At 39.8% G+C, this 128,907-nt stretch overlaps 13 protein-coding genes and 2 pseudogenes across 22 annotated transcripts; 9 read left to right on the top strand and 6 right to left on the bottom strand.

The window, feature by feature from the left end:
• The first annotated feature begins 2,542 nt into the window (after positions 1 to 2,542).
• LOC116251285 (tetraspanin-8-like) lies at positions 2,543 to 4,691 on the top strand. The gene is made up of 2 exons (XM_031625452.2): positions 2,543 to 3,228; positions 4,173 to 4,691. Exons 1-2 carry the CDS (start codon positions 2,722 to 2,724, stop codon positions 4,485 to 4,487), a joined length of 822 nt encoding a protein of 273 aa, XP_031481312.1. The 5' UTR covers positions 2,543 to 2,721; the 3' UTR covers positions 4,488 to 4,691.
• Positions 4,692 to 12,544: 7,853 nt separating this feature from the next.
• Positions 12,545 to 13,338, top strand: LOC116250395 (cysteine proteinase COT44-like; annotated as a pseudogene).
• An 8,378-nt stretch (positions 13,339 to 21,716) lies between these two features.
• Positions 21,717 to 26,758, top strand: LOC116249841 (very-long-chain aldehyde decarbonylase CER3-like). 2 transcript variants are annotated; one of them, XM_031623137.2, is made up of 11 exons: positions 21,717 to 21,870; positions 21,998 to 22,212; positions 22,311 to 22,543; positions 22,626 to 22,845; positions 23,200 to 23,321; positions 23,528 to 23,784; positions 23,862 to 23,969; positions 24,403 to 24,609; positions 24,695 to 24,805; positions 26,067 to 26,240; positions 26,368 to 26,758. In XM_031623137.2, the coding sequence occupies exons 1-11, from the start codon at positions 21,820 to 21,822 to the stop codon at positions 26,524 to 26,526; spliced, it is 1,857 nt and encodes a 618-aa protein (XP_031478997.1). In that variant the 5' UTR covers positions 21,717 to 21,819; the 3' UTR covers positions 26,527 to 26,758. The 2 variants fall into 2 exon arrangements, with proteins under 2 accessions (XP_031478997.1, XP_031478996.1); XM_031623136.2 differs by having other exon boundaries at positions 21,995 to 22,212.
• A 2,248-nt stretch (positions 26,759 to 29,006) lies between these two features.
• On the top strand, positions 29,007 to 32,755 carry LOC116251218 (uncharacterized). Its single transcript, XM_031625349.2, has 2 exons — positions 29,007 to 29,372; positions 32,427 to 32,755. The coding sequence occupies exons 1-2, from the start codon at positions 29,159 to 29,161 to the stop codon at positions 32,519 to 32,521; spliced, it is 309 nt and encodes a 102-aa protein (XP_031481209.1). The 5' UTR covers positions 29,007 to 29,158; the 3' UTR covers positions 32,522 to 32,755.
• Positions 32,756 to 32,926: 171 nt separating this feature from the next.
• LOC126409955 (uncharacterized) lies at positions 32,927 to 34,632 on the bottom strand. The gene has a single exon (XM_050077082.1). The coding sequence runs from the start codon at positions 34,330 to 34,332 to the stop codon at positions 33,817 to 33,819; it is 516 nt and encodes a 171-aa protein (XP_049933039.1). The 5' UTR covers positions 34,333 to 34,632; the 3' UTR covers positions 32,927 to 33,816.
• A 14,963-nt stretch (positions 34,633 to 49,595) lies between these two features.
• Positions 49,596 to 53,649, top strand: LOC116250394 (uncharacterized). 2 transcript variants are annotated; one of them, XM_050077032.1, is made up of 7 exons: positions 49,596 to 50,121; positions 50,203 to 50,271; positions 50,362 to 50,430; positions 50,799 to 51,201; positions 51,450 to 51,659; positions 52,717 to 52,774; positions 53,401 to 53,649. In XM_050077032.1, the coding sequence occupies exons 1-7, from the start codon at positions 49,927 to 49,929 to the stop codon at positions 53,411 to 53,413; spliced, it is 1,017 nt and encodes a 338-aa protein (XP_049932989.1). In that variant the 5' UTR covers positions 49,596 to 49,926; the 3' UTR covers positions 53,414 to 53,649. The 2 variants fall into 2 exon arrangements, with proteins under 2 accessions (XP_049932989.1, XP_049932988.1); XM_050077031.1 differs by having other exon boundaries at positions 50,200 to 50,271.
• A 9,999-nt stretch (positions 53,650 to 63,648) lies between these two features.
• LOC116250100 (RING-H2 finger protein ATL13-like) lies at positions 63,649 to 66,043 on the top strand. Its single transcript, XM_031623490.2, has 2 exons — positions 63,649 to 63,842; positions 64,044 to 66,043. The coding sequence occupies exon 2, from the start codon at positions 64,337 to 64,339 to the stop codon at positions 65,813 to 65,815; it is 1,479 nt and encodes a 492-aa protein (XP_031479350.1). The 5' UTR covers positions 63,649 to 63,842; positions 64,044 to 64,336; the 3' UTR covers positions 65,816 to 66,043.
• A 6,892-nt stretch (positions 66,044 to 72,935) lies between these two features.
• On the bottom strand, positions 72,936 to 75,762 carry LOC116250099 (beta-fructofuranosidase, insoluble isoenzyme CWINV1-like). The gene is made up of 5 exons (XM_031623489.2): positions 74,878 to 75,762; positions 74,455 to 74,613; positions 74,055 to 74,296; positions 73,883 to 73,973; positions 72,936 to 73,369 (listed from the first exon to the last, which is right to left on the bottom strand). The coding sequence occupies exons 1-5, from the start codon at positions 75,733 to 75,735 to the stop codon at positions 73,190 to 73,192; spliced, it is 1,530 nt and encodes a 509-aa protein (XP_031479349.2). The 5' UTR covers positions 75,736 to 75,762; the 3' UTR covers positions 72,936 to 73,189.
• A 5,479-nt stretch (positions 75,763 to 81,241) lies between these two features.
• LOC116250098 (cyclic nucleotide-gated ion channel 17-like) lies at positions 81,242 to 91,516 on the bottom strand. Its single transcript, XM_031623488.2, has 7 exons — positions 90,908 to 91,516; positions 90,158 to 90,707; positions 89,202 to 89,414; positions 88,720 to 89,018; positions 86,668 to 86,779; positions 82,738 to 82,974; positions 81,242 to 82,254 (listed from the first exon to the last, which is right to left on the bottom strand). The coding sequence occupies exons 1-7, from the start codon at positions 90,934 to 90,936 to the stop codon at positions 81,511 to 81,513; spliced, it is 2,184 nt and encodes a 727-aa protein (XP_031479348.1). The 5' UTR covers positions 90,937 to 91,516; the 3' UTR covers positions 81,242 to 81,510.
• Positions 91,517 to 94,400: 2,884 nt separating this feature from the next.
• LOC116251603 (light-harvesting complex-like protein OHP2, chloroplastic) lies at positions 94,401 to 96,479 on the top strand (annotated as a pseudogene).
• A 1,568-nt stretch (positions 96,480 to 98,047) lies between these two features.
• On the bottom strand, positions 98,048 to 102,266 carry LOC116251602 (uncharacterized). 2 transcript variants are annotated; one of them, XM_031625964.2, is made up of 6 exons: positions 102,061 to 102,266; positions 101,568 to 101,652; positions 100,402 to 100,515; positions 98,519 to 98,620; positions 98,326 to 98,425; positions 98,048 to 98,207 (listed from the first exon to the last, which is right to left on the bottom strand). In XM_031625964.2, the coding sequence occupies exons 1-5, from the start codon at positions 102,165 to 102,167 to the stop codon at positions 98,369 to 98,371; spliced, it is 465 nt and encodes a 154-aa protein (XP_031481824.1). In that variant the 5' UTR covers positions 102,168 to 102,266; the 3' UTR covers positions 98,048 to 98,207; positions 98,326 to 98,368. The 2 variants fall into 2 exon arrangements, with proteins under 2 accessions (XP_031481824.1, XP_031481822.1); XM_031625962.2 differs by having other exon boundaries at positions 98,048 to 98,425; positions 102,061 to 102,265.
• Positions 102,267 to 104,328: 2,062 nt separating this feature from the next.
• LOC116251171 (uncharacterized) lies at positions 104,329 to 109,147 on the top strand. Of its 7 annotated transcripts, none has more exons than XM_050077087.1 (7): positions 104,329 to 104,671; positions 105,333 to 105,483; positions 105,904 to 107,040; positions 107,162 to 107,232; positions 107,318 to 107,405; positions 107,508 to 107,632; positions 108,746 to 109,147. In XM_050077087.1, exons 3-7 carry the CDS (start codon positions 105,907 to 105,909, stop codon positions 108,795 to 108,797), a joined length of 1,470 nt encoding a protein of 489 aa, XP_049933044.1. In that variant the 5' UTR covers positions 104,329 to 104,671; positions 105,333 to 105,483; positions 105,904 to 105,906; the 3' UTR covers positions 108,798 to 109,147. The 7 variants fall into 7 exon arrangements, with proteins under 7 accessions (XP_049933044.1, XP_031481139.1, XP_049933043.1 ...); XM_050077086.1 differs by having other exon boundaries at positions 104,333 to 104,671; positions 105,333 to 105,401; XM_050077091.1 differs by having other exon boundaries at positions 104,340 to 104,671; positions 105,333 to 105,401; positions 107,561 to 107,632.
• Positions 109,148 to 110,205: 1,058 nt separating this feature from the next.
• Positions 110,206 to 111,380, bottom strand: LOC116250824 (uncharacterized). Its single transcript, XM_031624772.2, has one exon. The coding sequence runs from the start codon at positions 111,334 to 111,336 to the stop codon at positions 110,389 to 110,391; it is 948 nt and encodes a 315-aa protein (XP_031480632.1). The 5' UTR covers positions 111,337 to 111,380; the 3' UTR covers positions 110,206 to 110,388.
• A 6,817-nt stretch (positions 111,381 to 118,197) lies between these two features.
• LOC116249976 (uncharacterized) lies at positions 118,198 to 123,096 on the bottom strand. The gene is made up of 9 exons (XM_031623289.2): positions 122,947 to 123,096; positions 121,361 to 121,482; positions 121,143 to 121,263; positions 120,991 to 121,046; positions 119,635 to 119,682; positions 119,465 to 119,562; positions 119,132 to 119,201; positions 118,864 to 118,974; positions 118,198 to 118,789 (listed from the first exon to the last, which is right to left on the bottom strand). Exons 2-9 carry the CDS (start codon positions 121,466 to 121,468, stop codon positions 118,736 to 118,738), a joined length of 666 nt encoding a protein of 221 aa, XP_031479149.1. The 5' UTR covers positions 121,469 to 121,482; positions 122,947 to 123,096; the 3' UTR covers positions 118,198 to 118,735.
• Positions 123,097 to 125,750: 2,654 nt separating this feature from the next.
• LOC116249975 (1-aminocyclopropane-1-carboxylate oxidase 5-like) lies at positions 125,751 to 127,665 on the top strand. Its single transcript, XM_031623288.2, has 4 exons — positions 125,751 to 125,869; positions 126,010 to 126,117; positions 126,406 to 126,644; positions 126,757 to 127,665. Exons 2-4 carry the CDS (start codon positions 126,016 to 126,018, stop codon positions 127,337 to 127,339), a joined length of 924 nt encoding a protein of 307 aa, XP_031479148.1. The 5' UTR covers positions 125,751 to 125,869; positions 126,010 to 126,015; the 3' UTR covers positions 127,340 to 127,665.
• Positions 127,666 to 128,907: the final 1,242 nt, after the last annotated feature.

The following is a 128,907-nucleotide window of genomic DNA, read 5'->3' as shown; positions in this document are numbered from 1 at the left end:
ATTCTTTTTAATAAATAAAGGAGCATCAAAATATTTAAGTGTATCTAGAGCATCGAGAGTACCCTGGATTTGTTTTTTAAAAAATATGACGTACTCACTTTAAGATAAATAAGATATATATATATATATGTCGTTTTCATATTTATATTATAAAAATCTATATTAGGTTTTGATAACAACTTTAACTTAACAATTATTTAGTAAATCAATAAATTTCCAAAACTCCATTATTATTATTGTGATAACTGTTGACAGAGCTATCGTTATGTCACATCTCTCTGCTTGTTGAACGTAAATCTATTCAGTGAGATCGTCGTTTTCCGCCGATTCATCGGTAATCGACCGTTGAGCAATTTGAGTTAAAATCTGGATCACCGATCGGCGATTTTTTGCCAAATCGCCGGTATGGGCTACGTGGAACCGGAGGCCCCAGCCGAACCTCCACGCAAACCTGACGCGTGCCTCACATAAAAGGACACTTTTGCCCCTACAACGAACCTAACCAAAGTTGACCGTTTCCCTGATGCAGCACACACATGACAAACACGCAACCGCGTCCCTACCGACTCAGACGCTATCGCAACTCTCAATTATTAAGAATTGTATCGGGAACAAGTGAAGAACCCTCACTCCTCCTTTTCTAATAGAGATGGGAGGTTGATTGACCGTGACTCATGAAGAACAAAGGAATTTTCTGATTAAATAAATTTTGTTTCTTTTTTAAATTTAAAGTAAGCTTTGTTTTTCTAGGAAGCATTCGACTGCTTTTAATTCAATAATTATGGCCCAAGGTTTTTAGGGTTTAAGACTAGATCTTCTTCCTTTGATTTTATAAAACTAAGGTTTCAAGTTAAGACCATAGGCAGTGTGAATTAAGACCCTTAATCCTCAAGGAAATAAGTGGCAATGTCAAGTGTTTGGGATTCAATTCTCGTGGCCGTTGTTATGCTCCTATATATTACTTTTTTGAATTGAATCGGTCAACTTAAATTGAACTTGTATAAAATTGATGTGACATACATTTTAAGGTCTTAAATTTGTATTTTACATTGCCAAAAAGTCAAATATATAATGCCCACTCCAGTGAATGATTCAATGGAGTTCACAAGCAAATAAAAGGAAAGTAGTATTTTTTTTTTTTTTGAGCTTAGAACGTATACCCAAAGATCGGCTACATGATTCTTTTTAAAAATTTATTTATTTTCTAAAAATAAATAATGTATAAAAATAATTTTAAAAACTTAAAATGTTTTTTTTAAATAATATAAAATTGACACTAAAAATATTGGTTTGCCACCGATTCCATTTGAATAAGCCAATTTTAGTGACATTCGGTTGAACAGGTTGCTCCCAATTTTGGATCCATCAACATGATTTGGGTAATCAAGAAAGCGTAACAGCAAAATAAACTGGAAATCATGTCAACATCAGATTTGTTGGGCAACAAAAGAAAGAGTTACTAGGATCAATTCATTTCCCCGCATATTCATGTTCTTGTTCTTGGAGGAAGTTAACAACTCACTGCCAGCCAAGAAACGAAGCTTTGGTGGACAGTGTTTTGGAGGAACAGAATTCAACGTCAAAAACATAAAAAAATGTGTTCTAAATTTTGGCAATTAAGAAAAGTCATCAGTTATTGAACAACCATCTTCCCCATTCCAAACCACAAATATCGCATCCAGATGACCACAATTTTCCCAAGAGCTCTTTAATTTTCAGACCATAACTGCATAAAATTTTCTTTTACCGTTTTATCTTTGCGTTTACTTTTTGCAATTACAAATTCACACTCCAACCAATCTATGTCCATTAAATTCCAGTGTTCCCTACTTTGAGTTATGAGGGGCGTGCCCAATAACATTATAACCAAATGGAGACTAATGACTCTCTAATAAGAAAAAGATAATTAACACAAACTTAATTAGCAGTAACTATAAGAACTTGGACGCAAATATAATAGAAACCGATACCTGCTTCAAAAATGTCATTAACAGAAAATTAGTCTTATATTAAAGGAAACTCCTTGGTTTTTATTCGAGACCATAATGTTAGAACAATAAAATATCATCACCATCTGATCATCATCGTTATCACTAATCGATCGTATATTCCAATAACATCGGCTCGTCTTTGAGAGTCCTACTTCCGCCTTTTATTTTCCAAGGATAACTTATCTTGGAACTTGATTGAAAACCAGAAAATTGTACGTGCATTTACAACAATTAATTCTAATAGATTGAGTGAACACTCGGCGCAGCCATTCGATCGGGCCATTAAGCTTGCTGTTTGAAAACAAAATCTTGATCTTCTTCGTTTTGTTGAAGAAAACGAGTGCGACACCTATAGACGTATTGCAGTACCTTTCTGGTTCACCTAAAGTCGAGGAAGGAGAGAGAGAGAGAGGGAGTCAAGGGGCAAGAGAAGAAAATCATAAAATTTCCAACAAACGCGTCACGGTGAAGCCTAAAAGAAGTTTCTAAAAATAACACTCGTTCGCTTCCTGGTTATTTCGTGCCAAGATCTATATAAATGCGAATGCAACACCAGCAAAATATCCCAGCCATAGAAGAACATCCAGTCATATCCCTATCTCCGAAAAGAAGAGAAAACAGGGTATCTGTCCATCTGGGTATCTGCCCCTCTTCTTCCTCGTTGATCTATTCTCCAATCTTTGCCTCTTTCCTGAATCGGCAGTAGCAGGAGAAGAAGAGGACGACCACCATGGTTCGCGTCAGCAACGGCCTCGTCGGCCTCCTCAACTTGGTGACTTTCCTCCTTTCCGTCCCCATCCTAGGCGCCGGCATATGGCTCAGCCACAGGGCCAGCACCGACTGCGAGAAGTTCCTCGAGAAGCCAGTGATCGCCCTCGGCGTCTTCCTGCTGGTGGTGTCGCTGGCGGGGCTCATTGGGGCGTGGTGCAGGGTGTCGTGGCTGCTGTGGATCTACCTTCTTGTCATGTTCGTCCTCATCGTGGTCCTCTTCTGCTTCACCATCTTCGCCTTCGTGGTGACCAATAAAGGGGCGGGACAGGTGGTGTCGAATAGGGGCTACAAAGAGTACAGGCTTGGGGACTACTCCAACTGGCTGCAGAAGAGGGTGACCAACGAGAAGAACTGGCGAAAGATCATGAGCTGCCTGCAGGATAGCAAGGTCTGTACGAGCCTCGCCGGCGATTATGTCAACAAGCAGGCCTCACTGTTCTACAAGGATAACCTCTCTCCCATCCAGGTACTTTGATTGCTAGCCGTGCCCCTCTTTCTTTTTTGCTTTGTTTCTTTGTTGGGGAGTCCTAAATCCTTACTTTCGTTTCTTTAATTTTGTCTTGGTTTTCTGGACTTAGTCTTTCTATCCTTTTATTCTCCTTTCCATATTTTCTTTTTGTTCATTTCCTTCTTCCTTTATGCTTCTTTGATGTTTAAGGGGAAATATGGGGAAAATATTTTTGTTTGATTTTTACTTGTGTCTTTGGAAAGGCGTCTATATTTTGGGGGTTTTTTTTTTTCCTTTTTCCCTTTTGCTGGTTTTGCTTCAAGCATGTGAACTCATCGAGAGTTTATTCAAATGGGGCTTGTGTGTGATTTTCAGAGTCTTCCATCAGATTTTGTTGCTTGCTATATAAGGTGCAAAAGGTCGCGAAGGTTTCTAGTTTCCCTTTTCCCTATTCTTTTGTCTGATCTAGTCTTTCTGCTAGGGGATTTTCACCTCCAGTATGATGTTCGGTAGAACTCTTTTTGCGAATGCTTTGCTCGACGCCGTCTAATCTTTTCAAGTCTTTGTTTCTTTTCCTTACACGGCAGAATGGTAAAATATTTGGAAAAGTTTTAGGAAAATCAGACTGTAATTGTCGCTCTTGCTTGTTCCCTCTTATTTTTCATCTTCCTTCTTTGAATACTTCTGACTCAAATCAAGATCCTCTTTTTTTGCTCTCTATCATGTCTAAATTGCTAAATACTCGACAAGTGAGTGCCGCTTTATTTCCCAGGGAGCAGTTCTCTGCGCATGACACTTTCGTTCTTTTTACCCATCATGTTCCTTCAAAGTTCAGTCTGTAAAAGCAGATGAGGAAAGAGTGATTCTTCTTTCCTTGGGGATGAGTTGCCCTCTTCTTGATGGGTTTCGTTTTGTGTGATGGACTTTATTTGTGACCAGTTTTTTCCTCTCTGTTATTACAGTCGGGATGCTGCAAGCCACCAACCAGCTGCAACTTCGACTACGTTACTCCCATCAACTGGACTGCGACGGCCAATTCGACTGTCTCAGTCGACGCCGATTGCACCACTTGGAATAACAACGTGAATACTCTGTGCTACAGCTGCAACTCTTGCAAGGCAGGCGTGCTGGCCAACCTGAAGAACGATTGGAAGAAGGTGGCGATTGTGAACATCATCTTCCTCATCTTCCTCATCATCGTCTACTCAGTTGGATGCTGCGCTTTCCGCAACAACAGAGAAGACAACTCCTACCCTCGTTACAAGGGCTATCCTTGAGCATATATCGTCCCTCAATCCCCCTTTCTGTTCTTGATTGCGGGTGCCTTTTTTCTTCCGTTTTTGATTTTGTTCTTTCACCGTCTCTCCTGAGATGATTCTTTGTTTGTGTACATGTATACATTCTATTCTATAGCAGACTTATAGCCCTCGTTTGCTTTCTTAGTAGATTTGGACTAATATATATACGATATTTTGCTAAAATGAATCTCTATTTCTCGTTTTTTTTCTTCTCTTTTCCTGGGCTGCTCAATTGTTATGGAACTAGTCTTCTTCTTATTCTTGCTCTCAATTATTGCTGGTGGAATTGGACTTTTGTCTCTCTGGTGCCGTTTCGTTTCTGCTAATGTTCCCATTCGACGACTCTTCATTTTTCCCCAAGGAGGGGAAGGAGTAAGGAAATTGGCGTCCCATTGGAAAATGGAAAGGTTGAAAACGTAACGCCGAAAAAACGAAAGAGTGGGGAAGAAGACTACGCGTGGTTCGCGTTTGCTGGCGTTGGGAATTTGGATTGTCAATGTCAATCCCCAACGCATGTTACTGTGTCGCATCATCCCTCTCGCAAGCAACGCATACGTTTCAACAATTTAACAGTAACGTCTCAATTATATGCATTTATGTCATATAAGGTAGAATGTTATATCGAAATGAAGTATTTTGACACCTAACGATGCACCAATGCAGTCCTAGACTTTGCGCGCAAGGGAAGAAACGGAAGGAAGATTCTGTCTCACAGTGGGATTTTTCCTGAAGAGGATGCGATTGGAAACACAACCTTAGACGACCGAAGAAATGACAAAAACTCTTTATAAAATGAAATGTTAAAAAGTTTCATCTGTTACATAGTTACATAAAAATAAAATCAAAACAGAGTTTGCCGTTTAAAATATGGAAGTAGGAATTCCATTTCCAATTATCTACTACTAGATTATTATATTAGTCAAACTCCATATAGCTAAGAGGAGTCTCAGATTCGACCATTTACATTGTTTCTATCCAGATGGAACAATCAAAGGCTTGTGGGAAAAAACATTTAACCGAAGAAAGGCGTAATTTGAGATTAGGAGCATAATAATTGGTAAAAAGTTTCATGAAAATGTCCGTGGAGTTGTTGACATTTCCATAGAAACAGACTTAAGTCAGAAGATCAACAAATTTCAGGCTTGTTTTAGATATTATCAATGAAAATTTGGATTGTAAATGACATTTTCTGAAAGGAAAAGGAATGGAATGGTCGATTGAGCATGAGCGGATATGCCTCCTGGTCCGTATAGATTCTTATTAGAACCAGGCAATTCAGTGAGTTCTTGGGGTTCCCTTATTTCGTGTGAAGATGTCGTTTTGAACTGCCTCAACTGTTTGATCAATTGCAAGTGTTCGATTGTTCAGGATTTCAGGCCAAATTTGTGACCCCTGAGCAATATGTAACAACTGACTCAGGGTTGATTTACTTTGACATTGTGGTTGGAAAAGGTGATTGCCCAAAACTCGGCCAGCAGGTCTATGTTTTGCATATTCTTCTCTTATTTACTGCGTCTCTTGTTAGATAAGACATGGCAGCAAAATAAGCCTGAGCATTGATAGAAATGGAAGTGGATTATTGGAATTTTCCAGACTTTATTAGCATGTCGGTAATCATTGCCAATTGATCGCCCTAGTTTTGGGAACTGGTGCATGATGAATAAAATGGAAAAACATGTTAATGGCAACTAGAAATAGCAGATTTTCCAAATTAGCTGAAATTTAAGTCATAAGATGGATCATGGATGAAGTGCCCTTGACAACATATTCAGAGGAAGGCAATCGGACACTTAAAATGATTCATGTATGGAGTCAATGAGCGTACAATCAGAAGAATATGCTCACAGAAGCAAGCAAGCTAGATTTCCTACTCCTAAAATAGAGTTGAAAATTGCCTTTGATCAGATGTGCATTTTCCTGCTGAGGAATTCATTTCAAGATTTACATTACATCCCTTGTGGAAAAAAACATAGCCGCACATTTTAAATGCATGTCATTTTTCACATAAAAGAAATTAAAAGGAGATGAAGCTCCCTTTTTTTCATAGTTTCATGAATCTCATATCTGTATTTTCATCTTCTAGGGTGTTCATGTCCAAATATGCATGTAGATGCCACTAAAGTGCTTTTCTCCATCCTGTCTATCATTGGAGAGCCTGTGATGCCTGATGTCAGTGGTTGATTTGTGATGTGCTTGATTGATGCCAAGTTTTGTGGAAACGGTGTCCATTTCTATGTTTCCAATTTATTCTGTACTTGACTCAGAAATATTGTTCAAAGAGGACGAGTTATTACTCAAGTGCAGAAATAATGTCCTACCATGGCTAGGACATGGAAAACAGTAATAATTGTAAATTGTCCCTGTTTGGTTTGGTTTCTGTAAATTTGAGTTGCTGTGGTGTAGAGGGTAAATGCATTCTCATCTTTGCAGTTTGTAACATCTGCGACACAAATCAAGTGATCAATGGCTGAGACAATTGTATCCTAACATTATCTCCATTGCAGGTGATATTTCATTACACTGGCTATAATGAATCAGGTCGACGGATTGATAGCACTTATGCCCAGGGGTCTCCTGCCAGGATCCGGTTAGGCACTAATGCCTTGTTCCACGTTAGATGAAACCAGAGTCTTAAGTTGGTGACTGCGTCATGCTTGTATTAGTAACTTATGACTTTGATTTGGTCTGTTTTTGGATAAAAATATGAATTTCAGAGTTTGAGGAAGGTCTGAAAGAAATGAGGCCTCATAATCCACTAGCCGAATTGTTTCTAATTTTGTCTCGATCAAGCTCACACATAAGAATTTTCTGCTCTAGTAAACTCAGATCCTTGGCCTCATAAAAAGCCAGGATGTTCTTGGGTTTATTGATGGCACTGTTCCTATGCCAAGTTCTACCATTAAAACTACTAAAATTGGTGAACCTGTCAACAGTCTTAATCCTTATGCCTGGAAGAAATCAGATCAATTGCTTAGAGGCTAGCTTACAAGATCTCTGTCTGAAGAGGTGTTGGGTCTAGTCATTGCATACACGACTTCAGCAGAAGTATGGAAGACCTTAACAACAACATTTGCACGTGAGTCAAAAGAGAGACATTTTCTATTGAACAGGAAGTTACAGACTTATCAAAAACAAGATAAGTCCATTACTGAGTTCATAACTGGATTCAAGTTTATTTGTGGTGAACTTGCTGCTATAAGCAAGCTCGTCAATGAAGAAGATATAGTTTCTTGGTTGATGAGTGGTTTATGAGTAGGTTATGAAGCCTTCTCCACCTCTGTTTTTATGCCACCAATTCCACCGATGTTGTCTCATTACTTCAAAACCATTAAACCATGAAGGACCTTAGTGCAAGTGAAAGCAAGTTGGATGCTAATGTTGCATTTCTCACCAAGCAGACCGGAAATCAAAGTAACAAGGGTCGCAACAACAACAATCGCTTTAACTCAAGAGGCCGTGGATTGGTTCCAGCTTCTCAATCTGTAATGACAAATTGGTGAAAAATGCCGTGACAAATTGGTGGAAAAGAGGCTAATAATTTTCTTCATCTAGAGAGTCTGTGAAGCATTAATGTCAACAATGACAGTGTACACTCTTCAATTTAGGTACCATACCCATTGCTTAACATGTATCGACATAGCTTTCAAGATAGTTAAACTAGAGACTTACTTTTTTACACAACTCTAATTCGACCAACTACACTATGCCTCTTTTAGGCTACTTTTCATTAATGAGGCACAGCCTCGTAATCCACTAGCCGAATTTTTTTTATCTTTTTGATGAATTGTATAACCTTGCTTCGTTGCATTGTCATCTCACATCAAATTCAGCATCATGGTAACTACCATAACAAACAAAATTTCGTTTCAGAATTAGGAGGACAGCACGGTCATTTTTTGAACTAAGCAAACCAACTTGCCCTCACGTTTTCTTGTGGCGGTTGTGGAGAAAAGCCAAAAGGTCTTCCAAGTTTTTTCAGTAAAAGAGCAACCTCCACAAGGCCTTACCTGGTCTTTCTTGAACTTGAAGTTCTACAACCTAAGCCATGCACTCAGACTATATAGCTTTCAATGGGCAAGGTGTGAATTACCTTGATACCCATTGCCAATGACAGGATTTTATGTGTAACTACATACAACTTTTTCTTACAACGAGGACAAATTGGGGATATATTTCACAAAGACTGTGCCGTGCATCTTTGGAAATTTGCAGCTCCACTAATCCAACGGTCCAAAATGTAAAATGGATTGAGTCACGTCGTCTTCCTAACATGACCATAAAATGAATTGACGCATTGACATGTCCATAAAAGTGGAAAGGGACTAAATGTCCATTGTGAAGGGAGTCGGAGGATTCAAATCCAAAATTCAATTATTAATCCTAATTAGATTTAAAATCCAAGTTTAGATCCAAATAGAGAAGCGCCACTGTTCTCCTTCCCCCATTGTGGAGCGCCACTGTTCACCTGGTGGGACCATGACTCTTCCTTCCCCATCTATTAATAGAGAACCCGGGGTGCGTCCAGGGAGTACCAAACTCTCTCTGAGATCCAAGGATTACCAGTGAAACGAAGGAGAAGAGCTCTCTCTCTCTCCTTTTCTCTTTCTTCCCCCACCCCACCCCAACAAAGAAATGGTGACTCCACCATCTGCGTTGCCTTGGGACGATCTTTGCAAATTGAAGGCATGTGAAGAATGAAAACGAAGAAACTTTTTCTCCATGTGCTTTCCTTCATATGCTCTTTCAAACATTGCAGTTGCCTCCATTGCTAAACCTATTGCCTTTTTTTCTTCTTTCTTTTTCTTCGCCTTTTAGCAGTACCTTTTATATTTACCGCTTGTAGCAAACTGCATTGCCTCTTGGGGAAACGACGAAGCAGGGAGCTAGTTCTTTCATATCCTAGTGCTATGTGCATTGGGAGGCCTCGTCCATCAATTATGGTACTCATACAGCAGCATGTTATTTCTTACAAGCAAATACAGAGTTCTTCAACAAGGCATGGACTACAAACAGAGACAGAGAACAGAACTGGTATTTCTGTTTCTTTGATTTAGTTTCCCACTAGTTGATCAGCAAAAATTTGGTGATAGCACTAACGTCATTCTCTTTCTTTTCTTACGGGGATGACTTTATCATCCTCCACGCTTTCATGGCAGCCATTGCGTGTTACTCTTCCACTCTCATGGATAGCTTGCCCCTGTTCAATTTCAGAGGATATATTTATGCACTGATACTTCACATGGGCCTCACAGAGTCTTTGTACTATTTCATACACAGGACATTTCACTCAGATTACTTGTTCCAAAATTATGATTCGCTGCACCATTTGCCTGTAGTTACCCTGTCTTACACAGGTATATTGGAGCAGAGTCTTAGTAAATGACTTGTTTCTGTGTATATATCTTGAGCAGTGCCTTAAGTTGATCACCTCTGCAGCTGGAACAGATAGCTTCTTGGAGAATTTGGTGATGGGCTTCCTCATGGGGATCCCTATGCTGGGTGCAGCATGGATGGGTGGCGGATCGGTCACCATGTTTTATGGATATGTGCTGGTCTTTGACTTCCTCAGATGCATGGGCCACTGCAATGTGGAGGTGGTGCCAGTCTCTCTGTTTGATCACATGCCAGTCCTCAGATGCCTCATCTACATTTCAAGTTGGGTCCTCTTTTAGTAACAGATAACATTTATGGATTGCTGTTTTTTTTTTTCCATCTTTCGGAGATGACACTCTAGTTAAAATCTAGTTTTTCGAATCACATGGTTTTTGGAGGGTCTCATCCAAATACAACTAAAAAGTTAGTAATTAGAAGTCTACCAGTAGTCTTCTCTACTCTATTCTTTCAAGGGGGAAAGGACGACGTCGTCCGTGTCTGTTGCCCATGGTTTGTGAATTAGGACAAAAGGTTGCCTTGCCCATTCATACAAGCAGATTATTCACATAATTAATCATCATTAACAAATGGAAAATAAATCTGGGTTCTGTTATTCAACATATAATAATGTCCAGATTGGCAATGCATATAATTTTCCTTCATGAACGTACGAGAAAAACAGTCCTCATCTTTTCAGTTTGAATATTTTGTTCAAAATATTTCCATTATTTTGAAAACCAACCCTAATAATCAAAGTACACATATCGAGTACTTTCTCATCATTTTGTGTAGATGCGCTCTGCGGTCACTAAGCCCCTACGAGATGAGACTCACCTATACATATTACTGTTGCTATTACTGGAGAAGAAGCTAAATGTAATGGGCCCAATAAATATAAATTTCCATTCTCTCTCCCCATAATTCATGCATTGGGTGATGCAGTGAGGGCTATGTCACATGAACACGTATACTTGAACCGAACATTGATTGGATATCCATAACTAATAAAGTGTGGAGTTTGCGATATTTGATATTTTTTATTTGATTGCCAATATATTTAGTTAGATCTGATAAACAAACTCAGATCCAAAATCTAATCGAGTCTGAAAATAGTATGCAATTTCATAACTAAATTCCTTGAAGCATGTGTTCGAGGTTTGAGTGAAATCCAATGAAAATTGCACCTGATTATTAATGTTTATCCCATGGGGTTGGGGTTGGAGTTGATGCAATAGGTAGAGTAAAGGTTGGTAGACGGCTAATGTCTATTTCGAATTCATGAGGTGTCAATTTTATTGTAAAAGAGAGAACATTAATATACAAGTCAAAGTATAATGAGATGTCACCACCCCAAGGGAGCGAATGCATATCGGGCACCCCAAGAGATAAAGGAAGGGTGGGATGTTAGCTTCCTTTTTGAGAAGTAAGATGAAATACTTTATTTGCTCACCCAACATTGCATGTAAGACTTTGCACTAGTCATATCAATTAAGATCCAACTTAGTTTTGAAACCAAAGTTTGAATCCAAGTTCAAATTTAGATCTAATTACAATAAGACTCGATTAATTCTAAATCCTTATCACTTGCAGCCGAAGCTTATATCATTGAATTTTGTTTTATAAGGTCTCCTCTCACCAGTTACACTCATTCCTGCACATAGGTATGCAATGACTAAAATGTCTTTATTAAAGTGAAAATGGAAGATTTTTTAAAGGATAAAATAAAAATTATCATGTAATGGAGCACCTCCTAAAAATTATCTTGCGATGTATAAAAAGAAACTTTTAAGAAGGATACAAAAGGATTGTAAAAAAGTGAAAATGTCTACTCTCTTATAAAAAAAAATTAGAAAATGCCTCCATCCAAACTATATTTGTTGCCTGCACACCTCCATGCACTCAACTCAATCTGAGCCTATAAAGGGATGAAGCCGGTAACTCCCCTTGGTAAGCCTATTGACATTGGCAACGTATTTAGTTCTCCATCTCTCTTTAGCTCTCAAACAACTCTTGGTCAAACAAGCAGAGGGAGTTTTAGGCAGGTCTTCTTTTTATTCTTTCATTGGGCTATATTTTATTCTTATGTGTTCCCGGATATTTTTCTAGATTTTCCTTGTAGGGTGTTGAGATCATTTCAGCCATGGCGTCCAATGCAATGGCTTTGCCGTTGATATGTCTGCTTTCTGCTGCGGTAGGCATTGCTGCTCTCCACGTGCCAACAAATAGTCACAACGGGTAGAACTTCGGTGGTCAGAGTGATCAAGAGGTGAAAAAACTATTCTAGAAGTGGATAGCACAATGGTTTGACGGAGAGAGAAAAAAGATTCAGGATATTCAAAGACAACCTGCTCTACATCGACCAGCATAATGCTGGAAGCCACTCCTATAAGTTGAGGCTCAATCGGTTCTCTGATCTCACTAACGAAGAGTATCGCACGACTTACTTACGCACCATAATGGACGAGAACAGAGAGCCGGCGCCTCCACCAAGCCGAAGCTACGAAATCCAAGAAGGAGAACAACATCCTAACTGGATAGACTGGAGGGTCCTCGGTGCAGTTGTGCCAGTTAAGGACCAAAGGCAATGTATTAAATCTCTACTTTTTCCTTCATTTCTTTTTTCAATATTTTTTGATGATCGAACTACAGTAATGCATGGTACAATGGTTGAAATAAAATTTGATCTTCATTGCTCCTGGTGTTTGGCACTTTTAAGAAGTTGTTGGGCATTCTCAGCAATTGCAGTAGTCGAAAGCATAAACACGATCGTGATTGGTGAACTTATCTTATTGTCAGAGCAAGAACCGCTAGATTGTGATACCACCTACAGTCAGGGCTGCAATGGTGGCTACAAGGATTGTCTTCCAATTGATTATCGATAATGGAGATATAAACACTCAACAAGATTACTCTTACATGGTTGTTGATGGCGTCTGCAACATTACAAATGTAACAATTTCTGTTTGTCATACCTTCATTCTTCTTTGATGTTTGATTAAGACTTACGAGAGGACAACTTATTTTAATGTAGAAAAATACTCGGGTCGTTACAATTGACAGTATGAATATGCACCACGATATGATGAGAAAGCGATAAAGAAGTCTGTTGCCCACAAGCCTTTGAGTGTTTCGATTGAAGGATCAGGATGGGATTTCCAGCTCTATCAATCTTTGAGTTTGTTTCCATTGCTGTTCGATTTTCTAGACATTTCTTTGAAGGTCATATTGCCATTGATTTCAATAATCTTTCTTTGGTAGGGCATTTTCACTAAAAAATGTCGAACAAACTGATCTTGATCATGTAGTTGCAATTGTTGGGTATGGAATCGAGAATGATATGGATTATTGGATTGTAAAAAACTCATGGGAAGATAAATGGGGTGAGGGTGGATACATAAGAATGCAAAGGAATATCGCTAGAACTTGAATGTGTGGTATTGCCATTTGGTCTTCATAGCCCATCAAAATTGGACCCAACCCCCTGAAGCCTATGCCAACGATTTTTTGTGATGAATATAATTCATGTCCTATGAGCTCCACCTACTACTGCGTCTATGAAGAAGAAGGCAATTGCTATCAATGGGGATGCTGCCCTTACGACTATCCCATTTGCAATGTTGATGTAGGCATCTATCAAAAGGAAATAAACTGATGGTGCCATTTCTAATTCTTCTTATTCTTTATCTTACATTAATCATTTGTTGTGTTCATGATTCTAAGTTCAATCTTATCATTTTTATAATGCATTTGCCACAGAGCACGAGCACTCCATTTGGAGTAAAGACACTGAACCGGACACCAGCCAAGCAAGTAAAGGTCTTTGATGCACCTCGACACAGTAGCAGTTTCACCGATGCTTGATGATGATGTTGAAGACGTGGCACACCTGCTCGCTGGGAGGTGGATGAATCTGCAACATTTTGGGTTGAGGATTGGGGTAAAAGGATTGTAAAATTCTTGATCGATCCAAAAAGATTCACATTTAGTTAGGAGGACAATGAGGAGCATGGTGGCGCACGAGGCAATTCAGCATGGCGCACTATGTTAAGGAATCTGATGTCCTTTTGGATTATAGATCTTGTTCTTCATACTCAACTTTGAAAAGGAGAATACTTTATTCGATCGATTTGGTCTATGGAAAGAATTGCAGGATTTTCTCCTTTGTTCTGGTAAATGATAGAAAGAGCTGAAGGCATGGATGAGTTTCTCTATTAGGCCTGACCCTGGCCGTCATTTAAGCGGCATGGCTAGTGCATTGCTACAGCCTGTCTGGTGAGGAGAGGGAGACAAAATTTAGTAGCTATTGTTCGAAATAAGGCCTGGAAACTGTATATTTGTAGGAGTGTACCATTTTCACATAGTGATAATGTCATTTTGATTGAAGGATCAGGCTGGGATCTTCTACTTTTGCGGAAGATGACAATGAATTAAACAACACTCATTAAAGAATAGGGTTTAAATTGATGAACATAGAATGCCTTAAAATACCAACCAAAATCTATTCTTCTTACATTATATGGTCAATGTCATGACACAAGTCACAAGACCGCTTCTACTGTTGCTTTGAACCTGAAACTTGTCATATGTGCATTACAGGGCACTCAATACCAATACTGACAAGACTAATTAATTAGACTCAGCTTCTTTACTAAAAGTGACTTATCAAGGTCTCATTCGTGACAATATCATTAAAAACCCAACATGTACATCCCTACAACAATTGAATCCATGCAGATAAGTATGTTGTTTCGGATTAATATCAAATTAACGTCATGAAGATTGGAAGTTAAACTCAGGACTGCATACTATATTGGGTTAGGTTATAACTCCCAGTCTTTTTGGGGGTTGATAGGAACAGCTACCAACCAAGTTGAAGCGTTTTAACTTCATATTAGGTTTCATATTAGGTTTAAAATGGAAGAACATTAAAGCGTTTTATTAGGTGCCCATTTTCTTCTTGTTGCATTGGTGCCAATAGTTGCTGCCATTATGGATGTAAGACAACTCTCTGGGGAAGCTAGGGTTGGGATGGGCTACCAGCTTCTTATGGCCATTTTATAAATAATTAAAAAATGAGGCAGGCAGGCCATAGAATGCGAACAACATTCTACATTTTATTTGTTTATTTTAAAAACAATTAAATGTTTAAATATTTTTAGCTGATTCAAGAACGTTTCAACTGAATCGGTGAATCGGCCAATTCACCAAATTGACAGCTCCTCTAATTGGTTTCACGAACTGGCTTTTATACACAAGCACTTGTAAGAATAACTTTTACAAAAACTAGAAGTTATCTAACCAATAAAGCATGCCTCATAAGAAAAGGCCAGGAGTCCAATACAAGAGGTACATCACTTTAGCCACAATTCCACGTCTAAAAGTTGAGGCACATGAGACTAGAGGTACGTTTCAACATGAAATAAGGATGAGGCAACTGGTTAGGAGTCACAATCTTCATCACGCCAGCTGGGAAAAGTTAATCTCGCCTTTGGTTAACTCATTCATGAGGGCCGTTTGATCTATCATGATAGGCCGTCGACAGAAAAACTAGGAGATAAAGGTGTGAACTTATACATAAATGTTTGTCGCTTTTTTCTCTTTGATTTTCTTTCAACCATCGTCACGATGGATCAAACGACCCTGATGAGTGAACTGTATGAACTCTGTATAGTCAAATTTATGATTCAATTTTTACACACACACAAACACACACGGAGTGGTAAGTAGATGCATATTTGGCTCTGTCGGTTCAAACATTGCGGACGATGCACCGCGTCATCTTAGAGACACATCTTTTACTTCTTTCATCTGTTTTGTTTGTGGGGAACCACCTAATGTTGCTTCCCCTCCTTCACCAAAGCGACATCTTGGCCTTCCAAAGTCCACCTTTTTGATACAACACCAACCAGGCCATAAAAAGAGAAACCAAAATTCAAGTAGTACAAACCCCTTCTTTCTGCTCTTGTTCAGGTTCATGGCTGCATAAACCACTTTTGCGCTTGCAAGGGTACCACAATAAGTTCACCGAAGCCGATCGATGGCAGAAGCAGACGATGGAACCAACCGGTTTGAAAGTAATTAAATGAACTCCAAAGGTTAGATTCCTCAGTTTTTATACCAGGCGGTTATAGGAAAACAAGAATTTTAAAAAGCTAGAGGCTGCAGGATAGATGTTTGTGTTATTAAAGCAAATAAAAAGAAGGCAAAAACCAAAATTAAAGCAAAAATTAAGTTTGTAAAAAACAAAATTTTAAAATACAACCATACCCCTGATGCTTAGAGTATTGATGGCTGTTACTTTTGATTTTGATCTACTATGACCTGATATTCTAAAAGTAAAAGATTCGTATTTAAGATCGGAACTGTAAAAGAATGAAATGAAGATATCCAAGTATGAACCTCAGTCTGACTCTGATCATACATATCTTTCACTAACTTCAGATTATGATAATCTTTCTGTGTGCGTTAGATCAGCGAACAATGAAATCTACCAAATTCATTTTTGAAAACGAAAATCACACCGTTGTTGAGCCAGTATATATCTGAAGCTAATTTTAGCTCGTTTCTTAAAAACTGAAAAGTAGTTGAAAAAACTTTAGAATTGACCTGCTTGCAAAATCACATCTGAGTAGTTAATCTTCATTATTTATAGAATATAGAAAGAGAAAACCAGCGTCCCCGGATCTAAGGTTGGGATTATGTCGGTGTTTAACGAGGAGACAATTTATCTCTATCTTGGTACGACGCTCCATCCAAGACAATTTATCTTTACCTTGATTCGACGCCATCCTGTAATTGAAACTAAATTCCTCTGGTGGTTTCTAATAAAAGAGAAAAAAACGAGAATTCAACGCTGCAACAGTCACCACACATCTTGATATGACCAGTCTTTCGTGTCATATTGCCATGGTAGGCCACCATATGGTGGCGGACTAAACGAGGGCGCGGACGCACGTCTCGATGACCTCGACCGGCCATCCCTCTGCATGTACGACTTCCGTCGTCCTGTCCTTTTCACGATTCCGTCCCCTGCGGACGTGATTTCCTGTCAAGGAAGAGGCTGATCACTGGAGCCGCCGGGAAAGCGATCGGCGGCAGGCCGCTTTGCGATTGCCTTTCCCTTTCGTTTTGGCTCCCGGTTACGTCGTCATGAAAGAAGGAACCGAGTGATCTAAGATCGACTGCCAAAACACAAGCCGCTGGCGTTTGCAGAAGGAAGGAACACCTCACATGGGGTTCCATCTCAATGCCCATGCATCTTCCACACTTGGCTCTTCTCCTCTCAATGGAAATCCCTCCGTCCTACTCACGCCAATGACCAGAGCGGAGATTACTGTACATGCATGCACCTCCCCCAAGTGGTCCTGATACGGCCTCCATTGAACGTGAAGTAGGATCCTTTCAACTGTTTGCACGCGCAGTTGGGAGGAGCTTTCAGGCTCATGATCTGGTCAGTTGGGAAGAGGTCATTGATTGGAGCGGCAGAGGGCGAACCAGAAAATTTACGTACGTAGGGGAGCCATCTCTGGCGTGCTACCATTAAGATGTGACGATCAGATGGCACAGCCGTTGGGAGTTAGAAGGTGGGGAGTCTCCTTAACTGGGGTGCTGATGCCTGCCCGATCCGTCTCGAGCCTCACAAGGCCATGCTCAAGATATAAATCCTTTTACTATCTATAGCTGCACCCAATTACACCCGCCGGATACACATGATTAAACACATGTTGTCAAAGGCTGGAACAAATCTTTATATATATATAAGTAAACTCGACAACTTCACATTTAAATGGGTAATGGGTAGTAGGGGACATCAAATCTGAGGACATTCTGAACTGCTAGATTTCCTCCTTCCTTTCCATTATCTCTCTTCCCCTCTTCCTTGTTCTCACCGCCTGTGACGCCTCCTGCCGTCCGTGGGTCCGTCAACAACGGCAGGGGAGCCACCAGTGCTCACCTCTCCTTGACCTTGGATATGCCGCCCATGGAGGTGGGAGAGAGAAGCAACATATAAAAAATTTAAAAAATCAATCAAATCGACAGTACTGGTTTGATGTATTATTTTGACAGTAGAGTTTTTATTGAAAGGCTTATATATATATAGATTAGTAAGTGAAATAGTTTGAAGTTTAAAGTGTTTCCCAAGTCATAAAAGAATAATGGCTTTTGTATCACTAAAAAAAAGAAATCATCATTTTTCGCAAAATTTACTTGAAAGTAGTGATAAAGGTAATATTAGTATATCCAAATTAAGTTATGCACATTATTTAGTGTTTAATTCGTGGTATCTGGCGAACCCGTTGTCCATGCACTAAAATACATCTCTTTTCTTTCTAATGTTTATTTAATGGAAACTGCATTTAGTTTCAAATCTAGAAAGTCATATCCTTATATGCCTTTAAGATTTTAAATTGCTTTTAAGTCTTGTGGACTTACAATATATCCTTCAACTCAATTATCAAGCTTGCGAAACATGTCAAGAACTACGAAAATTGAACCTCGGACCCCTTGGGAGAACTTATTGTATATCATTCAATTTGAAATTGAATTATTGAGTTTGCCACTGCTCATAACCTAGAAAAGTAACAACCCACTTGGATCCTTTGATGTGAATTTTTTGCCACATAGCTGTACTATGCCCCTTGAAGCATGTCAGATTCATGTCCTTGCTAAAGTTTATGAACAAAGAATATGTACCGTTGACATGTGAAAGAAAAAAAATTATTAAAATTCTTTTGGAAAATTTTAGGCCCTTAATTCTTGAAATTTTATGAGCATTTCTATACTAATTTTAGTGAATCAATCTTCTTATCAAACTAAAAATATGAATCACCGTTCGTATGCTTAATTAGTACATACTGATCAAGAGGCATCCGTATAAACGAGTTTCATTTAATTAACAAGTTTCTCGTTATTAGTTTAATTTCACGACAATATATGATTGGAAGACTAGTCAGAGCCCCATAAACCAAATTGCGACCCTCGGTACAGTAAATGGTACATTTTGTTAGCTAGATTCATTAAGTTTCTTTGGATCTAAATTATCGTAGGAGCCTTGTCTTCAAAACTTACACCGTTGTGAATAAGATCATAAATTCAGCAAGTTGAACGGCCGTCTGAGTTAAATACATGCATCTGGTTTGATACATTATGCATCAAACTTACACCGTTGGTATATAGAGAGAGTTGATACCTGACTTATCTAAATGGTATATATTAAGTTTCCCTCTCATAAACATGTTCTTAGTTGCAGACAATAATTAATTGGCCAGCTTCAGGTTTGATACATGCATCTCCTCTCTCTCTCTCTCTCATATAAGTTAGGTAGGCATCCAGCAAAATAAATACATAAAATCACAACTCTTGTGCGGAAGTAATTCAATCTGTTCGCATGTTTAATTGGTAAATTAATAATTGTACCATTTCGAAACAGATGAAACTCCGATCACTCTTTCAAGCTCCAGTAATGGTTGACATGCTGCTTGACTATGCTCTCCACTATTTAATTTGCCGTCCAGCATCTGATTTACCACCCGCAATCCATGTCGTCCCCGAAGATCCTCAACCAAGGTGTTCATTAATCTCGCAGGGTATTCTTTCTAACACTTGCGGCAATCCAGAAATCAATATAATGATCTGGTTGTTTGTAAATCTACTGCATTCTCTCTCTCCCCCCACCCTCTTTTATTTCTGTCCCTCCATGGCTGACTCTTTTAAATAGTTGTGTTGAATAACGATCTGAACCCATTCATTAATAATTGACATCAATACTGGCACATGCACTCTAGCGACTAATATTCATTGTTCCGAGCCTCTTTTGTATTGTCCTGCTCTGCTAACTATTCAATCTGGCTCGATACCCGTCGACGTAAGCACGTTGAACCATACGCACAGTTGTCGACAACGTTAGTCTCAAATCTTTGAGTACTACATGTAGTTTAACATAAATTTGCCAAAAGATTGGGGCCGCTTCATAAAACAATGCTGTTATTTAGTAGACAACTTCTTAATGAATGTTTGGACATGAAACAGTTTGTTAGTATCCAATGCATCAGGTCCAGTGAGGCAAATTCATGAAACACTGTACCCATAAATACAATACTTAATATTTTGTGAATCTGCTCTGAAACATATTTATTAGAATTTAGTAAAACCGTTGTATAAGTTGTCCCAACATTCAGATTTAGACAACTTTGGTTCGGTTCATGTAACCTACCGTTGACATCGGTATTGAGGCCTACCATGGTTAAGGAGTTGCATGGATTCTATTTTCCAAGCTCGGGTTCATGCGGGGTCAACCTACTTTATGACCCGGCCAATCTATCAAAGCTGCTCGGGGGCCCTACATGCCCAACCTAGCCCACGTGCAGCTCTGCTGTTATGTTATGAGGGTGTCGACTTTTATCTGAAGGATGGTGCGTTTGAATTGTGGAGAAGAACGAATGCGGACATTCCACTTTGACCATAGGCACTTCATTCAAACATGGTAGAGTGTGCCCACATTATGCTTAAAATGCTCTTTTTTTTTTTCCTTGCCGATATTTTTTCTACTGCAGGCTCCAGGACCAGGAGGAGAGTCATGTCAGGGACTTTCTCCTCCCTGTCACCAGTGGCGCCCTTCGGTGTTAAAATCTAACCACTGCCCATCTGAGGAAAAGGGTCGTGACTGCTTTCTTCGTTGTAGAACAATCCTTTTCTGATTTCGATTTGGTGGCAGTCTTGCCTGCAAATGCTTTGGTCACATAACCTTGACAAAACATACCAAGTGTTTTATCTTTTCCGGCAAAATCGATAGCTAAATGCAGATGCACTGGGTGGTGGAAGAGTTTTTTGTGAGAAACCGTCGTATCATAATGTATACTCTTTAGGTTCAAGAGCAGGGCGGGGGAGTTCAGTATTCTTATGATACTGATCACATAGATCACATATTTGATGTCTGATTAAATCAGAAGATATTGAAAATTGGGAGTTTAGGACATGAGCTTGAGGCCAGGCTTGTACCTCCTCTGTACCTTGCGGACAAGCAGCTCTTTAAGTGAGAGACCTAACCATGCCCTCATGTAACTTATCGTACTTACAGTCCACCGCAGCAGCAATGAAGTGTTACCTCTCTCCCCTTCATGACATTTTAGTGGGGAGGAGGCTGTCAGGTCTGTATCACTTGTTGATCGGTTTATATGTATGTGGAGATGATTTTGATGGCAATGGGTTGATGGCCGATGCATTCATCCTGTAGGACAAAAAATTAGGTTGTCGGCAGAGCCGGAGCCGTAAGCGAAGGTCACGAGGCTGTTACTGGTTGCTTTCGTTGGTGCTTTACCAAGGTGGGAGGAGCTAGCTAGCTTTGCCGTTGATTGGAGTCTGCGTCTTGTCCTTCTCGCATTGATGGACCTCCTCATCTCCCCAACTGTTACCTGAACTCGTTCGATCTTGTGGGAGTCCGAAATTCCGGTGATTAATGCCGTTCATCTTCCCCAAATTTTTCTTTTCCATTTTCACCTGAAGAGAAATAATTGCTCTTGGGGAACAAGAGAGTTTGCCAGGAATGACTTCTTTGGGACACTGATCTTTCTCTGCCGCCTCTCCTAATATTTCTTTTTTCTTTTTCCTGGGGATTTGTGGATGAAGAAACGAGTCACGTGTGGACTCTATGTCTTTTTCTCGTTCATATTTTGCTCATTCTTCTTAATTTTCCCTACACTTTTCCTCCCTCCTTCCCCAATTGTGGCCCCGCCTTTTTTTCAACGAGGAGCGCCACTGTTCACCTTGTGGGACCATGACTCTTCCTTCCCCAACTATTAATAGAGAGCCCCGGGTGCGTCCAGGGAGTACCAATCTCTCTCTGAGATCCAAGGATTACCAGTGAAACGAAGGAGAAGAGCTCTCTCTCTCTCTCTCTCTTCTTTTCTCTCTCTCCCCCCACCCCCACCCCAACAAAGAAATGGTGGCTCCACCATCTGCGTTGCCTTGGGACGATCTTTGCAAATTGAAGGCATGTGAAGAAAGAAAACGAAGAAACTTTTTCTCTATGTGCTTTCCTTCATATGCTCTTTCAAACATTGCAGTTGCCTCCATTGCTGAACCTATTGCTTTTTTTTTTTTTCTTCGCCTTTTAGCAGTACTTTTTATATGTACCACTTGTAGCAAACTGCATTGCCTCTTGGGGAAACAACGAAGCAGGGAGCTGGTGCTTTCATATCCTAGTAATATGTGCATTGAGAGGCCTCGTCCATCAATTATGGTACTCATACAGCAGCATGTTATTTCTTACCAACAAATACAGGGTTCTTCAACAAGGCGTGGACTACAAACAGATAGACAGAGAACAGAACTGGTATTTCTGTTTCTTTGATTTAGTTTCCCACTAGTTGATCAGCAAAAATTTGGTGGTAGCACTAACGTAATTTGTTTTTTCTTTTTCTTTTCTTACAGGGATGACTTTATCATCCTCCACGCTTTCATGGCAGCCATTGCATGTTACTCTTCCACTCTCATGGACAGCTTGCCCCTGTTCAATTTCAGAGGATATATTTATGCACTGATACTTCACATGGGCCTCACAGAGTCTTTGTACTATTTCATACACAGGACATTTCACTCAGATTACTTGTTCCAAAAGTACCATTCGCTGCACCATTTGTCGGTAGTTACCCAGTCTTACACAGGTATAGTAGAGCAGAGCCTTAGTAAATGACTTGTTTCTGTGTATATATCTTGAGCAGTACCTTAAGTGGATCACCTCTGCAGCTGGAACAGCTAGCTTCTTGGAGCATTTGGTGATGGGCTTCCTCATGGGGATCCCTATGCTGGGTGCAGCATGGATGGGTGGCGGATCGGTCACCATGTTTTATGGATATGTGCTGGTCTTTGACTTCCTCAGATGCATGGGGCACTGCAATGTGGAAGTGATGCCAGTCTCTCTGTTTGATCACATGCCAGTCCTCAGATACCTCATCTACAGTCCAAGGTGGGTTCTCTTTTAGTAACAGAAGCCATTTATGGATTGCTGTTTTTTTTTTTCATCTTTCGGAGATGACACTCTCCACACTCGAGGTTTTAGTTGGCCTTTCTGCTTTATTTAGTTATGATGTTGAAATTACATTTCAGCAATAAATTTTGACCTTCCCAACAGTGTTGAATGAGGTCATCAGCTGTTCGCAATAAATGAGAGGTTGTACACCTTTCCATCTCAAGACTAACCATCTGACCTGTGTCCACCAACTTGACCCTTATGAGGAACAAGTCCATTTATGCTGTCTATGCTGCTTTTAGTTTTTAACTTGAAGAAAGCGAATGAATCACCTATTTGTATTTCTTGCAGTTATCATAATCTTCACCACACAGATATGAGCTCAAACTTCTGTCTTTTTATGCCGTTATATGATGCCCTGGGCAATAGCCTGAACAAAAATTCCTGGGAGTTTCGCAGGAGGATCAGAGCTGGTGAGTCTTCTACTTTTGCGGAAGATCACAATAAATTAAACAACACTCACTTAAAGAAAAGGGTCTAAATTGATGAACATAGAATGCCTTAAAATACCAACCAAAATTTTTCCTTCTTACATTATTCGGTCAATGTCATGACACAAGTCACAAGACCGCTTCAACTGTTGCTTTGAACCTGGAACTTGTCATTATGTGCATTACAGGAGAAGAAGTGAGGGTTCCAGACTTCGTCTTCCTCGTACACATAATTGACGTGCACTCCTCTATCCATGTGCCGTTTCTATTCAGATCTTTTAGCTCGAAGGCATTCCAAACCAATCTCCTAGTGCTTCCCTTTTGGCCTATTGCGTTGGTAGTGCTGCAGCTGATGTGGGCTTGGGCAAAGCCTTTCATGGTTACATTTTACTGCTTAAGGAACCGATTGATTCATACTTGGACTGTTCCTCGATATGGATTTCAGGTGAACCTCTCAGAATCTCTGTTCAATCTTTCTCTTTGTCTCACTTCTCCTGACATATATTTTATTGAATTATGCAGTACTTCTTGCCATTTGCCAAGGATGGAATCAATAGGAACATTGAAGAAGCAATTTTGCGTGCAGACAAGATTGGTGTAAAAGTCATCAGCCTGGCAGCTTTAAACAAGGTGAAGTGGGCTACCGACATTTCATACCTATTCAAGTTGGTTAGACGCCACTACCGGGCAACATAGTATCTTAGTAGTTTCTGGAAACACCTCATGGCTTCTATACGTAGAGACTAGACAGTTCTAAGAAATTGCGAGCCCGTGACCAGTGACCTGAACCATATTTGTATAAAGAATTCTGAGTTGAATTTTGACGCTTGTGCTCCTGCAAATTGCATACTCTATGAACAAAAGTACGCAGCCGATTCTTTTGTGCTATGCATCTTGGACAACCGTTCACGACTCTCTCTCTTCTCGTTACAACCTTTTCATATTGCTTACGCTTGCATCAGTGTCTCACGTCATGATGCGTCACAAATGGCGCCATGTGAACTATTTTCTTGGTAATCTTAATTTCTAATTATTTTCTTGTTGATTGTTTCCCCAATTACAGAATGAAGCTCTAAACGGAGGAGGGACACTATTTGTCAAAAGGCTCCCACATTTGAGAGTAAGAGTTGTTCATGGGAACACATTAACAGCTGCAGTTATCCTTCATGAGATCCCAAAGGATGTCAAGGAGGTGTTCCTGACGGGGGCCACCTCTAAGTTAGGAAGGGCCATTGCTCTCTACCTCTGCAGAAAAGGCGTTCGGGTCATGGTATGTATCTCCAGCTGCAGATGTATAGTTAACCTGTTGGCCAGCCAATTAACAGGATAATGGAAGTATATATCATCGATTGCAGATGCTTACCCACTCTACGGAGAGGTTCCAAGCCATACAAAAGGAAGCGCCTACCGAGTGCCAGAAATTTCTCGTCCAAGTAACAAAATATCAAGTTGCTCAGAACTGTAAGGTAAGGAAGTAAGGTAGACCGGGCAAGTAAAATGATAACATCTTAGCTTAAGAAGTCGAATTTGAAAGTCGAAGCCAATGGTACCGCGAGGAAAGCAAAGTAACCTTTTGCTTTGCCTGTTTCCGGTTGGGATCCTCAGTTTAATTTATTGCAAGACTGGTTAAGTCGAGTCAAATGACTCGAGGATCGGGAGTCGATGAGAAGAAGACCAAAGGCTTCACCTCACCTCTCATCCCTCCAGGTTTTTGTGCTTAGAAGTGCTGCCATTATCGCCATTATCGCCCTTTAACTTGCACGTTATAGCAACAATGAGTTGACACCTTAAAGATTCAAAATGGTGACTGGATGTCCTCCTGCTCTACCCAATCCAGTTGTACCAATCCCCTTGAAAATGGAAGACCTTCATTAAAATTCATATGAAAACACAGCCATATGGGAGGTTCCACCAATACTTGATCGGAACGGTGCACATGTTCGTGCTCCCGGTAGCCTTTCAGTTAGGTGTTTGAATTATCGACTAAGTACGAGACTGCTTTGTTTCATTACTTCCACTCGACGTACATTCAAGTTTATTATTAGGTTACAAAACTCTTATGTTGTGTTTGTTTACTTCAAATTTTAGATCCAAGTACGTGAAGTTCAACCCCTCCTTTGAAATGCAGCATAGGTTTTACTACCTAACGTGGATGTGAATTGATGGTTAAGACATGTAGATTCTGGTCAGACTTAGATCTATACTGCTTAAATTTTCCCCACCTAACTGGCCCAAAGCGGCCGAAATCGACAATGTATGGACCCAGTGAATTGATAGACCCTTAACTCCCACATGGTCATCCCGATCAAATAAGGTGGCAGTAGTACTATGGAGACTGTCCCATAATGATAAGTCTAGCGTACTTTTCTCCACTTTGGCATAATCACGCTTGTGAGATATAAAAGGTACGTTGCATGTCATATTCTATACTGCCATTTTTGCTCCCAAGAGAGTAACTCTTCGCAAAATAAAGGTGTTGGTTGGAGATTTGTCTTCACCATTAAATTTCTAAGAACATGAAGCAGCCCTCTCATTGATTGCCATTGATTGTCTGCGACAGCGATAGGGGGGAAGAAATTTAGGTGCTGAACTTCTCAAAGAAATGAAACGAAAACACTCAAGAAAATTTAAACAGAAGAACGCTCAGACAAACTTCAATGTTACAATATAGACAGATGAGGTTTCTTAATTCCCTTTTGTCTTTTCGGGTTTTCTTTTTGTTTGCAGTCGTGGGTAGCTGGGAAGTGGCTTTCGCCGAAGGAGCAAGCGTGGGCCCCAAGTGGGACCCATTTCCACCAATTCGTGGTGCCTCCCATCGTTGAGCCGAGGAAAGACTGCACCTACGGCAAGCTCGCGGCCATGAGGTTGCCCGATGACGTCGAAGGAATGGGTTACTGTGAGGTAAGCCGCCATTAATGGCGGCCTCCACTTCTTCTGCGCCATGCATTAATATTGTCTATTTAATTCGTTCATTTAGTTGCTACCAACGACGATCTAAGCCATTGATATGGTTGTCTTGGACGAGCAGTACACGATGGGGCGAGGGATCGTGCATGCTTGCCATGCGGGAGGTTTGGTTCATCTTCTCGAAGGATGGGAACACCACGAGGTGGGGGCGATCGACGTGGACAAGATCGACATGGTGTGGGAATGTGCACTGAAGCATGGGCTAAGGCCGCTCTCTTAGACTCTTGGTGCGCAATGACTTCAAGAATAGGGGAAGTCAGTACTTCTGGTTTCATCTTCTCCCGTGGCTGCTCTGCTCTCATGGTGCCTCCTTTGACAGGATCCGCGACTGCCATCAACGTGAATTTTCTTTTATTTGTGTTTGTTTCAGTTATTCCCAAGAAAATTTGAAGATTTCTTCTTAATGAATGTCTTCAAGTTCACTTATATATAATGAAGGCCTTGTTCAGTGACTCTCTCTCTCTCTCTTTTTCTCACTTTATATATATATGTATACGACGTTGTTTGTTGATTGGCCCAACATTCCGAAGATCTTCACGACTCAGACATATTAGGTGGAAAGAGCGTTTTATGCTCAAACCGGATGTCCCTTTGCGAAAGCGAAAGCTTTGCAATCAGGATCCAGGGCTGGGAGTTTTTAGGCTGCTAGCTTGCTGCAATTAAGGAGTTTTTAGGCTGCTAGCTTGCTGCAATGAAGATAGTCTTTCTTACCTTACAATTAAGAAGTTTTTAGGCTGCTAGCTTGCTGCAATTAAGATAGTCTTTCTGGCTGAATGAAGGACAGAGACAAGATTTTTAATCAATGGAGCACTTGCATAGGTGACACAACTTTAAAGTAATAACAATGTGAAGTTAATACATTATAATGAAAATTATAAATTTTTGATGGGCTGGCATGGGCACTGGCCCACCCCAACCAATAATTAGCTCTGCTATTGTGTCTGGGCGTTACGTTCTTGACCTACTTTCACACCAGGCTCACGCTCCTGATCTGGATGATCTGACCATGGTTCTCGTCATAAAAAGGTTAAAAAACAGGACTTTCTATCTCTTAGTTATACCCTTATAAGTCGCTTATTATCCTCTCAATCTTACATATAAGACTAAATTTTTGAGGTATTATAACACACTCTAACTAATACATGTGTATGGCTGATCACAACCCACCACCGTAGCAATTTCGGTTTCTGCTCTAAACAAGCTAAGAACTAAGACATTTATATATATTAGCCAGCCCCCTTATAATTTCTCTAAAATTCCTCAGTTGACACATACGGATGACTTGTCACTCTTCTCAATCAAGAGTATGATGATCTCAAATGGCCAATTGCCCACTAATTCTTTAAATTATTATTTTTCCAAAGGCTTTTAGTAAAAAGAATTGCAACTGAAATATATTTTGTCAAAGGGAAACAATTACCTTGTTTCTAGTTCGACTCCTCGTGTCGGTCTTGTCTGAAAAGAACCTCACAGTATTAATGCCACCTTTTATATAGGCTTCATCTTAGTAAATAGCAACATTATTGAACTAAATTATCATGTCATTGTTACATCAGAAAATGAAAGACTGCAACATATCTGTAGCATCATTTCAACTCATTGATTACATTATGAGATTACATTCCAAAATGGAATTCTTCCCTTCCACATAGTTTTTTTTTTTGGAACTCCACGGTGTCCTCAACATTTGAAATTAGACAACTCCACGGTGTCCTCAACATTTGAAATTAGACAAGAGTGCACTGCAGCATTATTACAAAGTGGTACCTAAGACTAGTCTATGTCAATAACTTTTCTGTAGAGACCGACATTTCACTGTTCCATTGTTTTTATCGGAGGCGGAGCTAGGGACAGGCCGACAGTCCGATCTCTGGATCTGAATAGGGCCAAACTGAATTTTAATACAAAAAATACATTACGAAATTAAAAAATATTAATTTTTTCAATGTAAAAAAACAAATTTTTCATTGGCTGGGGTGGGGCCATGGCCTAGGCGCCCCCCCTTCCCTCAGCCCCTGGTTCTTATGGTCTTTCAGGTCTTTCACCATTACCTATTTCCCATAAAACAATTATTTTTCTTAACTTGATCAACTTGGAAAACTAAATATTGCACCTCACTGAAGGTTCAATTGATCCTATCATTTGCTTTTGATAGGTCTAAATTGATTATGCTTGGTTGGGGTGCATCTCTTGACATATAAAAATAAATCAAATTATAAATTTTGTGGTTCATTTTTAACATATTTTGATCGACCAGCTAAGATTAAGTTTTCTATTTTTCACACAGATAGCGTTTATGAAAGATGTGGATGAAGTAAACACGTGAGAACCATGTATCTTGATTATGAGCCTTTTAATTAGCTTAATTAATAAGGTGTCATATGTAAAGTTAATTTTTCAAAAAATAAAAAGAAAGAAAGACAGACAACTTATATTTTGACTTGGACAAAGGAACTTCTCACAGTGATTGATTATGATTTTATGTATCATAAGCTCATTTCTGAAGCTAGGTTGCCCGTAGACGAGCCCAGTTTAAACTCGGCCTCACACTCGGCTTGGTTCATCCACATTGGCTCACGAAGGGTCGGCTATCCCGATCCACCCGCGAATACAGGAAAACCCGAGTCTCCTGACGAGACGCTCAGAAAAGGGTCGGCGACGTGTCGCCTGGTTGAGGCTTTTCCCCGCCAAAATTTTTAACCGCTTTCTCTTCCGGGCGGCACGAGTCCATAGCCGTTAAGGCATCGGGGCTTCGCCTCACCGCCCATTACAGTTTCCCCTTTTTTCGGTCCTCCGCGTCTCTCCTGCCGTGTCTGCGTTGCTAGGAAGTCTGCCACTGAGAGAGAGGGGGGATGGGGAAGCGAGGTGGATTAGGTTTCCAGGAGAGGGACGCGTTCAAGACGAAGAAGCGGAAGAAGGAGGAGAAGGGCTTCTATGGGCGTCGGGCATTCTTGGAAGGGATCAGAGACTACTTGTTCTCCGACTCATACATGTACGCGCCGCTGCTGTCCCCCGTTCCCCCGCCTCATGACGTTACCGTCAAGAAGAACCCTCCTCAGGAAAAAGGTTAACTCTTCTCTCTCTCGTTCTCTCTCAGAACTTAGGTTTCCTCCATTTTTTTCCCTTTCTTCGTCTTTTGGAGTAGTTTCCGAGTTGTAATTAGTTATTTCCGTTGATTGGTGAGGGAATTCTCTATTCCAAGCTGTTTGGTGCTAATTTTCATCTCTATTGGTTTGCCGCCTGTTCCCCCATGGAGTGCTTACGGCTTGCTAAATCTGTGCTTTAGGAGTAATGTTGTGTTGAATGGAGATGACAAAATTGTTTTCCGGGTTTTATTTTGGTTTCACGTTGATTTCGTTTTTTTTTCCCCTTTGTCTTTGTCTTTGTTTTTTTCCTTCTCTCGATGGGAATCATGGGACTGTGCGATAGGTGAAGGTTGAGCAAGTCCTCGAGTTGAGATCGAGAGGCAAAGTTGTCCGCCGTTTTCAATGAGGACATGTGTTGCTTTTCTTTGCGAGCGGCATTATATGGCGGATATAGAGAAGAAGCTTGGTTTTCTTGGTTGAATAGATATACTCCCATGGATTAAAAGCTGATGCATGCATCTGCGTTACACCAGCTTTGAAAGATGGGATCTCGTTGTTACAGTGTTTTATGGAAGATGTGGTCTTCTTGTTCGAGTTTGGGAGATGGGTATGTGGCAGTGAGGTTTTCTTGTTAGGGAATTTGTCTGACTAAGTATGTGAATGAGTTGTGATGATACCCAGGGATCGTTTGACTACAAATGGCTATGATTGGAAACATTTGGGTGAATGTTAGAAGGTCTTGGATCGGGGGAATGCAGAAATTGGGGTGGGGAATGGCTTAATGTCTGCGTGATATATTTTTTGATAGGTAGGGCAGAGAAGTGAGAGGGAAGAGAAGATATTGCAGAACTCCCAATTAGAGGCGAGCGATAAAGTAATTAGGAAGAGCCGACGTTGAGGTGCGTTTTGTATTGTCAATACCGACTTTCTGTTAGGCGGTTCTCTGTTCTTGTACTATTCTTTGTATGAGTGGTCAATAGTTGACTACGTCTTCTCTTTCATCATTCTTTGTTAAACCGCCCTAATGAGTAGCAATTAATTAAATAGGTCTTGCATTTAAAGTCGTAATAGGTTAATATTGATTCTAAGCTGCTCTTCACCTTTATCACTAGGGATGGGATGTGTTGTATGTTTAAATAATTAATCAAGTAGTTTCACTGTTTTTATGTCCCCTTTCACATTGTTTTTAAACTGTCTTAGTGTTATAATGATATAACGCGTGTTCATTTGTTATTTGTAATTAGATGGAGTTTGTGTCTAAAGCTATGTACGTTAATACTCTCTATAAATAGAGATGTCCTGTATGTTTTATGTTACTCACTCAAATACTTTCATTGTTTCATTGAGTTCATGTAAGCTGTGTTTGTGCCCTTTGGATTCTTTATTAATAATGTTTTTGTAGGAGATGTGAGGACTGCTGAACTTATATCTGGATACAAAAACTGATGCAAGAAAGATGTAAAATTTTGTTGATTCAAATGTGTCACCAAATAGACATCTTGAGTAGGATTTAACTACTGCATGTTTAATTACCTGTACAACCTTTATTCAGTGTAAAAGTTATCTTCATGTTAATAAGGCAATCAAACACCTGGTGCAGAAATTGGGAGTTGCCTGCACTTTTTAACCATAGGACAGGGAATAATGTTGATGAAGGAGAGGTCTGGCTTTCTTCACCTGATTGTCATTGCAAATATACCTTGGTCATGGTACACATAGGTGGCATGGTTCCAGCATTTGACCTTGCCCTTTGGCACGTTCCAAACAAGTGGTACCAACTATCAACTGAGTCCATCATATCTATTTGTGGAGATCCTTTGATGCACATCCATCAAGGTGGACCATGTTTGTTTGTCAGTTCATTTAGTAAAGCCGATTGATTAATGACCAAAATTCTTACTATTTGATGTCAATGAGTGGCTTGAGCAATACGATGGTGGATACGGGCCGCTCAAGCACAAGTATGGAGATGCCTGATCGTCATAATTGTGATTATTAGCCTTTTTGAATCATATTTTATAAGCAAAGCCACTACTATTGCTTTGTTTTTTTTGGAAAAATTTGTGCTACTAACATTTAAAAAGAGAAAAAGGAAAAACATGTTTTTTTTAAATGTAAGAATAAATTTAATGCGTTATTAATTTATTACGACCTTTTTTTTGCATCTTTTATTCCTACCGCTGAAGCTGTTACAAACTTTTGTCAGCTGTGTGTTTGCTGGTTTCCATTTTCTAACTTTTATTTGACTTTTGTTAGTTTTCTATATCAGATATCCTTCGTTGATATTGTGATTGTTAAATGTTAGTTTTAGTTGTCATTGTTTAATTTTAAACTTAAATCAGGTTATTTTTTGTCATTGTTATCATCACTGAACCTATCATTTTATCTAGTTATATTTTATGTCTTCTTATTAGTTTCTCGTTATTTTATCCTCCCTAAGCTTTGTGATTTTTTTTCATTTTTTATAAATTTCTGAAATTATACTGAGGAAAACAACTTTGCATGGAAACACTGGAGAAAAACTCGTCGTCAAGTTTGGAGAGTGATGTTTTTTGGCCATGTTTATTAACAATGTTCTTGGAGGCCTGTTTATGGCAGCAAATGATTGCCATAAGAAGATGATTATCATACCTGGAGAATGAAGGGACGAAAGGCACTGTAAATTTAACAATGAGAAGATACTGTTGTGGTATCTCCGAGATGCTAAAATTCCTGAAGCTGCATGAGATCTTTATGGGGCTAAGTATATATTATGTGTGAAAATCTCTCATTTGGCGATGGTTCTCACCAACAATGTTTTGGCAGCACCCTTAGTGATGATTAGAACTTATAGCCTGAGCGTTCTAATTGCAAAGTGGATTCATGTGACACTAAATATCATGCAAGACGGAGAACTTTAAGAATGTTTATCTGCAAATGATGGTCTTCTGTATGAAGCGATGTTTCTATTTTGGGCCAAAGGCATACTTTTGATATCTCTCTGGATCTTGCATTCCTTTTTTTCATTTTAACTTGTTATTGTTGCAAACCGCAGGTCCATTCCAATATATTGAAAGATCTACTACATCAGTTTCTATCAGGAAACTAGCTGATGCAGGTGAAAGTCGTCATTTTGAAGATGGCATTTGAGGCCACATTAACCTGGTCTGTTGTGCATCTCATGCCCATCGTCCATTAGATTGCAGAATCTGCAAGCTGTCTGCCATACTGTGAATATTCTGTTGTCACTGTAATGTCTGTATTTCTAACCTGTTTCTCAATTTTTTTTTTCTTCTTGTTCGTTGATAGATGGCTATATGTAGTCTTCATGTGTATAATCTGATGAATTCCTTCTTACATAGGGAAAATGTTCATTATCCTTTCTGTCGACTTCTCTCTCTCTCTCTCTCACACACACACACACACGCACTCTCTAACTTGTCAGGATGTGTTCCCTTTTGCCTGCCTGAGGGAATTAAAGTTCAAGGAAAAATGATATTAGGCTTGGTTGAGATGAGGGTGAATTGCGAGCCAAGGTAGTTTAACTGCAGAACTGGTGAGGTGACTGCCGAACTGGTGAGGTGGGGTCTGGATTGTGTGGTCTTATGTTTATATTTCTCTTTGTCATCAGATTAATTTGACAGATTGCTCAACTATTTCATTAATATCTGTGCGATCGGTTGTCATTAAGTTTATTACATATATGTGCATTTAGCGGCCATTGATTGCACTTGGAAAGGCAAGGGATATTGGGTTTTGTCTACCTCATGTTTTGTTTATCCCAATTTTCTGGATAAAGCGGAGCATTGAAATTTGAAAGGCTATCTTTTGTGCAAGGGATGTTGGGTTTTGTTGTACCTGATGTCAAATTCTTGTTTATCCCAATTTTCTGGACAAAGTGGGGCATTGAAAGCCTACCTTTTGGGCTATGTTTGGCAAGTCGTTGGCTGTTCAACTAAAGTTGAAGTCACGGTTATTGAAAATGTTTCGTCAGGGTTGCAAATATTCTACTTGCAGCCTTGCAATTCAGAGGCTTCTAGGCTGAAACTCATCGTTCCATGTAGGTCAGATTGAATCTATTTTGGCGTGATTTCTCAATTTGTTCGAACATGTTTTGAGTTGGTCTTTTTCTTGCTTGCAATTCGACATTTTACCTCAGTATCTGGCAAATTTGGAAGCTGTAACAGGTGGTGCATATGTAAAAGGTTTTGGCTTTCCTTGGGCAAAATCATTCATTAACAATGCACACGATAACATTGGACATGCGGCAAAGAAGGATAAACCATCAAGATTGCAAGCTCCTGTGGCATCACAGTAATTTCCAACTGAGGATTTTTCTCGCCTCATTCAGTTCAAGTTGCCTTCTTGAGTTTCTCCCACTGGTTGGATGTAATTACTGTTCTTGCTTCTCCATCTCTTGCTTGAAGCATGCAGTAACTAGTGGACTATCCTTCGCCTATTTCGTTAAAAAGCTCGACGACATTAACAATATTGTTCGTCACATGCACCTGTGTTTTAAGAGCGACGATATAGGCTGCAGTCTCACTGAGGAGGGAAACTCTATCGATGAATTCTCCATCGGGTACAAGTTTTCCCAACTTCTGATGTTTTCTTGCTAATCTCAGCTTTGTTCGTCCTATCGTTTGATTGCCTCCTACAAATGGCATACCTGTCCAGTACCTTCCTCTTTGCCGTTTTAGCAGCCCCATGCCAGGCCTCTTTGTGCCAATGAGTTCATGTTTCTGCATAGCAGCAATGCCTGTGGCAACTGGAGGAACATTTTTTCTGATGAGGGCATGGCTCCAACGTGCACCTGGGGCGGAAGAAGCCATTGCTATATTGCCGCTTGTTTGATCACTCTCCTTCTCTACATGAAGTTCATTCCCTTGAAGCGGAGAGCACCTTGTTGAAGGCTGCAGATAAAATTTTCTTAGTAACTCATTAGTCAGTAGAACTGCCATGTTTCTAGTGATGCTAAGAATGCAAGATCGTGGCCTTCGAACAAGCTAATGTGAAGCATAGCGAGGCACCGACTACTGAGACTTAAAAAGTGTACGAGCATGGTAGGCGTTGAAGGACGTTGACGCTGGTCAAAAAGAAGGTGGCAGGCATTATATTGAAAGATTGAATAGTACTAGTTTCTGCTTTACTTGCTCATTTTCAAATGCTAGTTCAGTCCTGCTTCCCTTTTTCGAGGAACATGTTGATACTTGGACGTCAATAGTTGCGAACTTGTCTTGCTCTTATAAGCAGGTACTTCCGTGTACGCATTAACCACATTACTGTATTGTTCAAGAGTAAACTAATCGCTCAACTCTCTCTCCCTCTCTCTCTCTCTCTCTCGCTCGTCCAGCGCTACTGCCAATGTGTAAATCTCCCAACTTCTTGTTGGGAGATTTGTTAGTAATGTTGAAATGCAATGGTCTCTCTCTCTCTCTCTCTCTCTCTCTCTCTCTCTCTCTCTCTCTCTCTCTCTTCATATATGTACAGGTTCACTTGTTGGCCATAGTTCTGCATTGGCTTTGTGTTTCTAATTTTTTTTTATATGTGCCCTCTTTTCCTGCTTCTTACCGAGTAAAAAATCAGGTTAAAATTCTAATGCAATCAAATTTTATGTTAAAACATTGTCTTTTCCAATCAAATGGAAGCATGTTGTCATTTCATTCGATCTGTTTAAAATTTTATCGCCATGGCGGTCAAATTTTTGGTACTATGCTTGAATAGGAGGCTATGTTGAAAATATTTCTATACTTGATAACTTAGAAACAGAATGCCTTTTTGTTGTGATTATGGCAAAAAAGGCTTCTAACAAAAAATGTGATGTGTTGTACTTGTGCGTGTTTTTTTTGGGAGAAGAGACAGAGAGAAGGGTAGAGATGAGGATGTGGTGATGATGATGATCACAAGGTAAGAAAGGGAATTTCTTTGCCTAAAGTGGGAGAGGTGGACCCTTGAGACGTAGACAACCATCACATGCTTGCACATGCTCTGCATGACCCACCACGCCCTACAGCTAACCATATGAGGCTTATCATCTAAGTGTTTTACCATTTCCATTCCTCTAATTACTACTGCTGCTGTCTGGCGTTTCCTTGATCTTCCTTCTTCCTCGATTCTGTTGCTTTAATCTCCTCGCTTTCAGATTATCGCAGTTCCGGACGATGTTCGATCCTGTTTTAAGTTTAGGTCTTTTCTGTTGTCTGAAAAAGCAGATTGAATTGATTCTGTAGAAAAGCAGGTTAATGGAAAAGCCTGTAATAAAGGAAAAACCAAAAAGGGGAAGGAACTCGTGATCCGGAAAACACGCCGGTTCTTGTGGGGATGGGTGATGGGCAGGACGTCCTCTCTTCTATCCTCCGTTTAGCAATGCAAAGGATCACATGGAGTCCACATGGGGAATCAAAATAAATGCACACATCAGGTTACAAAGAGCCTTCGAACTTCATATTGCTCTTGGAGTGCTGCTTGTCGATCTTCAAATAGACTTAGCAAACAGAAGTAAGCTCGACAGTCCACTGCATATACAGACAGATGAGGACAAACCAGCAAAAATGCGTTGGTCTCCTGCGCATGTCGTCCATTGCATGCAAGATTTACAGTGTGATAGTTTCACACAGGTAGACCCGACGAAGAACCGGAGAGCAGTTGGATCTTTCAAGGGGTTTAACGGAATCATTTTCTGGATTATATCACTTTTCGTTTCAAAATTACCCACACACACACACATATATGTGTGTGTATACGAGTGAATGGTGAGTCTAATCATCTAGAGTCACCTAGTCATTTACTTAAGGTCATCCGTCAAGTTTACTATGCTGGACTACATGGATGTTTGAGAAAATAAAAAATAAAAAAACGGAAGAAACAAACATGTTTACTATCAACCTCTACATCTATATCTATACGTAAATGTTTTCGCACTTTATATGTTTACATTTGCATGTAACTATTTTTCTTTCTTGCATCAAATTTTGAAGCTTTCAAATGAAAAACCGAACTTCAGTAACTAAAAGGAAGTATGACAGTACAAAAATAGGCTCCTAAATGAACTTTAGACGTGAACATACTCTGTACGTTCTGTTTTGGGACAAAGACGTACTGTGTACGTTAAAAGGAAGAAGTGAAACCTTGTCGGAGGAGTAAGCTAGTAGTACCCTTATGAAAAAATAAGGTCAAAATGCCTAAACGTCCTTTTCTTGAATTATGCTTAAATTTGCTTCAAGCATTTCTTTATTTAACCTGCTTTTGAGCAGAAAATTCATGAAGTTCTGGATGTTATGCAAGCAGTGGTTCCCCTCTCTAAGGGTATTTCTGGTGGATTTTCATTTAACTACTTCTTGAAGGGGTGGTTAGAAACTCCATATTGAGGGGCTCAACGCCCTCTCTAGTGCATTATTTTACCCTTAAATACAGCCTTTTCTTGTCTAGTACTTTAAATGCACTGAGAAGAAGCATGATTCCCACTTGCTTCCACTTTCTTTCCTGTTACTTATTACCGTGTCAAATCGCTTCTAATTGGATGATCTAGAGCTGCTTAATTTCGAGTTCTCTTCAAATTTTACATCTTCTAGACAGCGTTCCGTTTACACTGGCTTAATGGACATCATTTTCTCGTTGGGTATATAATTTCTGGGTTCAATTTCCAGGCAGTCTCTGCTTTGATAGAAGATTGGTTATCCACGTCTTCTGCTTCTTGGCATTCAACCACTTCAATGTACATGGATTGGAATATTGGAAGCACTTTAGATTACTGGCATTGATGTTGGTAACCGCCCATTACAAAACTGGATGGATGTGATTGTAGGCAGATCTCTATGCAAATGTAATTCAACAGACCAAAGGGCATGCATTAGGACACTCGTATGGTTTTTGGCAATAAGGGTTCCTTTTCAACAGCTTTCCTCACTCTGTCTAGGTGGGTGGGTGTGAACCTTCTTCGTAAGTTATGGGACTAAAATTTTGTTTAGCGACTCTCTTAGTAAGTAGTTCTGACTTTATTGTAAAGAAGGCAGATTCAGATCCAGATCCAGATCCAGATCAGCCTAGCAGGATGGAAGTCAGAGATGATAGGCATGATAACAAAGATGATATACGTGACTATGTTAGTTCCTCTATCGTAGGCAATGATAATCTTCCACAGAGGTACGTACGACAACTACCTGCTCTTATATCATGGTGCTAAGGGAATCTGTTGTCTCAAATAAGTTATATAAAATTTCGGCCGCAGCATTATATTCTAGAACTATCTACCGTGTTCTTGTACTCCAACAGGTTTGTGTGACATTTAGTGGCTGTAAAAAGCTGTCTACCATTTAGGCAAGTTACTAATCACTGCTCAACTCTTAAAAATTAGTATACAATCTTTTAATTTTTGAAAAAAATTCGCAAGGAGTTTTCGTTTTTCGATACAAAGTATAGAATCCCTCTCAAAAGTTGAATGTCTATTTGTTAAGTTCTAAAAGTTGAGCGGCGATTTATTATTTGCTCAAAACATTGTACACCTTTTTGTAATATTTTCAATTAAATAAAATTTTTGAAGATTTGATATTGAAGTTTCAAGATTCGTTTGTTTCACATTCAACTTTGGCGCGACCAAACGGACCCACCAAGACCAAGCACAATCACAAATCCAGTTGAGAATCTCTTGCCCTCTAACCAAAATATAGAAAGGAACAAGTGACTTGTCATCTGTCGTCGATGAAATGTCCCGACCTGTTTGCTGGGGGCGCTTGATATTGGTCAAAAGATAAAATACCCGTCCGGATTTCGTCTTATTTCATAAGTTTGCAAACATTGTGAGGCCACATCGGGATGTGGCATAGTGGGAGGTCTCATGCATCTAGCGGGTGAACGGACCGGACTGCCCATTTACGATTTGTAGATCTTCATGTGTTAAATCCTTTTTAAACGAACTCGGGCATTTATAAATCAGAAAAATAATTTACACACACACACACACAGAGAGAGAGAGAGAGTCTGTAAAATGATATGACCTTACTTGCACGTTTATAATTTTTTTAAAAAATATGACCGTACTAGCATGTTTATATATGCTAATTCTGTGTAAAACATGCTTTACTCAAGGTCTTTTTTTTATAGTAATAAATACGGACGTTATATGAGATGTTAATTATTTTAATCAATAAAAAAGTCATGAAAGCTCGAAAATTGAATATCTTAATATATGTTTCTTGTCAAGTTATTCTAAAGATAACATTTATAAGCTTAGAGTACGTTAATTATTTATTTTAGGTAGCTTGGTTTTATGCTCGGAGTCAACGCACGTACATCTCAACATAGAGGAATGGATCTCAAACTAGTTATTCATAGGCAAAAGCTAGGCTCCTCAAAATAAATTATTAAAATAGTTTTTTGTGCGATACAATCTTATAGGATAATATTTTTTACTGAGAGCTGTAACCAGTCATGTCCTTGAAAGAAATAATATCAAAGATGGTGATGGTGTCAAACATGAGATGAAAATTTCAATAAAAGTCACGGAGATCAAGCCACATGAGGGACAGAAGTTGAACGAATGATAGTGTTAGAATTTATTAAGGATAATTGTAAACGATAAGGAACAATCTTTTATAGCAGGGGAGAAGAGTTATCATGTTGTGAGTTGTAAGAGCTCCTTCTGCTTAGGAGCATTCTTTTCAAACGATTGTAAAGTTCCCCACAAACATGAGGGACTTGAACTATGAATTTTAAAGCAGATGGCGTTCTGTGGAGAAAAAATAAAATATTGCTTTAAATTTTCTTATCACTATTTTATATTTTGATCTTTTCAACGGTGCCTTTCCACATGAATCCGTCCAGGAAATTCTGCCTCGCTTACAGCAACATCGACGACCGCGTGCATCCATTCCGGGATCCCTGCACCACCTTCAGGTCGTCATTGTCATTCCCACCTTTCACTGCCAGATAACGCTTCTTTAATACACGACGGTTCATCTCCTGAAAACAATCGGCCACCAGCGGCGTGGTAATTCTCCTTGTTTCAGAGACAGCTGTCCGCTCGCTCCACAGAACGCTGTCCTTGCCAAACAAAGAGAAACTAGCGACAGTGCAAGAGGAAGCAATTGCTACTGGAAGGAATTCCAAAAGCTCCCCAAACTATCGCGCTTGTGAACCGTTTATGGTCAGCATATTTAATTAATTTCCGTCGTGTTCACTTCTCATTATGCCCAAGTTCTTTTGCCGATTGTAGCCATCAAATTAGCTCCCTACACTACAGGCGAATTGCTCCGTGAGTCAGTCGTCCTGTGAATTGATTTGCAGGAGGTATTTAGTTTTTTCTCGTTATTAATGGCTACTGTATTTGAGGCTTTGAGCTAGTAAGAATGTGGGTCACTCTAGTACCCGAATTTTTCGGGTATGTGTGGCGGATGGAAGATAAATAGTACTTTTCTCTGTAAATTGCTTTTTTTCGTCCAGATTTGAGGGCCCAAATGGTACTCCTGAGAGGTGCTTCACCTTTATGATCTTTTCTGCGCAGAGGTAGAAGCAGGCTATCGCCGTCCTATCGTTGTTGGTGTTTTGCTTGAAGGGCGGAATACGCCATATTAAGAAGGTGGTTCTTCTCTTTTTTAGTCTTGTAATGGTTGGGATTTCACGGTTTATTATAAATTTCTTGCTTGTCAACTATTGATAAGCAGGGTGCCGATTAAACACATAAGACCTCTGCAGTTATACTTAAGGCTTCTGGTTGCATTATTCTACTGATTATCACCGTTTCCATGCATATACTTGAGACTCTTGATTCCACCCCTAAAAAAGTTTACTGCGCTTTGCCTATAGCAGCTTCAAACAGAGAGGACGAAACAGAGAGCGTCCACTTGGAGTATCAAGTATCAATGAACATATAATAACTACGCTGTCTGGGTGACTTGAGATGCTTGGGCTCCTGATTTCTCAAACGTCTCTCTCACTGGAGACGTCAGGAGCGGATTACGTGTGAGCTCCTCCAAGAAGGGAACTTGGAGCCAAGTCTATGGCAAAGTTGGCCCACACCAGCGAGGTCTGCACGTGGGCAGCATTCAATGCAAGAAAGAGATGTTCACATGCATTTCGCCATGCTACTTGAAGTTTCAAGCACATAATTCTGACTAAGACAACGCATTCACTCAGCCACACCTTCCAGATGCCTTGGCTGTATCCAGAGGAATGAGGCAGAGCCAAGATCACCTTCTAATTCCTCCTCAGTTTTACCATGTCTGCAGATGAATTTTCTGCCTCCCATGTTTTATATTCTTTCATAGAAAGGGATACTGAAAATGGCAGAATGTGGATGCGTGAGGGGCGGCGGTTGTTGGGTTTCATGGGTTCTCACGCAACAACAAAAATTTTGAGACCGACTTGAAGTGCCTTCATTTACAACTCAAGTGCAAGCATCACTCTTTTGCTCTTAGTGATGTTGGTTACACCAAAGCATTCTTGTTATAATGTGATAATCTTCTGTCAAGCACCAATCATCAGAGTTCTGAGACTACTGGGAGGACAGATGCCTAACAAGAAAGCCAAAAGTAAAAACGAAAACGATGGAACACTGTACCTTGACATTTCGCAGTTTATTCTAGACGGTTCTGTTTTCCTTGTCCCTTCCAACATTTACCACCGTCCAATTACTTCCCCATTTTCTCATTCTTTTGGGTGAATTATGTTTGAATTTATAGATCGCTTTCCTTTCTGTTTGAAATTTAAAGTGAAAGCTTTGTTACAAATGGAAAAGGTCTCTTACAGAGGTTGTTGCAGAAAATGAAAAGGATTTACTAAATGAAACTTCTCTGGATATACGCAATTTTACCAACAGGGAGAGCCCAGTTTTAGGAAAATGAAGAAGGGAGAAAAACTGTTCCAGTTAGATATAGTTCTCATTTTTTAACATCCTGTTACTTCTCTAGAATTTGACACGCACGAATGTTTTTTTCTTCCTTGACATCCAAATAACACCAAGGTGAGCTAAATAATTGCCTAAAGTAATGCAACATGAACTGCCACGTTCAAGTTTGGCTTTTGATTGGAGCCAATATAATTACAAGCAGAAAGCCACTCCAAGGGTTTCTCTGAGTCGCTATTGCCGTAGAAATGTCCCACAACAAGAAGACAATAACAGTAAAATGGGTATGTCAATATTGTCCTTTCTGTCCTGGTAAGTGGAAAATCCATACACTCCCACCCTATAGTGATAATGCATGATTGCTATCTTTCTAACTTGCTGCACTAGAACTTCTATTAGCAAACAGAACCCAAACTAGTCTTGCGTGTTTATCCTTCAGTCTTCCTTCTCCTATATATATATATATCCCATTGCTCTTTGTCCTATCCCAAGCCTGTAGCCTATTCTTTCTACGATAGCCACTCCTATTTTTCGCTTGTCATAGTTCTCTTGACATGATCATGAAAGTTATCAGGAGACCCAAGCTCATGAGCGCTTCAAGACACAAGAGGAAGGAAAGAGCAATGGCATTTAGAAGGAACAGGAGGACGTCTCAGCAGTCGATACGAGGGCGAATTCGAAAGCTTGAGCAAATAGTTCCGGGATGTCAAAAGCTGGATGCGGGTTCTATATATGGAAGGACAGCAGATTACATCATGTTTCTGCAAGTTCAAGTGACACTCATGCAACGCCTCTGCAATATGTATGGTTTGTAACTTCACATATGTGAAAACGGTCTAACAACAAATAAGAACAGCTTTCTTGTTCAGGTGTTCAATATTTCAGTTTAATCCTGTGTCAGCTTGGATCTACAAAACAGTAAATTTGGTGTCAATGTGGGCCGCTCTTCATTTCCAGAGCTTGTGAATAACGTTTTTACATGCATAAACAGAAAACAGCAGAAGACTGAAGAAGGAAACGTTAAGTTTCCATGATCTCCTTGCCAATCTTTCCAGGTTCTCTTTTCTACCTAGTAATCTTGCGGGTTCACACTGTTGATCTTGTAAGAAGTCCTATGCTGTTTACCTTCTAGTACTGCAATGTGGCAACCAGAAAGCTTTCCTTGCTATAAGGATCCTAAGTTCCACAACCGATTCAGATCTGGGCTTTTTTTCTTTTCTTTTTCCCTTTCCCCTGTTTCTATCAACAAACAAACCGCCAACTTTTCCTGAAGTGGCGAATTAGCCATCCCGTAAAATGCATGTTTTCCGACATCCTTGTTTCGCATATCTTTAGGCGTAAGTCCTTTGACATCTGTCATTTTAGAACAGAGAATGCTTTCAAGATAACCCGAAGGAGTCTGACTAGATGCTTGTAAGCAATTTGATCGTGCAATTTTCACAAACTGAATAATATACATTTGGTATTTGAGGTCCTTTCTCAAATTAGTCGTAGGCCGGAACTATCTAGTTGTTCTTTATCACTTGCGTAAAGAACATCACCGAGTTCATGCTGCAAATTCTCTGTCACGATACTTCAAACTCTTGAAGAGTAAATAGGGTTAAGTAGAGTAGACAAGCAGCTGGTACTTGTAAAATTTCTTTAAGCAAGTTGCACCAGATCAAGGTAAGAGACTGCTTGAGTCCATAAAAGATTTACTACAGTGTTCATGCTTCATTTATTATGACGCCACCGGTTAAAGTACTGTATACTTGAAGTCCCACTCTTGGCATACTCTGATAGTCCTATGCAACTCCAATTGTTTGCAAGGAAATTGTGTTGTTTATATCCCCTGGAGCGGATCCAAGTCCCCCTCCACTGAATCCTTAAAAAAAATTCCACCACTGTCTTATCTGTTCTAAAATAAAGAAAAGCAACGGCCAAAGATAGTATTCCAGGCCCTCGTAGCGTGTATTCTGATATTATTCGTCACTATACTGAAAAAAGGTCATGGACACTGCATTTTCTGTGGGAGAAAAAATTACAGCGAGAAAAGCCCTGGCCCGTTATTAGAATCCAAGGAAAGTTTTGTGCCCGAAAATGGTAAATTTAGAAATGCCAAGAATGCTTCACAGGCTTTAAATTGGACATGTCGACATGGTGTCCAAGGAAAGTAGAAACAGATGTTCATGGCTTCATGCTTAGCTAGACGATGCATTTGCAATGGTGGGTTCAAATGTGCTGTCCTCATATGCAACAAGAAGTTCTTCTTTTGGGTACAGGCAGATCATACGTACCAAAGTTTTGACCTCGTTTCTAAGCCTTGTATGCTAGAATGCTAGTCATATAGAGCTCTTGTTGGGAGGTTAGGTATAGCAATGGTGGGCAGCAAATTATTCCATCCGATGAATGAACAAAGTGAAGTTTGCAAATTGATTCGAATAACATCCCTAGAAATGAACACCTCGTGAGTAAATATGAAAACAGGAAAAACAACTATTCGTTTGGGCCTTCTACCTGTGTTTGAAAGAAAGTATTTATATCAAGAGAGAGAGAAGTCAAGATGGTTATTCCCTTCCGATTATTTGGACATGTGTATTACTTAAAATGATTTTGTCTTTTATAGGCAAGTTGGGGTTTAAGCGAACTTCTATCAGATTGTGGCAATGAAAGCATATGCAATAAATTGTCGATCCTTTTCAACATAAGTCTTGTGGTCCAATTTTTAGATAGTCACGGCTCTCGCTGGCAATTGGTTTTCAAAACTGATCAAATTGAGGATCAGAGCTCTGGCATTGGCGATGCAGATAGTTTTAGATCTACCACTCTAATGTAAGTGTGAGCGTCAAATCTCAGTTCTTGATGGATGATATTTTCCCTTTCTTTTATCTCAATTTCTTAGCGTGAGCTTCACACTGAATTGGGCACCAGAAATTCTCGTTCTCGGGTGTTTCTTAGTAAAGGAAATCTCAAGGTGAATGGAAAAAACTTTTTCTAGAAAAAATCTGGAAAGGTATTGAAAATGGTGCAGAAAAGGTATATATAGTCCCTCAATGGGGTTGTAAGGCACTTGACAGCAAGGTGGTCCACCTCATAAAGAGATTTGGGTTGAAAACTTGGGGTGGTTGCTGTCACGTTTCAGTAGACCATAATAAGCCATGACTCAAGCTCTATGAACTTTGAGAATGGAGGGCATAGTGGATCTTTTAAGGGTAGTGGAATAAATCGATCTTTTAAGGGTGGTGGAATAAATCACTCTCTTAGGGAAAAAAAAAGAGAAAGTATATGTTGTCATAATTCAAAATTGCAAAATTAAGATACCTTAATTAGACCATAAGAAAAAGGGACTTCGTGGTTTCTCCCTTGTCACAAGAAGCCAAGGAAAGACCAGAAACCATTTAGCAGTGAAGAGAATGATATGCACCTGGGCCTTTTATCATGGACTTTCTCCTTAGCCTTGGAGATGATCATGATCCAAGCAAAATTTCCAAGCAGCAAAATCCCAAGAGGTGGACTCCGATTCTGCCTTTTACCGACAATAAGCAAATGAAAGAGGCACCCAACACAGAGAGAGGGCATGGGATGAAATGGACAAGACATGGGAAGCGATGGACAGCAAGACAAGAATTAAATGGTGGTTCACGTGCAGATGCCCGTAAGCCTCGAAGAAGAGAACAAGGAGGTACGGGAAAAGGTGTTAAAATGTAGGACTTCTAAGTGCCGGTACGAAATGTATGGTCAAATACTGAACATGATTCTACGAACTCCGCTGCTGCTATTTATCTCTCTTCAGACTGATCCCATGCAGACGCCTCTTCTCTCATTTACCAACCAATCATTCTCTCTCCCCTCCACAAGAAGTACGCATGTACAATTAGCAGACTAGTTCGAGAGTAAAATCGTTTAGCCCGCTGTCGATTGCAGGTTAAATTTCTAAGTTTTACTTTGCAAAATTACTGTATCTGATTCAGATCATACCTATTTTATTGAAACCAATGGTATAGATTATGTTTGGCAATTAATTTTCATTCCCAGGGAGAAGTGGTTGTACGAAGTTAGAAATTGGCTCCAGTTTCGAAGCTACATTCGATGTTGCCGGTTTCTCCTCCTGAACCGTCAACTCTTCTCTCGTTCTTTGGGATCTTTTCCATGTAGCTTTTGAGCTCCTTGTATGTGTTTGGCGCCGGTGTGCAAGTTCATCAACATGCTATTGCTACTGATTTGATCGAACGGTGCGTGCGTTGCAAGGAGATTTTAATCAAGAAAAATAATGTTAGAAGATCATTACAAGGTGAGGTGAATATTGGACGTGTTTGAAGTGGTTCACATTTGTCCTTGCATCTTTTGTGGGCTGCATCAATGTCAGTGATAGCAACAATGCGCTTTTAAAGTTAAATATTGCATCCTACCATTTAAGATGAAGAATAGTACCAATGAAAATTGAACTAGAAATAAATATCTTCCTCAATGGCAGCTACAATATGCCTCTTGAAGCCTGCTCTTTTGTGCAGTTATAGATGATGCTGTTATGGTGGGGAAGGCTCTGTTCTTGTTTCTCGACGCCTCCTGTCAAGTTTGTTGGCTCACGTCTCAAAAACAGATGGCTAGAGGCTAGAGAACGTAAATGAACAGAAGCCTTTCAGATCTTAAACGTCAATCCCACGAGGTTGTTGCTTAAGAGGCAGAGGCCCATGAGGTTGCTACATAAGAGATAGAGAAGCGGAGGCGGGAGAGAGGGAGATATACGTTTGCATGCAAGGATCTAGCTGGCGTCGAAAGAATTTCATTTATAATATGCGGATATTAAAGGAATACCAAATCTATTTACTTAATTTTCACCATATAAATCTCATCTGCATTGTTGATTTGGTTGAGAGAAAGAGAGAATATGCTCATCAAGGATCAGAATTAATGTGCGGACTGAAACATGCCCATGCTAGAGAACTTGTGATGCTTGAGATGCCAGGCCTTTCTGTCCTGGACTAGGTTCAACCAAACCTGTGGGTCCTGGACTAGGTTCAAGCAAACCTTCTAACAAGGATCAGAATTAACCCATCCTGCTGATCGATTACTTGCAAGCCTTCTTTAGAATATGGTTGTCCATAAGTACGCCTGAGACTGCTTCAAAGTTGGCATTTCCGTTTTTATATGCTCATATTCATCATCATATAAGGGGCTGCTTAAGGCCCATGCTTGAGACGAAACATGGATTTATGGTCACCATTATGCCTTGAATTTCATAGATCTGAAGTCAGAGGGGATGGCGGTCTGACTTGAATTCCGTGGATCTTGAGATGCAAAGTTTGCAAACGGGTGGCGCAATATTTGCATCTTTCAAATGTTTTAGATCCTTGTTAGAAATCAGTTGGAGATCTAAAATCCTTCGATTTAAGATCTTAAAATCTTAGATCACTTCACAATCTAAGATCCAAACACGCCCTCTATACATATACACACATGGCACGCCGGCTTAGGTTAGCTCCATTAATTAGATTATGCCAAGATGACTTGTTGGGCAAGAGAAAATTTAGTATATAAAACTTCCTGGGAGAACAGAACTTAAACAATGCAAATTACGCACAGTATGATTTTGAATTATAAGGTTTTTAAGTATGATCCGAATTTCTAGAAAAAGAGAAGCGAGCGGGACGATATTTTTTCAGATGGCTTTCATTGAATTAATCAACGAGGGAATGCGTGCATGTCAGGCCAAAAGTTACAAAAGTTTTCTTCAAAAATTTTAAAGCCTGCAATAGGAAGCATGAATACGTCGTTCGATTATGACAGACTCTGCATATGGATCCATTCGGTCGTTGTCATGCATCAGTATTTGATCAACTGCGATGGGTTCTTATATGCGTTACCACGTGAACTGTTCAATTTTGGATTGGGACGTTTCAAAGAGCTGTCTGCTTCTTTAAATTGGATAGCTTGTAGATCAGGAGTCTATTCAACGACACGCCGTTCATCAAAGTCAGGAAGTTCCAGGAATATCCAGCATATGTTCTCACCTACCAGACTTACAAAATTTGTTAACAGAAGTTTCCTTCGTCAGCTGACAGCAATAACATGGTTGCAAAGCCGACTAAAGCCAAAATAACTTGATGTCCCCCACTTGCCTAACAATTAGGTGACAATATATATGATGCCCGCGACTAATTTAACACACACACACACACATATATATATATATATATATATATATATGCACACGTTTTCATGTCAAGGGGTCATCTGACATTCTTAATGCTATTATTTCTTTGTTTTCCAAATTGAGCTTCGGGAAGGATCTTTTTTTTTTTTTCCTTTTGATAAAAAGATTCTTTTTTATCTCTTCATGTTTAGATAAAAAGTTATTTTTTTTCCTTAATTTGTCATGTCATTTTAGCTACACTGCACCAAACACCATATAAAATTTGTGGAACTGTTATGCTCTATTGAATACTACAAGTATACAGCCATTCTAAATGGTTTTCTGACCCCGTATGTCTCAATCAAACCCGAGAAGCTTTGTCTGAAAAGACATTTTGCAGAGGATACGTATCCGTACATAGAAAAATACAAGTTGGTGTGCTACATAGGTAAGAAAATGATATTTCCTGCACTCAGCAGTTATACAAACACGTCAAGGATATATATATATATATATATATATACAGCATTTTACAAACAAATGGTCAATCAATACACAGATAGTTAAATTGCCACAAACCGATCTATTAATAAATAGCCAGCTAATGCCATCTGCCATATCTACATTTACAGGGACAACATTGTGACAAGCACCAATCGAAAAATGGTAACTTTGTACTTTTAGTCTCCAGAATCAAAAGGCTAAAATAAGCTTTTTTCCATGAAACAGTTCCTTAGAAGCGTTTCGAGTATTTGAAAAGAGCGAGAGATAGAGAGAGCAGAAAAGTTATCTCATAACACTTCATTGAAGGCTTCCTAACAAGCTGTTAGGAAGGAAAAACAAGCAAGGCATTCCAAGTAACGGCTTACAGAATAGACATTATGTACCCAACAATTATTTGGCGGCCCTTGGGTACCTTGTATTTAATAAAGTACCCAATAACTATATGCATTTTGTAATCAAATGAAGCTCCTGTATTCTGGCCTTAGGTGAGCTGGGGTTCAGGCCTTTGAATCTGGTTCAAATTTTTGGTATTTAGGGTATATCTCTTGCCATAAACTAGTCGGTCAACCTACCTTACACACAAAAACTGGCGAATTAATTCCTCACAAATTAATGAAGACTAGTGACCCTATAAGATCAATTGGCCACGTTATGGTTAGATCAGCAGTTCTAGCTATATGTGGATCGTGGATCCGAGAGATCAGTCGTGTAGTTATATCAGATCAGTTGTCTAAGAGATTAAGATATTTAAAATAAAAATGACAGAAAAAAAAACCGAGGACATTTTCCAACTGAACGAATCGAAAAGAAAATAGCAGGATGGAGTGAAACAGTGACTTGGATCCGATCGGTAGACCAGGAAGAAGTTCAATATCTCTTACGTAAAGTGGAGGAGAAAATGCCGTAAAATTTGGCCCTGGAACCACTTGTGCTAGAGACCTGGTAATTGAAACGTTTTTATGAAGAAAAGGAAAAGCTAAACAAAAACTTAGAAGAAGATGGAAGATGTGGAATTTTTTATGAAAAAAGTAAATAATAAGGATTCAAAGAAAGAAAGACTCGAAGTGGAGCGAGGCGGCAAATTTACGTGGCTCCGCTGAAAGGGCGTACATCTATGAGAAAAAAAATTGCTTAATCCCTTAATACATTTTTTAGACCTTAAGAAATTACATTTTCAATGGATTGGCGTCAAACTTAAGTAGAAAGAAGACATTATTATCTGGAGCATTTCTTATTGAGAATCTCAACTATCTTTTGCCCGACACTATAGATTTTGATAAAAAATGTAAAAGCTAGCAACAGTGTCAATAAGCAAGATTTCAAGAGTAATGAATTGAAATTTATCGGGAATTTTATTGAGCATGAAAAGCTAGAGTTTCAAAAAATATCTGTAACAGCTGGGACAAGGGCCACACGAGCTACAAAGCCGGTCACAAAAGGCAACAGGAAAAAAACAAGCGTTATTAATAGACATGATCCTCCAAAGGGAAGCTCCGTAGCAGCCATGCCCCTCCACTGTGAACAATCTCAATCATTCATGCGCGCATGTCTAGCTTTTTGGGTACTAAACAAATATCAAGGTGGAGCCAGGCTACCACTGTGCCATCATGAGCCCCAGGGATCCAACTCACAAAAATAGTTACCTTTTCTTTTTCTTCTTCTTTCCCTGTGGACTTCAACAAAGTTAAAAAATCTCAACAGACCTGAACTGAAAAAGCAAGATTATCCAATCTGAAAACAAGTAGTTCTTTAGTGATGTTTTGTATTAGTTTTGAGACTGCCACTAAAGTTAGTAACAAAAGTGGAGGCCTAGTAGCTGGCATTCACCTTTTGGGATTATTCAATTAATGGATTCCATTATCCAATCATGGTCGACATAGCTTACAATGATTCCTTCTCATCTTAATATTTCTCAAATGCTGTTGATTCTTTAAAATGAAGATATATATACCCAATCTCCAGTCACAGATCCCAAGTTAAGAGTAGTGATTTCTGTCTCAAGAGGAGAGGCTGTCAGATGTGTAAATACCCATCTTGCTTTTTCCATTAGGCAGCACCTTCCCCCTATTCCAAGGCCAAACCTTTCATTTAATTGTTCCAATGGATTCCAAGTACTCCAAAGTATGTTGTACACCAGGCGTCCCGTTCGAGTCGATGGATTTTCTCTCACGAAATTCGGTAATTCAAGTCTTCCGTTCGCTGGCAGCTGCAAATTCTCATGATCCTCGAAAACAAGTGGCCTTTGAAGAAAACATTATTAAGAAGTACGCCACTCAGTTGAGAGTTTCACAGCAAGTAAGCATGTCTATAGCAAGCGTCCAAGATTATATCTTGTATTTTTCAAGTACATTGATTTTCTAGCGCTCTGGCCAGCAGGACAAAGATAGGACGGTAATCGTAGATGACAATACTTCCGTACCTTTATGGCAAACGGACGACCTGAAGGTAGCGTTTCCCAGCCTTCCATGTTTATTTGTCGGAGTTACGTGCGCATAATTTTTCCTCACTTTCTCTTCTTTTTCTTCATATTCAAAGTCATGGATATGGCTGCAACAGACAATTCACCCAGAGTTAAACCTTGATCGATGCTTCAGGAAGAAATGGGCAAGTATCTCATTCTACCTATTTTTGTTGCTTTCACTAGTTTCAAAGAAAATCATCTTGCATCACAGATTATCTGTGGCATGCTGACTTTTTTAGATTTAAATAAACCAAATTCCCAGAACACCTCATATACCAATTCCGACAAAACTTCAGAGCACAAAGCCAACAGAACACAATTTCCTCAACTAAATGCAATTAAGACAAGCACAAACTTTTCAAATGCCTTTTTGACCACCACCACCAAGTCTACCCGACGTCACAAACTTTCAGCTAGTTTCTTCAGTGGAAGACAAGTTTTCATCAAATCCAAACTGCCAAACATCATATGCTAATTCTGGCTTTCTTTTATCATCTAATAAATGATGCAGACACTAGCAAAATTTTTTGGAGGACAGTCCATATGGCTGTGGTTGAAAGAGATAAAGAGAAAGAGGAAGGAAGAAACCAGACTCCGAAAAGCAGAGGTGCATGCAGCTATATCAGTTGCAGGTGTGGCGGCAGTACTTGCAGCAGTTGCGGCAGAAAACGTCCGAAAGAAGAGTAACCGTGGCCAGCATCAACAGAAACGGCAGGGCAAAGATGATGAGGAAGAGGCCAACAATGCCAGAGATGCAGTTCTGGCTTCTGCTGCTGCCCTTGTCGCAGCTCAGTGCGTGGAAGTGGCTCAGACCATGGGTGCCAAGAAAGACCAACTGGGATCAGCAATAGGATCTGCATTAACAGCTAAAGATGTTGGCGACGTCATTACTCTCACTGCAGCAGCTGCTACATGTAATGAAAATCAAAAGCATTTCACATTTTGCCGGACACTAACACTCAACAAGATCAGGAAAGATCAAAATCGTGACACAAGTCGTAGATTGGTTCAAGCATATCAAAATGTGCACTCAATCCATAGCAAGACCTAAAAACCATGCCTGAGAAATTTCAACGCCTGAATTGCTGAATATAAAGTAGAAAGCATGCATATGTTATTAGTTTTTTGTATTGATTTTAACATTGGTTGTTTTTATTATTAGCCTTGAGAGGAGCAGCAACACTGAGGGCAAGAACGGCGACCAGAACACGTGGCGCGAGAAGTGCAGATGAGATTGTGCAGCTTCTTCAATACAACACTCGATCAGGAATCGACAGCGAGGCAAGGCCACAAGATACCATATGTTTTGACTTCCTCAAGGGTACGAGCGTTCTTGCATGTGAGACCCAGCTCAATGTCGTGACAAGAAATGGTAACAATATTTTTCGTCTTGTCTAAGAAACTTGTAGCCTTTGGTCGAGTTGAAGTTAAATTCCATTCCCTGCTTATGACCGGGATCATCAATCAAGAGCCATACAAGTGTGTTCCGTTATTCTGGGGAGCTTGGGAAGGGAAGAGCGGGGAAGATCCCAATGTGCCGCCGGCCCTTTGGGACCTGTCATCATCGTTATCTCTCTCCCTCTCTCTCGGACAGCAGAGGCACCCTATAAGTGCAAGCAGTGGCAGACTATGGCAAAGCACCATCCTGCTCTTTTTCTTTTTCCTGTTCTGTTCAAGTTACTTTTGCACACACATCAGCCTATGAGACACTTTCTGAATTTTGTGGAATGCGATGAATGGACAGGAAAGTGCAAACTCAGCATGGAAGCCAAGGTCAGATAACTGTCTTGGACCACCTTTCCGTGTCTGCAATCAGGGCTTCGACAACAGAAAAATCCAGTCCAGTTCATCTAGTAGAAGCTATTTCTAATCGTCCAAGTCTAGAAAAAGAAATTAGAAAATGAATGTATAAACAACAGATCCCCTTGACAGCGCCGACTATAATAAGGATTCAAGTTACAATATCCAAAATGTAGTATGATACAACTAGATGTGGATTTTATATGATAATATCCAGAAAGAGCATGAACCTTAATGACTAAATTGAAAGTTGACTGTAAGACCCTCCTTCATCATGAGCCAAGACAGTAAGGATTCATTCAAAAAAGAGGCAGGCCGACACATGCTTAGCCTTTTATTTTCCAACCTGCACCACCAGAAGGGACTCTCAATCTAAAGAAGAGGTGGCCCTGCCCAAGGAGCCTTTGAAGATAGACAGACAGACAGATAGATAAGTAGATATACACACTAAATAGATGCACCAGTTTGTTCTTCATTAAAACTGCCAAACAGATTTTTTGGTGGTTCAATAATTACTGTATGAACCATTTCTGTGGCGCTCTAAAATCAGTTTCACTAACATATGGCTTAGAATATTTCACATCCATTTATTCCTTTGAGAAAATTCACGAATCTCTTTGATGGTACAGGTGATACTGAGAGTTCGGAAGACCACCAAGCTCAATCCGTTCACAGAGGCCAGAGAAAGTAAGCAAAAATAAATAAATTTGTATGCCCAAATATGGTACCTTTTTTTTGCCCCAGTTATATTATGCACTGATGCGTAGCACTAAAGATCAAATTTGCCAGATGTGAAGTAAATGAAGCTGTTGTGTTTAATAATATAGTTACAATAATAATAATAATAATAAAGGACAACCACGTTGCCGCAAGCAGTGGAGCCATGTTCATCAATATAGTTCTAAAGATAATCGCCAAATATTGAACTTCACTAGGAGCATGACAGTTTTCTTTCCAAAACACTCCCATGTCTGAGGACCACATGAACAGACTCAAATGCCTAGGAACTTGCAAACACAAAAATTAGTAACTTAACCACAAGAATCCATATCATCTCTTCAATTTCTTCTTCATCCTTTTTCATAGTGCGCCAGGCAGAAATGTAACTATATTCTGTTGCCACCTCTATGCTGAGCTACCAAAATCACTAGAAAAATCAACAGCGACAATATTAAAAATACCCGGGCATTCAGCATAAGAAGGAGATGAAATTTGCGTTGGAAAAACTCATTCTGTTCCTTTTCAGACAACTAATTGAAAATTTGTGGGACGACAGAGTGGCTCTAGTGATACAAATGCAATGCTCTTTTCAGGGATCATACTTGATCTGCATGTGGCCACCAGAGAATTGGACCAAAGAAGACTCCACCATATTTCACAGACATTGAAATAAGTCGGGAATATTCAAGCTTGAAATGAACGACAGTTCACATTACCAGTTGTGGTCAATGACGATAAATCATATGTTGATGCTTTCCACTAGCTATAGTGGATATGAAAATTTCTGAGGCCGATGTTAGGCTATCAATCACCCACATTTCAGTTAGCTCCAATATATATACTCTGTGTAATAGGTTAAGAAGCCTCCGTCGTTAATAATTTGTCAGACACGACGGGTCAGGAAGGTTTCTATAGTTAATGGTTTGGGTATTTGGAGACTAGCTCCTATCAGTTTACAGGATCTAAAGGCTTTTTGTGTCCCCTGGAGAAATATGGCTAAGTTTGAAGGGAATGTTTATGCAATAAAATGTGCATATCGATTGTTCTCAGATGGAAATGATGCTGCTCTTCGAGTATGGACATTCATACCCCAGCTGCAGAACATTCATAATACACCACCAGGAGCAAAATAATGCATAGAACTGATCAAGAACCTCGTTTTTTGTTGTTTGCAAACAACCCTTGTAAATGAGAAATCCCTGCTAATGGTGACTTTAATAAGAGCATTGGCTTGATAGTCGCAATTTCCCCCTTGCAATTCCTGTGGTCGTGTAATAAACCACCAGCCAAAGAGAGTTAGTGCATCAAATATGCAATGCTGGAAGCCAAAGGAAGCAATTTTGAATGTCATATAATTTAGATGGAAATATGGATGCAAAATGATATTGACAACAGCATGGTCTTGTGAGCTGAAATTCAGACAAGTTCAACGATTTTACAGACACAAGCAACAGCGTGAAGTTCAAACTAGGACACCACCAACAGCGAATTTCATGATAACGAACTTAGAATCAAGCAGAACAAGTGCCTTGATTTCTTTTTTTTTTTTTTTTAGTGGAGATCAACATCACAGTCTCATAATTGCTGTGAACCATTAGTTGAAGCATGGAATTGTTTGTTGAGGTCTGAATCCTAACAACAACTCGATCTTCTACACTGGTAGAGAAGTACAGAAATAAATAAGAGCAAGCTGATAATTATGTTTTCCAGTATTCCACAGGGATATGATTCCAAAAATCCAAGCCGTGATTGTGATTCTCATTCGAGAAAGCACCGCCTTCGAATCATGCGTCCTAAGGCACATTTGGTCACAGGCTCTTTTTATGAATCCTCGTTAACAAGTACAAAGATTTACAGGCTACACCAAACAAAGAAACTTCAAGCTGTGAATTAAGTACCTCGTCAAAGTTGAGGCTTTTAGAACCTGTGCTTTTTCCCACGAGGTTGAAATCACATCAGCCTGTGAATTTTCAACCTGTGATAAGAAAAATAATGTATCTGTTCACAAGATTAACCATTATGGCTAACAAACACAGCTTTTGTTTTCTCAACTGGGATTGGTTGGTTATATAATCACCTGTAACCAAAATAGATGTGTCCTCGGTCAGTCTGGAAGATCCTTTTCGATCTCAAACACTATCAGTTTTCATGCACAGGTAAACGGATCGGAACCAACAAAATCAGAGAAGATGGTTCAAATTTTGAAGTCCTTTTCATCAGATTCTACGCGCCGGGATACATTCCAGGCCGAAAGTTGCAAATTATCGGAATGGCCAGAGTACCTCACGACGGAAAAAAGACCAAATTTAGCCACGATCTAGGATTGAAACGTACCAGAACCTTAACAAAACCTTTTAGGAATTTAACATGGCATAGAATGTCCTGAAGTTCATTGTAACGTTGTAAAGTTTGCTTAACTCTTTGCGCAGTTTCGTAATGTTCTTCGGCAACAATCCAGTTGAGAGGCCTACCTCGGAAATATCACCCTATGGTATCACACTGCGTCTCTACCTCGTGATATGTCCTTGTCGCCCAAGACAGGCAGGAGTAGCCGGCATATGCAACGGCCGGTTTACCACTCAAAAATGAGGGCAGGACTTCTCTGCACTCGCCTTAAAGCGCCTAAGGGAAGTTAACCATCTCGGTTTCGTCTACAAATTCATATAGAATCTTTGAAAAGGAAGGATGGTGAGGTAGAGAGGGCGCGAAGGATTTCTCGATTTTACGGCGGGAACTTTGAGTGCGACCGTGCCGGGCCTCACCCAGACTGACCCAATCTCTTCTTAACTTGGATCCAGCCTCGTCGGCCTGAATATCGGCCGATTCAGGCTTTCTAGATGCGAGCCAATATGAATCCCGTTCAGGCCACACCAGCCCGTATCAGCTGATTCAGGCTCGTGTCGGTTGATAGTTTAACATAATAATAGCAGTAATAGTAACAAATAAATTTTTTAAAAATGACTGATATACGAGTCGATGTGAATATCAGCCGGAGTATCGTTTAGCTTACCGATACAAGTTGGAAACCGATTTTCGAGCAATTAGGAAAAACACCAACCCTGCCACCAATGGACCAATGCTAATGGAACCAAAGTTCAATGGCCCTCACAAAAACAAAAAAGTTTTTTTTTTTTTAAATTACGTGTAAATTTTATTTTTTTTATTTATTCTATACAAAAAATTTGAAAAGTAATATTAAAAATTTTAAAATTATAATTTGGACCGTTCAACTCGCACCTAAAAAAAATCCTCGCTTCACCCCCTTCCATGAACTATTCAAACCCAGACAAGACATGGGTACAGTAACAAACAAATTGTTTCTTCTCATTGAATGAATAGTTTGCTAATTGTTAAATTTTATAACTAGTTCACCACACACACACCAACCAAAATGCTTATTTTCATATTAATACTCTAAAATAATTTTTCAGTTTAATGCTCATTAAAAATTCGAAATTTTATAACTAATGGCTCTTAATCCGCCAGGGCTGATATGGCCCAACACTCATAATTGACAGACGTTGGAAATTTAGTGCATATTTGATTGCTCGAGCCAACGTTACTTCTGAATGAAAGTTATTTTCGGCCGTCATAGACATGGTAAAGAAGAAACCCAAGTTTTTCCTTCATTAACATGCAATGTTTATGCCTCAAAACTGATGAAGAAAGTTGAATTTCTTAGGTCTAAACATACCCAAGTGACGTTTTACACAGACAGAGCACAGTCCGGCCAGTCAAACATGGCCTTCTGAATCAGTATCCAATATTAACAACATTGGTTTTGTGTTGCAAGTGCAAACATAATCAGGAATTAGTTCAAAACTGGTAGCACCATCTAGATCGATGCGCTTAGTTATTCCAGAAGCACAGAAAGTTCCAGGAGAGCAGGGAACTTCAGGAAATGCAAGTGAAAGTTGTCATGATAATGGAGGAAAACACAAGTACCTTTTTTAACTACAATTAAAATGTTGGTTGTTCTTCCCCACTTATTTGAGCATGTTGTCATTGATGAGTTGCCCTTTTTCACCAAGTCTTTCATCAAATGAGCCACGAAAAGTTCAATAGTTTTGCTCAAAAAAGTACCTAAGAAAATCTAAGATTACATAATAAACGATTAAGTTTGTGATTATGGAAAAGAGAGAAGAAACAGTTCTAGGTTCAAAAAGGAAAATAAAAATGAAAAAAAAAACCCCTCACATGGGCATATCTTTGAAATCTGCTTTCTTATTTTTTACTGATTCTTCAAGGTCCGAACCATTTAATGGTGCGGCTCGTTCATACTCAAGGTGCTCTAAGCAGATCATAATGTACCTAATCTAAGTAGGGCTAGCTTTAGCTTAGCCCATGAAAGAGAAAATGCTCATTCACCTCGTTAATGGGTACAGCGCCTCATTACTATGGTTTTCCAGGAACAACTTCACCGAAACAAGTTTAAGATTTGCGTGTTTCAGTAGAACAGAATCGAAAAATTAATGTCCCCATTGGAATAGCTGGTGCAGTTTATAGGATTGGCAAAAGCCAAGAACTTGAGAACAGAACAAGAATTAGTTTCTTGAATCGAGGAGCTTTACAGTTTATAGGGGTTGGAGAAAATGGGGGGAAAAATCGCGGCAGCAGGCATGCCCGCGTGCTGCAGGAAACAGACTCTCATTAATTAACGAGCAAACGATAGTCATTCAACTGTAATGAATATTTTAGCCAGTACCTTCTATCTTACGTCGTTCCCCTGTAAGTCGGTGCAGTAAAAGAAAGCACGAAAAGGCAAAAGACTTGTCCAGTGATAGCTGCAGGCTGCAGGGTCCCCAAGCTTGGATATTCCTTCACTGTTGGTTTTCAGGATCTGAATCTTATGTACTTTAGCTCAGAGAGAGAGAAAGAGAGGGTGTATTGTCATGTCCATCGAAAAAAGAAAGATGGTAATGACGAGGGGGAAGGAGGACAGATCGAGAGCAAAGATGTAGCTCTGTCGCAGAAGATATTCTGAGGGCATAACTCTGTTAAAATTCAACAAACATAGATAATGTCCACAAAAATGAGCCTACATTTACTGACCCCTAAAAAGTAAGGAGCTGATCTCCCCACTACTCAGAGTTCTCTGCAGAGAGCAACAGAACAAGCAGCTTGGCAGAACCAGCAAACCTCTCTCAGGCAGTCAAAGAGAAGTCACCACGCTGCAGAATCCAAACTTCGACTACGTTACGTATTTCATTATCTCTGTCCTGACTCTTTTCTTGGAAAGTTGGTCCAAACCATCTGAAACCCACATGCCAAGAACAGTACAGGTCGAGCTTGATCGGTCACACTTTTGACAGCAGCTGGGGATGTGAGGCTTAACTTTTGCTGCGGGATGGGGCTAAAGCTGACATGGGGACTGCCCAAAAGCCATTTTTGTCATTTATTACAGCATGGTAATCGAAAATTGAAGTTCCAAAAGAAAATTTTTCCATTACTATTGTTTTCAGTTTCCACAGGCTACTAGAAAATGGAACATTCTCTCTAGAATAAGAAGAAACTAACTTAAGAATCTTACTTTTTGTAGAAGCTGAAAAGGGCCTGGGAGAAAGGTTCGGCATAGTCAACCAATGTGCGTATTTCGTGTCGTGGGAGATAAAAGATGTAGTTTTTGGGAACTGCAGGGTAACATGATAACACAGAGGTGTACGTTAACCCCCTCAAATCAGTCAGCAAAATTTTTGCCATTTGAGATGAGCTCCTTTTCATGGCTGTTTTCCTTTCCTCCCATTTCTTTTATGGGAGTCCCCTTGTGTATGATGCTCAAGGCTATTTATATCCACGCCCGCAGACATTGTTAAGAGTGATCTACGTAGCTCCGGTGAAATGTCTTACTCTTGTCACCGTTGGCCGGCTTGCTTTTCCATGGGGTGCTGCAATGACTCTGTAACTAATGTCTCTGTAACTCAGAGTGGAGCTTGGAGCACCTCCCTTGCTTTTCATGCTTATAAGAAGCCAAAGGAGGCGCCTTACTCACAACCATGGTATTGCTTTAATTTTCTCGACAACAAACCATGGTGCTATCCTGATTGAGCTTTTTCTCCCTCTCTTTTCTTTCTTTTTCTTGATCTTGCAAGACTTGTGCGGAGTAAAACGGTTCTGGTGGCCGCTCTCTACTCCGTTGTGATGATTGCAAGGTTACCTCCATCTTTGTCAATACATCCATCCTTTTTCTTGTTATTTATCCCTCCTGAGCTGTATCAACTTAATGTCATAAGGAAATCTTTGTCTTTGTTCCTCTTGTGTGCGCACGATTATGTTGATCAATCTTATTCTTTTCCTATGTGAAAGACCAGCGAACTCTTTGCCTGTGTATTGGTTAAATTGTAGGCAACTGTAATTTGTTGAACTTGGCGGACGACATATTCTCCTGATTAGTATAATTCTCAACGATTGTGATAACGAAAATGCACTGTTAATGGAAGTTTTCGTAGATGTATACAAACACCAATGAGTTTAACTTTATGTGAACTTGCTCAATTGCTTTGACTGCAGCCCAGGCCTAAATACAAAGTTGGGTTCTTATGTATAGGCCCATTTAATCATCTACTGTTCTTTTCTTGCAAGTGGTAGTGAAATCTGACGTTATTAATCATGAATTCATGGTTTTGCACTTTGGTTTTTTTCCCTTAATTTCCAACAAATAAAGAGGATGGTCTTACACTTGTGCATGCATCAACCCTTTAATAAGCGATGTTCACATGAGCAGGTAAAATACAACTTGCTAAAGCTTCCTCTTTACGCTTTCACTAAATGCTCATCGGCTCTGTAACTTGGTCAGTTTGGACTATACTTTGTTTGTTTGATGAACTCCCCTCCTCTATCTGGTCGAACTCATCAGCTCACTGCCCAAGATCTCAAGGGACCTTATGCTATCTGTTGAACCTGATGAAGACAGAGAAGTTCAGTATTCACTAACCCTTTTTCTTTTAATTTTCATTTGGGGGGAATATTCAGATAATTTTGTTTTTTAAAGAGTGGTTGTGAATTTAGTGATTCAAATTATTCAAGTGGCAGTGTACAGCTAGGGGAAACGTGGATTGAATCGAGTAGATCATGTTCACTTGCGTCAAAAAAAAAAAAAAAAACCGTACTCCTGTGGCAGTGAGCATGGGCTTCTAGAGCCACGTCCCAAGTCTGCTTATGGAGAGGACCTAAAAAAACCTGCTAACACAGGAATTTATTTCCCTGAACCATGGAAAAAAGACAAGGGTGCTCACAAAAGCCTGTGCTAGTATAATGAAAATGGACTCCCAGGTTGGTTTACATTTGTCATGCAGAGTCTCGAAGCACTTTTATGACAGGAGATTTCCACTGGAAACTTCTCAATATAAACTTTTTCCCCCTTTGCCTGCATTACAATGAGAAACCGAGAGAAAGCCCCCATTATTGGAATTGGTAAAAGCAATTTATTGAAGCTTCACGTTGAAAATGAATGTAGGAAACTTCTTAATATAATTTTTTCCCCCCTTTGCGTGCCTTACAATGAGAAACCGAGAGAAAGCCTCCATAAATGGAATTGGCCAAAGCAATTTATTGAAGCTTCACGTTGAAGATGAACGTAGACATCGGTTTTTCGGATAAGATCTCGCCGTGCACATTTACTTCGAGAAGCCTCTGCGTTGTGATGGAACTTACAAGTGTGTTCTTCTGTATCAAAGTCACTCCATGAAGAGTAAACACTTTTTCTTTCCAATGAAGGGAGCGATTCAACACAGGTTTTGAAAGGAGCTGGTGATTGCAGAGTGCAGCACCTCGGGTCACCGGTTCTGCACTGTCTTTTGTTTAAGTACACAACTTTTGGACTGGTGTAGAGTCATAGGTGCCAAAATTCATGGGGTTAACATGGCACGAAGAAACTAAGATCCAAGATAAGCGGGACAATTTGCTTGAAGGGGATCGAAAGCTGTGGCTTCTCCATTTCCAGTGTATTTTATATGGAAAGGAAGGAAAGCCATGAGAGTTCCTTCGACGTGTTCAACTTTCAGGAAGGGTCTAGCTTTCCAAGTGACTTCAGATGAAGGCTTAGGTGTTTTCGAGGCGCGATCTTATGGAAATCTCCACGTGAATTGTCATGAATGAGAAATGGGTTGCAATCTCTTGAATTTTATCTTTCACAGCTTTCCAGAATCGGGTTGTCTATGAAATCCCTCGAAAGCTGACAGGTGTTTTATTTGGTCTCCATATGAGTGAAAGCGTAGTGTGCTGCTTTGCTTTTCAATCCCACTTTTGGCCAACTAGTAGCAGAAAGGCAGGAAAATCCTGGAAGTGGGCATCTCCCAACATGCGCCCCAACAAAAAGATGAATCAGGAAGAGCGGAAGGCCGTGGCCTTGAACTACCTCCTCAATCATTGAAAACGAATATAAAAACTTTGGATAGTGTGGCCCAAAAGCAAAGCGGCGTAAAGGGAGAGGAGATCAGGAAGGAGAAACTTCAGAGCACTTTCACGATAAAAGGCGCAATCGGCACGGGTGAGCGATGGAAAAGCATTTCATAAGGAGGGGAAGGTGGGGCAAGGAACACTTGACGCCCACCATATGCGGCGGCCAACTTTTTCTTCGAGGTTAGTTGTTGGCGCCCTTCCTACCACCTGTTCTATGGAGATGATGTACAGTGCCGCCTAAGATGCTGAAGCCACCTTTCACTATCTCGAGCTTTCCTTTGTCCACAAAGATGGGTTGTTAAGATGGGAATCAATTATGAAAACCAGACACTTCCATGACTAGAGCAAGAAGGTGATGAACCAACAAGCACATGGGTCTGTGCATACAAGTAGCTTGACCAGATCCATCACCTTGACCGGTTTGATGTTCTTGGTTACTGGGGCCTTCGATCGAGAAAAAGAAAGTAGGATAATAAAAGAAACTTACCAAGTTCTGCGCAAATATCTTCGCATATTGGAAACGAGCATGCGGAAACGCAGAGTATCTTTGAGATGCACTAACTGAACGTAGATCATACGAATATTAAACTAAAGAGTACCAAGGCAAGCACCAAATGTTGATTTTGGATATTGCAATCCATCACCGGGTTTGTTAATCGTACACATTCATCATTTTCCACGGACACCAACTCGTTAGATTATCAGCTATTACTTGGAGGAGTCAAAAACCTCGAGAAAGTGCTCCGGTACGACGCGGGTACGTTTAGATGTTCAAACCATAGAGCTGACAAAGGCATGCACGCCAATAATATTATAAATTACTTCGCTTCTTGAAGGAGGTCTTAACTGTAACAGCAGCTTGTTAGGAGAAAGTTTAGTCTGGAATTCGTCAAAGTAATTAGCGAACTTTTTTGAGAATAAGAATCAAGACAGACTGTTAACAAGCGAAATGAAACTCATAAAAAAAAAGCATAAGCTCCGTATGGAAATGGTTAAACCTGTCGTCGTTATGAGATTCAAGTATGTTCAAGTATGGAAGCAAGATTTGAAGGCACTGACCTCACAAGATGGAATCAACATCGGGTATTTGCGCCTTCTGCATTTGAACACCTCCGAGTCATGGAACCAAGACCCACAAAATCGTGAGAAGTCAGAACCTCTGGGAGTTTGGTGACCAAAACACTGGCGGCCATGTTTTGTGGAAAATTTGACTCTCGATCCGGCAAAAAGCGCAAACACAAAGACAAATTCAGCGTTTCGAGAGAAATTTTTTACAACTTTCAGGGTGGATCTAACCACATGGCCCTTCTGGACCCCTGGTTTAAGTGGGATTAAGTTTAACCACCCCTTAGTTTATTATTATTCCTTCGTTGGCTACTTCCCTTCGACTTTCTTTCCCAACATATATATTTAAATTTGGTGAGCCTGATTTTTGAGCAGGTGTGGAAAGTTGCTCATATAGACGTATTCATTTTTCATATTTGATACTTCAAGTTTTTTTTTTTCAATTTATATATTGGTGACTCTTGAAAAATATAAAATTTTATAATTGGCGCCCCTCAGCCTGAATTTTCTGACTCGATTCCCGTTTTTGAATATTTGGCCGTTCAAATACACGGCACACTTCGGACCGAGGGGTAGTTCCGGCATTCAGAAATTTGTTTGATGAACTTTCCTGTCGCTGTTGCATGGTGCTCATTTGCGGGTTAGTAAACGTTGTTGTCAATAGCGGCCCGCTACGGAACGGGGTTATTATCTAATTTCTAAAATAAAAAAAATGGAACAAAGTTTAATTTTAATATATAATATATATATATCAAGAGAGAGAAGGATCTAACATTACGGCCTTCCAATGAGGCGTTTAAGACAGCAAAGCATACAATAAAGAAGAGTTTAGCCATCGTAATGTGGACAAAAGATCGCTAAATTACCGCCGACGGCTGGATGAAGCCACTTTACCGGCGAAATTACGTGGTAAAGAATCTTATTGCGTTGCCTTTAGATTTTAAAATATGATGTCGCATTTGAAAATTAGAGCTAACAATCTGTAGTCCATGTGGATAATGGTTCAAACACATGGGCCTAGTCAATGTAATGGCGAGTGCATTCATTTGTTTATACGGTAAACTTTTTGTAACCGTCGTTTTTAATGTCATTAAAATACTGTAAATGATTTTTACTCTTGATTTCTTAGAAGATGGAGGTAACAAAATGGGTAGATGCACACTGATTGCATGAGCATATGAACACAAAGTCGTCCTGCCTCGACCAATTGTTCCCCACTTCAAGTACAAACACACTCTCTTTTCACTTTCAAGGGAAGCGAAGAACTTTCTCCACAACTTCCATTCTCTCATTTAGGCTTCAAATCCTCTCAGGATTATTATTTTTAGACGCGCAATTTTTCCAATGGCGAAGCGAAAGGGGGAAGGATTTCAATGAAAGATTCTAGCGCATCATGCACAGGGATGAGGCCACTAATTAATAGCGACGACCATATGTTGCAGTTTTCTTGGAGCTTTGCTTGGTAGTAAAATAAGAAAGGAAAGAATCCCGCGGTGCACATCGATTTGCTGATAATTAAATGAGACCATTAAAGTTGCTGCGATCTTCGGCTTCCATTCTGTTTGAATTCGTGGTAATCTTTCATTTATTTACTCTGGTTCTTGTGATTTATTACTGTGCCCTCATCCCAACACCTTTCGACAATTAATTTTTTCCCTTTTCTTTCTTCTTCCTCTCTCTCTGTTTTTTTTTTTTGCTTTTGGCTACTTTCTTGTAGTTATACGTTGCTTGCAGCACCAACTAGCTTTCCCATTTTACCACCATTGACCTGCAGGTTTTTCCATCTGCTGTAAGGATGGCTGGAGATGAGAGAGGCATGTCTCTTTCGCAGATCTTTTAATACGCATCATCCTCATTATGTGTCAGTAGCGAAACCATCAATACTTTTTATATGGCCTGAACAAACAATTGGCGTCTCTCATCTTCCTTGAGAGAATGGCCTGTGGAGGTGGGTCTCCATAGCAGGAACTCAGAATCTTGGAGGTGAGACAGTTCTCCTTTCTTCAATATCGGATTCTTGTTTCTTCTCCCATTTTTTTTGTTGATGCTTTCTCGTAGAGGTGAAAAATGAGTTGGGTGTGGCATGAAATTCAGAGAAACGAGAGTTCTTACTCTGCCCCATCCTCACAATTCTTACCTTCCCCTCCCCCTCCTCCTCCTCCGCCTTCTTCTCATAGTTTGGATGATAGGATTAGTCCCAGCATCTTGCTGATTATAGTGATTCTGGCTGTGATATTCTTCATCTCTGGTCTTCTTCACCTTCTTGTTAGATTTCTTATCAGGCCCTCGCAGAGGGACCCTGATGATTTAGACAATGTCAGTGTCTTACAAGGGCAGCTGCAGCAGCTCTTCCACCTCCATGACTCGGGAGTGGACCAATCCTTCATCGACACTCTCCCCGTCTTCCTCTACAAAAACATCATCGGCGTCAAGAATCCGTTCGATTGCGCCGTCTGTCTCTGCGAATTCGAAGCAGACGACAAGCTCAGACTGCTGCCCAAGTGCAGCCATGCCTTCCACCTCGATTGTATCGATACGTGGTTGCTCTCGCACTCGACCTGCCCACTGTGTAGGGGGAGTCTTCTCCCAGACTTTTCGTCGAACGCTTGTTCGCCCATCGTTCTGGTTCTCGAATCCGGGAGCGAAAGCTCCCGGGAAATCGGTGACGGGGATCTCCGCAACTCTGCTTCGGCTGCCCAGATGAATTCGTCGGCAGAAGATGGGTTTGTACCGTCTTGTACGGAGAATTCGCAAAAGTCGGTCGGGAATCCGGCGAAGGAAGAGACAAAAGTCGTCGCCGTGAAGCTTGGGAAACTGCGAAACGTGGATGCGGCTGTTGGTGCTGACGGAGACGCAGCCGGCGGCGGTGGTGGTGTGGTTGGTGTTAGCGGGGAAATTAGTCTGAGAGGAGAGAGCAGCAGCAGCCTAAGAAATGTGGATTCAAGGAGGTGTTATTCAATGGGTTCCTTCGAATATGTTTTAGATGAAGCATCTCATTTACAGGTTCCCGTTGCTTCAATGAAAAGAAAAAGGCCTATGAAGAAGCCACCTTTGGCTGTAACACCAGGCCACAGGCCTACCATCTCCATGATTGACATCAAGAATTCTCAATCCAGGAGGGAAGGATTTAGGATCCCAGACAGCCATAGCGCAAGTTCGGCGGTAATTCAGGAAGGTAAACAGGAGAGCTTTTCGATTTCGAAAATCTGGCTACGAACAAGGAAGGATCGACTGTCTTCCGCAGCGGATTCATCGAGGAGAGCCTTCTCCTTTCGGCTGCCTGTGCATAGAGTAGAAGACACCAAGCTGAAACCGAGCAGCAGCCAAAGGACTGTGGCGTCTGAGATTGAAGCTGAAGGATGGTCTAATCATGGCGATTTCAGTTCAATGCCTAGGAGTGAATGTGGTGGGGACGATGGCAGCTGCAGTTTCCACAGCCTGGATTCTCAGAGCAACCCAACACCTTCATTTGCCAGAAGGACAATCAATTGGATCGTGGGGAGGCAAAAAAAGGTGATGCATTCTGCCCCACTACCTCCTGTTTGAAATCAACCATGTCTTCCATATTCAATGAGAAAAAAAATACCATGCCCATCTGATCTTTGCAGAAGAAAATTTAATCAGAAAACCCCAAACACGGATTTGTCATTTTTTGTACAATCCTTTTGTTGGTCAATAGAGATTGCTTTGTAAAAAGAGTTTCACTTTTTCTTTCTTTTTTATGACCTGCTGCTTTTTGAAATTTAAACTCTCTCTCTCTCTCTCTGGTGCTTATTTTATTGGATCATAAATGTGATGGCCAAGCCAGGCCAGGCCAGTGTGCCAATAGGCTGGTTGAGCCCTTCCTTAAAACCTCGTTTCTCCTTCTGTTCTCGCGCAACTGGGGTTTTGATCGGTAAAGAAGATAACATCTTTGTCATCCTCTGGTGTTCTAATGGCTATTGGCTTCGTTCTATGTGATTATCTGCCGCACAAAATCGGGTTGACGAGATCTCTTATCGTTGCAAATGCTGTTCTATTTATTAAGATTTGGCCATATAAATGCGATCTGTGGGGCAGATTGTTGGCTTACTTATTTGCCCTGCCTAAGTTCTTCCTCGATATCAATCTATTCCTTTCTTGAGCTCAACGAAGGTCTTCTAAGCTGCTTCATCCTTACGGCAAAGAATGCGTCCCCCATGTAGTTTTGACATGTACTCATTATTCGGTAACGTTCTGCAAATCGATGATCATGAAAAGACTGACATGCCGAAAACTCATTTAACCATGAAAATGCCGGATTTCGTTACCTTGAAAAATGCTCCTTTGCGCCTAGAAGCGAGTAACCGAAGCTTATTTTTCATCTAAATCGTGGAACTGACATCTACATTATCGAATTTGATCAAAACGGCCGCCATAAACATCGATCACACCCACACGATCACCCATTCCCATGTATATCTGAAACCCGAGGGTGGATCTCCAAATCTTTCATTAAATGAAACAAAAAAGTTATGTTGATCATCTGTACATTGACCAATCTCGAAGTATAATAAGAGAAATGGTAGGGTTTCTGCTTTCTTGTTGGGCTTGACAAAAAATTGAGGTTAGTTTTTAGCAATGCTCCCACCCCCCACCCCAAGGTATTGATGCACCCTTTCTTCTTGTAGCCATTCTACTATTCTTGATCAAATCCTTAAATTGAGGGTAGTTGCGATTGATTGACGGACATATGAAAAGCAATTTTTGGCAGCAAGCAAGGGCGTGCACGCACACACATATGAGGAACCTAGCTACTTCTTGTTCCTAGGTCATTTAAGATGGGAATCTTGTGAGAAAGGCATGGCAAATGGATTGGATCTTGTTTAAAGATCCTTTCGTTCTTTTGGTATATTGTATCTGTATCTGGATCCAAACTGTTTGTCATCCTTAGACAAGCCCACCGAAGTGGGGAAACGGCAGAAGCTCCAAAAAAGCAAATCAGCCGAGGAAGATGGGCACAGATTTTTCACTGGATAACCCCACTAAGTTGGTCATTAGTCCTTTGAGATTACTTTTTATCTTGATAGGCCATTTGATTACTTGGGGTTCGAGAACCTTGAATTTAATATGGATCTGCTATTAGAAGATTGTGAGGGATCTTCAAGGACTTATAAAGGAAGGCCATTAATGTGATGATTGTTCTGGTTTCTAGCATAGCATTTTGAGGTTGGAACCGAAACTGCTAGAGTGTAGGTTGGGATCCGTCGAACCAGAGGCCCGAACCCAAGAGTAGGTAAGATTGTTACAATGGTATCAGAGCCGGTTCAACACTCAGACTTGTGGTCCCACACGCACGGACACTTGTGTCTTAAGGGTGGTGGATTGTAACACCCCAAAAGTTTAGTCCTGTATAAAAGATTGCGAGGAATCTTCAAAGACTTATAAAGGGAGGTCATTAATGTGATGATTGTCCTAGTTCCTAACATTTTGAGGTTGGAACCGAAATTGCTAGGGTGTAGATTGAGATCCGTCGAACTAGGGGCCCAAACTCGGTCGAATTGCTACATCTACAATAGATCCATAATACTATATTCATCAAACTAAGGATATGAGATCAAAGGTAAGATCCACATATGAAATCCTTATACGTTGACAAGGTCTGATTTAACAAGGGGAGGACAACCAAATGCCCCCTAAAAGTCGCGATGGGGGACCAAGGTTTTGGGGTGTCCGTACAACCGGGTATACCTAGACAAGCTAAGTTCTCCGAGACGCTGAGTTTTCAACTTTCAGGAAGTGCAAACAGTAGCAGACATGGCGGAGTTGCACCCAATCAAGCTCCGAAGGGTCGTTGTGCTTACCATGGTGGGATGAACTGTCCACATATTTCCTTTCTGGTATTAGAAAAGACGAGTTCAAGGATCAAATCGTTTACAGTTGATTTTAAAGACCAAACGTGGAGATGAGCGTGGAGTTTTGGGTGGCGAGGATGATTTGTTTGTATGTGACATCTCAACCGCTCTGACGTGCGAACCATGCGAATAATTCCACAAATTTTCGTCATGGATCATCGCTTTGGAAATTTTAAATGCAAAGTAACGCCTGTACATGTAATAAATGAAAGTTAAAAAAAAAAAACATTTAGAAAAAGTGAAGAAATTTTATTATTTTGTTATTTGGGTTTAAAAGAGGTAAAAAAACATCATGACGATTAAAGTTAAACCTACGTCCACTCACCAATTTAGGGCGAATTAGTTGTTGTTTGCACCGGCGTGGGAGAGGATGGAGAGGTTCTTCAGTTGGCAGCATCACGTCAGCACCAGCATTCATGTATTTGCTTGGACTGTTGTTTAACGGTACATTTTCTTGGTTGCTTCTGATAAGAGAAGGATCCCCTGCTTGAGCTGTTATATATATATATATATATAGACAGATCAGAGAAAGAGAGAGTGTGTGTGTGGAGTGGTGTAGGTTGCTTGATGTTCATTAATCCATTAATATTTTTAAAATATTTGTCTGTTGTTTCCCCAGCATAATAATTCTTCTCCCACCTCACAAATCATCTAAATTAAAATGATCAGAATGGCAAAAAAAAAGGGAAGAATGGTAGGTGAGGTGATGGCATCGATATACAAGTAAAAGAATAGCGGAGGCATCACTTTGAGGCACTAAAAAACACGCTTAGTACTTTACAGGGATCGGGGAGGGGTGGAGGCTTTGACCCTCTTATTGAATGGTAAATGGTATGATGAAATATTCCTCCTCTTTACTTAACAAAAAAAAAAAAAAAGATTACAATGAAAATTTCAGTATGAAGAAAACTCTTTCAAGGTCTGGGACAGAGCAAATGCTTTGAATTCATTTCCGATATGCGGACGCTGTAACGATGGATATGGACGGTTGGCCCACATATACCTTTCTTATCGATGTCCGTCGCTGAGATTAAGGCACGGTAGGGGCCACGGCCATGTGCATGGCCGGTTCTGTGTTGCAGATAACCTAACAATTCTGCCCGGTTGTTCGGTTCATTAACTTGCAAATAATCGAGCTTCATGTCTCCTTCAACCTGCAAGGCTAGCTTTACCAAACAGTAACGCTAGCTCGGATGCAAGACATTGAAGGTTCAACAGTCGATCAAGTCACATCTGCAAGTAATAGCAAAGAGGAGATATTCTATGAATAAGTTCAATCTTTCCGCCATCCATCCGCCTTATGACATTTACTCCCCAAAAGGGTGTTTATCTACTGGGCTTGGAATCTCTTTGGTGGTTGATATATATATATATAGAGTATGACTTGTTAATTAAACATTCAAGGGTTCAGTTGTTGCTCATGAAAGGATAGCTGAACCCATTTTAATTTGCACCATAAAAGTTGATTTGTGATTTAATGTATCCAAATTATACGGTTCCCTTTTCCTTTATGATTGGTAGACAAATTCCTGGCAAGTTGTCCAAAGAAATGGGTATAGAGCTTACCTCCTTGCTGTTGAAATTTTCATGTAGAGAGTCTGATGGAGCTCTTCTTGGCAAGTACTTACCCAGTTTACTAGTAAGTCTGTGGCCCACCAATTTTTCTACTTGGAGAAAGAAAAACCACGTTGTGGTTTGGGTTACTGATAATCTCAAGTGGGTTGGCACAACAGATGAGATGTGGGTTGATCGGCAGCCAATCCTTGTTTCAAGCTCTTTGTGGTGTCAATTCCTTGGACTGGGTAGAAAAATAGAGAAGAAAATACATTGATATGATATGCAAGTTGAAACATCATAGCATAAATATTACTTAGAAACATAAAAAAATAAGCCTTGTACACCGATGGATGAGAGGAATGGTAAAAGTGTTGGCTCTCAGTGGGATGGTAGAATGAAATACTCCTCAAGCTCACCTGAATTGACAACTCTTCAAAATCTAAATTTCTGTCTTGAATTGGATTCACATGAAACCAGCGAGATGCTTGGACAAAACCAAGGAAGGAGGTTGTTGTTCAAAATTAAAGTATGTGAAATAGAAAAAGCAAGAACCTGATCACTAACTAATTCTGAAGGTCTAATGTTGCTACATGCCTAATGCCAACATAAAAGTTAGACATGAAAATACACGATTTTTGTGCAATTTTGATTGAAATTTTCCCATGTAGTTTGGCTGGTGTTTTGTTATTTAACAGCATCAAAAGCTGAGTTAATCTCTCCCCTTCTCTAAGGTACTAGTGTTATTTTAATTTATTGAAAAGCATCATTAAACAAGGCATCTGCAAGTTGCAATTTAAATTATTTTATGCAAATTCAAGAAGCAAAACACCTTTCAAGAACACAATTAGTTTGAAATATATATCATTCAACGGATTGATATGGAGAGGATCCTGAACTCTTGTTCAGCCGTAATCTCAATGAGATCTGAACCGTTTCAACATTTTCCACTCCCCAATACGAAGAACTTCCACCTCCAATCACCTCCATACATTTGGACCAAGAACACAGAGAAAAATCGAATCAGAAGGCTCCAACCTTGTTCGATCGGTCTCTTTCTGTTAATTTCACGTTTGATTAGGGAAGGAAAACAAAAGGGAAGAAAAAAAGAGATGAGAAAGTGAACGAAGCATAGAGGTGACACCATTGATTGTGGGCCAAGGAATGAGACTTTCTTTAGTTAGCAGCTCACACAAATCGATCAACTTGGTGAAACAACAAGAAGATCAAGCAAATCAATCTGTTCATTGAACGAATTCACAAGACACGAACTGCCCATGAATATTGCTCATCATGTGAAGAGATGGTGATGAGTGAATCGTACTTCCCCGGTTTCTATAGTGGTCGACCCCATATCGAACCACGTGAGCACCAAGAGGTGGTGGGTCCATGGCGCACATGGTGTTGGTCCGATCCGGATGAGATTCGTAAGTGGTTGGGGCTATGCACTAACCGCGACTCTGTGCTAGTCGATGGATTTGACAGCAGCTAGATTCGAACCTACGCAGCCCAGTATACTGCAGCTCATCAGTCTCGTAGAGTGCACAGACGCCTAATCAGGAAGGAACAAAAGAAAAATGAAGGCAGAATCGCTTGATTCATTCCGAAAATTTAGTGGCACTGGCCACATTGAAATTTTCAATATGCATGAAGATCGGGTGGGACTTTTGAAGCAAGTTTATCATATATATATTTGGCCGGCCCACCAAATGCAATCATCTTCAGAAGTCTGCTCGAATTCGGAGTCCAATTTTCCAGTCAAAGATATGGTGGGCTACATGATACATTGAGAAACGACCATGGAGTTCTTCAACAAAAACAATCCCCATCATTGACTAAATCATCCACGCAGCAAACGCAAGCTGCATGTGATCTGATCATTGCCTATTGAGGTCAATGAATGAAGGACCACCTTTTCGTAGTTAGTGTCTAAAAGTTGACTCTGGTCAACAATCGTTGTAACAACTAGGCCCTAGTCTGCACTGGGCTTGGGCTCTAGGCTCGATGGATGTCAACTGGCTTCCTACCAGCTTCACATAAAAAACTAAAAACCAAGACAATCAACAACTTAACAATCCTTTTTACAAGTTTTTAAAAATTTTCGCAATTTTGGATACAAGATTCAAGCTTTAGGGTGTTACATAAAAAACTAAAAACCAAGACAATCCTGATTATTGCTTATTATGTTCTTAGTTTCTCTGCCACTGCTGCTCACATGCTTGATTCTACACGATAAAATCCAAGTTGAGGGCAACCTCAAAAAGTCTGCCTTCCCACAAAATGCGTCGTCTACCGAGCTTTCTTGTTTTAATAGCAAATCAGTCATCTAGTGCAAAATGTTACTTGTAAATATGTTTATGTGGAAGCTTACTTGGGGGAAAGGAAAGGTTACTTGGAGAAAGGGCATGCACCGGTATGGGACTTATCACTTGGTTGCTGAATTCATATGCCTTTTTTTTTTAATTAGATCAAGAGAGAAAAGTCTTCATTATTAGCTATTACATAAGTCAGTCTTCTGTCGATGAAACCCTATAAAGTGTTTCTTGTCCATCACGGAGTATACCCGACTTTGATTTTGCTATGCTTCAATCTAAAATCTTTGACCTAAAACTTCTTTCTATAAAACTTTTGACTTTTCATTCAAAAACAAACGTATGAAGTCCCGGTATTGCTCATACCGCCAGGCGATCCAAGCAATTTGCACCCGAAAACGTTGACAGCCGATTGGCTCTGCAGTTTCTTGCGGTTCTTCGATCAAGAAATACAAGTGCATCAGATTGAAAAATAGAAATACAGCAGATTGATTCCTCTCTTTACGTTTGATTGAGTGCATTTGTCTTTGATACCAGGTTAAGGTTTCGAAAACCAATCAAACAAGGTGGACATTACCGGGGAAATGTTTACTTTGCATTCTGGGAAAGCCTGAAATTTCAACTATCTTTCTAAGTTAAAATAAATATAAATACAAATAAGGTAATTATTTTCTCTGATTACAAAAAGTTCCTCAGAAGATGAATAGATTTTACTGATTAATCTTTTTACCTTGCTTTTTTTTTTCAAAAAACTTGCATGCAAGCACCGAAATTTTTTTATAAGCTAAATCTGCTCCATCCATAGGATGGAAGCTAGTCAGAGGCCGAAAAGTTGATAACCTGGGACTTCTGTGAAGCGTCAGAAAAATCAATTCAAACCCATAAAAGAAAGAACAAGAAAACCAAGAAAACCAGAGATCTGAGAGATTTCTCTTAAATTCTCTTCCATCATATGGAATTTATTGCTACACATGTAACCACAGTCTTAGCACAAGAGAGTGAAAAGGGGAACAAAGAACAATAAGATTTGTCATCTGCATTTCCTCGTACATTTATTCTAGTCATTCTTGCCAATATAAAGTTTATATTTGCCCTACATTTATTCTACCCATTATTGGCAATATGTTTCGAGAATAATGATCTATACGAGACAAAAGAGAACAAAAAAGTCCTTTTGTCGATCAGTTGACGGAGGCATCCGACATCGTCCACGCACTCAATCTCGATATGCCGATGGTGGCGGCTCCATTGTTGAACACAAAGAGGCGGGCGTCGCGTCCCAAGGCCTTCTGAGGGTAAACCCTCGCGGTCATGCAAGTCTTTCCACCAGCACCAAAGCTCTCGACGATAGAATGATCAATCTACAAGCATTTATCAACTTCATAAGGCTTCGAAAGCAAGTAGCGATCAGATGGAAATAACAGACTGATTTCAGAAACGAGGTCCGCCAGAACAAGTACTGCTTGAGCAATTACTTGGTGGTTAATACCAAGATCAGTTTAAGAGCATTAAAAGGTGGTATATAGCCTCGAATAACATACTCATTAGCCATGTCTTTCCTGCATCTAAACAGTAATTGAATGGAATCTTTTGGACATTTGAAAACATGCAGAAGCTAATTAAATTTTCCAATAAGCAACTGGAAACATTAAATAATACTTCCTTTCTGGAATAGAAAAAGCGATCTCCAAGGTGATGAATATCTTTGGAGCTTCACGTTTTAGAATGAGTATCCGTGTATTATGCTAAACATTGTCATGAATTTAAAACCAACTACAAGTCAAAGCAGCATGCCGGCTTCAAAAATAAGTAACTAGCTTGTCCATAAGCAAAACCATGCAACGCAGTGACTGCTGCGTAAAAGTAAAACATACCAAAGAACGCAGAGATAACTTTCCATCTGCTAGATCCACATCTACAAAACCACCATAAGTAGTTTTATCGACGTCCTTTGTCAATGTCGACCTGCATTATTTAAACTTTCAGTCTAAAATCTTTGAAACTGTATTCATAAGCAAAAATTAAGAATCCAACTGGGAAATTCACCTGCTTTGGTCACTGCACATGACCACAACATATTTACTGTCATGGCCCTTGAACACCCTGAAGAAGACCGCAGTCCGCTCCTGCAAATCTTTGGAAGCCAATACCAACAGACCAAAAGGCCCAACTCCACCCTTAACAGAGGCACCCTTCTCACTGCATATCAGTTGAGGGTCCACAAGATTTGGGTCCAAGAGCTCAGCCTCCTCGAGGCTATGCAAGTCAAAAGCAACTTCTACATCCGCCTAAGGATCAAAAGCACATGAATAAAATTCATATTCTTTGGTTCAATATAATCAGTGGATCTAAATGTTTCAGGCCAAATAGAAACAGAGCATGAGATGGTATCTTTAGACGCATATAAACCGTTGCCTTCTTAGCAAACCTGCAATGACATTCTTACCTGTGATGAATCTGCTAGTGGAATCTCAACAGTAGATCCGCTGTTGATCTGCTTATTTTTTATTTCATATCTTTTTCCACGTAGAGCTTCCAGTTCTTCCACTGGCCATTGGACGAGTTGCCTTCCACTTGGGTCGAGCCAAATTTTTCTCGGAATTGACTGAATCGAATAGAAAAGAACCAACTTTATTAGTTTTAAATTTTGGTAGTGAAATAATAAATGAGCAGAGTATGTTTCTGCAGAATCTAGCACCATCAGCTGATGTTGGACACAGCACTGACCCAACTATTGTCATCTTAATTTTCACAAGGATGCAATTAACCAATCGTATCTTTGCAGATCTGGTAAATAGGTACATCGACAGAATTGATACGGTAGTATAGAGATTATCATAGCATCATCTAACTACTAGAAAATACTTACATGGATACCAGCCCAGCCTTTCTGCCAATCACTTGCTACACTGTCTGATTCGTTCATCCATCCCAAAAGGATTCTTCTGTTCTTGGCACTATCAAAGAATGTCTTCGAGGCGTAGAACTTGCCATAGTCATAGCGAAGCCCGGTGGCATTATCTGGAGATGTATTATCAGGTATGTACTTGTCTTCTTGATGCAGATATGTCCCCACAGTATAATACTCGTACTTCTTGTCGTCCAAGCTTGCCTTTAATACATGCTTCACATCTTGACCGATAACAGAGGTGTCCAAACCCTCAGTACCTTTAAGAGCAACAGGGAAAAAATCGGGGCATTCCCACATCCCAGTGCCTGCCGAGGAGTGGAGAGGGTGTTTTGCCTTAACCCAGTGTATGAAATCCCTGCTTCTGTAAAGAAGAGCCATTCCCCTATGACCTCGTTTGTTGCCCACGAGAACCCTCCAGATCCCATCCTTACCTTTCCACGCTGTAGTTGGGTCCCTAAAAGAACTTGCATTGATCTTATTTTCAGGAGTAGGAGCCATTAAAGGGTTGTAAGATGGCTTCTCCCACTCCCTGAGGAAAGGGTCAAATCGGTTCTTGGGGAACGCAATGTTCTGGACCTGTTGGTTCGCCGTGTTTATTCCTGTGTACAAGATGGCAGGATCGCCTCCTGGGAGGATGGTAGCTGAGCCAGACCAACAACCATTTATGTCAAAAGGCCCAGAGGGAAAAATTGCAGGTTCAAGAGCAACCCAATTGATCAAATCCGTTGATACAGAATGAGCCCAAATTATGTTGCCCCATACGGCACCATATGGGTTGTACTGGTAGAACAGATGATAGACTCCCTTGTAGTACATAGGGCCTGCAGTTTGAAAACGAAGAGCACAGGAATCAAAACAAATGTAAGTGATGACAGTCAGCCGATTCAACTTATCAATTTAGTTTCCATTCACAATCGTATGCCGAAATCTGGAAACATGGAAGACTCACCATTAGGATCTGGGCGCCCACAAAAGCCATTCCATGGAAAAGAGAGAGGAATGTGTTAGAACCGATTCTCAACTGTTCGAAACCAGTTAAAGTACAGCAAAGAAAAGGTCGGAGTCGGAGGCATACCGTTGATCCAATGACTCTGCGGTTGGAAGTGATAACCGGTTCTGTAAGGTTGGTTCTGAGTAGCACTAGACTGCAGAGACTGAAGCTCTTCTAAAATAAGATGGGATGCTTGAATTCCACTGAGGAAGAACAGTGAGTGTATGAGAACCAGGAGTGTCACCCTGCAAGAGCCCATTGCGTCTCAAGATGGCTCTGCATCAACAACAATTAAATGATAAGTTTATCCTGGTTGGATTGTGGCATTTAAGTGGGGCATTTCTGAGGCGATCGGAAAACCATTTCAAGTCAACAATGGCTCCTGGTTGGATAACGACAAGTCATGACGAAACATTGGCCCACACGGACAGAGAAGAAAAAGACCAAACATCCGACATAGAATAAGGGTTTGTATAAATCGTTTCCGCATATCATTCGATTACAAAAGAAGGAGAATCTCAGAAAGGTATGGTCAAGTCAGAAAGGAAATTAGACAACGGAAAAATCATTTTTGGTTAGGGCATCTGATGCAAGTGCGAGGGAAGCGTTATTGAGCTTATTGGATCATACTGATGCAAAATATTTTCCTTTTGAATCTTTTTTTAGATATCTAAAATGCATTGCGACATCTAATCAAAATATAAGATTCATATCCTTTAAAACTTAATCCCATTTAATTATTAGTTGAGTGCACAAGTCATTCAAGTAATTATCTTTCATTTTTCCCATTTTCTTTCTTATTTGAGTTAACTGAAGTTATCATTCTTTTCCCAATATTTTTTTTTTTCTCTTCCTCTTCCAACTGCAAATCATTGCTTGAAATTGGTGTCAGAACCCGTTCTTCCTTGTTCTTACATGATAACATATGAATCGATCAAACAGCCTATCAGAGAACACAAATTCAGGGGGGAAAAAATCCAAAATGAAAATATTTTGGATTCAGAAGAATCCAATAGAACCCAGTAATGTTTTAGTTGTGTGCTGCATCACGACTTGTTCATGCACTCTTGGTATTTTCAACAAGTTGACAAGTTGGTTTTCATAAAATCTATCCAAAAACTAACACCACAACGCATTTCCCAATACAAAGTCCATAAAAGAAAACCTAGATGATTTAAAAAAGACAAAGTTATATAATAGATGAAAAAGAAAAAATTACAAAAAGGTGCCTAAAATTTGCCCAAACAACAAACCACCATTCAACTTTTTTAAAGTAAAATAAAGGCTGTGGAAATTTTTCATTGGATTGGATATTAAATCTTAAGCATCACATGGAAACTATTGAACTTTAATATGTCAGTGATGGCTATGGCCAAATTTAGCCGGCAGTTTTCCTTCGTGTGGTCAGACAGGGACAAGAATATAGAAAGAGGTGATTAAACTATTCTATACGAGAGTCGAAAATCTACAGCTGGTAGTTCAGATGGGCGTGCCAAGTGAGACACGACCCACGGGGTTCACATGGATAACGTCAACCTGACTACCCAAACGTGCCCATTAATCAACTCCTTCATGGTTGGATGCCTTGGCCCCTTCTTTCCAACGGGCCAAAAAGATTAAAAAAAAAAAAATTAAAACTGCGTCCTGGTATAAAAAAAGGGCCTGCCATTTTCATTAAAAAGTCCATTTAAGAAAAAAAAATTGTAATAAACTTTTTACATTGTTCTGCCGAATATAAGCATGAAGTAAATCTGAAAAGCGGAAGATATTAGCTCAACTTGTAAGGATTTGTACCATTGAATTTCAGATTTGGGTTCGCTTTGATAACGAAATTTCAATTCAAAAGAAAACCATATCAAACGCAGTCTGAATCTAATTACTAATTAGATCCTAATTGCAGATCTAAACTGTGGTTTCTCATCATGTAAATCTGATAAGTTGACAAGATGTTCCAAGATGGAGTAGGGAAATTGTTCCCATCGTTCAACCTGGGTTGGTATTGCCTTCCGACGAAGCAAGTGCCAAAAGATCGATTCCGGCTATTGTGCATTCCGTCAGAGGACGGATTTCTGTTTCCTTTCTTGTCTAGGATCGGCGGCTCCAAAAGGAAGCTCAAGCACTTTCTATAATGGCAATAAGCATGCCGCTCGCCCACTGAGAAATTCGAAGGAAAGAAAAAAGGAATAACATCATCCAGCCCGGGAAGGATCAATACAGAGATCATCTCCGTCTGATCTCATGCAAACAACCATCAACATTGCCCCGTGTGCATGATTTTCAAAGAAAAGATCGCGACAAATGCAACGAAGCTGCATTTGAAGTGTTTTTCTTGACCACCCATCTTAGCAGCATGCCGTCAAGATAGATTATCATCCAGCAGTACTCCCATTCTAATACTATATCGAGATGAATGGCCCCATCATGATTCATCGAATAATAAATGCTTCCGGAAAAAGGAATGCCATCTTAACTTTTTCTCTAAAATGGAGCAAAAGAAGAAAAGACAATACAGTTAAAAGTGCACCTGTTACACAGACATGACCAAGGCCGATCATGAAACAGTTCTTAGATTATGAAATAGAAAAACGATCACGAGGAAAGACAAATTAACAGCAACGAGATCAAAAGGGAGAAAGCGTACAAAAATATCATGAACACCAAGTCTTATAATAAAAACAGGAAAAGTTAAAATGCTTAGACTCACCCCCAATAGAAAGAACTCTATGATCTCTGTAAGTTGCAATGGATCACGTCCAGACTGTTGGTACAGAACCAAGTCAGGCTTGAACGAACTTGAATCTGCAAACAAGCATGATGTGTATGTCTGTCTCTCTTCCTTTATGCTTAGCTTCTTGCTTGTAGATTGATAAAGGTGTGTAATGTGTATGAGTGGGACTAATGGCCTCTTATAAAGAAGAAGAGGACGGGGCAGAAGGGGGTTTCCGTCTGTTGGAACGTTTAAAGGCAGGTAGGAAGGAGTAGACCGCTGTCAACATCCTTAATATAGTCAGCTATGTGGATAGATTTTCTTTTCCCAGGATGAAGCCTTCCATAGAGGCTGTTGTGATATTCTTTGCTCCTATCTGCCAGCAAATCAGTTGTTAGGGAAGTGTCCCATTCAAGGCTTTCCTTTGAAACATTTGTCAAGATCCCAAGTCCTGATTTCATTCCTCGCCTCAAGCCGGAGTCCATGGTTTTCAGAACCTATCCAAGTTCAGACCCAATCCCAGATGGTAAACAGATAATGATTTCTCGTTCTAATCCCTAATGGTGAACGGATAATTATGTTTTACCGGGCTGTTCTTAATTGATATCGTTTGTTAGGGATAATGATGAAGTGCCTTAGGGAAACTTGTGCCATAGATATCGGTTCCCAATTAGGACAGTACTGAGGAACACTTTATTCCTTATAACAAAAAGAAAGGCCTATTTATGGAGACTCGAAACATATTTTCCATAATCCCTTGAGTTTAGTAAGGAAACGTTCTGTTCATTTTTGTTATCCTATATGCGCACATAACTAGTTGCCTTTGCAAGTCGCAAACGCGTAAAGCCGTGCCGATTTTTTCTGTGTTCTTGAAATCAACACGGAAGGACAGGACTCCCATTTAAAAAACCTTATTGATTTTGTCAGCCAACTTTGGAATCAACTTTTTAAACCAAACTGCAGCGACTTTGACTTCAAGGTGAGCGAACCAACTAGGCGAGAGCTGAAGCACTCCCTCCTCACGTTACCTAAGGGACTAGAGCTGTGTTTGTATTAGATGGTGAGATTTCATATGCTTCAACTTGCAGGTAGGACCCATCTCGCTTACGATACATGAGTATAGGCCCCCCACAGGTTTCAAACTAAAGATGTGTTGCCTGTTTGAGCTATGCTTCTCGCAGCAGCCACGAACTTGACTTCAGAAAGTTATATTATTACAAAAACCAACTCATGATAAGCAGCTGCCACGAACTTGACTTCAGAAAGTTAAATTATTACAAAAACCAACTCATGATAAGCATGACTTTTTAAAGCAAACTGCAGCTACTTTGACTTCAAGGTGAGCCAGAGATCTATCCTACCACCAGGCAACAATTGAAGCTCTCCCTTCTCCCCTTACTCGAGGTCCCCTTACTCGAGGGTTTAGGGCTGTGTTTCTACCAGGTGGTGAGATCTTCAGTGCTTCAACTTGCACGTAGGACCCATCTCGCTTATGGTACAAAAGCATAGGCCCCAACGGGTTTCAAACTAGAGATGTGTTTCCAAGAAGCCCCAAGTCCACCTGTTTGAGCTATGCACCTCACAGCAGCTACCTACTTCTACTTGACTTCAAAAAGTTATATTATTACAAAAACCAACTCATGGTAAGCAGCCTTGAACATCTGGCAAGCGTGGCGACCCGATGGGCTTAACCCCGCAAGGCCAGCCCGGGAAAGAACATGAAAGTGGAGAAAGGGCGCACTAATGTTCAGAGTATGTCATGAAAGTAGTAATAACGCCAGTACCTAGTAATTTGACGTAAGTAGAACATCCCCATCACATAGATTCTGTTCATTATGCAAAAAATGAAGAATATCTTGAGTTAATGGTTCAATCATCTGCCTCCAATGCAAGAAGCGAGTCTCTGTTGTCTGCCTTGACAATTTCCCAAAACAAATTGGAAGCCCTTGTTGCCGTTGGATCAAAGTTGCGCGTTGTTCTTGACAAGTTGGAAAAGACCTTCGTCCTAAAGAGAGGTTTGACAATGGAAGCCAGTCAGTTTGTGGTTGATGTAGGATGGCTTTCCCATTAGCGGTCTCCATAAACAAATAAAAGTGAAAATTAGCCAAAGGAGAAATAATTATTTGTATAAAAATTAGTAATTATTCGTATATAGCTCTTCATTTATCTGCAGCTGCAACCTGCATGATGCCCATCAGTCATGTCATTGTGTGTTTAGAAGCTCTTTGCCTTTCTACTGATACTTTCACATCCATTTCAAACCCAGCATCTAATCGGCCATTTTTCACAATTTTTTTCCAAATACAACCTCTGGATTGACGTTTTTGAAATCCATTTTCAAATCCAATCTTTGAGATGACATTGTGAAAAAAAAAAATCAAATCCAGCCCTCGTGTTGGAAACCTTTCAACAGAAATTTCAAACGCAACCTCATGCACGAAATTTTTCAAAAGAAAATTCAAACTCAATCTTCATGCTGAAACTCTTTCAAAAAAGATTTCAGATCTATTTCTCACATTAGAAATCTTTCAAAAACTATCCTAAATCAAGCCCTCATGCTAGTAATTTCAAAATTAGCTATAGACCTCAGCACAAATCTTCACCAGAGAGCTGGGATTACTATATAAACATAATCCAATCTACGTTAGAATAGACAAAATTAGTTAGCAAAGTACATCAACCACGTGAAGCTCTGACAATCCGATACAGAGGGCAAGATTTTGCATTGTCATCATCCTACCGAGAATACACACAAAATATTGAGAGAGAGGAAAACAATTTTAATTTGAGCCCTTTCAGGGGAGATTCGTCATATAAATGCCCTCAACTGGAAAGCACCTAATTTTCAGAGAAAAACTATCCGGTCTACGTAAGTTAGACTGGCTGAATATTTTCAATCTTCAACCTCTGTAGAAAAATCAGGTTCCTCAGGCTTCGCTAACTTTGGCAGCTCTTCCGTTAAACTTGGTGCTGTGACACCTGTCACTTTCTGAACTCCTTTCCTTGTATTTGCAGCAAATCTTGACGCAAGTATGGTGACAGAAAGATTTTGTTTTGCATTAGAAGTGACAGGGGGTTTCTCATAGCAATTTTGCATTCCCTCATCTTCCTCTAGTTGCTCCCTCGTCATGGAGAATGACTCCTGTGTCATGAGCTCCTTTGCCATCTTTCTTCTCTTGTAGCGCTGCCATGCAGCCTGTATGAAACAGGCTGCCCACGTTCTCCAATGGTGTGAGTAGTAGCGGAATGTGTGCTGTAGCTTCCTGCTATGCAACCGCCTAAACTGGTTGGCAACAAACTTCAGGTCCTCTGCGCGTAATGCAAAAGCCTCCACTTCACCAAGTGCTTTGACTGTTCTTGTTGAAGAAGGGAGACTCACAGTGGATTTAGGAAGCAAAGCCCATGCAAGCAGCTCTTCACCACAGAAGTCTCCAGGCCTTAAAGTAATACAGTTGAAGAAACCAGTTCTCCCTCCATTGGTTGTGGAACTTTCAAGCCTCCCTCGAATGACAAAGAGCATCTCAGTGACAGGGTCTCCCTCACGTACAATGAATGTGCCTTCAGTGCTCAAGGAGGAGACTAGGCGCTCACATATAGCATCCAAGAGCTGATCATCCATCTGTGAGAAGAAGGGTACCTGAAAACCCAGAAAACAGTGTGCACACTAAGCAAGCAGTGCCATGTTCTAAGAATGAACCTAGATCTCTAAAGTTGTAAACAATTTGCATGCTCTACGAAAAAAGGCAATTTGCAGTGCGTTACGAATCTATGTCGTGGACAGAATTGTCTCTACATATTCTTCTATCCAGGTTTCATAAACTTAAAATAGCCCATAATGCACTTCATAATGTTTTACACCATATCAAGCAGACACCACAAAATTAACATTTGACATTATTCTAACTTGAAACCATCAAGAATAAACAAATGTGACCTTCATTTTATGCCCAAAAGACTTTGGTCCTTGACAGTAGTGTTTGCAAAATAGGAATCAGAAGTTAAAACTTCTACAATAATCACCCAAAGCACTTCAGAAGAAAAATAAGTGCTATATTTTTCAATATAATACAACGCTATATAGAATAATACTTGGAAAAGAGATACAGAAGAAACCCCTTACACGCCGAACAAGGTCCAAGCACAAGTGCCGCTGAATGTCTCGACGAAGATCAGTAGGCAACCCACGCAGGATAGACTCTTCATCAACATCACGCGTGGCAATCCACTTATACTGGACAAACCGCCGGACACGGTCCTGAAGATCTGGAGGTAGGCGACGATGTCTCATCCATTCCTCAGTGTCCCTCCGCTTGAGCCTCCACTCTTCAAGCCTCACAGTAAGAGATTGAAGATATGTCTAAAAATATAGATGGTCATTAATAATGTATAAACAATACTGAATGAAAGCATCAACCAGAATAACAGCAAAATTCAATGAGATGTAAGCAAGAAACAGTTAAAATTCCAAAAAAAGCTCTCAATAGTCATAAGCGGATACTGCGCCCAATAACTAGTAAGGTAATAAGCAAAAGCAATTTTTTAAATGAAAATTCAGAAAAACAAAACGGACCCAATATATATATATATATATATATATATATATATATATATATATATATATATATATATATATATATAAACCTTCCTTTCAGTAACAGGGACTGGGAATCTTGGTTTTCACTTGGACCTGTCTTTGCATCCGGTCCTCTCCTCCATTTCTTCTTTTTCTGGTGTCAGGCCCAAGATTCAGATGTAGGGCAGAGCCAGTTTTGGGCGAGGGTGGGCCAGAGCCTCCCAAAATTAACTTAGAGCTGGGTCCACTACATGGATGTGGCCTTGGATCAGTCCAGTGCCCAGCCCTGAAGAAAAGCAGAAAAATTGCAAGAACTTTGCCCCTAAAACCTCTTAAACTTTCCTGCTCCTCTTTCTCAAGGGCCCAAGGCCTTCATCCATGACCTGCTTGCCATTGCGAGACTCCTACAATATGACAGGTGGACATGAACCTCAAATCCTTGATTGATCCTGTAGAAAATTAAGGCGCACATTCGCCTGCCTCTCTCTCTCTCTCTCTCTCTCTCTCTGTCTCTGCTATTATGGGTGGACATGAACCTCAAATACTTGATCGATCCTATAGAAAGAGAGCTACACCTTTGCTTGCCTCTCACTCTCTCTCTTCTTCAAGTAGCAGAAGCACCAAGCTTGGTAGGCCAGCCTCCAGCTTTAAAAGAAAAGCTCCTTGTCCCACGCCTCATCTTCTTCCTTGACCATCTACCACTGCCTCCATCATTCCCTCGTCTCTTAGTTATATACGAATCTAAATGTAGCTCTTATTCAAAACAAGATGATAATTCACATTATTGTCTATGCTTTTCTTCTGGGATTCGGAAACAGATTGCATAATAGGTAAAGAATTATGCATAAAACAAAAAGGCTTCACTGTTAAAGAAAAGAGTTGATAGTAAATATGTTTTTCTAGGAAAAATTTATGCAATTATGTAATTTGTTATCTTCATTTTCTTGTCTCTGATTAAAAAGTGGACTATTCTCAAATCAATCCCTAGCTCTTTCTAGGATTCCCAGAATGAATCCCATGATGTAGCACTATCACTGCAAGAAATATAGAGATCTTTGTGAATCGTGGGACCGGAACCATTTTTCCATGCCTTGAACTAAATGCAACTGAAATTCTCACATGAAAACCAGAATTTGAGTACTTCATAATTTTCCTCAGCCCAATATTAATTAGGCTAGTGATGCAAAGTGGATGCTGAGTAGATCCAAAACCAACGTATATTGGATCCCATGGAGACTGCTCAGTTGATTTGGAATTTACACCAAAGTTTTGAATCATCTTTTGTTTTATTGTTTTCTTTTGTTAAACCCTAGTATTATGTCCACAATGTAAAGATCCATGAACCAGTGTCCATATTCATTAACTGGATCTGGGTTGGTCCAGATCTATATTAGATCCAGATCCATTGATAAAACGAGCTGAAGTCATAAGATAAAACTTTCTCGGTTAATTTCCTCTGTTTCCACCTTTATTTCCAGTTTAGTTTTTCGTCCTTTAGTCTACCTTCAAAAATTCAACCTTCATTTTCTTCTATTCCCTTCAGTTATTTATAATTTCAGTCTATTATTTCCTTAAATTTCCTTCACATTTTTCCTTAATTTAGTATCAGTAGCTACTCCAAAGTTTTAGTGCCACATTACATGGGTATAAGACCATTTGTCACTGCAAGAATTTTTACATTTGTAACTCAAGAAGACAAATTTATACCTTGAAAATCTGCTGCTGAAAGCAGATCACATTAGCTATTTCAGGTTACAGGGTACACATTTGCATCGATGAGAGGCACCGACTCTTTTCATTTTACTATGTAATTCTGTATTCTGGAACCCCCATCAAACCCTGCCACCGGAAACACTGTATTTCAACAATCAGTGTATACCATTATCCCAAAACTTTTGTGCCATAACTTCTGTTTCATCTTGCTTATTAACTAAATCTTTCTGGTCCTTGCCATGGTCATCTAAGCAAATCCCTTTTAGTGCTAAATTAGTCCTGTTGAAAAACAGAAATAATAGTTCCCAATTGGTCTCTGGTAAGGACTGCTTATGTTAGCTATTTATAACAAACGTAGCAACTGCTAAGGGGCCTTGGATTCTAGCCACTCCGATGACTGTTGAAAGTACCAAGTGGGTGACCCCACACATGAATATGTTGATATGTCCAACATTCCTGTGCCTGAAGTGGTAAGTTTTGATATACTGGGTAGACCTACATACAGAAGTAATATATCATATAAAGGCTACTACCATGTATAGTTCCAATTTTCTGCATGTATGAGTCCATACATTCTCACGGCCCTTTCTACCTGATGAAAAATATACACTTCCAATTTGTATAAGCTTGTCACAGCCTCACATGTTTTTACTGTATAGTGCAAAGCAGTAGCTGCATCCTTTTTGTGCAGAATAAAAACTGTATCTGTCTGACATAGATGAATTGAGTATAAAAACGACCAAATCAGCCTTAGACAATCAAACTTTTTACAAAATTAATCATAACAATCTCCAACCAGACCAAGCATGTAGCTCGAATGACTAGATAATCCAACTATGTGAAGAACAAGCAATGCACAAAGTGATGACCTTGGATGGTATAACATTAGTAGAAACTAGAAACATAATATTCATTCCATATATAGAATGAAGAAACAGAACCATTAAAATGGTTAGACTACAGATTTGCAACAGCTCAATACAGACTCAAGTTTATGCCCCATCATGAATGGAAACACCAAAACATGGAAGTATAATGCATAATTATGTGGTCAGTTAAACATATCAAAAGAAAAAGTGAAACAAGACTATATGGGCAGAGGAAAGAGCCACACATCCTACTCAAGAGCATAAGGAAAAGAATTTGTATAACTTAAATAGCATAGAGCACAGATATTAGTTCTCTGCAAACACAAGCTGCATCAGAAAGTAACATAGACATAAAGTATGCCCATTATAATATGGGGGAAAAAGGCAAGAGAGAAAAATGGGAAAAACCCATGAAATGCGATAAATAACTATTTACGGAACTTAAAACATTGAAGTCCACATGTTGCATCCATCAAAAAGACAATCCAAAATTCGCACCCAAGCAAATCCACAGTTCATGTGCATGCTAGTCAAGATTAACAATCTCCATAATCAATAATTGTAAGGACTATTTAAGGCAGATCACTCTCAGGGCCTCAAATCAACAGCATCAGTTAATTTTATTTCTATATAAAGAAAATCAGGCTGCAGTTTTGAGTTTTGAGACAAGGAAAGACTGCCAGCGGATCGATTAGAGCTATAGATAACATGATAAGTAAGACACAGAGCCAGTGAAGAAGTTTTCAGACTTCAGAGCCAGAAAAATTGTTCATCTTCTTATCCATGAAATAAGCTGGAAAGTAGAAATATGGTTCATGGTGTAGAAACAGATGAGCATTTAACAAATCATGCAGGCATGGAGTTTCTCGGTGGCAATATAAACAAGCAGATTTACCTGCATATTTCCAATCAAATGTGCAAAAAGCACTAAACCCAAAATGGCAATGAGTATAGCAAATGCAGTCTCCCCGATGAAGGTGCTTGTCTGCAAATTCTGCCCATAAGAACTGAAAAAATTCACAAAATTATAAATCTATGTTTCCCTATTTTTAGTTCAAAAAATCAAGCTGACAGAATATGAGAACTAACTACAATTTGCAAAGATTCTACAAGAATGCTAACATAATTTTATTAGTATGAGCACTTTATAGCAAGAAAAATTGAAACAACAAAATGATGGGAAACTAAATCATAAACTTTCTTTTCCCTTATGGCCCTCCAATATTAACCTTCAGATCCACAGAGTAGAAGGAGATCATAAAATTTTGCATGCAAGACAGAGTTATCAATATCAGCGTGTATCAGCCTGATATCAAATAAGATACGACTGGGAACGAATAGATAAGATTTGTCTAAATAGGGAAAACACATTTGTTCCTTTTTGGACTAACAAAAACATACATGTTTATGTCATTGATATATTAAAGAAGGAAGAGTTAATAATGTTATAATCCTCAAGAAGCTACCTACAACCACTATGATGTTTTTCTGATAAGAGTTTGTCATGTTCTCCTTTAGTGAGTGGGAAAGGTAGCTTAATTAGCATGGGGATGCAAAAAAGGACAGTAGGATGGGGTTTCTCTTGCTTTTGGTGTGGCAACTGGAAAGCCTGCCAATGGGGAGAGCACCTTGAAACTGAACTGTTTGAGAACACTATAGAGGTACCAGCACCTCAAGAAAGTCAAATAAAGGCAAAGAGATGCCCTAGAATTCAAGAGAAATAGAATCTTGCCATTTTGACTGTCACATCAATGGGAAATGGGCAGAAGCCCAACCAAAAAACAACAAGTGGGTGACAAAGGGCAATATTGCTTGTAAAACTCTTTTGCAAGTTTCGCTGTCTCGAGGAAGAAGCGATGGCTAACTCCCACAAGCTCAGTTGAAACTATTTGACTGGGGACCCCTCACTTTTCTGAAAAAAGCTGGAACTTTCACTTTCATAATTTCAAAATTTACCTTGGTTCTACTTATCCACAAAAGAGAAAAAGATCAAGAAAGCTATTTTACATTCTCAAAAACAAACCTGAATTTCCCATACCAGAAGAAGCAGATTGCCAACTTTACATATGAATATTTCTAAAGATGTGTTCATCAGATTAACGAACCTTCTGCAAGTATGAGGCACATATTTCTCTCATTGTGGATGGCCACTCAAATGGATGTGTTTCACATGAACGTTGGCCATTCTCAATAATCATGCAACCCTCATTTTTCTCATCATGCATGATAGCAACTGTAAATTACTATTCGCCAACTTATTGGCTTTACCAAACCTTTAAAACTTTTTCTACACGTGATTCATCCCCAAATTTGGTACCCAAATCATGCCAGACAATTTTTCTTTTGAAAAAAAAATGGCATTGTTTTTAGTTGTATGATTACATTATAGAACATGGAGATGAACAAAAATGTTTTCCGTGAATACATTTAGAAACTAGAGAAGCTTCATCGGATTGGTGTAAATTTTTTCAGTCAGAAGGCTTGTTTCAATAGGATATGTCCTTTTCGAGAAATAACTTTTATACATTCTGGGTTTGAAATGAACTCTGATAATGCACAAAAGTGAACCATTTCCATTAAATCGGGCAGCATGAATGTAATGAACTCAGAAAAAACAACATCAAAAGGGTAGACAATGTTGAGAAGATTGCTCTGCACAGAACATGTGGGTGCTGCTTGTTATTTGAGATATTTGGATGGACAGTTGAAATGCATTTCAGTTCCACTTAAAGTTTCAGTAGCACATATATATCAGACCCCAGTTCGTCAATGAAATCTTCAAATTATTATCAAATTCTATTGAAAATTATTTCCCTCCAATATGCCTTTTTTTCCTGACATGTGACCCAAACACTCCTTAATTGGTGTCCCTCCAAATGTTACATGCTCTTGTGTAATAAATTGGGCTCATTATTCTCATTAATGAAATGCTAGAATTGAACTTTACCTTAGTTGCTGCAAACCCCACCACAGGCAGTAAAAGTATTTCTCAAGGAAATTTGTGGAGACGACCTGATTACTCAAGGCATCCGCAAAAATACCATAACTAAATATCTTGCTGGTCTGAGGATCACACCTATCAAAAACTTGTGTAACATTTGCCCAGGCCTTACGATCACTATCATTTAATGTGTTGCAGTATAAAAAACTAGAATAGCAGACAGCAGTGACCTCTCTTCTGCACTCTCTCTTCCAACATGTGGTCTGTCTCTCAATAGAAATCAGATACCATGATGCACCAAGTACCTGGATGGCAGAAAAAAATCGTTTCAAGATGTTGACCAGATAATATTAACACAAAAAAGCAGCAAAAGAAGGAAGGGAAGAGGCAGGGAGGCAGGGAAGTGGGGAGGTTGAACTCTCAGACCTTGTTCCAGATATTCTAAGATAAAAAGATACAACTAAAAAGAAAAATTTTGATACACTTACATGACTTGCAATCATATAAAGAAGCAGATTATAAGCAGCCCCAGCCCAAGCAGTCTTTGTAACAACACCAGTTGCCTTCACAATTTGATCACTCAAGGGGAAAATTAAATACAATCTCGGAACGTACTGGAACAGAACAATCAAAGCTAATGCGTTATTGGTATGATCAGCATTGGAGTTCCTAACCGCAGGTATGATAAACCAGATGACCATCTGCACATACATGCCATTAACTGTTAGATGCTAAGATAGGATAGAAGTGCAGCTTCCTCAAAATGCATTCTAAGACTGGTCGTGTGTTTATCTGCTAACTTTTTTGACATGCCTCAGAAATCAAATGAAGAAACAAAAGGCATGAAAGCACAGAAGTACACGTAACTTCAAGAGGCATATTCGTTGAACTGTATATAATTGAAAATGCACCTAGATATGCATGATGATTTTTGTCTTCAAATATCAACGAGAGAACTTGTTCCTCCGATGGTGCGAAAAACAACATAATGACATTTTGCAAGCCTTGAAATCATTTATTAAACTGGCATGACCGTAGAGAACAATTTGATAAGCTCCCAACCATGAGATAAAAGTTATGCAGTAAGGCCAATAGTTTGAACTTTGAAGAAATATGCCTAAACGCCTAGTATGATGACATGGAGATGCCAATCCCAAGAAGCAACACGGCAAAAATCATTTCCAGATGTGAATAACTTGACCGGGATGGTGAGCCACCACATACCGGGAGTAAAAAAAACATCAAAAGCATGGTGACTTTTGTACTCTTTTTGCATATCATATACTAAAGAAGAAGTCACGCCAAGATTTATGCATATCAGTGGATTACATGACACCATTAACTATACGACTGAAATACTCCTAATGAAAGTCAATTCAGAAGAAAACTGAAATTTAAAAAAAAAAAATGACCCTTGTATAAACCTCGAGAATCAAAAGCATACCTGAGGAAGAGGCAAGGTAGCAATAAGGTCTATAAGAAAGTCCGATTTCAGGTATCTCATGGCAATCTTCTTAGGATCCATGACAAGTTCCCCCCTGCCAAACACGCGCGAACTTGGGGCCACGTACGCAATTCGAAATTTAATCAGCATGTGCAAGAAGTAGAATATATCTGCAATCGTTCTGAAAAGGGTCACTACAATTCCTAGACTCAAATCCGTATCGATGCACGGGGATCGTGTTCCTATCCGCGGAAGGTAAAAGTACAACGGATCGAGGAACAGAGCTACCAAACACGACATGAGGAAAATGCGGTTCCACATTAGAACGTGCTCGCTGCCCGGGTCGAAAATTCGCCTCCTCCATGGCTCGTGGTCCTCCGCAAAGACCTTCGACTTCGCAGCAGATGAAGATGATGAAGATCCGCTAAAGTGCCCAAAAACCCCAGGTCTCAGGAAATGAGCTGCCACATCAAACGACTTAAATTTTGCTTTGCTTGATGCGTCGTCCTTCTCCCATGAGAGTTTAGAATTCTTTTCAGAAGGATAAAATCTGATCAAAAGAACGGCAACTATGACTCGCAGTTACCCAACATTGCATGGAAGTTGAAACTTTTCCATGTGTCAAACTCGAACTCTGAGCAACGGAAAGCGTGATTGAACCAAAAACCAGAATAATATCTAGTCCCGGAAACATGAAATTAAAATAACAAACAGTTCCATCATAAAACAATTTCTAAGAAAAACAATTACCTCACGAACTTGTCGCTGTCGAACTCCATGCTACTAAGTGACAATCAGCGGCATGCATCAGTTCCCCGGAGACTCGATTCCAAGAACATCGCTACCGGAGCCCGAGGAGTACCATCCTTGCCAACACAATAGCTGGTGCGCGAAACTTTAATGAAAAGAGGAAAACATACACATATAGTTATCACCAATTTTTCCCTTTCCTTCGGAAAGTCAACTACCACACAAGATCAGCTCGGTAAATCAATCAAATCTAAGCAGCCATTCACGCCCAACATCCCATTCCCCAAATCAAGCGGGTGCCCGTACCCAACAATCATTTTCTCTCCATCTTCTCAGGTTTTCACCAGCCTGACGTCTCGAGGTCAAAAACAAGTCAACAAGAAATATATACTGTATAAAAAACAAAAATCAGAGGACAACCGAAAGAACAACAGTCTGCACTGACCGCACTCTTCTTCCCAATCAAATTCCAAGGAAATATTAAAATAAAAGAAAACCAAAAATCGGACGAGGCGAGCAAGATCAAGCAGAGAGAGGCATCGCACTGAGAGCTCAGACTCTCCTCGTAAATATAGCAGGAATCGCGGAGCGAATTTAGTGGGGGCTTGCTTATGCGCTTTACCACCATGCCGCTTTCCTCTTTCAATCGACAAATGGTAAAGACCTGACGGTGGATTTGTAAAACAAGTCCCTCTCACGCCCAACATACGCGAACCCACCCAGCTGGAGTTCGTGAATTTCGGGTCGGGTTTCCTCAGGCACTGTTAAGTATCGGATTTTGAAAGTTGGACCCTTTCTAGGTGCTTTGGTTCTGATAAGAACCTCTCTATTCGGATTCATTGGTCTTAAACTTAATCAGTTAACATTTGGCGTTCAATTTTTTGAGTCATGTCCCAAGCATACATTTAATCATGTTTAGATTCTGGATCGAAAGTATCTAGAATGAAAATCAGGCTTTGATGTTGGTTAGATCCAGAGTCTGTTTCTATTAAGGGGTTCAGATCGGGTCCATTGAGTAGATGGCCCAGGGCGCTAATCCATGTGCGGGGCTTGATTTTTGCATGACTTCCGCGTCACGCAATCTAAGGTTTTCCCTTTTTCTGAAAATAGAAACAAAAATAAAAATAAAAATTTATGCCTCTTGTCCCGTGAAAATTAATTAAAAGCTGAGTGCCCGTCGCTGTCGGGGGCTTTCAGCACATGAAGGTAAAAAAAAAAAAAGGAAAGGTCGAAAGGAAGATTTGATCTGACGGGCCGGGGCTGCACCATCGCTGCTTTTTTCAGGACTAAAACGGGCGCGTAACTCCGAAACGCAAGTATAAGAACAGCCGAGCCTCCTCCATCAGCCACCTGTAAAGATGGCGCGCTCTTTTACAAGTTGAGACTCCTCAATTCGCTTTTTTACGGTCAAGGCTGACTCGATTTACTCAAATCCAGTTAAAATAAGAAGTTGATTGAGAATTTGATATAGCGTTGGTCTCCAGCGTATGTGCTTATGATACGTGTGTAAGAAACGTGATGGGAAGGAATATGGACGCCATTTTCTATCTAGCAATCAAAATCTCGTATACAAACACATCATGTTTCTTGAACATGTTTTAGAAACGTGTTTGACGAACACTGAGTTATTCTACCAAGCACCTTCTTACCATGGTGCAAACACCATGGATTTGAGGAATTAAGAATGGATGGATCTCATACGTGAAATATTTGTCTCAGTTGGCGAATTCATTTAAACTGCAAATAGTAGATATACAATACGCAAAAATAAAAAAAAGAAGCTTCTAATATATCTCCTCATATGTTAATATTTAAATCTAATAAATTATTTGATGCGTGAATTTCTATGCAGCATAGACAACAGATAAATCTAGCATAGGTCACGAGATATATTGTTGGATTATTTGAACATTATAGCGAAATGGTAAGTTCCGAATGTGGATTATATATTGGGCAGCGAGTTATTTTTTGACATGTATTTGTGTTTGGACTTCGATTTTGGGTGCACGATCCAAACCACACATGGACGTGTGTGGTGGCAGTAAACAATTTATTGCAGGACAACTAAATTACCTTTTTTTAACATAAAGTTTAATTATAAAACTTTTTCGAAAGTGATCTTGCCGATTCCTAGACGTCTTTATTTGGCAGAAAATCAAAAGTGATTTTGCCAATTCCTAAAACAAAATCTCTCCTTCTATCTTTTATATATATATCCATTTGGCATAAGAAGTAAGACATTTCTGCAACATCTGATCAAATGCTCACTTTGTTTACTACAACCATCTTTCTTGCAAAAGAAGTAAACATTCATACCCTTTCTCATTTAAGATTATGACCTACCATTTAAGAAAATATCCAAAGTCCTTCAACTTTAAGGGGTTTTAAATTATATTGAAAAACTAATTTTTTTTTAGTTTGGTTCGACTCATTGCTCCTCTTGGCTTAACCCACGGACCGTTTGGCTCGCCCCTGAGCTCAACAAATGAAAAATATTATATGTTGCTTTATATGTATCAATATGTGAAGTGTGACACTATGCACCAACTATTTTCAAAACATAGGTTCTTCAACCTTCATGGTTCGGCCAAATAACAACCATTTTAGCTAAATGAGTCAGTCTGTAAATGGGTCAAAAATATTTTTTTAAAAATCATCTTAAAGTGAAAGATAGTTATAGATTAATTAAAAATACAAAAATATTAGAAAACAATAAAAAAAAAGAGTGTGGTGAAAAGTGTCACTCACTCTTCATTGTTCACAACAAAAGAATTTGAGAATGCATCTAAGAAGAAAAAGACAAGATGATGGGATCCAACAATCACACAACTCGTTGTCTGTGGGGTCATGCAATCACCTTCCATGACTTGCGCAAGTGTTGACAACATTCATACCAACTCACATTACACTGACAGAGCTAAAAAGGTTTGAACTGAGGAGCATTGACCCATTTTATTATTACTGGTGCATGTAGAGCTACAAGGCATTGGCATGTGTCTAGTGTAAGCACCTATATGACTAAGCTTGAGTCCAACACATGATAAAATAAAAAAAGTTGAGGTGGGCAGTTGCCCACACCAACCCCATGGTAACTCGGCTATCATTATGGCCGTCTTTCACATTTCTAAATCTTTGACATGGGAACAAATGGCCAATTTTATTCTTTCTTCTTTTTTTTTTTTTATGTTCAACTCACCTGGGAAAACAGTACATTAAAACTAAATGACAAAATTCCTTTTAGACTATTACATCGTTTTAGCAAAGAGAATGGGACTATCAAAGGGGGAAACGACGTGCCCATTAGTGTTAGTGCAACTTTCTGTTCAATGAAAGGAACTTATCAACAAAAGTATAAATATGATTGTCCAAAGCCATCAGAAGATGGTAGGTGGTGACGCTTGTCACCAACCAGTTCCAGCCATTTTTTTCACATCACTAACTTTACTAGAAGGCCGCTTGGTAGGGCAATCAAACACAGGTTGTCACCGTTTCTGTCACTGGTAAGATCTGTCTGACGGTGTGTCTCTGTGGTTGGAGTGAAGAGATGGATGGGGATTCCTCATGCACGGCACCATCATTGGGTTGTCAAGCTTGACTGGTTTCTGCAGAGCCTGATTTCGGCCAGCCCCACTCTACGATCGCGTTTCTTCGCTTGGCTCGGCTCGCAGTTGGGGACGGCGTTCTAACACCATTATCTAAGCTGTGGAGATGGGGTTATTACCATTCTAGTGGATCCTCTACGTGAAGAGCCTATGCCTTTTCTGGTTCAGGCCGGTCTCCTTTGCAGTTGCAGGCCCTTCTTTGGAGTATTACTCGCCGCTTGCTCTCCGTCAATTTTCTTCTCATATGATGCTTGATAATGCTGTCTCTCTCTCTCTGCCCTACTTCAGCATTTCTTTATAGAACAGGTCGAGTATCTATAACTCCGCATCATCTGTATGAAGTCCCTTTTAGAACCGAATTTGTCATCTATTGTCTTAGATAACTTTCATATGAACTAATGTCGACAAGTGCCTCGCTCCTACCGTGTTTCCACAAGTACCATACTGTAGTGACTGTCATAATTAGGATTGACTGCTAAGCACAAAGATAACCCAAATTCATTTTACAACAAAAAAATGATCAGTTGCCAAGGAGAGGCATGTGTCAAAGAACTCATTGATGGCGGACCAAATTGTTGATGTAGAGGCATTGCGTTCCTGTTTGAGGGACTTACTTTTCGAAGACAATTATTGATTATGTTGTCAATATGTGGAATTGGCTGCCAGACGAGGATTTGTTGCCAAGATTTGACGATGAGGGTATACCAAGAAAAGCATTTGCTTGCTTCTTTGGAGTCGTCAATTCTATCTCTATGCAACATTTAGCAACAGTAAATCAGAAGGCGTTGGAAGGGACTACAGTTCGAAGCTCTGAGTCTAAAATCTCAAAATAAATGCGCCTATACCTGCTGGTGTTTTTCCACTGAACGAGATAGATGGTCTCAAGCTCTCGGTTGCCATCCATAGTCTAAAAGCAAACTTGCTTTCAGCTTCAAGTTAAATTATCAAGACACTGTTATGCACTTATTAAATCCGTTGTTTGCAACAGATCGCCATCGCGTAACTCTTTCTCACTACGCTATGCTTACAGTAAATCTTGGAGCAAAGGATGTTATAGGCTTTAATCTGTTCATCGACTTACATGGTGGGGGTTTTGCTGGGAAGAAGTGCAAATTTATTTCTCGATGTAAAAGTGACAATCTTGGGTCAATTCTATCCACTTGTTCTGAGGCTTATGCGTCAACCGTTGGCAGGCCCCCATCGTCTTCTCGCAGAGCCAACGACGACGAACTAACAAGAAGAAAAAGAGACAAAAGTTAAGAGGAAATGCAAGAAAGGGAACTAGCGAAAAGATGTCGATGGCATTGACTCTCTCCTCTGTGAGACTATCATGTTCAACCTCATCGTCTTCCTCAACTACCACGATCCGAGGGGCGCCCAAGAAGCCACTGTCGACCACAATCAGGAGATCGACAGGCGACAGCAGAGGTCAGAGGGACCTTTGAGAAGACGAATTGCACCACTAAGAGAGCCGACTGGCCCGCCTCCTCCCTGAAGCCAGTGCCTCCTTCTCCACCATCATCCTCACGAATCCTCTCCCCACCTCCATGTCAGTCGGCACCATTACCGCCCAAGCCGGTTTCTGTTCGCACGGCCATTGGCTTGGAAATGCCGGCAGCGGTTACCCTAGAGGAAGGTGGCCAAGGAGCTTCAAGAATACTTCGACGAGAAGAAGTTGGAGGCGGCAAATGAAGGTCCCCTCCTTGGATTCCTCCCGAAGAATGAGATTAGTAATGGAAGGTAAGGTCTTCTTTCTGTACCGACTGTGCATGTTGTACCCGAGAATTTGTATATTATTTTTTGTGAATTTTTGATGCACTAAAATTTTTTTTAATGTCGAAACACCCAGCCTTTTTAGACGCCCGCAACAGAAGTTCCCTGGCTCGATGAATTCTAGTTGTACCCAACACAATTTATTTTCTGTAATTTCTGCGTCTCTGGAAGTATAAATCAAACAGTTTCTGTGGTTTTCTGTTGCGTATGGTTGATGAGATTGGATGTGTTTTGAATAGTTTTTGGTGGCTTTCTGCTTGTTCAGATGGGCCATGTTTGGCTAGAGTTCCTCTGATATTCCCCTCTGTTTTTCACTCGAATATTGAGGGTACTGGTTATTTTTGTTTTGGTGGGTATGGGTGTGTGGGGCAACGATCGCCGTCAAACCGTGTTAGGGAAGATTGACAAAAGTCCAAAATGAAGGAGAAGCCTGTATTTGGTTGTTTCAACCGGAAGAACTGCGGACTAAGTTGCAGATCCAAGAGCAAATCAATAAAAAGTTTTACTTGAACCTTTCCTCTTACATTTAAACTTGGTAAATAATATATAAAACACGATCTTATCGGATCTTGCATTGATGAACATGCTCAATCTACATCTTGAAATTCGACACAAACTTATTCTAAGACAGCGGCCTACAGAAATACGCTAGCTAACAGTAATTCGCCAGTCAAAAGGAAAAAAATAAGAAATGGAAATGGAAAAAGTATACGTATGATGATCATGAATGGTAACGTGGACTCTCAGCAACTCAGATGAGAGGAGGACAGTCATCTTTGCAATAAAAATTTTTACAACAGACATTTTCCTGTTCATTCATCCACGATTAAAATATATATATATGTTGAAACTATTGACGTTTACGGTCGCTTTGGATGGAGGGAAATGAAAAGACACTAATGACTGGCAATGTAGGAAAAAAAAGGTGATTAATAATGGAAAAGGAAATGAAAAGAAAGGGTCTCAATCTTTTCAATTTTGGAGGGATTGAAATTGCACACGGCCATTAGTTCGTCCCCTCATTTTCCTTTCATTTCCATTTCCCTTGCATCCAAATATAGTTAAATTTCCTTTCCCTCCTCAATAAGCCATGCAAACACAATATCTTTGTCAATTGTCATTTCCACTTTTAAAGTGGATATTTTATTTTGGTGATGCTGTAAATTGTTAAGATTTGGCTGATCTAAATACATTGAAAATCAGACTCAGTAAAATAATTTACCATGAATGCACATACTTAGTTTGGACCTCCACTGAAATTGTAAGTTCCTCTACACCACGCAAACTTTTGCTTGGACCCTCTGCCATATCCAAGGGAAGTGAATTAAATACAGAAAACCATTTTTCTTCATCTTCTAATCCCTACCGGCATCAGTTTGCAGCGACAAGCTTATTTCTTTACGGTTTTATATTTTCTCTTTAATTTAGCCTTTTTGTACTTGATATAGTTGTTCACCTGCCTGGGGAAACAGGAAAAGATCTATGTACAAGGCAAGAAAAAAAAAAGGTGACTGTCTTCGTTTAAATATGACTGGACACCTCACCGTACGAACTCTTCATTTGAATAAGACTGGACATCTCACAAGCCGAAGGCAAGCGCAACATGAAGGCGGAAGCAATGGCAAGATTCAACTAGTAGAACATGCAGAGTACGATTACGATGTCAACAAATATATGGACTCGAACACCATAACTGCAAATCGACCAAAGAGGAATGCCCTTTCCTTTTCATCCTCGAATAACATTGAAATTTGGCTGGCGGATCTTGAAGGAATGGTGGAGAGAATGCTTTGGATGAATAAAGTCTCAGAATATACAGAGCTCTGAAAAACTTCTATCAGTTACATTATATATATATATATATATATGTCACTATTTATCGCTTTAATTCCTGAAGACTTTCATATGATCAGTTCTTGCTTCATCTGTTGCAAAGTAAATGGAAGATGCAATCAAATAAACAAAAAGTGAAACGTGTTAGGAGGCTCCCTCAATCAACATCTTCAATCCTTGGTAGCCACAAGAAAAAAGAAAGGATTATACTTGAACTCCGAATGCATGGTAGCACCGAGTGCTGTTGGTACGATCATACTGTGATGAATTTCTGCAGGAATAAAGAAAGTGCCATCCAGTAGCCAGCCAACTGCTCAAAGAAAAAGAAAGGAAAAGAAACTATCAACTGATGAATCTCTCTCTCCCTCTATGCACTGCACCTAGCATTAAAAGTCAAACTCACCTGAGCTAGAATACCATGTCCAGTTCGGCCTTCAATAACCACACCAGCAGTAAGACCAATAATTGCCCATGCTCCATTGATTGCTTCAATTTGACGTTGGTTCTACATTCAAGCCATTTAGAACAAGTAAAAACCTTGAATGGAAGAGTTTTATGCTTAACTGCAACCAATTCTTGCAGCTGTGACAACCATCGAGAAACATCACCATGAAAGACCATTTGAAACAGAAAAGAAAGGATATTCCTTTAGGAGTTTGAAATCAAGTTGCATGCATTTGAAAAGCAACTGAAGTCAGCATCACGTGCATCTCAAGGTCACAGAGCAGTTGAATATTTTCCTCCACCTGTTGATCAAGAAACCCAATACCCTTCTTGCAAGATTGCCAATATGAGCCTAAATACAGAGGTCTCGTAAGTTCTAGAATATGAACTTAGTAGCAGCAGTTTGCTGTAGGTATATTGGAGTTCTGAAACCAAATGACAAATTCAACATTTAAATTCTAAATACGAGCAAGTTCAAAAGGAGAATACCCAAGACCAAACTTAAGTATTGTATGTACATCTGAATTGATATTTATCATTCCTTGTGCTAATAGTCATACCTTGAAAAGAGCCTGGATTTGTTGTTCTGACTATTTAAGTATCAGAAACTTATCAGCAAACATGGAGCGATTAAGATGAAAAGCCTAGACCCCACAAGATAGCACAAGTAATCCAGATAAGATCACTCCTAAGATGTAAACACTTATAGCAAGTTTGCTGCTACATATATTGGAGTTCTCAAACCAAATGACGCTGAAAATTCAACATATAAATTCTAAATAAGAGCAAGTTCAGAAGACAACCCCATTGACAAACGTTAGACAAGTGGAGTACCCAAGACCAAATTAAGTATTCTATGAGCATCTGTTTGATATTTATCTTTCCTTGTGTTCTTATGTCGAACTTGGCAAGAGGCTCCGTTTATTGTTCTGACTAACTAAGTATCAGAAACTTATTGGTAAACATTGAAAAACTAAGATGCCAACCTACGAGCAAGATGGCATGAGTAGTCCAGAAAAATCCCTCAAATTAAACAGACCAAGCATGGAACAATCAAATGGTTCCAGTCTGTGATGGTCGCCAGTGTCAATTAATGGAAGTCACCAAGCCAGTTAAATTTGTAATGCAACAAATGGCTTGGTCTGTTCCATGTGAAGATTTCTTGATTGTTCCACTATGCTTTAGGGGAGGATACAGGCCACCAGACATCTCAAACTTAAAGAAAGTTTCCCAAGATCAGCAAAAGCAGAACATTGAAACCAACATCAGCATCAATATCGAAGACAAGAAAGCCATGCAGCAACTATTTTCCAAGGCTACTTTCCCATCCAACAAACAGCTGCATTGTTAGAATACTTCAGCACCTCGCACCAGAGCATGCTATCTTCCAGCTTGGATATTGAAACACTTGTCAGGATAATTAGGTGGAAATGGTATATAGAAAAATAAATTTGGAAAAATAGGAAAAGAAAAAAATAAAAGAAATCCTACCCATGAATTCCTAAATTTAGTAATCTTTTAGGACAACATTTTATTTTATGCCACTAAAAAATTGTCAGATGATATGCTATGAAATAACAGCATTTCCCAATGCAACAGGCTCTCTAGATATAGCTTCTACACAAATTTATTTTGATATTTTCAATAAGAGTTATCATCCTAGATGGCATTGCACATCATAAACATCAGAAGCAGATAATAAATACTCCCAACATCATTTATGCTATAAAGCTTTCTTATTTACTTCACTTCATATAAAAATTGAATTTGCATTGTAAAACAACCTTGAATCTAGAAAGAAGGAATAACTTTGAAAGCTTCAGTCCTTAAGGAAGAACGTACTTGAAACTTCTCCTTCGATTTCAACATTTCCATTTGCTTTGCAGCAAGGCGCTTGGCTTCCAAAGGATCTACCATGACCACCTTGTTACCTGGAGTTCCATTTCCTGAAGATACCTGAGTTGGATGATATGCAACAAATTTAATACTTTTTAGGCATTCATAATGCTATCAATGAGGAGAGAGAGGGAGAGACAGAGAGGAACTAGAAAGGATCCATGAAAGGAATTAATTTAGGTTTGGAGAAATTAAGAATTAAAAGGAGGAAATAACAATTGGTTCCTTAAAAACAGTCATAAATTTCAATGGCTCAAACATCCGGGCCTGTATAGTACTCCGATTGGTCTGGTTACATCTGGTGAAAATAAGTAAGCACTGGAAAATGAGATTTTCAAGGTGGAAACCGAGTATCTTATAAATCTGGACGCTTTATCTACTTGCCTACAAGGTTGTAAAAGAAGATACAGGCATATATAGACAAGTGATCGCCAAGTTCTTTATTGTGTTCTCTGCATTCTACAGAAATTGATTTGGGTTTCATTCTTAGACACTGAATGAGACACATAAGAAAGCAAGGTTAACGTCATCTGTTGGTGGAGTCATAGGAGATGAACCACTAGTAGATACAACAAACAGATTATGGGAACGATAGTTAAGAACTTAAAATTTCCATTACAACATCTCTTAAAGAGAAGATAATGGGCCATGATTTCTGTTATATGTTTCTGCTTCTAAAGTCATAGTCATGCCTCTGTCATTGAATACCTACATCACACAGTGAAGTAATAAAGCTGCAATCGATTAATGACTCTGCAACAAAATGGATCAGGAACCATGAATACTTTTCTAATACACATGATTTGCTTGATGTCTCAATAAGTTACTGTCAGTCAATATGTCAATATTGTAACCCTCAACCATGCGCTTGAATATCCCTTACTAGCTCTATACACCTAACCACTCTATGCACAAACCCTTCATAGAACTGCGAATGACATGCTTAACATAGACCAGACTTTTGGCTAGGGAAACAGAATGTCAATTCCTTAAACGATGTATAGCAATCATCAGAAGTGAAACAATCCTTTAATTCTCCAGACCCCATTATTATGCTCATATCCGTTAAATGACATAAAAGCAGACAGGATGAAGGTGAAAAAAAGACGTACAGTGGATTCTGCAAAGACACGGAAGTTCCGGGAACTGCCTCTACGAGCAAGCAAGCACGCAGAATTCTTCATTCTCCATCGACAACTAGCAACACAAAACATGAGAAAGGCATTCATAGACAAAATCCCACTTCGAAGAGAAACCAGCAGCAATAAAACTGGGTGATTTTCTCTCTAAAAAGCTAAACCAAATTATACCCCATTACTATGCAAAAGTGCCAAAAATACATAAATGGGAAATCCAAACATCCAACAAGCACATCCTATTTAGGGAGGTCGACCAATATCTCTAACCAGTGTGCATCCGATAGAGGACAGGTGCCCCTACACATTCATCCCATGTAACACTGCAACAAGGACATTGTTTCGTGTCCATCAGGTGCCTCAGTTGACCCACAAGTGAACGCTTTCATCCACTCACATACCACACTTCGATTAACCAGTCACCACAGAGTAATAGTTAATAGTCCCAAAGATAGCAACTTTCTATTACCTGAGCAAGAAGGCGGATGTGGGGAGAAGCTCTGAGTGAAGGAGTGGAATCGAGGACGTTGAAGCAAGATAATGATGGCAGCCGGCCTCCCAGGCGATGCCGCCCATCTCCGTCGTTGCCCCTCACAGGGACCGAATGTTCGAGACAGAAAAATGGCAGATGGTTGAAGAAGCTGGCCTTTTTGTCCTATCATTCCACGAGGTGTTAACAGCCTCATGATAAACGGAAGCCAGATTCGACGTGGCCTGGTAGCAGCGGTAGATAAAGTTCCTTGCCTCTCACGCTTAAATTCAACGCCGCCACGTAGTAAGACCCTCTCACGGTCTGCTCGCTTAATTTGGCAGCCTTCTCTGCCACACTCACCATCTTGCTAAGCCAGCTTTGCTGATCTTAGATTAGGTCGGGAACTATTTCTTAAGCTCAGACCACTGGAGCAATGTTCAGGCAACTTTTGACAATCAACGTTGGAGACAGTTCAAGTAACTCTCCTTTTCCCTCATTAAATGCTTATTAGCGGGCATCTTAGGGATGTTTGATAATATTCTTTTTTGCAACATGAGAAAGTCTATTGAGATTTAATCCATTGACAAGGTATTGATAATTTTTAGAGTCCATACCAACCACCATTTTGTATGTGTGTATAACAAATAAATTGCTATAAGATGATGCATTACGATGGTACATATTCTTGTTGTCAATTTATGCATCAGATACTCCACTTAACTGCTTAAAGCGGTAGTTTATGCACCATGGGAATAAGTTGGGTTGGATTTAATATGTTGTAAATTTAATATTTGATCACAATCCACTAATATGGGGTGCTTTTATATATATATATATATAAAACATCATCTTACGTTCAACTTTTTACATGCAAATGACAAACAGATTGTATTAAATAACATTTAAAGTTAGCGTTTGCTCCTTTGCTTTATGAAATCAAATCATTAGCTACCATAGATTTTGAAGGGATTAGGACAACGGCTTGGGATAAGAGTTGGTAGATACAAATGTATGATTTTTCTCTCCTCTGACCAGTTTATGAAATTTTATATGCTTGGATCGATCCATGGAGTTTGCTTCTACTTTTCATTAAATTAACAACATTTAAAATGATTCTGCTCAATGACTAATTAAGATTATTTCATTCTCATGACTTGTACCGAGAAAAGAAATTGTCCCTCTGACCACTAGCTTTCCAACATAAACCTAACGTTGGTAGATGTGAACGAATCACCAATGTCGAAGAGTTTTTAATCAACTAAAATGTTTTTAATTGATTAAAAACTTTAGCTTGCACCAAAAATATAATTTGTGTGATGTGTTCATTTATACTCACAATTTAGATCTAGATCTGATATCCAACCGAAGCGTACAATTTGGATATGGAAAACGTTTTGATATCCGATTAAGAATTCAAAGTAGATCTAACTATAAGAAATAACTGCTGATCGGATTCAAATTTAAGTAAATATTGACCGGAAGCATATCCAAATTAGGATTTGGATCACATATAGTTTTAAATAAATAATATATTCTTAATGTTTATAATGTGGTTTGAATTCGGTTAAAAGGTCAAATTCGGATTCAGATGTTAATCTAAAAGTTGGATCTGGATCGAATTTGGACTTTGAACTGAGATTTCAGATTGAGATATGAAATTTTTCATTTTTTGAGAAAAATACTCAATACTGAAACTTACACGGCCCGAATTGGCCAATCCGTTGCAACAGTGATTTGATGCAGCACCCTATCCAGTGGTTCCTTTTGAATCATTTTTATATTAGTTATTATTTTTTTCACTGTATTTTCTTTTTTCTTTTTTAATTCTTTGGACTATTCTTCTTCCTAAAAAAAAAAAAGAAAACTATTATTTTATCAAAAATTGATTCCCGTTCCAATTCGAATGATTTGATCCATTGAATCTTCATAGACCATGTGCATTCAGAAACCGACCTCCAGAGGATCGTTTATAGCATTCCCCGTCTAACATGGAGTCCCCTTTAAATCTAACAAACAGCTCTCTTAATTTTGTTTCTGGAAGATTAAACTCGGGGTGCAGCACGGCAAGAGATAGTATCAATTTTAGAAACAAAAAATTTTGAACATAGGGATCGAATGTTCCAAACAAATCACATCTATTGACATTCCTAATCGCAAGCCTTCAAAATTATGTGAGGAGAGGAGGAGCCTGACTTTGAAGTCTCTAGACAGATCGTCATCCACATATGATCTAACATCTTTTTCCAGACATTTTCAGGAAAGATCTTGCAGTTCGTGTTGATTCTTCTCGCAACTATCGGCAATTTTAATGTTATTATTGAACCTAGCTCATCTCCACCGCATATCGATGATAGCGGGGCCATGGCGGTCTACTCAATAAAATGGAAGCACAACCTGTTTTGACTTCCTGTTCATATTTACTTGTCACCGCGTCATCCGTTTCAACGGAGTTTCCGTCACATTTTTACTGTTGGTGAACACAGTTTTGTCCTCGAAAGAAAGGGAGGAAGAGGAAGCCCATACCCACCTGTGCTCCACCTACCGAGCCCAAGGCAACAATTGGCAGAAGAGGAAGATCGGGAAAACCCCACCGTTGTCTCCCACGACGGTTAGTGGCTTCTCTCTTATCTCTCTTTCTCTCTCACTAATTCTCTTTCATATTCCTGGCTCTACTTTCTTCTGCTTTCTTAGTGGTTTTAGTTCTTCTGCTTCTGAGTATTGTGGTACCATTGTCCCGGAAGTCGAACATAGGAGCAACAATGACATGATTTGGATAGATTTTGCAATTGTAGCGCGGATTTTTGTTGTGGTGCAGTGCCTGTTCGTCATTGAGACGACGGCCTTGGCACTATGTAAATGAGAGGGGCCGTCTCTTTCGTCGTCCCCGTCTTGATGGAGCCAGTATTTCAGTCTTGCTGCGTATTGCACCCAAGTATGATATGAGTTGACTGGCATGATTGAATCTGCGCTTTTGTGCACTATTTGTTGGTTGATAGTGTAGAAAATATGGGTAATGGCATTGTTAGATGTGACCTAACCCTACTCTCTCCTAATTCCAAGGGGTTTGGGCGGGAGGGTTTTAGGTTACGATTTCTTTTTAGATATTAGGTCCTCAGTAATCTTCTAGGTAGCATCTGTTGGTGGAAGGGTATTTTTCTGCTAGGTTTCCGGTGTGAAGGTGGGTTCTATTGCCAGTGTTTAGAAGAATCATTTGATTTTTTCTCCCCTTTTAAAGATTTTGATAACAGCCTGGTTCTTCTTTGGGGCAGGGCACTACTTGGCGGTCTCTTTGGTTGTGCTGGGCCGAGAGGGATTTTTTTTGCTAGGGCTCTGCGAAGGTACACATTCTTTGATGGCGTAACTTTGGAGATTGACAAGCTTCGTTTAGACACAGGGAGAATGATTGGAGACACTTAAGAGGTTTAAGAATGAATATATATGTCCTTGTCTTCATGCGTGCTGAGCTTGCTGTTGCTACTGTCGTCCTATTTTGCTACTTTCATGATGACTTTTTTTTTTTGAACCCACTGTTGCTAATATTCTTGTCTTTAAATTCTATTAGACTTCGTTATTACTGTGCTTCATTATTGCTGTATCAGCATGCATCTTAGTCCATGATGCCCCTAAAACGAGTTGCACAAATCAGTTGAAATTAGGGCTAGCATTTAATTTGTCTATATCTGCAAAAATGGGCTTTCAAATATAATAGTGGTTTTTCTTTTAATATATTAACTTTATTCCCTTAGAAGCTAAAAGGGCAAAGAAAAAGGAAAGGAATGCTTTAGTAAGTATGAAATTCGAGGTTGTAGATACAAATGTATGATTTTTCTCTCCTCTCAGGAGATGACTGCTGTGGCTGTTGAAGGTGAGAATGTTGCTGTAGAAGATGATGCTGATGGAGGAAACAAGCTTGATTCTCCCGAGGATGATGTTGCCACCTCTGGGGTTGGCAGTTATGAGCCAAAGCTTGGTGATAGTGTCTCTAGGGAAGAGGGTGCTCATGGAAATGACGAGCCTCATAACCTGCAGAACACTTCTAACTCTTACAACTCAGAGGATGATAATTATGTACCAAAGCTGGGTATGGAGTTTGATGATGAACACAGTGTGTTCCAGTTTTATAATTTTTATGCACAGAAGCTAGGATTTAGTGTTCGGGTTAACAGTTGGAACATGAACACTAAAGGTGTGCTGACGCGCAAGACATTTACATGTTATAAGGAGGGTTACCCTCGGCCACGTCCAAATGGTGGTGTAATAAAGATACGACCTAATGCCAGATGTGGCTGCCCTGCACGACTAATTGTTAAGAGGGGCTCAAATAATAGATTATACGTGGCTGAATTTGAACCCAGACATAACCATCAGCTTGCTAGTCCAAATGAAGTCCATATGTTGCGGTCACATAGAAATGTGACAAAAGCTCATGCAGCGATTGTGGATCTAGCAGACAGTTTGGGCTTGACACCCAAACCCATATATACTTTCATAGAGAAACAATTTGGAGGCAAAAGCGATAATGAAAAATCAGTCATAGCAACACGGTTTAGTGTTATAAGCAATGCTCTGATCAAGATTGCAATAATGGCTTCTGAAAGTGAAGAAACGTACAAGTATCTTGAAAGTCAGTCCACTATGATTAAGGATGTAGTGGAGTGCATGCTGAAAAAGAACACAAGTCCCATGCATGCAAGTACCCTGATGCAAAATTCAACCCCAGCTGCAGATTCTGAGACTCCCACTGGCCCCTCTACAGAACAACCACCTAATGTGAAGGAGACTGGGAACTGCAATGTGCAAGAAAATGAAAATGAACGAGGGACATCAGACACAGTGAATAGTGTAAAAAAGAAGGATTCTCGTGACCAAAGACGGACTCGGGCCAAGCGCATACTTGAGGAGAAAAGGAAGAAAAGGAGGCTAGAGGTGAATGTGGCACCTCTTGGTATGCAAGCACCTGCTACAAATACTGCTCAGGTACGTGTATGTATATGGTTGTGGATGTGGGCATCCATGCATGTGTTTGCGGGTTTTACAAATATCAGTTCTTTGGTATGGCTAACAATTCTCAATATCTTTGGGTTTCTCTTCCGCTCAGGGAAGGGCAATGCATGTAATGCCCTGGGGTGTTCAATATTCCCAGCAAATGAGTGCAACTGAAAATCCAAGGTATGTATAAAATATATACTGTATAGTTAAGTGTGAAGATGTTTGTTGGAAATTGAGTTCTGATATGGAATGTCTCCTGTTGCAGAAGTGCAGAAGCAAATATGGTTGACTCAAATAGAAGGGTTTTGGGCAAACATGTTTATGGTGTTTATGTTCCTGTAATACTCCCATATGTAATTCCTCAATCATCGCAAGAGGCACCCACTTTCACAAAATTAATGGTATATTGTGTTTCAATTGTCAACAGCAGATTTCACGAGCTATTTTCCATTTAGGTGGCATTTTCAGATATTTTATCCCATAATTTGGGTTTTCAAATCAAATACAGGAACAAGTTCATCAACAAGCAAGCAAATGATTTGGTGCATGTACATCTTCTTGTGCACTATGTCTCATTCAGGTTGGACAAGTTACCATGCCTTCTGGTAGTTGGTAGTTGGTAAATTGATGTCACAATCTAACTAATACGGAATAAGCAAAAAAAATGGTTAACATTCTAGTTTGTTTCGGAACTTACATGTCTTGGAAATGATTCCATTCCATTCTTAATTTACTTGACCTGAATCCTTTATGTAAACATGCAACAGTTAACATTGTTTTCATGCTCAGTCCTTTTTGACTGTGAAAAGTAAGAACTTTTCTGCCAATCCTTGTTTCTTATACCAGTATTTGCCATTCAATAGAAAAGCTTTTAACAGTTCTTTTTAGATCAATGATAGATGAACTGGGTATTTTTCTGTATTACTTGTGTCGAGTGTGTCGTAAAAATGTCAAGTGTTGACAATCTAATTTCCAGCACTGGAGTGGTTGTTAAGTCGGTCTGAATCAGCTGATTTGAATTGAATTGGATTCATTGGGTGTTGTCTCGTAATTCGTAAATTATTCATTTTTTTGTTTTTTTTATTTGGAATATCTATTATATATTTTGCTTCTATTAAAAATGTATATGCCAATTCTTGACCGATTTGATTGGATCACATTTGTTCTGAGTCGGCTGATTCACTGAATTTGCAGCCTGGCCAATTAGATTGAATTTCTGCTTTTTTAGAACACTAGACACAACATTTGGAACGTTTGGATCTGTAGATGTTTCGAGTCTGTGATTGTTGTGCTGGATTAGAATTTCTAGTTTGTACATGATTGGGAAGTGATTGGATATAATCTCTTTTTAGTCTGTTAGATTTTTTTACTTGCACTCGTTTGACCAGATAACTATTTACGTTCAAGAAAGATGATCCCTATGATACACTTTGTTTGACCAGATCACCATTTATGTTCAAGAAAGACTAAGCTGTTACTTGGTTCTATTGCACTTTCTCCCTGTAGCATGCTAATTTTAATAGAAATCCAGTTCTACTTCTGGCATTGTGTTAATCATTTATTGGGAGTCGCATGGTTATGGTCTCAGGCTTGAATACTTCTTGATGCATGTTAGATTTGGAATTTCTATCTTATACAACGTATGAAATAGTTCTAGGGATATGATTGCCTCTTTTTCCTTGAATGTAAGCAGGTGTACAGTTCCACAGAAATGCCTCCCTGTTGTGATTGGGGAAACAGAGTAACTCAGATCATGTCCATTAACCATGAACTCACTGACATGGCACCAATCCGCTGCCAAGCCTTTGTTTTCTTGTAGGTTCTTCATTTTTCTCCCTCCTTGTTAGCCATGGAATGACCTTCACAAGAGTTGGTTTTGGAAAGCCAAGGATCATAAGATGCATTTCCAGAGCTTGAAGGTCTGAAGATGGTGGAGGGATAGCAGCTCGATCTTTCGGTGGAGAGATACTGTTTTAACTGTCAGTATGTTGCTGATGCCGATTTTCATCAAACTTGGTCATACAAGTCTTGTTTTAATATATTTTATTTTACTTCTCCACTCTTTTTGACCATTAATGACTGCAGTTACTTTTAACCTGAGAAGCGCGTTCCTTGTCCGGTTATTTGCTCTTTCTTCTGTGGGTAGTTTCAAACTCTCTGTAACGTCTGATAATTATTGCCTTTCTAAAGTTGATTTCGTCTTCTACACCGGCGTTTCCGTACGTCACGGCGTTGCAACGGTGCCTTTTTTTTTTTTTAAATGTTGCAGAATGGCTCGTCCACATAGAGGTAAATCAATAAACCTGACTGAGTATCAACCACCATGTATCTCTCCATTCGCTTTTAATGGTGCAATATCTAGCATGACCATCTGTACGCAAGAACTTAAGTGCCATTTGGTAACCCAACAGTATGTTATTGTTTCATAAATATGCTTATATGCTTCAAATGTTGGGAGCAGATTCATAGAACAATATTCCAAGTGTATACGAATATATTCCAACAACTGGGGTAGAATTGGTAGATACATGAAACAGTAATACACTGTTACTATCGTCAAACGACCCTAAATTCACTTTGGCAGGAAAGTTGGGTTATACTTTCATAAATTTGAGGTATCGGCCTCCAGCTTGCGTATTGGAAGAAGTTTAAGCAGCTTCACGTGACTATTGGAATTTTACATGAAGCAGTGTTTCGGAAATTTGTGAGAATTCAGAGACTGACTGTTTTGTGAACTAGAAGGCGTTGTATCCCTTCTGTAGATTATTAAGAGTCTGGTTGCGTCATTTTTATGCGGCATATCTGATGGTCCATACATGCGTGTCCAAGTTTTTGTCTCTATGGAATTCCCTATGTCCCAACAAACAAACTACAGAAATCTTTCTGCGTTCAGAGATGAATAAGAACAAAGCAGCTGGGCGTACCCCTGGAACTTCTGTCATGGCAGCTCACGACCCACTCGTTAGTTCAGGTTCTGGTTGTCCTCCTCTGATAAAAAGTATCAGAGGCGAAGCTCTTCGAGAAAATCTAGCACTGGACCCTCATGAGAATCATGGCAACCTCCACAAGTCTACGCAGATTCTGAGGGGGATCTCCTGCTTAATTTGGCTTGTAGACAGACACCCATGACCACAAAATTTAGTCTTAGAAAAATTATATCTAGAACGCCATTCTTTAATTTTCACGTTAAGTTTATCCAAATGAAAGGCCCGGAACAATGGTACATAATATTTTTAGAACACTGCTATAATACTACACAACATTGCCACCTCCACATACTAAACCTCCCGGGTTACCTTATTTATCCACGCGTATGAACAGAAGCCGATACCAAAGTCAGACCTTAGCAGATAAAGCTGCATACTTGGGTTCCTCGTCAGCCAGACCTTCCATCTCCAACTTTTCTCCATGGCCCCTCTTACACTCACAGTAGAAAAGAGTGAAGACAATAAAAGTCCACAGTTTCACAAAACTAAATAAGCAGACAAGAACAATTTGTACCCCAATTCTAAGCTCCAACTTCGTAGCCGTGATCAAATTCCAAAGCCAAGGGATGACGACACCACAGAGGGAGGTGGCCAGCACAAGCAAGAAGCCTTGAATCTTTCTTCCTTTGATGAGCACCTCAGCCTTCCCCAGAGCTTCCATGCCGTAGCAATTCTCTTCAACTATGGCTGCTGCCAAGGCCAGCATGAAAACGGCAGCGAAGTATATGAAGAAGCCAACTGCCAATATAGACAGCACGACGGACGCGGCAACCATCGCAATCCCTTCCCTAAGCATCAGAGCCACTGCACCAACCGAGAACAGAAAGATGAGCATAAACGCCACCACAATCAGCACAACATACAGCCACGTGATCAAGGGTCTCTTCCAGGTTGTAGCGACCCTCCATGACAGAGCTCTAAGCGTCAAGTGTTTCCGGCCATGAATTGCTGCGATCGAGTACACTGTGGCCATGAGGGCGACCAGCGTGACGATGCCGATTGCTGATCCATAGAGAATTTCAACAATAAAGAAAGAGCGCAAGGCACGGAGGAGCTCTGCTCTTCCCGCAGCAGCTTCGGAGCTGGTAGGGTCGTCGATTGGCAGCAGCGATGCTTTAGACACGACTCGTTGAGCGTAGGGGAAGAGGACGACGTTGTGGTAAAGGATCAGAAGGGAGAGGGGGAGGACGGTGAGGAATGTGACGAATGACATGATTCTTCCATTTTTTCTGGGAACCTTGAAGGCTTCCCTCAGAATCCTGGCGGTGCCCCATGGCTTGAGACTCTCGACCTCCATGGACAAACAGACCACCTTCTTTTCTCTTGTTTGGCTTCAAGATCTAGCGCTCAGACCTGCATAATAGGTCTTTATAAAGGTGAAGCGGTAACCCACTTAGCAAGCCACGTACACGTCAAGTGACAATGACGGCCATGAGAATATTTCTCAAGTCTTTGGCTGTGTTGGATCTTCGAGGTCACGATAGGTTACAATCTTTATTACATTAATGCGCCAAGACTGACTTCCTTCGGTCACCACGGGATAAAAAGCTCTTTCTTCTTTGAACGGTAAACATTCGCATGAAGAGCAAGCATGTTGGTTCTGGTTTACGCGAAAGACCTGGAGTATTGGAAAATTTCTTTCCCTCGATCGGCCCTTTGAGGGGGTGACAGATTCCCTCATCTCTCATCCTCTCAACGACCCCCTTGTTCTAAAACTGCATCCATGCAGACTTTCTAGTCAAATTAGGCCTCGTGTCTTGATTCTTCATGTCGACTTATTCAGCAACGATCTATGCTAAAATGACTACGATCTGATTTACATGCCTGTGAAGCATGATCATAAGAGCAGATCGTCCTAATTTGGTAGAAAAGTTTTAGTTTTGCACGAATGCCAATTTGAGAGTATGTAAAATGAAGATGATTCTGCACATAATTAATTTTATGTTGAGTTGATGTTACTTAGTAATTCATGACATTGTAAATGGGGTACCCTCTCTCTCTCTCTCTCTCTCTTTTATATATATATATATATGTGTGTGTGTGTGTGTGTGTGGTGGGGGAGAGAGATGAGTAAAAGTTGTTGCTTAAGAAACACTGTACGTAAAATAAGAAATGAAATGATACATCACCTTGACTGGCGCCATTGTGAAAGTCTTTCGTATAAAATTTCCTCGCCCACCAAGAAAGTTACTCCATGACTTCAGCCGTTTCGGCAAAGGACAAGAGCTAGTGGAATTACTGTTGCCGCGTTCTTCGGCTTTGTTTGTCGTGGAGACGATCCACACAAGTAATTCCGCTAGGCCATTGTGAGGGTTGACGTTTTTATGTGCATAAGAATACAAATACACGAAACCACAAGCTACTAGAAATTTTTATCATAAAATAGGAAAGGCCAAAACGTATTGGACCAAACTCTGGCAACTTGGCCGTCTCGGATTCAATGAAAATCCAACTACCCATGTACTAATTAGTTGATGGGAGCAGCTTCCGTCCGATCCTTTTGCATCGCAACGATGAGATTGCATTCAATTACTCACACCAAGGAAAGACGAGATCAGTAAGTTGGAGAGAAAAAATAATGGTTGTGGATGAATCGGAAGTTCGCGCCGGTTGAGTTAAACATTTCATTCTAAATTTGAAAGTGCTTGGGGATGAAAGTTCATTGCTAGATAGCTTGGTTCATTCCGCTTCTATCTTGTTCAAAACTCTCACATCTGCACATAAAGGCACTGACCAGTTGACGCAAAAGTCATGTTGGAAACTTCGTTTTTCCATCAAAATAATTCTTTTTTTTTTCATGAAATTAGCTGCGACAAACTAATTAAAGTTGATGGCAGGCATGGGATGCCAAGAAAGCGAGGATCGCAGAACTCGATTTATCAAGTTCAATTTCATAATATCTTTCCACACCGAAGACTTCCAATAAAAACATGTCACTTCAAAAATTTATTGTCTTCAATGAGTCAAAACTGACGGTCACGGCTGTTGTGACCTACTAGCCAACGTATAAATTTTGGCTGGTGGAAACAGTAGTTCAATAATTTTAATGTTTTAAAGAATATTATATATATATATATATATAAACATAAAAATAAATAAAGTTTGTGAGGTAGATATGGTTCACACTAGCCACCATGTGACTCTACCACTAGTATGGCCCCAACGCGTAGAATGTGTTTCACGGAATGGACCAAACATTGCATTCTCTCAACGTCTGACTCAATGGCATAATAACCTACTTAGTTGGTTAGGCTAGAGTCTGGATAGTTTGATTTCCGTTGATATTATGCTGCCGTGTGTGGAGCACGGTACCAAAGTTAGCAGTCATAACTTATTATGTCGATGCAGCTTAAGACCCTAGAAGCACCGAGAATGAGGGGTCACCCAACCTCGACTCGTCCCATGTATCGGCTGATATGCATATAATTAGTTCTAAACAGAAAAAATCAATATTAACTCAAAGTCGGGTTTCCAATTTTACTGATGGGATGTCAGATCCATATCCGGGATAATCTTCTTAACATTGTATATTACAAAATTTTAGTCAACCAATTCCACAACTTTCTATTAAATGCCCACAAAAAAAAAAATTGAAAGCTCAAGCACAGTGGTTAGGACCGATCCTTTTGCATCGCAGCGATGAGATTGCATTCAATTATTCAGACCAAGAAAAGACGAGATCAGCGAGGTGATCAGTAAGTTAGAGAGAAAAAAATAAAGGTTGTGAATGAATCGGAAGTTCGCGTCGGTTGAGTTAAATATTGCATTTTAAATTTGAAAGTGCTTGGGGATGAAAGTTCATTACTAGATAGCTTGCTTCGCTCTTCTTGCCTATTGATCATGACGCGGTATTGACTTTGAATGGTTCCATGGATTAAGGAGCAGCAGTTGATTATTATAAATATTATTTTTGTATGGTGATTTGAGTTTGGAAGCCATATTACCTTGATCTGCAAGTGAAAGTTAGGCTCTTGATGATGGAAGAAAATAAAAACTTGCATCAGCTAAATACCTGGAGTGGATTTAGAGCCACCATATCCTATAGAATCCGAATTTTGGCAAGTTGACTATCTCTCTTCTCCCCGCCTTCATCATGCATGCATGTTATCTTCCATTATTTTATGGCATTGACTGCAATAATATACAAAAGGTTGCTTTCGCTTAGTTAAGAGATATAATTCTCAGTTCCTTTGACAAGTCAGAGAGAGAGAGAGAGAGAGAGAGAGAGAGAGAGAGAGAGACCGTGAATCTCATCAACGTTGCGGTAGAAGGAGGAGACTGCACAGGACAATTGCAGCAACATGCATCTTAATTATCCATGTTTTAATGGTACTGCCGGGTTGTTCCTCAGTTTTTTTATGGCGTTGTCTGATCGTTAGGCATGAGAGCAAAGCCTTGCTGGGCTTTGAACTCTTAAAAGTAAAAATGCTAAACCCATCGATTGGTCTGATCCTTACAAGCTTGTACTTACAAGCTAAAATTCGAACTAGCAGTAAAACAACATGTGGGGCAATTAGGCAACAATAACAGTACTTTACTACTATTTTATGAATTTGTCCCAAAAATTGGGACACATTTATAAAACACTGTGTTACCCCATTCTATCTATCTATCTTAATTTTTGGGGCAAGTTCATGTAATAGTAACAATTATTTGCATTGCCAAAAAGATCCTACTCACTTTTTGCGGATAAATTATCCATCATGGACAATCAATTAGAGCAAAGTTGTTATGTATAAATACATCGAACCTTCACAAGGACGCAAGTAAACCAAAACCTGCTTCTCGTCCAGCAGAAGAAGAGCCAAAATCACGGCCAGAGGGAACCAAAACATAAACCAGCTACGCTTCTCATCCTTCTTGGCTTCCCTGAAACCCCAATACAGCACCAAAAAAACCACCAAAATCAGGAGCTCCGTTGGAAGAAACAGGAATGTGCTGATAATTCTGGCCAAAATCTGGCCCTTCGTCCACTCATCCTCATCGATCTCAAAGCACACAAGACCCAGAGAGGCAATAATGGACACTGCCAAGACCAGCCAACGCTTCATCCCTTGAGAACCCTTCCTCCTCCCAACAAATGCTTCGTCAGTACCCATCTGCGCATGATCGTCTTCTTCACTGCAACAGCGACCCTCCTCCAAGAGTAGTCCTTCCTGCAACTCTGGATCATCCGATACCTTACCACAATCACCTTCGAGCACGTCAAGTGTGGACTCCAAGATCCACACCACCACCAGGTATGAGTAAGAGACGATCACCAGCAAGAGCACCACAATGCGTAAAATCGTATCCTTGAGTACGGTGGCAGAATAATCGATGAAGAACACTGCGGAAAGGACGTAAGAAGAAGCAAGGAGGGTAACGTAGACCCACGTAGTGATGAATCGCTTCCACGTACCAACGAGCTGCCATGGCAATTCTCCTGCTGCGAGGTCATGTTCCCCGAGTGCGCAGCCATGGCCGAGTAGATTATCACCGTTACAGTGTACAAGGTGGCGACCCCTAAGGCCAAGACGTAGAGAGCTTCGGTGGCGGTGAAAATGAACAAGGTTTGGCCGATATCGGAGATGAGGCGAGCTTCGGAAGGGTTGGGTGCGACGAGTACATGGCAGACAACCATGAGAGAAATCACAAAGAGGCCGAAGAGTTTGAGGGAGAAGAGGAGCTCCTCCTTCCTGCTCGTCATTTCAGAGGCTGACGCTTCCATGATCGTTTCAAGATCGATCGACGAGGCCTTGCAGAGGGAAGATTGGAGAACTTGGCTCAACTTCTGGCCATACTTCTGGTTGTCACGTAATGTGGGGAGTCGATGTGGGACCTTGATTTTAATAAAGATTCAACTCTGCAGAAGCGGTGTTAGTTGACAAGCACTACTGCAAATATATATGCGTGCTCTGCAGCTATTCAACCACGGCTTATTGGACTGATAATTTATTTCATGAACTCTGGCACCATAAAATCCTGAACGAACAGAGCCATGAAATCAGTTTGTTTACTGCATACGATGCGCATAAAGATGAACTCGAATATGATCGGGTTCATGATTTCCGTTGCCTTTCTTGCTCGAGTGTGATTTTCCCTAATTTGTAGGTACTCGTAATTCAAATTCTGTATGGTTTGTTCTGTACCAATTACACAACTTTTCTTCATTAGGGAAGGCTTAAGTCGTTCGCTACATGTTGCTCACACACAGAAGTGCGACCTCCACGCCGAGGACGTGCTGACCTTATCATTATAAACCATCTAAAAAACATCAATATTATACATGAACACAAGTTGAACATAGTCTTTTTAATGTATTTGACGTCCTTAGTAAAATCTGCAGGAGACTTTTTTCTAGAAAAAATTGATGTAAAGAAACGCCGCCCAGTTCACCTGACTGAAGGGTGGTCAAGAGGTGGAAACCGAATTATTATCATTATCAAATTCATGCTTGGTAGCAAATTAAACTGGTCTCTTCTTACCAAATTAACCCATCAATGTGACCCTACCCATGCATGTGTTAGAGTAGAAGATGCTCACGGTCTGACAACAAAGGCAAACCCAAGTGCCACCCGGCCCAGTAGATGATGAAGCCAAGCTTGTATCTTCTTAGAGGGTTCTTCATCACCAGCCGAGCCGGGGCAGCTTTAATTTACTCAACGCTGGAGCTTGGATCAGTTAAGCTGCACATGAGCCGAATATATGTAGAATTCCTCTCGTAAATGCTGAGAGGTATGCTCCCACCTACATTTGATCTTTGAAACAAGTGTGAACAAGGAGGTTTGAATAAAAGGTTTACTTTGATTGGACAAAAGAGACCGTTATTATGCTATAGGGATGTCAACATATCTGATTTAGATTAAATATTCAATCTAACCGTCTTGAAAAAGTCAGTATGAAAAGAAATTAAACATTTAATTAAGAAATCAGATTGGATTCAGATATGAATCTGATTTCAATCGGATTATATATATATATATATATATATATATATATACACACACGATCAGATTTATTTTCAAATAAATCTCATATATGCTCTTACATTTTGAAAATCGGCCAAGTTTGGATCATGAATATGGATCTGAATATGAATGTAAAAATCAGATCCGGATTGTGAAGCCTGATCTTGGACTCTGATATGACCTTTTTTTATTTGTATTTAAATCTAAATATGTAAATATATAAAAAAAGTCGACATGGTTAAAGGTATATCTTAATTTAATTTTATCTGTTGGCATCCCTGACATTAACAATGGTTTTTATAATATTTTTTAGGACTTCCTGCGCACTTTGGACGAACCTACTCACAGTTACAAAACTCCAGCTTGATTTGTTTCGGTAAGCAATTCATTAATGAACGAGTCGAATCCTAGTCGCGTAGGTGCAAGAGACCCACATACGATGTACTGTTAGGGTTTCTGACAACATTATTTTGTTTAGAAAACATTTGAACTCCCATCTGGGCGTTGGGTCTGTAAGATCCATGTCCGAAAGATAGAAGTTTATTGTAACGGGAAAAAATATCAGGCCTATCATAAATTGGGTGCTTATAATTGTATAAAACTTTACATGGGTTAGAGACTCTCATCATTAAGATGGACGTGGGGATCAAGATGATATATTTGTTCAACTGCTTCCTTACGTCTTAATTCCTTATCTAAATTTAAGCAGTGATTGGATTCTTATAGTTCCAATGCCAAGTTCATTAAGTCTTCTACATTTGCAACGTGTTTTCTACCAATCTGACCCAAGGTAGGTGAGATTTAGTACCTAAGATAAAAAGGTCCAGATCGAGTCCAACCCTGAAGATGTGAGCCTTGTTGCCATAGATTAACTAGTATCTCAAAGATGCCAAAACTTCTCCCCTTCCCTAAGGGGGGAGTCACGAATTTTTGGTTGCCAGGGCCGAAAAAAAATATTTCAAATTTTTATATGTATATTAAACTACAATTTTTTGAATTGTGCACATAAATTTTTGAATTTTTAAAAACATGTTCCCTCAAACCGTACCTCCGCCCCTATCCTTCTCCCTAAACCCAAGGTCCTTCCCGTCGATTTTATGGTAGTGAATGCAGACACTAGGCCTCTTTAAAACAAATTCTGCCCAAGGTTATAGCGGCTGTAGTGTCTCACACACAAGAGCTGGATCAATATGTCCAACGCCAATCTCTACTGGGCACTCAAAAACATTAGAATTATCATTAACTTATCATAGAAAAGTTCATAAATCGTGAATCAGCCAATTGGGACACAAGCGTATGGACCAACGTTATCATCAGCACCGCATCATTTAAGTAATGAGCCAAATATACATCAATTGCCGAGACGACGTACTGATGTCGATAAAACTGGTCTGCTGCCTTTTACAATCTTCAAGGTCCGGCAGTTGAGGTGGCATATTTAGCTATGGTATCCCCAATCGAATCTTTGTTGGCCCTTTTGATTCAACCAACCTTTGCTTTGCCTTCCTACAGGCCGTTTGCTATCATGGTTTTCCTCTTAACGATCACTCTAACCATCCAAGCCAAACTCAGACCAAAATGGTAGTTTTGATTCAGCCTGCTCTGCAACCATGCCTAATATATATCACCATGCACCTAAATTCACTTGGAAGTACCATGCTGTATATGTTGCAAGTGAACAATCTGGGAATAGGAAATAGAAGTTACACCATTTAAATAAGCTAAATCACTAAGCAAAATATCAATCTATTCTTCCTCTGAGAACTTGATTTTCTTGGGAGTAGGCAGAATACTTCCTATCTGTAAAATAACAAAGGCAAGGGTAAGCACAAATAATAAACCAAGACATGAAAAGGATTGAAGTATGTACTCACCAAATCTGGACACTCATAATCAATACCAGCAGCTTTGATATTCTTTCTTCGCTTTAGATCCCTCCGCATGATTGCTGCCACCATCTTCTTGTGCTCTTCAGCAGTCCTGTCCTGTAGCACAACAGAACATGTTTTGATCAACCAATTAATTGTTAATCTGGAACAGTTAAAGAGTGCATTTCTATCTCTCGATAAAAGCAAAAGATCTCCCAGCATCAGCCAAAATATCTCCTATTGCTAGTCTCATAGAAGCGCACAGTGGACCGACCTTATTATGCCTCATCCGTTCAATTCTTCTCCCTCTTGATGGATCATAGCTACGCTTCACCTGCTTCCACCTGAGAATGAGAAAACAAGCAATTGGAAGAATCACAATGCTTGAATAATAAATAAATTGAAACCTTTGTTACTGCATAGTTTGAAATTTTGAATAACCATGTAGCGGACAACTTAAATTGGAAGCAGAACTAAGAAATGAAACAGAACATGGCAGCAAGAAACAAGCATTTACAAATGATGAGCATGCGCACACCTACACGTGCATGAGCATCAATGTTGACAACAGAAAAGCAATCAGCAGCCCAATACCCGATTAACATACATTTTTGGATGAATCTTCTCCGGTGGAATTGTATGAACTTGTAGAATGTGTTCAAATAGCAGATAATTATTCATACAATCAGCAACAATTTTAGCAACCTGCAATATAACAAGGGGGTCACCTACATTGCACAAAAGAAATCTAGGACATGCAGGTCAAGAAACTCTCACCTCAGGTGACTCGAATTCAATGAACCCATAATGTTTAGACTTCCCTGTCTGCATTACAAAAAGATGCATTAAGCAAAAGAAAAATATTCAAACAGCAATAATGTAGTACATTCTGAATCAAAGGTAAAAGTGTATCGGGAATTATTTGCTCATGAGGCAGATTTTCAACTGTGGAAACCCACACATGCACATGCACATAACACATGCATACATGTATACAAGCACATATGTATTTCTTGTGCGTATTATCAACTATTTTTTGTTGTATTTTCATATGCATGTAGTTCCTTCTATTTCTTGCAGTGCTTCATTATTCATTGGTTGTTTCCTTATTGAATGTTCGGAAAGACTATAATGTGGTAGTGTGAATCTTTGGTAGTACATATGCATGTTTCACGACAGAAAGTGCGCGATAATGTGGTAGACTAGATTCACAACAACAGATATATACTTGTTTTTTTGGGCAATTTTAATTCATATCCTATCCTGCCTAGGCAGTTTGGATGGTCCCACTAAGTAGCACTTTTGGGTAGATAGCGTAGGACTAACAAAAACATAAGTGCAAATGGAAAAGGAAAACAATGTGTAAGATGATTGCCTTTTCCATAAAGCAACAGGAGTTGGTTCCCTTAACAGAATAATCACCAGCTTGTGACAACAGTAACCACAAAGAAGCTATTTTACTTTTACTTCAGTTTTACAGATAAAAGTAGCATAGCCGATGAGTCATCATACTGTCTCATTTCAGTTTTCCCTTGGCTATTTCTGCTTTGGCTCCTCTACCAGCATAATTGAACATAAAATGATAAAATACATCAAATGAATTGCATTAACAACATTCATAAAATTAAAGCCAACATGCTCACTTAGAAACTACCCCATGCTATGTGAAAAGTGATAAGTTTACAAATATGAACACTGCAATTGGAATGTAAAAAATGGGATAGTTTTTTATTTCAACTTCATGACAAGAATAGTAGTAATTAAAGGACCCTTCTATGCATCTGGAGCTGTGTATCCAATAGCACATTGGAACCATATATTCTTAATTATGTCTAGCCTAAGCTAGCTATGGTACAACTGCCACTATAGTCAAACAAGAAACCATCTCCCAAATTCAAAATAAAAAGCGGATTACTCTTATATTAGTGAAAATAAAAAAGGTATGAATAAGAAAAGATATATACTACACCAATAACCTCAAGGTAGACCGTCTAGACGGTATGTCGCTAACATCATGATTACATGCTTAGAGAAGCAAAAGAGAAAACTTCTGTATGACTTGTTTTAGTGAAAGTTTAGTAACTTCTTTAATTGAAACAATGTCATACACAAAGTTCAGACTTTAGAGATAACCTTTCTGTTTCGTGCCACCCGCAATCTCTTGATAGTTCCAAACTGTTTAAAGAAACCTGAAAATGTCAACTATCTTTAATTTTTTCAACCACAACATCTATGAACAAATATGGAAAGAAGTAATAATAAGTTAATAACTACTTAGAATGAACCTTGCATCTGTTCCTCATAAAATCCATGAGGGATGTGTCCAACATACACGACACGGGAATTCAATGCAGGTGGTTCTTCATCTTCTTTAGGCAATCGACTCCCAGGACCACCTTCCAAAGGCTTGACAAGAAACCAAACATTAAAAACTCTACCCAGCATAGCCAATGGATATGAAGACCAATAAAACATCCAGGAAAAGTAGATGATGGTTGAATACCAAGAACTCAGGAGCTTCTTTACTGTGGTGTGACCTCTTCTTTTCCGAACCGTCACCACTCGGTTTTATCTTACCACTCTGTTTCATCTTCATTTTTTTCTTCCCCATTTGCACAAAATTGGCTACACAATAAGCACAAGATGATAAGAACTTTAAACATAAATAAGAAAAGGAGAATGCTGAAGATGAAGAAATGCCCAAGTTGCTAAAAGTTATTCATGAGAATAAAACAGAGATTGGTAGATACATTATAAACTTTGGACAATATTCTCCTTTTTTTTCTCTTTTCTTTCCTTTATTTGCCAAATTTCTTTCAGCTTCCATGATATTCGCTAGAAATTACTAAATCCTTTGAAAGAAATCAACAATCTAGAAGTAGAAAAACCTTATTAGAATTAAAAAAAAGAAGAAGAAAGAATTGCTGAAAGCTCCGAGCAAAACACAGTCCATGGAAGATACTGAAAGAAGCTTCTGCAGTTCATTTGATACCATTTTAATTTGCAGGCAACCTAGTCCTCTTCAAATTGTTGTTTCTGATGTAACTAGCTCGAATGTCTAAGGTCATTTTTTCACACAGAACAGACAACTAACCTAAAAACAACCATCAGACATTTTTTCTACAATTAACCAGTGTTCTTAGTAGCATTAAGGCGAAGAGAGGCATCAAGCCTGTCATGGGATAAGGCGTAAGCCTGCAAGTATTGATGTGTATGCTTCAAGATGAAATTAGTGAAATATATACTATCAATAAAAATAATGAAAAATCAAAAAGGAAGTAAAGAACAGCTAAAGGGACAAGTATATATGTAAATAGTACATTCCATAATACATATTTTGTTCCTGGGTGTAAGAACAATATTTGATTAATTTTTCACTGAAATTTGAAGACGGCAGGAAACTTTTCGAATCGTTGAACCACAAAAGATTTCATATAAAGAATTCTATAGAAGATGGGTGCGGATACGGGTGCGAACCATTTTTAAAAAAACTTAGGTGCGGAGGTACGGCCGTACACATGCACATATATGTATATGTCAAAAACACATTCGCACATATATAAAAGAGAATAAAATTATAGAAGAATAAAACTATAAAAGCAGAATATAATTTCAAACAGAATAACACATTCCCCCAATTCTGCCAATTAAAGGAAAGCCCTAATCAAAAGAATAAAATTATAAAAGATAGAGACACCAAGCAACGATCGACAGCTGAGCTAACTGATCCCAGCATACAACGAAGATTCACAGAGATTCATACAAATGCAGATATTCACATGCACAGTGAGGGTGGGTAGATTAATAGTCATTCGTTCATTCATTCACAGACTAGAGGCAGTGTGCAAGAGGGGATTTGCGCCGAAAGTGTGTAGCAACAGATGGTGGGCAGCGACGGAGTGGGCAGAGCCTCAGAGAGAGAGAAAGAGATTGTGGGTGGTGAATCTGGTGATTGGTGAGTGATGGTCGGAGAGATGAGAGATCAATAAAAGAAGCAGAAGCACAAACAAAAGCTCAGAAGCTCGGCAGGAGATGGAAGGCTCAGAATCTCGACAGAAAATGAGAAAAATATGAAAAAAAAGCAAATACCGTCGCCGTTCAACGCCGGCCGCCGCCGTTCGTCGCCTACAGCCGCCGGTCGCCGCTGCCTTCGTCGGTGAGAGATGAAGCGATGAAACAAAACGAAATGAAGAAGGGAAAAAAGGGTTTCGAAAATTTTCACGTTACAATAGTTTAAAACGTTAAAATGAAAAAACGTTAAATTTAAAACGGACAACTTTAAACTCGGTCAAACTTTGACGAGTTTAAAAACGGACCAAAACAGATTTAGGTGCTTTGATCGGACTTGGTTCCGTCAAAGCCGCACTCCTGGGGTACCCAACCCCATAAGTACTAGTGTCGTATCGGTATGGTGCTGGTGTGGTACCGGGTATGGTCGTTTTAATTATCATGGGCATGGTTTATAGTAACCACGGTCTTGCAAGCTTAAACAATCAAAACGAACATGCAATTATTTGTTGCACACTTGGAACTAAAATCAAGATCTATTTATTTAATTTCAAAAACCTTCAATTGTGAAAAAAAAAAAGTTTCATCCATTAATTCTCACATGCTCACAAGTCAATAATAATTCGGGTTTGGGTTTCAATTGGATGTTGAAATATTCGGATTTGAATTTGGATTTAACATGTGAATCATGAAAAACCTGAAACCAAATCCAATCCAATCAAAATTCACTTTTAAATTCAGAACAAAATTCAGATCTCGACTCTGGTTCGGATTATCATTTTTAAATATTTGCATTATGATGTGTTAAAAACCGACTTTCCGACTGTATAAATATTGGCCAGCCAATACAGAGCTGAATATTTATTTAAAACCAATTCCCAACCCAAAAAAAAAAAATGTCATTTCCTAAAAAAACTGAATTCACTCGGATTTCTCAATCCGATGTTGAATTTAATTTTTCCATAACCAACTTATTTAAAACAGTTCGTTGGATATCCCATTAATCCAATCCAACTTTAGTTAACAGTAACAAGACAGAGATAGATTTGCCAAGCGCCCAAGTAAAAATGATCTTCTTTCTAAGCCTTCTACAAATTGTGATATCCAGTAACCTGGCCTGAGGTAGGTGAGGTTTAGTACCGAAGCTAAAGATGTCCAGAGTTCGATCCTGGAGGTGCGCACGTCTTGTGGGCATAAATTAATTAATATGGACGTCAAACTTCAATCTTAGAAGAAGAAAACCGGAAGATCTTTGCATGGAAGTTCCCGGGAGACCTCGAAGAGCGCTGCCTGTTCATGCATCTAGACTTTTTATCTCGTGTGCTGCGAGAGTTTGGTTGGAAGGACACATCCTCCCGTGATCTTGTCTGCCGATGCCTCCAAATCAACCTAGCAAAAGTGACTGCAACCTCCCTTTTCTCTATGATTTGATCCGATGGGTACTTTGAAAACTTTTCACATGATGAGATGTTTTAAGATATCGAAGATGTAGCGCATCTTCTCCTTGATTAATTGTCCTTCTCTTGTTCGATTCGAGCACCAATCAAATACCAGTGTTGAAACTCTTGAGACGTCAGGAGATCTTCTAAATCATCTTCTTCTTTGGGCCCCTGTGAGACACCAGATTATGCATGCTTCTACAGGCACAACCGCAATCATCATAGATTCAAAATTGTTCATCCAACCAAAAAAATTCACTCACTGGGATGCCATCGAGCCTGTCAGATCCGATTACCGACCCCAAGCTGGATCCATTTAATTAGTTGGCTTTGGACCTATGGGGAGGATTCCGATCCAAATCTGAGGTACCCAATAAAGATTTGAACCCAAAATTTTATGCCAAGTTAGGATCTGACTTCTGTTGAGCTCAACTTTGGATCTAGAAATTGAAGTCCAAATGAAGATGGCCGTGTAAGCTGGATATGATGATGATCGGTGAATCTTTCTCGAGTCCCAACCGTTCCCAAGTCCGGATAGATGCAATGTAAAACCATCAATAAAAAAGAAGGCATTGGAAGAGGCAGCCGGCAATATCTTCTTCAATATCTATTCCTTGCCGAAAAGATCTAAAGTTGACACAGACATCAAGTACACCTTTCATTCTTTTTTTTTTTTTTTTTCGTTTCCCTCGGCCGGGAATGGAGCAGTAGATTCTCGTGATTCACCAACTATCAGCTTGAATTCATCTGGAACTTAATCCATTTATACGATGGCTACCTGCCAATGATCAGAAACTGCTCCCTAGTGTCGTGTTCCACTGTTCCTTGATCCAAACCACCAATAGCACTTAATTTGATTGGTGCCATAGGTTCGGTGAAGTATCTCTCTGCCTTCCCTGGACTCAAACACGAAACAACCCAGATAAATCTGTCTTTAAAGTAAAAAGAAAACAGTACTTAAAAAAAAGAGAGCGCAATTAAGAATTCATCCACTGTCCACTGGCCATTCTAAGTTCAAATCAAGTCTATCCCATCAATCCAGCCTCCTGATCGAGTTTAAACTGAACTGCTTGCTACGTGGTTTGAAACCCCTAGATCGATCATCTTGAACCATTTCTAGATCGATCATCTTGTCCTTGCAGAAAGAAAACCAAAGTTTTTAGAGCTTTTAGGTCTGCTCAGGCTAAGAGTTGGGTAGTCCGAACCTAAATCCAATCAAGAAAATATACTCTTGTGCTTTTGGCAGATCATAATATTATTATTTATCATAGAACCGAGATCCGGATTGATTCATGCCTAGTAAAACACCCAAATTCCGTTCCCTAAGGAACATCCCTACAAGAGCCTAGCCAATTGAAGTTACCAACTATCATCTTCTCAGTCACCCTTCCCGATGATCCTATATAGGAATGTAACAAGTTGCGAAGAACAATGCAGAAAAAACTAGAAGAACTCGATTGATCCACCACTAGGGCTTTATTCGAAGCTCCCAAGGCTACGCACACCCATGCTTTTGCTTGGCATTCTAACTGAACTTGGCAGACAGTGCAGAGAAGTCAACAAAGGTAACTTAAAACGCAAACCAGGGGGCATCGCAATTGGTGCCATTTCTGCCTTTAAAAGCCCTCTGGTATGTGGCTACCTTCCTCACAATCGAGCAGAGCTAGAACAGTTCCTAAGCTCGTACGATCTCTTGTGCTTGTAGGCAGATATGGAAGTCCCTGTCATAGACTTCTCCAAGTTTCATGGGGAAGAGAGGGCAAAGGTCATGGTCCAGATTCACAGTGCTTGTCAAAACTGGGGCTTCTTTCAGGTGGTTTCTTTTTTTCTAATACTTCTTGACTTCTGATTTCCCAGAACTGATCGTTTTTGCGAGTCCATACTTTCTTCTTTGCTTTGTTTCTAATTCACAACCACTCCGAAGAGTGACTGAATAGCTGATAAGATTGTGCTACGTCTTCATTAATGTGCTTGATGGTCCTGCATATACGTGGGTAGTCGATGGTCCTGAACATATATAATTTGTTTTTGTACTTATGATTGATTTATTGACCCTACGTTCATTCCTGGTGTATGTGCACCGCATGTTTTTAATTTGCAGCTTATTAACCATGGAATTCCGGAAGCTCTTTTAGAAGGCGTAAAAGAAGTATGCATTCATAACTACAAATTCTCTAGGGAGGAAATGTTCAAGAACTCTCAGCCTGTTAAGGAAGTAGAGAAGACGTTATCCGGGAAAGAAACACCGCAGAAGATCGAAACACTAGATTGGGAGGACGCCTTCATGCTTTACTACAAAGAGGAAAGTGAGGAATGGCCTTCTGAGCCGCTGAACTTCAAGTAAGAGTCTAAGACCTTAATGCATGCACCACAGTTTGATTCAAAGTAATTAAGAGGATGAAGTCTGTGATCTGGAGGACTGAAAGCTTCGATGGTTTAATTTCTGTTGCAGGAAAACGATGGTGGAATTCTCGAACCGATTGAAGGAGCTCGCGGTGACCATACTCCAGATAATGGACGAGAACTTGGGCCTGGAGAAGGGATATCTGAACGAGAAATTTAAGGGCAATGAGGGGCAACCCTTCTTTGCCACAAAAGTGAGCCACTATCCGCCATGCCCACGCCCGGACCTCATCGATGGACTGAGAGCCCACACGGACGCCGGCGGGATCATACTGTTGTACCAAGACGACCAGGTGGGTGGCCTTCAGGTGTTGAAGGACGGCCACTGGGTGGACGTCAAGCCCATCCCCAACACCATTGTCATTGATATCGGCGACCAACTTGAGACGATAAGCAACGGTAAGTTCTTCAGTGCACCCCACAAGGTGTTGGCTACCAAAGACGGGAACAGGAGGTCGGTGGCGTCCTTCTACAACCCAGCACCATCTGCGGTCATCTCTCCGGCGCCCTCTCTTCTTCACGGCGACGCTTCCATCGACTACCCCACTTTCGTGTCTGCAGACTACATGCGCCGTTATATGGAGGAGAAGTTCCTTCCTAAGGAGCCAAGGATCAACGCCATGAAATACTGACTCTGCGTGCGTCTGTGCGTGAGTACCCGTGTCTACGTAAGCGTGTCTGCTTCTGTCTGGTTTCTAGTCGTGTACTAAGAGTCTTGAGGTGGGAGCCTTTGCTTTCTGTCTGAAAAACCATAAAAAGAAAAGGGGTTTGAGGGTGCTTGCAGATGATGCTCACTTTCAAACAAATTAATAACTGCGGTCGCTTATCTTTTGGCTTCAATAAATGCAGTTTAGTCTGCCGAAATCATGCTGTATTACTTCATAAATCAGCTTCTGTTCAGAAAAATCTGCACTACACCAAAGTAGAAGGGATCTTCCATGAGAATTAAATGCTGTCACTAAGAGGGCCTCTCTTGATGCACCATGCAGGAAAGCATTATTAAATATGAATGGCCAAATAGTTTTGGCCAACTGATCGAGTACTATTCTAATCAACTACTTGCTTCAAATTTTGCTTCGCACATGCTGATAACATTGTTTTCGTAATTGGCAAGCGCAGAGACCATAAAATTTGCTTTTCATATCTCAGGCGATCGGAATAACTCCGACCCACTACTCTGTGTGTGCGTGTGCAACCTCAATTAATTGTCGAAGTACTTGGATCTTGACAAGACACTTCTTTTTATGCTCTTGCTTTGGTGTTGGACCCCAAACACTCATAAAAGTGCTTCCCCATGTAGGCCAAACACCATGAGGTGGTGGATTCCACCACCTCGACCCCCACATGGTGCAGATCCCACGCAAGTGTGCCTGCACCACTTTGTGAGTGCTTGGAGCCTGCCACTGCTCCTTTTTCTCATAAAGTGGAGCGTATGTGCCCTTTGATATCTCCACAGTCACCAACAGTCATCTTCATGATTCACACAGATCAGCTGACGGTAAACGGTTGAGTACACGAGCAGATTGGTCACACAGCCGGTTCTTTTTCCAAAGTGATTATATTTATACATGAACCCCACCATTAGTGGGCCTAATATCTAAAACCATCTTGAAGACTTCAATGAGATAAAAAAAAAAAAAGGTGAAACCCGTCGAATATTACATTACTAAAACAATATAACCAGTCTCTCTAATTTAACAATTGTTATATGGACAATATGCGTTAAACACATCAAAATATATCACTGAATAATGCCCATAGTGCAGTTTGTCTATCAACAAAAATTGGTAGCCTAGATCATATGTTTTTAGATAATATTCTACTCCCTAAATATATGGTGAACGTCCTTTTATGAAGTGCTTATTCAATCCGATCCCTATCAAATATCATTGAGCTCACAATTAGGCTGCCTTAAAGAAGTGAACCATTTAACGTTTAAATTATCGCCAAGTTGCCATGGCCACAGACGAATTTGAAACCCACGAACTTGATAAACCAGCCGGCCAGACAAAGCATGAGTGTTATGGCCGAAAATTGGGCGGGGGGCTTTTTGATAGACTGTTTTGCCTGTTACAAGATTCATCGATCTGCTCTCTAATTGGTTTTTTCCTTTAGAGGTTGATGATCTCACATGAGTTTCTGATTACTTTTCGGTGTCACTGCATGCCAAAGAGAAAAACTTTAAGCACTTGAGGCTTCC

Source organism: Nymphaea colorata, chromosome 3, assembly GCF_008831285.2.
Source record: "Nymphaea colorata isolate Beijing-Zhang1983 chromosome 3, ASM883128v2, whole genome shotgun sequence".
Taxonomy (NCBI): domain Eukaryota; kingdom Viridiplantae; phylum Streptophyta; class Magnoliopsida; order Nymphaeales; family Nymphaeaceae; genus Nymphaea; species Nymphaea colorata.
Note: the sequence above shows the minus strand (reverse complement) of the source record. Positions and strands in the feature narration are given on the sequence as shown.

Coding starts and splice junctions, on each gene's coding strand:
- LOC116251285 (XM_031625452.2), top strand. CDS start 2,722: ATGGTTCGCGTCAGCAACGGCCTCGTCGGCCTCCTCAACTTGGTGACT. Junction 3,229..4,172: donor ATAACCTCTCTCCCATCCAG/GTACTTTGATTG, acceptor CTGTTATTACAG/TCGGGATGCTGCAAGCCACC.
- LOC116250394 (XM_050077031.1), top strand. CDS start 49,927: ATGGATTCCAAGTACTCCAAAGTATGTTGTACACCAGGCGTCCCGTTC. Junction 51,202..51,449: donor CACTGCAGCAGCTGCTACAT/GTAATGAAAATC, acceptor TTTTATTATTAG/CCTTGAGAGGAGCAGCAACA. Junction 51,660..52,716: donor CAATGTCGTGACAAGAAATG/GTAACAATATTT, acceptor TTGATGGTACAG/GTGATACTGAGAGTTCGGAA.
- LOC116251171 (XM_031625279.2), top strand. CDS start 105,907: ATGACTGCTGTGGCTGTTGAAGGTGAGAATGTTGCTGTAGAAGATGAT. Junction 107,041..107,161: donor CTGCTACAAATACTGCTCAG/GTACGTGTATGT, acceptor TCTTCCGCTCAG/GGAAGGGCAATGCATGTAAT. Junction 107,233..107,317: donor AGTGCAACTGAAAATCCAAG/GTATGTATAAAA, acceptor CTCCTGTTGCAG/AAGTGCAGAAGCAAATATGG.
- LOC116250100 (XM_031623490.2), top strand. CDS start 64,337: ATGAGTTGGGTGTGGCATGAAATTCAGAGAAACGAGAGTTCTTACTCT.
- LOC116249976 (XM_031623289.2), bottom strand. CDS start 121,468: ATGGGGAAGAAAAAAATGAAGATGAAACAGAGTGGTAAGATAAAACCG. Junction 121,264..121,360: donor AAGAAGCTCCTGAGTTCTTG/GTATTCAACCAT, acceptor TTTCTTGTCAAG/CCTTTGGAAGGTGGTCCTGG. Junction 118,975..119,131: donor AACGGATGAGGCATAATAAG/GTCGGTCCACTG, acceptor GTTGTGCTACAG/GACAGGACTGCTGAAGAGCA.
- LOC116251218 (XM_031625349.2), top strand. CDS start 29,159: ATGGGGAAGCGAGGTGGATTAGGTTTCCAGGAGAGGGACGCGTTCAAG. Junction 29,373..32,426: donor GAACCCTCCTCAGGAAAAAG/GTTAACTCTTCT, acceptor TGCAAACCGCAG/GTCCATTCCAATATATTGAA.
- LOC116250824 (XM_031624772.2), bottom strand. CDS start 111,336: ATGGAGGTCGAGAGTCTCAAGCCATGGGGCACCGCCAGGATTCTGAGG.
- LOC116250098 (XM_031623488.2), bottom strand. CDS start 90,936: ATGGAGTTCGACAGCGACAAGTTCGTGAG. Junction 90,708..90,907: donor GACAGCGACAAGTTCGTGAG/GTAATTGTTTTT, acceptor TCTTTTGATCAG/ATTTTATCCTTCTGAAAAGA. Junction 86,780..88,719: donor TGGGGTTTGCAGCAACTAAG/GTAAAGTTCAAT, acceptor GAATTTTTTCAG/TTCTTATGGGCAGAATTTGC.
- LOC116250099 (XM_031623489.2), bottom strand. CDS start 75,735: ATGTACTACAAGGGAGTCTATCATCTGTTCTACCAGTACAACCCATAT. Junction 74,297..74,454: donor CACTAGCAGATTCATCACAG/GTAAGAATGTCA, acceptor TTTGATCCTTAG/GCGGATGTAGAAGTTGCTTT. Junction 73,974..74,054: donor ATGTGCAGTGACCAAAGCAG/GTGAATTTCCCA, acceptor TAAATAATGCAG/GTCGACATTGACAAAGGACG.
- LOC116249975 (XM_031623288.2), top strand. CDS start 126,016: ATGGAAGTCCCTGTCATAGACTTCTCCAAGTTTCATGGGGAAGAGAGG. Junction 126,118..126,405: donor AAAACTGGGGCTTCTTTCAG/GTGGTTTCTTTT, acceptor TTTAATTTGCAG/CTTATTAACCATGGAATTCC. Junction 126,645..126,756: donor TCTGAGCCGCTGAACTTCAA/GTAAGAGTCTAA, acceptor TTTCTGTTGCAG/GAAAACGATGGTGGAATTCT.
- LOC116249841 (XM_031623136.2), top strand. CDS start 21,820: ATGGTGGCTCCACCATCTGCGTTGCCTTGGGACGATCTTTGCAAATTG. Junction 24,806..26,066: donor AAGTTGCTCAGAACTGTAAG/GTAAGGAAGTAA, acceptor TTTTGTTTGCAG/TCGTGGGTAGCTGGGAAGTG. Junction 26,241..26,367: donor AAGGAATGGGTTACTGTGAG/GTAAGCCGCCAT, acceptor TTGGACGAGCAG/TACACGATGGGGCGAGGGAT.
- LOC126409955 (XM_050077082.1), bottom strand. CDS start 34,332: ATGGCAGTTCTACTGACTAATGAGTTACTAAGAAAATTTTATCTGCAG.
- LOC116251602 (XM_031625964.2), bottom strand. CDS start 102,167: ATGGGCGGCATCGCCTGGGAGGCCGGCTGCCATCATTATCTTGCTTCA. Junction 101,653..102,060: donor ACATCCGCCTTCTTGCTCAG/GTAATAGAAAGT, acceptor TTGTGTTGCTAG/TTGTCGATGGAGAATGAAGA. Junction 98,621..100,401: donor AATCGAAGGAGAAGTTTCAA/GTACGTTCTTCC, acceptor GCTTGAATGTAG/AACCAACGTCAAATTGAAGC.